The sequence below is a fragment of the Pleurodeles waltl genome, chromosome 3_1, assembly GCF_031143425.1.
Source record: "Pleurodeles waltl isolate 20211129_DDA chromosome 3_1, aPleWal1.hap1.20221129, whole genome shotgun sequence".
Taxonomy (NCBI): Eukaryota; Metazoa; Chordata; class Amphibia; order Caudata; family Salamandridae; genus Pleurodeles; species Pleurodeles waltl.
The window spans coordinates 1,525,031,573-1,525,175,751 of record NC_090440.1 but is presented as its reverse complement, the minus strand read 5'-3'; positions in this window follow the sequence as shown (position 1 = coordinate 1,525,175,751).

Sequence of the window (144,179 nt, the reverse complement as noted above, 5' to 3'; positions counted from 1 at the left end):
TCCCTCCCTCGCCTTCCTTTTAACCAATGAGGCCTCCTGCCTCCCCCCTAGACCCTCCCTTCCCCTTTTAAAACCCCCCCCCACCCTTATCCCCTCCTGTTCTTTTGTCTAGCCCACGCTAGACGGTTTTCTTTCCCTTTCTTACCTGCACGGCGGGGCCTGGAGGTCGTCGATGGAGGCACTCCTCGGGACGCGGTGCTCCGCGAGGAGTGCTACGGCTGGGTCACGTCTTGAGCGAACGGCATGGCTGCTCGAGAGGCGTGTACTGGGGGCCGGCTGACGGGGTCAGCCGGCCCTCTGTGGCTGGGGCGTTAGTTTCCGGGTTTCCGCGCCGCGGAGCTGCGAGGACCGAGGAACTTCAATTTTTGGATGCTGGTCAGGTAGGACGGGCGTTCTGCCCGTGGTTTTTTGGATTTTTACAAGGATTGTGACCTTTTTAGGGTTTGGTGGAGCCCTGTTAGGGAGGACCAGGGTCCTATATGTAGGGTAGTGTTTTGGAATGAAAGGCAGTGTTATTTTGGTTACCATGCCTAAAGCTCCAGCAAAGGGACGTGGTTGTCTCTTCTTCCTCCTCGGAGGTGGGAGGGGAGGGTAGCATTGCTCTTCCTGAGAACCCACAGGTACCTGGCAGGGGTACTCCCCTCATGTCTAGTGAGGAAGTGCAGGATATGGGTGAAATGGCTGTCACCAGGGCACTGCAAGCTGGCGTGGCCAGGACTGATCAGTCTAAGCGTGCGCACTCATCGGTAGCGGCAAGGAAATCCTCATCGGAGAGTGAGGATGAGGCCCCATCAACGTCATCTGGGGGGAAATAGGTTTCCAGAAGAGGTAATGTGGGAAGTGATGACACATGTTCGGGACAGTTTAGGTTTCCCTGTGTTTCAACCTACAAACTCAGAGTCTCATTTATTTCCTCAAATATCAGACGCCTTTTATGTTTGCCATGCCTTTCCAGGGACCTGTGAAGGATATGGTGTTTCGTGAGTGGAAGGATGTGGAGAAGGCTCAGGTTCCACGATTCCTTCAGTAACTTTACTTACTTGAGGGTGAGGGGGTTTTTCCTCCTTCAATACGCCTGGACTCTATTCTGGCTACTCTAATTGGCAAAACGGCAGTCAATCCGGAGGATTGTGTGCCTACGTATGCCACAGACCGTAAAGTGGATTCAGGTCTTAAGAGGGCTTTTGCGGCGGAGAATCTGGCGCTGAGGCAGGGATTTATTCTGCTTATGCGTCACAATCATTGGTTCAAGGCTTTGATAAACTGGCGGTGGCTGTACAGGAAGGGGCGGAGTGTTCGGAGCTCCTGGCTGGTATGGAACAGCTGGCCAGATTATTGGCGGATGTGTCTTCAGATATAGTCCGTACTTCGGCTCTGGCATCTGGGTCTTTGATTGGGGCTCGTAGGTCCCTCTGGTTGCGTTCATGGAAGGCTGATCCAGGGGAAACGGCGGCCTTGTTGAGACTGCCGTTTGAGGGTTGTAACTTGTTTGGAGAACTATTACCATCCATACTTTCCAAGGCGTTTAAGGAGCGGAAGCATGCCTTACCTTATAAAGGGGTTTCTTCTTCGGGTAAAGGGTGGAAGAAGCATTCCAGATCTTCTCCTACTAGGGTTGCTAAATCCTTTTCGTTTAGGAGACGGCGTTTTCATCCGCGTCATCACCTAAGAAGTCTACTCCTGAGACCCGGGGTGGTTTCAAGAAGGGGTCCTGGCATTCGCTGTGGGCCTGGCAGAGGGCCGGTTGGGGGATGACTGTGTACCTTTCTTTCAGCTTGGGAGGACAGTGTAACCGATCATTGGGTACTAGACATGATGACCAATGGTTATGTCATAGATTTTGTGGCGGTTCCTCCAGATTCCGGGGTGCATTCCACACCTCTGCCTTCAGAGGGGTCTTGGAGTGGAGCATTATTGGACGGAGTGCGGGACTTACTGGTCATGGGGGCCATTTCCCATGTTCCGCTAGACGACCGAGGTCAGGGCACTTATGCGGTCTTGTTTCTTGTGCGGAAAGTTTCAGGGGGATTTTCAACCGGTGCTCAATCTGAAGGAGGTGAATACCTGGATCAGGACAGGGCATTTCCGCATGCTGTCCATTCGGACTATTTTTCCATTGGTCAGGCAAGGGGATTTTCTGGTGTCACTGGATCTGCCGGATGCTTACCCACACGTACCGGGGGCATGGTCCTCTCAAAAGTTCCTGAGGTTTGCTGTGGGGCAGGATCGTTTCCAGTTTTGCGTTCTGCCTTTCGGTCTGAAATCTTCTCCCCGAATTTTCACGAATATGCTGGCTCCTCTAGTGGCTTTGCTTCATTCAGAAGGGGTGTTTCTGCACCCTTTTCTAGTCGACATTTTGATTCATGCCCATTCACGAGACCTTTTGCAGAGGCAGGTGGCCCAAGTTCTGGGGGTCCTGCAATAACACGGGTTTTTGATCAATTGGGTGTAATCGGACTTTGTGCCGTCCCAGGATCTGGTTTTTCTAGGGGCTCGGTTTCAGCCTATTCTAGGGTTGGTGACTGTGTCTGAAAAAAGGTTGGATGCTCTCCAGGCTTTGGTAAAGAAGGTATGGTTACTGTCTGCTCCCCGAGCTCTTCTATGGTTGCGACTGCACATTTGGCGTCAGTGATATTTTGGGTTCTTGGGCACGTTTCCATCCCCTGTGCTTGATGACGTGGTTCTTGAGTAGGTGGGATCCAGGGTCCGGTTCTCTGAAGGACGGGGTTCCAGGGTCCGGATTGATTCACAGAGAGTTGCAATGGTGGTTGGATGCAGACCACCTGAGGGTAGGGGTGTCTTTGTCACCTCTGAGACCCGTGGTGGTGACGACGGATGCCAGCCTCTCCGGTTGGGGGGCATGGATGGGGTCAGCTCAGATTCGGGGGTTTTGGTCCCCTCGGGAGGCGAGTCGGTCATCTAATTGGCGAGAATTGCGGGCTATATTCCTGGCTCTGGTCCATTTCCAGGATTCCCTGAGGGGGTTGGCGGTTCTGGTTCGCACAGACGACTTAGTGGCCGAGGCTTATGTCATTCGGCGAGAGTGGTAAATGTTCGGGCGGATCTACTGAGCAGCGTGATTCCTTCCTCTCAACTTTTCTCTCTCCGGAGGTCTCTGTTTCGGCATCTGGTTCGGCTTTGGGGTCTTCCAGTGCTGGATGTGTTTGCGTCAGTAGAGAATGCGATAGTGGAGTGCTTCTGCTCCCGGTTTCGGTGTCCCCAAGCATGGGAGGTGGACGGGATGTCATGTCCTTGGCCGCAGGGCCTTTTATATGCATTCCCTCCGTTTCAACTATTCAGGGCGTTTCTGTTAGGTGCCAGTGGCTTTGAGTTCTACCTTGCTGGCTTCATGGAGACGTTCAACTTTGCTTTCTTATGGTAGACAGTGGAAGGTGTTTTCGTCTTGGTGCTTAAGTCGTGAGTTGGATCCTTCCTGCGCTTCTCTCTTTGAGGTGATGCAGTTCCTGCAGGACGGTGCTCGTTTAGGGTTGTCAGTGGCTTCTCTTCGGGTACAGTGGGCGGCTATTCAGGCATTTAGGGACCATGGCGTAATCTTCAAGTTGAAGGGCGATTGATGCCTGGATTTTTTCAGGGGCTTATTAATTTATTTCCTCGCCCGGTACGTTCTTTTCCCTCATGGGATCTGTCCTTGGTTTTGGATGTGTTGACGGGGGCCCCTTTTGACCCATTGGGGGACTGTGATTTGCGACGTCTATCTTTGAAGACGTTCTTTTTGGTCGCCATTACTTCGGCTCGTCGGTTGGGGGAATTGGGGGCATTGGCATGTTCCTTTCCTTTTTTGTAAGATTTTTCCCGATAGGGTGGTTCTGGTTCCGGTGCCTTCCTTTATTCCAAAAGTCAATTCTTCGTTCCATTCCAGGCAGGCGGTCATCCTTCCTTCAATTTGTCCGGATCCCTCATCAGGGGAGGAGGTCCGTTTGCATTCGTTGGATGTACGTAGGGTTTTGTTGGAGTATCTGCGGGCGGTGGCTCCTTTTCGTACAGGGGATTCACTGTTTGTTACTTTTGGTCCGGCGCGCTAAGGTGAGAAACCTTCCACGGCTTCCTTGAGTCGGTGGGTTCGATCTTTGATTCTGTTGGCCTATTCCTTGAAAGAGGTGGTTCCTCCTCTAGGGATTCAGGGGAGGTCTTCCAGAGGCATGGCGGCGACGGTGGCAGAGCTTCAGGGGAATTCAGTGGTGGAGATTTGCAGGGCCGCCGCTTGGGCTTCTCCTTCGGCGTTTGTGCGTCATTATAGGCTGTCGGACTTGGATGGTTTGGAGTCGGTGTTTGGTCACCGGGTCTTATCCTCTATGAGATAATGTTTGGGATGTTCTTGGTGCAGGATATTAACTAAGGGTCTTGCAACTCGATGTCCGTCTCCTGTGTGTTTTTCTTGCTATGTCTCATTGGTTAAAAGGAAGGCGAGGGAGGGACGGGAGGTAATGCTTCCATTTTCTTACGATAATGGCATTACTCCTAGTCCTACTCCCTCGCCTTCCTTTTCCGTTCCCTCCCACCCTCCCGGTACGGACTGTCCGAGTTGCGGCTTGGGCTTGGTTTTTGTACAGGAGGGGATAAGGGTGGGGGGGGTTTTTGAAAGGGGAAGGGAGGGTCTAGGGGGGAGGCAGGAGGCCTCATTGGTTAAAAGGAAGGCGAGGGAGTAGGACTAGGAGTAATGCCATTATCGTAAGAAAATGGAAGCATGACCCATTGGGCTTCTGTTATAGAAAGTGCAGAGGTAGTGCCAAATAATGCCACTAGTGTGGTTGTGTACGGTGAGTTGTGTATGTTTATATATTTGTTAAGGTAAGTAACGGGGCTGATAGAGGCCAGGCTGCAGTGGATAATTATGAAATCAAGTACCATGCTGAGAAATCGGAAAGTGGTGATGGAGCTGAAGGGTCAAAGGTCCTGCCGGTGATATACATACTTATGGGCTGTGGGAGCCTAGAAATATGTAAGGTATTGGCATTTTAGTATCCATCCCTATGATTACACATTAACAATGCATATCAGTGAAACTACAGATCTGATTATTTCATTTTTTTGTAATAGATATAAAAGTTAGCTGAAACAAACATATTCATAATTCATCATCTGCATGATTATTAGTTGCCATTTCGTATTGACTTTCAATTTTCTTCATTAGAATCATTCCAAGTTGGCCACTGGTGTGGTGAAGTAATGTGACCTGAAGCATACAGGGAAGTATATCCATGCTGTCAGCAGATGTCGGAGTTCAAAGAGCAACATAGATAATAAGAATGTGTAATCCCCTCCCCTGTCTTTCATTGCACTTCCCAGGCAAGCAACCCAGGGACAGTGAGGCTCTTGTAGTGACTCGCTGCGGAGGAGCTGGCCTAGAACGGTATTTTTACTGACGTTAATAGACAATTGTCTTCTTTGCATCCTAAGAGACTTTCCTCCATGGTCCAACGATTAAATAGGTGTTAAATTAACAGAGTGTGAATAATGCATAATATGCCAGGAAAGCTCAACAGGAACACTTTGTTGTAAACACATTGAATAAAGACCATACCTTTGGGCTCACTAGATTACTTTCGAAATCTTATTGACATGACAATTTGTGGGATAAAAAAAATAAAACCATGTAAATGTGAAGTATATTGATAAATAAACAAAATACAACTTTTTTTTAGTTTTTTTGGTTGCACAAACCACAATTACAATTTTGGAATATAAAATGAGGGAACAGGATTCAGGGCATGCACTCAATTCACTAAACAATTAGACTTAAGTGATGCTGTGTGAGTATTGCCTTTAGAGAGCCTTGATAAAGGGCATGGTTGAAGTCTATCCTCTGTGGTTCTTTCTGTTTTTCAAATACATAAGCAATGCACAACAACTAATGCAGGTAAGTGCACGAGGTAAAAGGCATAGCTGTAAACCCTGCTCAATGGGAATGGTTGGCACGTCTAAGGAGCACATGGTATATCTGAAGGGACTTCAGGTCAGCCAAGGTGACGAGGCGGCAGTCCCTGGCTCGTCACAGCGGGGATGGGGTCAGTGAGACTTCCTGATACCACCCCACTCTGTGACGAAGTATCAGTGACAGGCACTTAGCCTAGGGCACTTCAAGGCCTAAAGTTAAAGAGCACAGGTCTGAGGCTATCAGTGACGCTCACCCGCATGATGAGGGAGAGCAACACCAATCGCTTTGTCGGGCTGAAGAGCTCATGCCCCCAGGACTCTGACATCTTAAACCTGGCAAAGTTCAGGTCAAGCAGCAAGGCGCCTGCACGTTTAGCGCTTGTACAGCACCTGGGTGCCTGACCCAAACAAGAAGAGTGTCAGGGCTGACCTCTGCTCAGCCTGAAGGACACTCTTCACACTGGGAAAATGGTAGGGGGTAGGGACCCTCTGCCTTTAGCACAGGTCGCCATTGACTTGCATGTTACTGCTCAATGAGTACTGTTGTCTTGGGCACTGAGCACACCATTGGCCTGGAGATATTACATGAATTGACACTGGACACAGGGTGTGTTTTAAGGTCATGCCTTATACCAGGTACCTCTATAGCACTACATGTCGGCATAAATGGTGAGTACTGTGCAGTATGGTACTGTCCAAAGGGCATGGCCATATGCTGTGCACTCCACCCGTTCTTAATATGTACATAGCATGATATTCATCCAAGCCTAGTGGGTGATGAGCAAAGAGCACAGCCCTTATCCATTCATTGCATCCAGTTCCTCTTCCAGCAGTACCCATGGTCAGGTTTAATAGACAATATGTTCAGGCTATGGCCTAGAGCCATACTTTGTGTACATTTTCACTCTTACAGTACAATGTAGTAGTCACAGCTAAGCACTGAACATAGGCAGATAATATTTTGTGCTTAAAGGATATTGCCATAGGCTTTGCATTTTGGATATTAGGAGGACATATAAAAGGGAGAGGACATTTATCTCCTATTTTTAAACCAATTAGGTGCTAATTGAAAACATAATTTTTAAAAGCATTTCAAAGAAAATTCAGACCTTTTTAGGGTCGAGCCTGCGTTGCATGCTCTCGCGCATGCGTATGCAGCGAGACTCTTTTTAATTTAGAAAAGGGCTCGAAGCCCTGTCAACTTCACGTCAGTGTTTTTTATTGGTTCGTGGGCTTCCCTAATAAAATCTGCTTGCTTTCATTAGTTGAAGGCACGCATATGTCATGCCTTTTCCAGTGGCTAGCCCTCCTCGAGCGCAGCGACCAAGTACAGAAAACATGCGAGGCCCGCTGTTTTCCATTGGGCTCGTGGACTTTTTTTTCTCTAATTTACGAGCACGATCTAGCTTGGCAGAAGTCGAGCGCTTTACATACTTGATTTCACTTTTTCGGGTTATGTACATAAATGCACTTTTGCCCGATAGGTGAAAAGTCAGGTTAAGAGTTTACAACGCGATCAGCTCTAACATGAGCAAACGCGAGACCCGTTGCATTGTAAATGCTTGTTATATTATAGTAACTGATAAAAAGGGAAAAAGCAATACATTTTCTGTATGGTGATTAATTGAACTTGAGGAAAAAAAGACAGAAAAGCTGAGCAAATTATATTCAAGTGCCCTCTCCTGGTCGTTTTTCTATTGCAAACATCACCACAATAAAGACAGAAGAAATCAACTTTTCACCATCGCTTGGTACGTGAAGCATCCACATTTTGTTGTTTGGTGATGGCAATCTAGTTAAGGAGGTGCCATCTGGGTTTCTTCAGAAATACACAAAAAGTGATGGATGGAAGGAATTAATATCGGCCAAATGTAAATTACTAGAGGTCCTATCCCAGTCTATGTTTATTTTGCACACCATGCCACGTCAGTTTGGACCCAGCTATATGCAAATCGTTTTTTATTTCCTTATGCCATTCACTATGGTGCCCATTTTGGAAGGAACAAGAGAGGCTATTTTGAAATTGTCACTTATGATCAATAATGCTATGCAACCACAGACATCCATAGATGCACCAAGTTTCCAAACTGCTCAACTTTATACTTGTACTACCCCATATCCTCTAAATGTCACCATGGGTCACCCTGCACGACAACACAAAATAATTAAGATTAGTTAAACAATACATTTTAAATGTGATTATTATAGTTATTCTTCATCAAGCTTCTACAACAATCCTAAATTCAGCCTAATTTAACTTCAAGGTCGTCTTAAAAATTTGCCACCTCTTATCTTCGATTTGCTTCACAATGTCCAGCAATACTGGTGGGCATCTTTTGCTCCTTGCCTTGCAGCCTCTTTCCCTCAACACCACCACAGGCCAAAAATTGTCACTACATCAGCCTCTGTTCCACCAGTGTGTAGACTCATCATGATTTGCTGAATGACTACTTGCACCTTGCTTAACTAGCTCTGTGATAAACACTGCTTAACAAATTCTATAGGGCATATTTACAAGAAAGTGGTGCATCGGTTCCGATGCACCACTTTTCTTGCATGTCGCTACCACCACCAAACGACACCAAGGTTGCACCATATATACAATACGGCACACCATGGTGGTCATTAGGCCAATAACGTCAACATTTTTGATGCTATTGTGGCACTTTGCTCCACTAGCGTAAAACGTTTTGACACTAGTGCAGCAAAGCACAAGGAGGCCCATTGATTTCAATGAGTCTGTCATTTTAATGCCTACCCTGAGCAGGCTTTAAAAATGACAGAAAAATGGTGCAGTGAAATCTTGGTAATATCACGTGCAATTTTTTTAGACCTCCTAATGGGGGAACGCCCTCTTGCATACATTATGTCTGACGCAGGCATAATGTGGCGCAATGGGTTACATAGTGGCGCAATGCATGCCTGTATTGTTAGCTCCCCTCTTACAGACCCTTCCAACATCCATCACTCCGCATTGTTTCAAGGATGTCTGATTTAAAATACAGCTTTCACAGTATAAACAATCCAGAAACGGATAATGCGAGACAAGTCCCGAAAACCCCTACTTTGCATTGTACTAATCGACACGCACCCACCTTTCTTTGTTGGATACTGCCTGTTCTGTCAGATAGGTTTAGGTTTGGCTGCAAGTACCCACTTCTACCAATTTCCTGACCCTTATCTTCTACTGCATTTCTTCCTGCTTGTCCACCATCCCAGTTGCTCTGCCACCTCGTGTAACATTTCTCTTAGTTTCAGGACTGGTTCAGATGAATGGGCCAAATGTACCAATATTAGGAATAGCGAATCGCAATCTGATGTTTGTACATCTTTTGTACATTTCTGCAATCGCAAACATCCTGCATGACATGCCTAAAATTCCGCATAATTCAACTCATTACATTTTCTCCAGCCTTCCTACTCTGTTCATGACTTGTTCAGCCTTAATGTATGCAGTGTCCGATCTATTTATTCCCATCACCGGCCTTCACAATTTGATCACAAATTCTCCTATATGTAGCATGCCATCAGCAGTAAATGTGCACTCTACACTCACTACTGCACTCAGTCACCTAGCTTCGTCTTAACTTGTGTGCTCCTAAAAGTCAAACGCCACCAATTTTCAATCCACCACATTCTTGATTTTATGTACCTCGCTGAATCTAGGCTCCATCTCCAAATCGATTCTTCACATAAGTGTACAGAAATCAGAAAATGACTGGCATGCACCAATTTTTTGTTAGTCTGTTCGGTGCTGAAAAAAGCAAAATGAGGGATACAAACACATCAGGGATATAGACACACCATCTTATATGCAAAGGCTAGTTTCAGCCAAGAACAAATCAGTTCAAATTAGCAAATGACATACAATCGCCCTTCCCAACTGAATTTGAGGAATTCGTTCATTATTTCACTGATAAGATCTGTTTCATCAGAAAAATATAAATATGTTCTTGGCACAGAGTGACTCCTTCCCACCAAATACAAAAAAAGATCTGCAACTCTTTCCTTCACAATAGCATGGACACACTCTTATCATCAAAAATAAAACCAGGTGCTCAACACATCTTGGAGAAAGGAGATAACTGCTTCCTATTTCATCTAGATCATTAGTGTTTAATGCCGGTCCAGAGCAGGGATACCTGATTGATGTCTGATTTTCAGTATATTGATTCAAGGTACATTTGCTTATATCTAACCAAAATTGAACTCATTCAGATATTCAGTGCTTATCCTGGAGATATTGAACATATCCAGCTCTCCTGAACCTACATTGGGCACACCTAGTCTAGATTAATCTTCAACACTGAATAGAGTAGAACATGGCAAGTTAATTCAAAATGTTGAAACATTGCATAGGATGTTATGTTTAGGTCCTTTTTTTTTTTTTTTTTACTTCCCTCCTCTTAAACAGAAACCAGTCCCCGAGGAGTGGGAACCATGCCTGTGGTAAGCCCTTAAATCCACATGAAGTCACACAAGCTTTGATTGTGGCACTTTTTGGTTGGGAATGTCTCCTGCATGTACCCATGCTCTGAGTGCTTGACTTCATGAAAAGCTGACATTCTGACCTATGTATGGCTCTGGCATCGTGCTAATCTAGCATGTGTGCATCTGTCTAGGCCTTTCCTGGTAATGTGATGTCTGGAACCTCATAGTGGGCATAGACGAAGTAACCTTTCCGCCAAGATCTAAATCAGGCCCTCTGTGTATGGTGAGAGCCTGAGTATTAGGACTAGTGGGATCCATTTTGGATTGCTCCTGTGTACAAAGTGGAGGGTGGACCGAGCTTTCCCATAGAGTGGAAGTCTATTTACTGCATTCCTATGGCTAGATGGTGCAGGCCCGACAATGAAGTGAGGGAGAATGGAGACAGGACTCCACTTAGAATTCAATGAGGTGTGGTTAGAAGAGGGATGCTGATTAATTCATCCTGAGCACCTCCATTTGGTGGAATTGTAGTGGTGGAAATACAATTTCTGATATTCAAGTTGAGGAGGTTACTAGGCAGTGCCAGCCCTTTGTTCTGTCCTTGATTACTACTCCAAGAAAGCTGATGACAACCAGCTGCAAAGATGTTGCACTTCTTTGTGACCTTTTTTGGATAATCCTGCTTGGAACCAGCATCATTACTACCTCTGCGGAGAGGCATCACATTGCAGGAAGGCTATGCCTGAAGAGCATAGAAACAAAGGAGGAGGGAGATATATGTATATATATATATATTTTCACTGAAAAAAAAAGGTTACAAGGACGTTATAGTTAGGAAATAGAATTACAAAACCATAGAAATTAACTTAAAAAAAACCCAAAGATTACAGGGACGTTATAGTTAGGTTATGAATTTACTCACACAAAACCATGGAAATTCAGCAGTTATAATTGTGGTTATCTCAAGTAACTATAACTTGTGCCCTAAGGTAACTATAACTTGTTCTGTGAATGTCTTTGTTTTTTTTAACATAAAGTAATTTTAATTACTTTACAGAAATCTAACTACCGCTGCAGGCAGGCCTTCTGGCCAACCAAGTATAACCATCCAACCCTGCGCCACACACGGTCTTTGGCTGTGTGCAGCGGGTTTGTCCGCAGGGCCTGGGCACTCAAAGTGTTTCGTTATTTAGTGGAGAAGTGATCATATTCCTTTGCATCAAGAACACATCTTCAAATTTGGCAGGAAACGTACCCACTTGCAGACCCACTGAGACACTCATGCATCCACTCACAGACCCACTCAGACCCTCCCAAACCCACTCACAGACCCATTCAGATGTCACACATCCACTTACACAACCACCTAGACCATCATGCACCCACTCTCACACTCAGACACTCTCACACCCAGAGACACCCTCTCACACCTGTTCTCACACCCAAAGAGACAGACCCTTTGGCCGTGCATGGCTTTGTGTGGCCTCATAGATATGGGTCTGTACTCTGTACTAATGAAGCGTCAAAAATAATTATGCACTGGCGGCGCGAGGGGCTTGCCAATATGCTCCTAGGTTTATGTCACAATAACAAAGCTTAAGTCTGAAAGAAATTAATTAATGAGTTTATACCATTATAATATTACTTATTCCAGGATAAAAACTGTATATAAGTATAAAAAACTAAGGGCCATACTTATGAGAGGCTTGCACCACCACCGGGTCACTTTTAATGACGCCACAGTCGTGCAAACCTTTCAACCATATCTATAAGGCCACGCAAAGTCACTTTGCATGACTTTGAATGGCCTCATAGATATGGAGTAAGGCAAGGCAGCGCATATTGCAGCGTTGCCTTACTCTGCATTAGGGAGGCATTCCATGGGTATTGCATTGGGTGTTCCCACGCAACACTCATGGAGTTTGACAATTCCTCAGCTGTACAAGAGCGTGTAAACTCAAGAATGTGCCATATTATTACACCTCCCCAAAGGAGGTGCAACAAGGAGAAGTATCTTTATTTCTTGTTGTTTCCTCTATGTGTACTGCATTTTGCATTTGCGCTGTGTTGCCAGGATAAAAATGATTAAACATGTTTTTCCATAGCAAAGCAGCTTGTATTAGTACACAACAATGCAAAATAAGATGGCCACAGCTTTTAAACCACAATAAAATGCTTATTGCTGGATAAGAAAAACAAATGCATGAGGTTAAAAATGGTGTTTATTCCAGGATGAAACAATACCAGGATTACAATATAACAACATAACAGCATTATGTATTTCAGGATTAAAAAAGTAGGATACCGATTAGTTCATACAGGGTGTATATGTACCACAGTAAAAAAGATTATACTAAAATAAGAAAGTGATGAATAAGCAGGGCCACTGGAGTTATGGAATTGTTTGAGCACATTGTTGTTCGTTTATTTATAGATTTGCCACATTTGCTGTATAATAAACCACCTGCTGCATAATCTGCAGACTTTTACAAAAAAAATGTTTCTAACTCAAATGGTTCAAAAGGTTACTAAATATGCAGCAATACTGTTGCTGTGCAGTGGAAGGCCCTTTGGAGGGGTTGACTGATCACCTTTTTGTTGCTTACTTGCTATATTTGGGGGTTAAACTGGCAACCACTGCCCAGACAATGTAAACAAGTGTAAACGTGACAAAACAATGAAGTAACACTGTTACAAAATGTGCCACATTACACCACATAATTTGCCTTTTCTTGCCTTATAATTTACTTAAACCTGCCACATAATTTGATCCTCCCATGCAGCATAATTCCAGTGGCCCTGTGCATAAGAATTACAAAATATGCCAGAAGTCTAAAGCATTTATTCCAGTATAAAAACATACTGGAGCACATTACCAACATTATTTGCACCAGGATATGTTATTTACCAAGTTGGAAAAGGTATTTATGCTCAGATTAAAATATAAGAGGCACTTGTACTAGAATACAAGAGAAAACTAAAAGCATTTATAGATGGGTAAAATGCATAGCATGATGATAGACATTTATGGAAGGACAACAATTTTTAAACCTGAATCATACAGACTTTTACACAGAGTAAAATCAAGACGTTTTATGAGGCTAAACAAAATGTATATCAAGATAACAAAGGAACTTTTTCCCGGACAAAAGTATTGATCTAAAAAGTTTATATCAAGATAAAGTTACATGTGCTAGTATGAAACACTATATTCTAGGATACCAAACTAATTTATTCCAGAATACAAAAACATATACATTGCTTACAAAGTGACTTTTTTAGCGGAATAAAATTGTTTATACCAGGTTAACAAAGATATTTTACCAGATAAGAAAGCTTTTCATACTAGTATTTAAACATTTTAAAGAGGATAACAAAGGTGGTTGTAATGAGTTACATGTGTTTATGGGCTAAAGTACCCCCTTCCATACATTATAAACATAATGCAAGTCTCCATGATCTTACAGAGGAACAAGCTGAAGGCTGAGTTCCTATATACCGTTAGGAAACCCTGAGGTGACTTGCATATCCTTATAATGTACAGCAAAGGATACTTTATTACTTATAATACATGGTCACACCATTATCTTTCCCATAAACCACTTAAATCCTTGACGTGTAGCCCTTTCATGTGAAAGCGAGAGCATGCTGCATGAATAAAAACAAAATCCCTAGTGCGAAATTAAACACATGAAAAAAGCTGTTAGATATTTGTTGCAAAATTTATTAGAATAAGTTTAACATGTCACTTTTGGTTTAAAAACAGTACAGTAGTTCAGAATGTGTGAAAACATGCAAAAAGATTCAAACTTTTCTATAATTATCGAGGAAGAGCAAAAAATAAACATGATGCCATAAATATCTCCGTATTGCTTATCACATTACAGCTAAAAAGATACAGAGCAGAAGTAAGAAAAGCCATTATTTTTTTGTTCTTTAAATAGCTGCTTTAGTTATGCTCCCTGACTTGATCCACCTTTCCCTTCAGCTGCCTCCTTTGGTAGCAGGCATTTTGATGTCAGAACTCAACTGTAATAAATTATTATGATTGAATTCTGACATAATTTCTTTATAATAGGTGACTGACTGTGTCACAAGTCACCTATTATTAAAAAAAAAAAAAGAAAAAAAAAAAAAAATAGAGACAGGTTTTCATACAGTGATTGCAATATTCCATGTATTATACAATTACAAAAAGGCATTTATACCAAAAAAGAAGAGGAGTTACCAGGATAACAAAGTAATATGTCTATTAAAATGTCTATTCTAGGATTACAAGTACATCATATCCTAATGCACTTGTAATAGGGTGGAGTGGATATCCCTTACAGTTGTGACAGAGTACACCTCTGCCAAACGTTAAATTGTGGTAAAAATGGTATTGATCACTTCATATACCATGTCTCGTTCACCAGTTCTTAGGGCCTGATTTAGAACTCAGTGGACATATTACTCCACCACAACGGTGATGAATATCCCATCCACCGAAATCTAAATCCCACAGGATAGAATGGGATTTCGATTTTTTCGGGCAGGATATTCATCACCATTGTGACGGAGCAACCCATCCGCAGAGTTCTAAATCAGGCCCTCAGTCCACCACTTTCCACCTCATCTACAGCCCCACTATATAGAATAAAGTCTTCCTAGATATATTCTCTGGCTTACTCCCAACCTCCTCCATCTGGCACACCTACACAACTTTCCCCAGTGACTTTAACCTTCTAGGCAACTCAATCATTAAAAGATCAAGAGGCATCTTCTACAACCTCATCAACACACTCAGGGCCTCATTATGACCCAGGTGGCCACCAAAGCGGTGGTCCGACCGCGACATTATGACCATGGCAAAAGCACCAAGGTTAGACCACCAGCGCTGCCACATTTCAGCCTCCAGATGGCCTGGTGGTGCTGATAGTTCTTATCCACTAGGGCAGCGGTGCAGGCGGCGCTGCCCTGGGTATTACAACCCCTCTCTCCACCGGTGTAAACATGGCGGTTTCACCGCCAGATAAATGCTGGCGGGGAAGAGGGGGTCCCTGCACTGCCCATGCACTTGGCACAAGCAGTGCGGGGGGCCCCTTGGCCAGCCCCGTCACGCAAATCCCTAGTGCACCCGACGCACTACAGCATTGCCACCGGCTCTATTATGAGCTGATGTCAATGTTGCTGTGCATTTTCTGAAGGGCCGCCCGCTGACCCAGCAGAAACACATAATAGGTCCAGCGGGAAGGCGACAGCACTGGCAGTCTCCTGTCCTGCAGGAGTTTGACGGGCAGCCTTTTCCACCCACCAAACTCCTAATGAGGGCCTCAGTATGGTACAACATGTCACCCAAACAACATACTGCAAATGCTAAATCCCCAACTTTGTCTTCTTGACATCACCATTCACCCCATTCAAGCCACCTATACCCCCGAACTTGAACAACGACCACACCATCCCAATAATTCTGATCAATGTCCAACAAATAGACCAATGCCACCCAAAACAGAACAACAAACCAAAAGATTCTTCAAAAGCCTCCTCAATCGACAAACCAAAGCTCTAATTCATCATATACCCTAACAACTCACATGGGCCTGTTTCCAGATATTCTTGTGAACAACCACAATCCAATTAAACCTGTGCCTGCTTAACTCTTCAGCACCCAAGTAGGCAAAAGCTCTTACTGACTACAAACACTCTATCTGCAGATTGGAAAGAAAATGGAAAAAGAAGAAGCCCTCAAAGTCCTCACGCTCCAGAGGTCCCTCTCACAGCATGCAGGTAACTCATCATTTTACCAAAACAAAGGATGATGCAAACACCATCAATGAAGCTGCCAATACTAGCTAAAAATTCTCAAGACAATCAAGCACTGCATGAATCCCCTGCCCCACCCTCCAGTCTTACAATCCACAGACAAGTGCAGTGCCCTTAATCTCACCCTTAGTGAAAAAATACAGAAGATCTAGCAGCACACCAACAGCCTGCTTCTACTCTGACACCCACTTTTCCACCTTCCATCCCACAATGGTCATCCTTAAATCCCTTGTCTCTTGCAGACCTCTCTGTCACCCACAACTCTCTCAAGACCACTCCCTATAACATTTATGTTGCTATTACTTTGTTACTATCATTTATATTGCACGTGACTCACCCCAAGAGGGCACAGGGGCCTACAAACAATTAGGCAGCAGTCACAAATAATCCACTAAAACAATTCTGTTTTAAGTAGCTTCTTGAATTTAAAATGATCAGGGCACTGGCATACATGAACAGGAAGGGCATTTCAATAAGTGGGCACAAGGTAGTAGAAAGATCTACCCCCAGACCAAGGCTTGATCCAAAGAACTCTCAGCAACATTTTATCATGCAATCTTAATGCTTTTCCTGGACAATAGAGGGTGAGCTTTGAGGATAGATAATTAGGCCCCTTTCCCAAGAGTGCTGTGTAAGTGATACAACAGATTTTGAAAATGATCCTTTTATGAACAAGTAACCAATGTAGAGAACGTAAAGGGGGAGGTTGATGATGACCTCACAGGGACATTACAAATGAGGTGGGCTGCCGTATTTTGCTACACCTGTAATTTAGTTAGCAAGAACTCACTGAATGAGGTGAGTAAAGCATTGCAGTAGTCCAGGCGACTCACAACTAGGGCTTGGAAAAAGGTTTTCCTTGTTTAAAGTGGAAGAACAGGGAAAACTTGCCTCAGCAAGTGTAACAATCAAAGCACAACCCGTGGTGTGACGCACCTGTTCTTTCATAGTGAGGGATTGGTCCAAATACATCCCTAAGTTTTTGACAATCATTTTTGGGTGGGGAGATTGACCAAGTTCAGATGGCCACCAACCGGAAACCAAGACCAGCTTCAGATCATACTGCAACACGGAAACAGATACATTAACAATCACAGATGATGCCCTTCTGACCACCAGTAAAGGTGACTGCTCTCTCCTCATACTGCTGGATCTCGCAGCCACCATTTGCACTGTTGATCATTCCACTCTCCTTCACACTGACGTCTTCAGTGGGATTTATTGGCAACTCTAGCAACTCCACTCTATGCTGCTCCACTGTACAACATTCTACTCCACTCTACACCCCTCCATTCTAATCCATTCCACATTACTCCACTATACCCCCTCCATGTCACTCTATGCGACTCCATGCCACTCTACTAGATCTGACGCCACTCCCCTCTACTTCATGCCAGTGAATGCCACTCCACTCTACTCTATGACATTATACTCTATGTCACTCTCCACCATTGCACAACACCCTATGCCACTCCATGACGCTCTACTCTATTTCGTGACACTCCACGCCACTCTCCTCTATGCCACTATATCTTTCCATGCTACACAGCAGCCATGCTGGCGTACAATATGGCAACAACACATTGGGAAAGCTCTTGCATAGGAGAGACTTGGCTTTGCCAATGCTTGTTTAAGTCTGGCTTGACAGGGCACCGGTCTCTTTCGGTATTGTATTTGTAACCAATTATTCAGATATACATTCAGCGAGTTTTTTCTCCACCCATTGGCTATTGAGTGTTTGTGAATCATTCCATTTTTGCATTCACCATACATTAATAGCATTTGCGAGTGTTTGTGCTTTCATGCCTTGTCATATTAAAGCCAGAGCTATTAGCATTGACAATGATTGTGTTCATTATACGCACGAGTTCTCAAGTCCCAGAATTGGAATGCTCAGTGCTCAAAAGCAAAGACTGCCTAAATGCAATGCTTCTGGCCATTTTGCAGCTACACGTTTTGAAGGACACGTGTTTCCAGTGCCTGTTTACAAGGTTTAAGAATAGAAAATTCTCGGCTGCATAGCAATGAAAAGTTTCTCCCAAGGCGTGTCGGCTGACAAATTAACTTAAATAGAACTTGAAGTGTGAATCAGCAGCAGTGACCGAAGCCTGCGCGCTGTGAGCATATGCAGGCATCTGCCAGTGATTTCCAAGGGAGATTGGTATGCCTGGAATGCTCGCTGATATCTTTTGACTTGAGCCTTACAGTTTGTTTTGCACAAGCTAAGCTTCTATTGTCCTGTTCTAACCTCCCTTAAGGGCATGGTATTGTCTTGCATTTGCATCACGAGCCCCATTGTGCTCTTTGATCAACACAAGCTGATCTCGCGCCACAAAGTCAATCTGAAGGGGTCTATATAGCGAAGCGCTGACGTCCTGTGTGACCAGTCTCTGCTTTTTGTTATGGATGAGCAGGCAACCATGGTCTGTGAACGGGCAATCCAGTGCGGTACAGCAGGATGCAGTTCAAAAGTGCTTTACCAGCACGCTGAAATATGCGAGTTGTCATGTACAGCCCTTACAGCGCAGCAAGGCTTTGGGATCTAGGCATTGTCTAAGGAACTCCCTGTTTTATGCTGCCACAAACTTCGAAGTGTTCTGCAGCTTTTCCTTCTTATTTTTATTTGGAGGCAGTTGGTCAGTTTTTCCCTGAAGACCATAGGGAAGAAACAGAATTGTGGGTATTGGATGGTGCACATTTAGAAAATTATGTGTCTACTGAGAGTCTCAAGTTGTCTTGCGCTAACAGGCCGCACAGCACCAGGCACATAGCACACGTGTGATGGGCTGGGTCCATGCTTGCACCATCACACTTCCACAGTTTTATGTTGTTTTGGATTGGATTGCAATTGCATTTTTAGGTCGCAGCCTACCAGAGAGGCAGCTGACATTCAGAAAGTTGACTGAGGAATACATTCTGCCCCTTGCTTGCCATTGGCTTGTGGTTTGTAACTCAGATTTTCTTGCTTTCCATTTGCTGGATTTATTTGTTTTAGGCTGTGCAGCTTGAGATTGTACCTTCCCTTGCCCAAACCTTATTTACAGTATCCTTCAAAGTGCTCCTTTTCTGTAAATAGGCCTGTAAATCTTGTTCTTATCTCGTCACCTTTTCTTTCCATTTAAAGACCGAGGTCAAATGTTAGGCTCTGTCTTCTGAGGGCGCTTGTTTACTATCCTTCCTTTGGCTTCAAAGTGAAAGGATTTATGTGACAATCTTGCTGGATACTGGTAGTAGGAAAGAGTTATTTCTAGCACACAACAACATTTCAATGAACTATGTAAGTATTTCAGAATATATCAGAGGGCCTGATCCAGAGTTTGGCAGATGGGGTTACTCTGACACAAACATAACGGATATCCCATTCGCCGTATTAAGATCCCATTATATCCTACAGGAATCGTAATATGGCGGACGGGATATCCATCACCTTTGTGGTGGAGTAATCCATCTGCCAAACTCTAAATCAGGCCCAGAATTAGGAAATGATCGTTACGGTGTAGCTTATGACATTACAGGTAACACTGATGATGCACCCCATGGCAGTTGTAGTTCAGCAGCCTTCTGCTACCTATTCAATAAAATTCTTACTTTACTTAAGGATTACACGGATTCTGATGCCAAAATAAAAGCAACAAATATTTGTTTTGTGGGTCCTGCAGTCCTCCAGTGAGACCCAAAGAAGACTCCCCATTAGGTCCTGCGGGACTCCTGGTATATCCACCACAGCTCTACTGTGTGGTCCTGTGGAAGTACTGCAGGGTACTGCAGGACTGTGGAAGCATCAAAAAGAAAAGCATGAACTGTTCTGCAGTAACCTTGAGCACCACTTGTGTAACAGTACCAAAGGAGTACCACATTACAGTGAAAAAAAAGGAAAAATGTGAGGTGGGTGCCTATGGGGTTCTGTCAGTGGAGAGGGGTAGCCCGCTTCCTAGGCCATGCGCCCAACCCTCCATGTACGGTTGTTTGTAAACCACCCACAGGGGTTGGTCCTGTGAGCTGGTAGCCCTGTGTCCAAGCCCCTACTGTATAAAGAATGCTCAGTGAGATATTTGGGTAAATATGATCAAAAACCCCAGAAATTCACAGAAAAAAACAAAGGTTATAGTGACATTATAATTAAACATGGTTTTAAGATCTTACTTTACTTTAAAATATCATACTTGACATAAAAATAAAACAGAAATTCAAAGAAAAAAACTAGGGTTACAATGATGTTATAGTTAGGTAATGTACTAATATTTTAGCTTACATTTAAAAACGCATAACTTGTGCCCCAGCCATGCACTGCTTATGACCTCACATATTACATCACTCATGATTTGTTAAATGACATAATTGATGACATAACTAATGATATCTCAAATGACATCCAGACAGCCTCTGGCTAGGCCTATACCCAAACCACCTTGTGAATTCATTCCCCAGTGAAGGACTGGCTGCCTATTCCCCCCACGGGAAGTAAACTTCCTGCTGCACATAATGTTTAACAGTGCATAGCTGTGCATTGGCCTTATGCCCAACAACACTGCAATAGGTCAACCCCCACTGCAATGTCAGCTTCCTGCCCCTTCTGCCTGCCCTGTATGGTCCATGTGCTGCCCAAGCCCTCCCTCATATCCTGGGCGGTCAGCTTACTGTCCCTGCCCATGCCAGCCTGCTCCTAGTGGTCTGCCTTCTGCCCCCTCCATGGTCAACTTGGTGCCCGTGCACACGCCTACCTGCCTCCGTGGTCATCTTCCAGCCCCTGCCCTTGCGTCACTTCCGCCTGCCATCCATAATCAATATGCGTGCCCCGGACCACTCCTGCCTGCTCTCCATAGTCTGCTTGCTGCCACAGCCCATGATGGCCTACCCACTCCCCAATTGATCAACTTGCTTTCTCTCCCCCCTCCCACCTGCCATCAATCTGCGTGCCCCTGTGCCGTCTGTCATTCCCGTGCTGCCCCTGCCAGCCTGTCCACGTAGTTAGTTTGTTGTCCCTGACTCTCTCCCACCTCCCTTTGTTCTTCATGTGCATGCCCCTACCCCCTCCTGCCTGCCCTTTGTGATCACTTTGCTGTCATTGTCCATGCTGGCTTACTCCCTGTTGTCAGCTTGCTGCCCCTGCCCTCTCCCGGGTGTTCGCCATTCTCCATCTCCATGCCTCTGTCCTACCGGGTTCCAGTCGTTGGTCAGCTTGCTGCCCCAGCCTCCTCCCACATGCTCTCTATGATCAATTTGCTGCCCCAAATGATGCCGGCCTGACCCTGTGTTCAGCTTGCTGCCACTGCCCCTCTTTGACCAGTCCTCTGTTCTGTCTGCCTGTCCCTGCCTCCTCCCACCTACCCTCTGTGGTCAGCTTGCTGCTCCTGCCCCCTTCTCATCTGTCCTCTGTTGTCCTTCTAGGTGCCTCTACTCCCTCCTGCCTGGCCTCCCTGGTCAGCTTTCTGCATTTGCCACTGCCTCTGCCACCCTCCCGTCTAACCCTTATTCACCATCTGCATGACCCTCCCACTGGGTCAAGCCCAATGGAGGAAAAAGATCCATGCACCAATCACATTTTTTTTAAATGATGGACCCGCAGGACTCCCGCTGGACCAATCGTCTCAGTGTACCTAACTTTTATACCGTCCATGACCACCTTCAGCATCGCTTTCAATGCAAAGTTCTCAAAAACTCAGCTGAACGGATTTACACCAAATCACAAAAGCATGCGTACTGAGTAAAGTTCAAAATTCTGCTCAATTTAGTGAAATTATGTTCAACTGTCTTTTCGGCATCGGTGAGCAGTTTCCTATGGGAATTAACATGGGACAGCAATGTTTTGGTACCTCCCTTTTTTTTAATCCCAGTTAGATCGGTGCAAAACTTTCCAGAAAGGATGACCTTTTTAAATCGAGCCTGCAACTGCACGTGTGTCACATGCACTCACTTGTAAGACACTATTGTTTACACTAAAAGGCTTGAGACCCGCTCATTGCTTACCATTTATTGGCTTCTGTGTCGCCTTTTAGCAGCCTCCTTAGAGGCCAGTGCAGGCTGATGTTCCTTTCTGTGGAGCAGAGACCAAGCTGAGATTGATTCACATTAATTTGTGTCCGTCCGCTGCTCAACATGATTGAGGTATTGCTTCTCCCCCCCTCGCTCCTCCTTCCCCTGTCTGGTACCCCCCTTTTTAACTTGTTGCACATCATTGTGGGCTGCTGTACAACATCGCTTAAAAAAATGCTTTGACGCAGGTCAATGCTTGTGGCATCATAGCAATTTTTTCCTTGAATTTAAACAATGTGGCATAGAAGCTTGTCCAGCTGTACAAGATAGCTTAACAATTGACAAAGCCAATAGACCTCACTTAGGCGAGACCTATTGGCTTTGCCTATGCCGTTTTTTTGTTTTGGAAAGTTTAGTTTAGTGAAGGCAACAGCACCAAAGGTGTTAGCAATAAATGCTCTTCCTATGGAAACTGACATAACTATATATATATATGTATATATATATATGTGTCTATTAGTTATCCTTTTCTCCAATGAGGGTGTGACATGCATTATCTCCTTAAAGCTGAGTACATCTAATCAGATGTGACCCCTCCCACACACACAGGGAGGTTTATAACAGAACTACGTTCTTGAGTCCACAGGTGACATTTAATCTTCCATGTCAGAGGGTTTTCAACCTTTTGACTTATGTGGACCCCCACTTTATTAGTACTGGAACCCGGGGACCCCCACTGAATCATTACTGGAAGCCAGGGACCCTGGCCTAAACAAATGTGATGATTTGAACCGAAAAACAATACCCAAAAAATACAGAAATAAGCATTAATCAAACAAATGCCCAAATTATAACACCTTTTATTTAATTTGCAAACAAATATAAATAAAACATAACATTTGTAATTTTAATAGGAAGGTTGAAGCTTTTCTAAATTCAAAGGAGCCACACATTATCCATACTATATTCTGTTTGATGCGCCTGCACTGCTCCCGCAAATCAATTGCTATTGGCACTTTCGTGCCACACAAACTGAAAATAAAAAGTAAAACATTTGACATAAGCGGCTGGTTCAAAGCACCGCCATGAGCTCACAGAGACAGACAAACGGACCAAGCATTTACAATGCAAGAACAGAAAATGCAAGAGGGAGAGTAAGGAATGGAATGGAATGGAATAAACAAAGTCACACATGACTGCAAATGAAAATAAGTAATATACTAGAGCCCCGTTAACAGAAACAAACTGATCCACTGAAACATCCAGCTCTCTGGTCAAATGCTATTAGCCGAAGAAAAAAGTAATCCCTAAGCACATACTACATAGGCATAAGGGGAAGGGTACAAGTACTAGGGCCATGCTCCAGGGGAGTGTACAACTGTGGAAAAGGTGGGACAAAGAGCAAGGACTGACCACTAGCAGTCAAGGAGTTTTTAAGGACAGAGAAAAAGCAGAGACCCCACAAAGAAGTATAGAAGTATATACTAAAGTATATAGAAAAGGTCTCAAATGCTCGACCTAAAAATGACGGTGCAAAAGGGGGAATTTAGTAACATTGTGTCTGTCTTTTTGTGGATAGGTAAGTGGGAGACTGTAAAAATGAGACAGTGGTGAATGTTTGGATATATGATTGCAAGAATGAGTGACAGAGTGCATGTCTGATGACTATTTGCCTAAATTCATCAGTGATGGAAAATTAACTTCATTATGTCAGATCTATTTGCATTACCAATGCTTGGTTGTGTTTCAGTAACAAAGTCCAGCTTTGGGAGCTTGTTCTTAGGAAAATAAAAAGTGCTGAGCAGCAGTGGTCAAAGTGAGCGTGACCAGAGGGGAACTACATGCCTATTATTTTATGATTTATGAAACACCATTCTGTTACTTTTTGTAAAAAAAAAAAAAAGACAACTCTCCTGGGACTGTTACTTCAAATGAGGCATTTAAACTGTCTGAACTGTCATGCAGTGCGTCTCCTGTGATGTGAAACTGGAGCTGGGCAGATAGCGAAACACGCATTCCTGCCAAGGTGACTACTTGAAAGAAATGCAAATGTGCACAAGCACAAGCAGTTAATCTGCAAGTGTATATGACGCTTTGGAGCTGGAACTGGCTTTTATTGACCTAATCTCTCAAAGATTTGTGATCACAAACGTACAATATTTTGGGAGCCAGTGTCATTTTATCCACTGCCATCCTGCACCAGGCCCAAAAGTTGTCAGAACTCCTCTAAACACCAAATATTGCTATAGTTTACTACTAATCAGGCAGCCAGAAGTGCAGTTTTCTTGCAGGCATTAGGGTCATATTTTTCATGGTGCAGCAGGTGCAGTGGCACAAAGCCCAAAAGTCAGAACTCCTCTAAACAACGAGGGGCAGATTTAAGAGCCCCTAGCGCTTCTCCTTGCACCACATTAGCGTCATCTAAGAGATTTCTTTGCAAAGTTTTTTCAGCATTTCTAACGCCTGCTCAGAGCAGGCATTAAGAGGCACACCATTGTTTATAATGAGCGTCAATGGGCTTTGCAGTAATAGCATCAACATTTCTGAAGCGATTCCTGCAAAGCTCTGAACTAGCGTAAAAGATTCTGACACTGGTTCCCTAACTACCGCCAAGGTGTGCCGTATCTTAGATATGGCGCACACATGGGGGCATTAGGGCGAGCGCTAGGGGGCGCAAGAAAAGTGGCGCTGCACTGGATGCAGCACCACTTTTCTTTAATCTGGCCCCAAAGGTTGCTATATTTTACTACTACGGTCATGATTTTAGTGGTGAGAAGGAGGGGGGAGGAGGTAGGGGGCGAGGCAGGAGGGGCCGCAGGGGACGCAGCGGCGGGGAAAAAAAACGAGCAAAGGAAACAATGAGAAGGGGGGGAGGCGGGAGGGGCCGCAGGGGACGCAGCGGCGGGGAAAAACGAGCAAAGGAAACGGTGAGAAGGAGGGGGGAGGTGGGAGGGGCCGCAGGGGATGCAGCTGCGCGGAAAAAAACAAGCAAAGGAAGCGGGGAAAAACAAGGAGGAAAACAAAAATGCGGATTGGAGGTGGCGCGGATAGCGGAGCAGGGAGCGACCTGCCTGCAGAAGCAGGGTTAAATGTTGCTCCCTGCTACCGTGCCGCCGCTGCCGTAAGAGGCTAAGATTTTAGTGGTGGAACAGGTGCAGTGACACTGTGGCCCTAAGCTCTAGGAACCCTTTTAGACACCAAATATTGCTATATTTTACTACTAAACAGGCCGATACAAGTGCAGTCACTTTGCAGGCAATAGGGTCATGATTTGAATGGTGCAGCGGTTGCAGTGGCACCAGAGCCAAAAGCCACTAGACACAAATTATTACTACATTTTACTTCTAAACAGGCAGTCACAAGTGCAGTTATCTTGCAGGCATCAAGGTCATGATTGAATGGTGCAGCAGGTTCACTGGCTCCAGGGCCAAAAGTTGTCATAGCTCCTCTAAACATTAAATAGTTCTATGTTTTACCACTAACCAGGCAATCACAATTGTGGTTACATTGCAGTTAAAATGGGCATGATTTGAATGGTGCAGCAGGCACAGTGGCACTAACTGCACATTACTATACTCTGATAAAATGCCCTACTAAATAAGGTACAAATTACGAGTTTCTAACCATGGGATATTAATTAAACATACATCACAACATAAATAACTATTAATGGTTTAGCTAATTGAAAACAAACATTCGTTTTCTAATATTTATAATCCAGTTAGTAATATAGAATGCAAAAGAAAAAACAAAGGTGAAACCTATTGGCTTTGCCAATTCTTGTTTAGTAGACATGTGCTATCGTCTGTTGATGGGGTTACTTGTTCTAGGACCCTCATAACGTCTTCAGCCAATTTGAGGTCTCCTTCTAGAGTCTTCCTGAGCCATATGTATTGCTAATGCATACACCACATAAAACTACTATGATTTCTTCCCATTCATCAATTGTTATTAGTGCTGTATCCTCGTTATCTTTAAAATACCTGTCTTTTTCTGTGCTAATCACAGCCTTAAATCTAGGATCTTCCAATGCAGTTGGTTGGAATCACCAGTCTGCTCTAAAACAGCTTCATGTAATATTTAAGAGAAGTGGGTTATCGTCTGGGAATGTTCCGTTTAAGTGTTCAGCGTTTGAAAGACAATCTAGCATGTCCATGCTACAGTAAATCTTGCCAAGTCGGACTCGTAGGGCATGCATATGGGGATTAGTATGTGTTCAGCGCTTCTGGGATGAATGTTGCAGACAGAATGTATGTGTCATAGCTTATTGAGTGCATAAACCCATCAAAGCATTTTCATTCATAAGTCAGACCTATTGGCTTTGCATTGCCAATGCTTGTTCTAAGCTTTTCTTGCAGACAGAACCGTCTCAGACCCCTTGCAGGAAGTGTGACTAACTGATTTACCTTTCTCGCTTAGAGCAATTTTCGAGTAGATAAATATGCCTAATATCTTTCATAGATTGCCAGCTGACACTGCATACTCTCATTGGTGGTAGGCACGTGTGAAAGTAGGAGTGTAATATATGGAGGAACTCAAAACATTTGGCTTCTCAGATGATGAATTTACCAACCTTATAGGTCATACATCTAATATAGAGAAGAGAGCAGTAGTAACTTATGTTGACACCAGTGAGTAGATTAAATTGGTCAATTTAAAGGAAAAAGCTGAAAGAACGGAATCACATGCGCAATTCACACTGGAGTATCTTAGAGCTGGAGTGATTCTCTCAGGCCTGAGAGTAAAGAATTTTCCCGCAGTGTTTGTAGAGATATGCACATTTCTAGAAAAGTGGTCTCAGATGGCAAATAGATGTGCAAGAGACTGGATGATCCTCAAAGGGGAAACAGCCAGAGAAATGGTGGTCGTTCTCAACCAGGAGATCTTGGAGCTAGAAGAGAAATTACATAACCAGACCACGCTGGAAGAGGTAAATATGAAATTGGAAGAGATTAAATGGAGAGCTACAAGACTTTGAGGAATACATGATAAAAAAAGAAGACTCACAAACTCAAAAATGACATAAAATGGTGCACCCAAGAGAAAGTTTATCTTTACTTTAGACCTTATTATTACCAAGAGTGGAATCGAGATTGCGCGCAGCAGGAATTACCCAGAAAGAAGAGGAGGATGATAGTTACCTTCTCAGTCACATATTCAACTGACTCGGAAGGAGACAGGGATATCTAATACACTGGCATCCAATCAATCACCAACGAGGGGCATGCATACAGAACATTTTCATCAGTCTTCTTTCGATCGTTTTTCAGCTTGGTCGGGGGAGAGGACGCAATCGATTCCAGAAGCAGGACAGAGAGAGGTTTTGTCATCAAGACCCTCAACGTCAGTAAGTGAAGACGAGAAATCAACAATACATGAATGTGCACTATTGTCTAGAGGACTTTCATTTGTTCCGAGTACCAAAAGTAACACGTTCAGACTGCATCAAGATGTCTTTTCTTTCTTCAGAAAAGTAAAAACAATAAAAGTCTATATGTATAACTCAATAGTGAATGAAGAGACTAACTGTTCGGGATGTAAACCAAAGTCTAGATTTACCCGCACTTTAGAGGTGCTAGGCCCAGAAGTTGCAATATTTGAAAAGCGGTACTGAGAGACCTGAACAACATCACAAAGTTTATTCCCCATGTGCCGCCCAATTTAAGTAAAGAAGAAATTAATGCTCTAAAAAACTACAAGAAAATCACAAGATCACTATAAAGCCAAGTGACAAGGGAAGGGGAATATTTGTCATGTATACTAGAAAATATGTTGACAAAGTGCAGAAAATGCTGAAGGTTTCAGAGCTTTATAAGCACACAACTTCAGAGGTATTCAACACCTTAAAAAATCATATTTTGCAAACAAATGCAATTGCTTTATTGAATTTGAATTCCTTAATAAGGACAATCCTGTTACTCCAGCACTATATGGGGTCCCCAAGACTTACAAAAACATAGAGGACCCTTCTATGAGACCAATAAGTTCCTCCATCAATTCCATCACTGAACCGTTGTCAAAAAATGTAGACACGTGCTGTTTAACAATTTGAGTTCAACAGGGGCCCCTATCAACAAATTAAGGGGACCAGTAAGGGGACATCTTGTGCCCCCAGTATAGCAAACATCTACATGGGTAAATATGAAAGGAAACATATATACAGTGAAGCACCACCGTTCTTCGAAAATGTGAAATATTGGTCTCGCTTCATAGACATATTTTTTGAATGGTCAGGTGAAAAACAGGATCTCCAAGAACTTATTTTATGGCTCAGTTCTAGCAAAAATAATCTAAAATTCACGGTCAGTATAGCAGAGACAAAGTTGAGTTCTTGGACATCTGAATTCTGGGAGCAAGTAGTTGTCTGCAGGTTAACCTTTACAGAAAACCCACACCGAGAATAACCATACTCCAACATGCAAGTTTTCATCCTAATAGTCAAAAGGATTCATTCCCTTTTGGAGAATTGTTAAGGATCACGGAGAATTGTTCCACCATGAATTAATTTAAAAGATATGCGGAAGAACTAAAACAGAGATTACTCTGTAGGGGGTACCCTAGACATCTCATTAAGCATGCATTTAGAACAGCTAAGTATTTAAATTGAGATGCTTTTTTTAATTAGAAGACTAAAATTAATGACAATAGGCTAGTATGTCTCACCAGTCAGTCCAATATAAACTATAAAGTGAAATGGATCTTCAACCGAAATTGGAGGATGCTTAATATTAAGTAGGAAGATACCAAAATAGAAAAACCTAGCTTTGCATCTCTGCTGCTGATTTCCCTCACCTGGGGGGACAGGGAGGAGCTGCACCTTGGGCAGGAGCCCTTTAACAGCGCTCCCGATCGCGGGACGCGCCTCTCTGCTGCTGATTTCCCTCACCTGGGGGGACAGGGAGGAGCTGCACCTTGGGCAGGAGCCCTTTAAAAACTTCACAGCGCTCCCGCTCGCGGGATCGCGTGACGCGCCTCTCTGCTGCTGATTTCCCTCACCTGGGGGGGCAGGGAGGAGCTGCACCTTGGGCAGGAGCCCTTTAAAAACTTCACAGCGCTCCCGCTCGCGGGACGCGCCCGGGCCAAGGGCGGGCCCGTCCTGTGCCCGTCTGAGACAGGATGAGGCTGGGCTGGGCCACACCTCTTAATTTTTGTTTTTTGTGCTGCCAGTGATTTTGAGTGAGCCTTTTCTTTTTTCCTTATCATGGGAAAGCGCAAGGTACGCTCCAGCCCCGATCCTGCCTCATTTAAGTCTAAATCTTCCAAATCCAATAGAGAAACGCAAATTCACTCCAATTGTGTCTCTAGAGAAATCGATAACTTAATTGAGGAAGTGGAATCTATTCTTAAGGAAAAAGAGAGCAACGCCGGAAAGAGATTGAAATCTGGATCTTTGCTCCCATTTTTGACATCAGCTCCAAACAAACCCTCCGATGTTCAGTCTTTGACAACCTTGGCTTCCGGCCCGCTTCCTCCTCCCGCCTTGTTTGGTCAGATCCCCTCACCATCCCCGATCCCGTTTAAACTAGAAGGCTGCTCCATCCGACTCCTCCCCCAATGGGATTTCTTGTGCAAATCGATTTTCTGTTCTGGCTTCCCCAGAATTGGAGGATGCCAACCAGCCCTTGCCTTCTTTAGTCTCTAACTCCAACCGTGTTCCTCCTAGTGATGATGTTCTAACTTTGTTGTCTAGTCTGCAACGTGAAGTTCGGGAACTTAAGAGCTTACTGTTTGAAGTTTTAAAACTTCTTAAAAAACCAGATCCAACTCCCCAGTGCACTTCGCCTCCTGTTTCAGCACAAGCTGTCCACTCTTCGGCTCCTGCTCCTCTGCCAGTAGTTTTGCCAGTGCTACGTGAAGTCGATAAGGGTCTTAGTTGCAGACCTTATCACAGAAACCATTCGATTTTAGCTCCAGACCTCTTTAGCTCTGATTATCCTAGGGCCCGCTCTATATTTGCGTCTGACCAAAATTGTATTGACATGTGTAAAGTACCCCAACCTACACCCCACAAGAGGGAAGACACTTCCTCTCTTATCAACAAAGTGTCGTATTGGATTCGCCACAACAGGGGCTGCGGCTCTATCATTCATGCCGACATCGTCTCTGCTTTACGCGTTCGAGGGTGCCCTGGGGGGCGGGATACCATTAAAATCAATCTCGCCAATCCCGCTTTAGTTAAGGGGCTTTTGGAGATGGTAGCTCGTAATCCTCTAAGAACGGATTTAGATTTTTTTTTTAGAGAAGGCTCGTCCGTTATGGATGACAATACCTTGTTCACTTGCCCTTCAAGGGCTACGACCATTCCTCGTAATGTTCCTGCTTCTGCTGCCCCTCCTGGTTTGTTGCCTTTTTTTTGTGATGGGGCTGCTATGGTTCGCAACACCAAAGCTCTTAATGTCCGAGATCCTATTCGTCCAGGTGACATATCTGATGTGGACTGACTATGCCATTATTCCTCCGGCAAACTCTGTGCTCCACATTATCAAGAAGTGCCTCCCCCAGGATCTCCACTGGACACGGGGGTTAATATTTTAGGGGCCCCACTTTGTACTTTTAATGCAATTCCTAATTCATCCTTTAATGTTGATTCATGTAAGCTGGGTTGCAGTACCGCACCTGGGAAACTACTGTCTTGGAACGTAGCGGGTATTAAGAGCAAATTACCCGTCCCAGAGTGGGGGTCCTATGTTGATTCTTTTTCCATATGCATGTTTCAGGAAACCTGGTCCAAGGACTGTGTGTAGAGGCAAGGTTATTGTTGTTTTACTAAAAAGGCAACCCAATCTACTAGGGGAAGGGCGATCGGGGGTCTTTGTACCTGGGTCAAGTTGACTGAGGTGGGCAGGGTTAAGGAAATTGCTGTTGATTCTAGTGATATTCTAGCAACAGTAATATGGCCAATTTCAGGTGTTCCCGTAATATGTATCAACATTTATAACAGACCAGGTCCTTCTAATCTTCAGTCTGATACTATCCACCTTCTGCACAACCTTCTATCTGAATCTCATTCGAGATATCATGTCATCATTGCAGGTGATTTTAACGCTCAAATTGAATTCGACTCAGTTTTTTCTGAGTCTATCCAGGCTGAAGATGAAGTGTGGAACATCCCCCCACCTTCATTCCATTCAGTATCTTGTATCCCCCCCCAGGGTGATGCAGATTATGGACCTTGTAGTCACATATGGCCTCGGTTTTGGTAATGGTCACTTCCCAAATGATAATCCTGCCAAACCTACCTTCTTCAGAGGCTCTTATACTAGCACTCTGGATTATGTCATTCTTGATTTATGAGTCTGGCATTCCATAATCGACGTGGAGGTTGGTTCGAGGTGCACCAGTGATCACGCTCCCTTACAAATTGTATACAATGCAACGCTTTTCAAAGGGCTCGCTCCCTTTCTTGCTTTGGACACTTCCAAAGTTCCACTGGAATTATCTGGCAACAGGCGTGCGGTGAGATGGTCTTCGTTTTTGAAATCCAATCAGCTTAGTGACAAGCTTCGCACCCTTGTCTCTTGCCACCAGCTTTTCGATGATTTTACTGTATTCTCGCCCTCAGAAGTCATGTCTTCCCACGAGGCTCTTTTTGCGGACATTAAGGTGCTTTTTACCAAAACTCCACTAATACATAAGAAACCCTTTGTACCAAACTGCAAATGGTTTGATAAGGAGTGTCGGGAGGCCAAGTGTCTTCTGTCTAAAGCTTTAAAGTCCAAGATTAGGGATACCATTGTACATGCGAGACAAAACTATTTTTCTACGTGTAAGTTATCCAAACTTAAATATGAGGAAAACCTATGGAAATGCTTGGCGGAGGCGGCCAGTGTTCGTAATATCAAACTTTTTTGGTCTCTGGTTTCTCGCAGAGATCCTGCCCTTTTACCCACTCCTGAGTGTCACATTGATGCAGAAACCTGGCTCTCTTATTTTGGGGACCTGTACGGGTCCTGCCCGGATCCGGACAACACTCCTCTTAATCCTTTATTGTCTCTTTCCGCTGTTCCACCTTGTACATTAAAAGAAACTGAACTGGCTATTTGTGCCCAAAAAACAGGGAAGGCTCCTGGTCTAGACGGCATCCCTTCGGATTTGTATAAATCAGACTTATCGGTATGGACCCGGTACATCAACAGGGTTTCGAATAGCGTCCTGACAACTCGTTCTTATCCGCACTCGTGGAAGGTGGCAATTATTGTTCCCATCCACAAAAATGGAGATAAGAGCTCCCCAGGGAATTACAGACCTATTAGTCTACTAGATAACCTGCAAAAAAAAATTATTTCCAGCTCCTAACCAGACTAAAGTACTGGATAACGAAAAAACAGGTTTTAAGCCATTTACAGGCTGGATTTAGGGACAAGGTCAGTACTATCAACCAGGTCTTCCGATTTACTACCATCAAGTGGAAGACCGTAGACGCAGACCGAGGCCACTTATTTGTGGCCTTTGTTGATCTGAGATCTGCGTTCGGCCTTGTCCCTCGTGCTAAGCTCTGGGAGGTCTTGAGCTCTACTGGAATCCCGGGCTCTATGATTAACATTATTAGAGATCTTTATTCTGATAACCATGCCAGAGTTCGTTGGGGTCCGGCTGGTGATTTGTCTTCATCTTTTCCTACAACCCGCGGTGTGAGGCAGGGGTGCGTTTTGGCGCCTACCTTATTCTTATTGTTCATCAATGCATGTATTCCATATCTTTTAGATCCTTATGGTGACGTTCCAAGTCTGGGTGGGCAAACGTTCCCTTGCCTTTTGTTTGCGGACGACACCCTGTTACTTTCACGAACTGCAACGGGCCTCTCAAGATTGCTTTCCCGTTTTATGGACTTCTGCAAGGACCACGGGTTGGAAATTAATTCAGCAAAAACCAAATATATGGTCTTTGGGGACAGTAGGTGCAGAATGAAGAGGCTGGTGTACTTAGAAGGTGTTCCCCTAGATAGAGTGGGCACCTTCGATTACTTGGGCATCAAATTGGAAGACTCACATCACTGGCATGCTCAGCGCCAGAAATCCTTAGTGTGCTTGAAGCAAAGGGCGGGCGGCATTGTTAGATTTGCTTCTAGATCTCCCAAATTTGCAATGTCTCCTGCCCTTGAAATATATAAATCCCAAGCCAGGGGGGGGGGGGCCTTTATGGTGCTGAACTCTGGGGCCACTGCAGTTTGGTGAACTTGGCAAGGGCAGAAAACCAATTTTTGAAAATGTTGCTTAAAGTTCCCTCCAGTACTCCATCTCTGCCCATTCGAATGGACCTAAATCTTTTTTCTATTTTGCAGATTGCTGCTTTAAGGCCCTTGTTATTTTGAATTCGGCTTTGGTCAACAGATGCCCTATCTCCTTTTCGCTGCAGGCTTCTATGCTTGGTGGGTCACAACACCATCATTAAAATCAAATGGTGTGCTTATGTCAAACAGTCTTTAACTCTCCTAGGTCTTGAGTCCTACTGGATGGACCCACTCTCCATTCCCAAAAATGCTGCACAGGTACTGAAGGATGTTTTTTGGCACAATGCTCAGACTATGCAATTTGCTAAGACTGTCCCGCTCTCTCTGTCGGACAAGTTCATTCAAATGCCATTATGAACTTGAACCTTTCATGGACATTGCACTATCTCCATTCGCACAAGCTCTTTTTGTTAGATTTAGAGTAGGGCCTCTCCCTTTATGTTTTTTGACGCACAATTGGCCTAGTTCCACTAATAGATCCAAGCTTTGCCCAATGGGTTGCAAAAGTGAAGAGTCTGTTTCACATGTTTTTTTCTTTTGTCATGCATACCTCAAACAAAGAGCCCTTTGGATTATCCCGCTTTGTATATCCATTGGTGTCAGGTCTCATCTTCATGCTGAGAGAATTCTAAAATCTGATCCGTCTGTCCAAGTAGTTTTTCCAGTGGCAAAATTTCTCAAAGCAATCTGGCGCTTTAGACTAGTTATTTTAAAGAAAAATACAGGGTAGTTAATTTTTATATTTATTTATGCATATTTATTTATTTGTGATGACCGATTTTACATTTTCACTTTTAGCATAAAGTTATTTTCTTACTATATTATTGAGCATTTATGGATCCTGGGAAGTGGCCCCTTGCTGAGGGGTCCCCCTTATTGTTAAGAGACTAATTTTTGATACTTTGGTTAGTTTCTAACCCTCTTGTATTTTTTTTAATTCTTTACTGTGCATGTATTTTAGTGTCTTTTACTATTCAACTGTTATTGTCTGCACTGTACTTTTATGGTATGTTTTTTTACTTACCAAAATAAATTTAAATGAATTGAATTGACGTCAGCATATGGGGGCTGCATGTAGCAAACCACGCCAGTAAATTGGGACATCACTATTCCCTTAGTTTTAGGAGGTTCTGTTTGTGCTAGATATTAGTCCCATCTTTAGCCACTAGCTAGCGGGAAGTTCGACTTAGTTTTCCCACTGCGGTGTATCCATGTTATCATTCTGGACAGTTTGATAAATGTATGTTGTTTTTATGACAGTTGGGTTTAGTCTGAAATTCAAAACTAGCGAACCATGCCAATGATTTAGCACTCCGGACCATATATTAATTTTGCACCCTGGGGCATCCCCCAAATGATCCACCAGGCTGGGGATGCACTCTAAAATTTGTAGATATCTTTCCCAAGATGGTGCCCATTATTTTGGGAATGTTACAGGATATTGATATGTAGCGTTCCCCTCAGTGTTGATTCTATACTATCTTTGCAGATTAGGGTTAGTCCTTGGACATTTCCTGTATGATCTTGCTGGTGTTGAATGCCCCTGCAATTAGTAGTTACTTTCTCCAATAAGGCGCCCCTGAATTTAGAATTGCTACAGGGCATTGTCATAGAGAGCTCCCCACAGTGTTGACCTAGTCTACATTACCATGTATGGATGGGATATAGTGCTGGCCTCCTATATATTGATTGTAATGATTTACATAGCCTAGGATATATATCAAGTTTGTATGGTGCCCATGAATGGGCCTGTGATGTGACTATTTGTATCTCCATCAGGTGTGCTCCGGATATTTACCTGACACCTCAAGATGGGGGATGCGTTAGCTCCACTGCCACGTGGACGGAACTTTAGGGCACGGGCCGCGGCTAGATCAAAGGAAAAACATCTAAGGTCAGGATGCATGGGTGGGATGCGCGCACACTAGTTTGAGAGCGAATAGCCGTTATGAAGCACATTAGCTTGTGTGAGATAAGAGTATGCCGGCCCTGCTGGTGTCGGTCCAGTGTTATATAGCAAACATGGTGTCTATGTGTGTCAACCGCAGAGCTTTCTGCACCGACACAGAGGGTGGTATAACAGCATAAGCATTCTACTGTTGGAGAATATTGGAGACATGGGATGCCGTGTTTTGAAGTAATGAAAAGTTAGAGGCCCAAGAACAAACGTATAATGGTACAGCGGGGCGCAAAGATGAAGCCGGTAAACTAAGTGGTACAAAAACGGGCTCTTGTAGGCTAATTGGAGTGTGAGAACTGTTTTGAAATTCGGTACAGGTACCCAGTTTTAGGAGATACTGATAATGGATTCATTGCAAACCAGAATTTGAGAATGCTTTCTTTGCTCCATTTTAAAATATCTATGTTTGATGTACCTATAAACACTTGAGGGAATTTCCCCTTCAAAGATGGTGTCAAAAGTGGTGAGACTAATTCCAAAGTTTAAAAAGTTTGTGAGGCCTGAGAGATAAAAGCTCAACAGTTTGTTGAATGGTGTAGGCCAACCTCTTGATCAATACATTCTCCCATCTGTTAGGAACCCGTTGTAGGTCGAGGATTAGATTAGCTTATCCTGCTGGCACCTTTCACTATCAGGATTGTGAAGAAAGAGATGACGACAATGTGTCACCATTTGTACATATAATCCATTGGTCTTGAGAGAGTGATAAGAATAGATGTTGTCATATGGTGATGGGCAGGAGTGCATGTATACACGCAGTGTAGCCAGTGAATGCATGCATACAAAATATAGCAGACTCCCTGGGTGAAATCATGAGTGATAAGAATAGATGTGATCACATGGCAAAGGGCTGCATTGCATGTATACACATACACACAGTGTAGCTAACGAATGCACGCATATTATTACAGCAGACTCCACGGGTGAAAGCATGAATCAGTTTAAGCTTCACTCCTTTGATGTGACCTATGTGAAACTTTGGTCCAACATGGTTGCATGCCTCACCATGGCATGATGGGTAAGCCCTGTAGGTGATCTTTGGGCATGAGGGCACATCCCATTGAGCCTGCAGGTGTACCTGTACACTCAGAAATGTCTAAATTCAGTTTAAATCTTGACTAACGTCCCGTACACAATGGGGCCGTGGGGGGTATGATTTATGGAATTGAAATAATACTAAATAGCTTGTGGTATTGATCCAAGATCATCTCTATATTATTTGCAGAGTACTCTCCCATTGGTCATCCAGTTAAACACCATCAATTACTAGTGGGTCCTGAAGAAGGTGGATATAAAATTATCGTGATATCCACCGAAACATGCACTGAGTGTTATAGGAGTGATCCTAGTCTGCAACACAACAGCGGTCAAAATTGAAGACCTCTGCCCGTTGTGCTCTGCAGTGTATGTGAGATGTGACTAGGAATGGTACAAATGTGGAAAAAGAGCAGATGTGTTGTGTAAGGTAATGAGTGGATTGATGGGATGTGAGTGAATTAAGGTATATACATATAGGTTGTTATGTCATTCAGACGTTTTTACTGTAAATATATTTACGTAAAAAATGGATGTAATTGATGTACAAAATTAGGGATAAAAGAATAAGTATTGATTTGTTGTTTTATGAGTTAATGAATGAGAACGTTTTGTATATCGCACAGCTACTCACATAGTATCCCACCACTTTTGCATCAAATGGTTTGCATAGGCAAGAACCTTAACCGATACCACCCCAAACTAACTGCTAAAGAGGTACCTTTTTAATAATTTCTTGAAGCGACTGTCTTCAGCTGTTGCTCTCAGCTGTTTGGGCAGCATGTTCCACAGGTTTGCGGTCAATACCCTAAGAGAAGAGGCCCCTCAAACACTGTTTATTGTAGCAAGGGATTGCAGAAGCCCCGCCTGGCTCGATCGCAATGGCCTTCCTGATCTTGGTACTTTCAGTCAAATAGGGCGGTCTCCTATTATAAAATACTTGGTGGGTCAGATACAAGACCTTGACTATTATGCGCTACCGCTCTGGTAACCAGTGCAGCTTCTCGCGGGTGATAGAAACTGATGAACGGTTAGGTAGTTTAAAAAGTAGGCACACCGCCATGTTTTGCACTACCTGTAGACGCTAAATTAGAAACTCTGGAATATCTAAAAAAAAAAAAAAAAAGGACGTTGGCATAGTCTAGCCTAGATAAGATTAATGCTCTGACCACAGTCACCTGTGCTTCCCATGGGATTAGATGCAAGAACTTCTGAAGAATGTGCAGAACTCACATATAAGATTTCACAACTAAGGACATTTGGGACTTAAAAGATAGCTTGGTGTCAAACAAAACAACCAGGTTCCTGGCCACTTCTGTGAGAGGACATGGAGGCGAGACATTGTTAGGCCAGGCCTCCATCCAAGTAGGAGAAGGATTTGGCCCAAACAACAAGACCTCGGTCTTATCTGGATTACATTGAGGTCTAGTTTTTCTGAGACAATTAAAAAGAGCATTTAAACAGTAAGCAAAAATGTCTTTGGCTGTTTATAGGTTAACAGTAATTGTGTATCATCTGCATAAAATACAATTTTAATCCCGAACTATTCCATCAGATACGGCAGGGTGCAAGATAAATGTTAAAAAGGTGTGGCTCAGGGACCCCCCCCCCATCTTAGCTGGTAGCCCTTTCAAGAAAATGATCTCATCCAGACAGCCTGTTCTCTGTCCTCCAAAAATGAACCCAGCCATCTAAAGGCTATATCTGTCAGACCCAGATGGTCCAGCCTATTTAACAAGATACAGTGGTCTACAGTATAGATCTAGCAGCACGAGACCCACATTAAGGCCGGCATCCAGACTTAGCCTACTAGTTTCCGAGATTTCTAATATCGCTGTCTCTGTGCTATGACGGAAGCAAAATCCCGACTGGGAAGGTTGCAGTAGATTATTACCTTTAAGGAAGGTGTTACGTTGGCTGTTAACACACTTCTCCAAGATATTTGCTGCTGCAGGCAAGAGTGAAACGGGGCAAAAATTAGTCAAAACCTTTGGGTCAGCTTTGGATTTTTTCAGGATTGGGACAACCTTAGCTCTATTCCACGACTTAGGGACAGTCCCCAAGTGGAGAGAGACTAAAAACAACTCCTGTTATAAAGATACAATATTGTTGGCTACTGCTGCCAAAATGTTTGGGGGGAATGGATCCTTAGGTGATCCCTATTTGCACCTTGAGAACTGCAGCTTCAGTTCCTCGATAGAAGGAGGTGTAAAACTTAACAGCTTAATGTCTGCTGACGGCCCTTCAACATCATCATGCTCTGTGGCACCGGAGAGGGGGTCAGAACACCCCAGGTAGGTCTGGATTTTGAGAATTTTCTTCTCGAAAAAGTCACAAAGTCTTGTACGCATGTTTTGATCTGCCACTATAAGGGGGGGCCTTTGCTTTAAGATCGATAAAGTAAGAAACAATCTTTAAAATGTCTTAACTGTCATTATCAGCTTCTGCGATTCACAGAGTGTAGAAAGAGCAGCGTGCTAAATTGATGTTTTTGTGGTAAAGGGCCTTTTTATAGAAGATTTTATTCTCCTCTGTATAGTGACGGTGCCACCTTCTCTCTAGCTTCATACAAGCTCTCTCTCCAGAACTAAGTCCTGAGTAAACCACTCAACAGAGTGAGTTTTGCACCCATTCCTAATAGATCTCATTGGAACAGTAGAATTTGGAGCCACTCAGAAATTGCTCAGTCACAGTCATTTGCATTACTCGACAGTGCTGGTCTAGAAGAGACTTTACTCTGGGATTGTATTGTGTCCCCTGGTCCCTCAGAGTTGCACTTCTCCCCACTGTCTCTGCATATGTCGAAGAGAAGGGGAGTAAGAAGTGGTCCGACCAGCCCACTAGTAATGCATTTTCCCTACACATCTCTAGAGGAAATGCCATCTATTGCATGGGCCCATATCCACATATCTTAGATTAAAAGAGGCTAAGGCTTCCAAAAAACGTGTGGACCCCGGGTCACTGCCTTTCTCCAGGTGAATATTAAAATCCTCTAGTAATCGTAAAATTTGCACATTCTATGAACATTGTAGCCAAGGCTTGGTCCAGGGAAGCCCAAAAATTCACCAGTGTAACCCTGGTGCGATAAACTAAAACCCCAGAGAACCAGTTGGCGTTGGGAGAGATGATGAAACCAAAGGCTTAAGTGCCCTTGAGTTCATCCATCCTGAACGTTTTACAATTAATTGACCTCTTAAAGATAACAGCGACCCCCCCTCTCCTCTTTCCTACTCTGTCCACATGCACACAGACACAGCTATCTATTATAGCAAACTGTAAGTCCGGACAGGACTCCTCACTCATACATATAGTGTGGGCATTGGGAAGAAGCCTGGGAAAGGTTGTGAGTATGTGGAGTCCAAAGCCCATGCCAATGCTTCTTCTAAAATCCTCTCGCCAGACCCGTGTCAAACACGTGAAGTAAGTGCGACTAGCTTAGTTAGCTTTCTCGCTTGGAGACATTTTAGGGTAGATATTTATGCCCAATATCTTTCAAAGATTGGCAGCTGACACTGTATACTCTCATGCCCTGCCAGGTATCCCTCACATTTTCTCTCTGTGGCTATTGCATCCTGTCACATACTACCAGGTATCCTGCAAGGTATTCAGAAGCATTGACCCTGTGCTTTTAGGTCATGTGTACTGTCACATGCTGTTAATTGTTCTGCAGCCTGTCTGTCTGTTTTTTTAGGTGTATTACACTGAGAGACTGACAAGTAATCAACAGAATTTTTCTGTGCTTTTGTATGCCACTTGGAGGCCCTCACTGCCTCGTATTCTGAAGATTTGTCTGCTTGTCTTTGGGTATCTTATACATGTGTCTGTCCTGATGAATCTGCAAAAGCAGTAAAACATGTTAAAATTATTAGAGGTACGCCAATTAGTTTTTAAGTTTTCTGTTAAGTGCGGGCACACTTCAAATAAAGTATTTTTAGTCATTTTCAGACCTGTTTCGATAAAAAAAACACACCTGGAGTAGTGTAGTAGGAGCCATAGCTGCACCTCACATTTTAATAGGTCGAATGCAGAAAGGGGAAACAAAATAAGGCGGCAACACTGCTGGTCACTGCTGAGGCACGAGCTAGGAGACACCTTGAGGGCAGATGCTAAGGAAACTATTAGGTTCCTCGGGGTTGTATGTTGGGTTTCCCTTGAGCTACACCAATTATGAGTCCAGTAGGCTGTTAATGAGCCACAGTTTTCCCTGTGGTGCCTCTGTACAGCGTTCTCACACACTTCTTAGGCGTGTACACCCCGAGACACAGGCAGTGTGGTTGCAATGCACCACAATAAATGATTATACAGTATATCGTGTGTCAAGTGTCCAAGATATAGATAGTGATTCTAGGGACAGACAATCATTTAAAATTGTGTTGCCATCTACAGAGGCTTTTCTTGATTTATAATCGATTTAATGAGGGTAAGCAGTGCAACCTTTCCATCTTACTCTATAGTGTGTGAGTTTATCACTTACTCAGACTGGGCTTGGGTATACTAACTGCACCATCTCTGGAAAGTGTCTGCAGATGCACTGCAATCCACTGCAAACATGCAGACTATGGACCTGATGTGTTAAGATCAGTTTAGAAATAAGGACGTACATTTTGCACACCAACTAGTTTGTGAATGGGTATGGGGTTCGCAGGGAGTTGCAAAATGCTCTGCCTCATCCATATTATTTAGGCAGACAGCAACTTGCAAGCCCTTATTCATGACTGTGAAAGCAGGGCTGGTGACCAGCAAGGGTCAGAAGACCTAAATCTTTGTATTTGCTTTCCCAAAGGGAAACACTTTTTTAAAATAAGCTGTCTGTGTCCATTAAATAGACAGGTGATGCTCTTAAAAAATTATATTTGGAAAGACATGCAAGGAAACACACATGCTTCTTTCAGAGACCACTCCTCCTTTGCAAATCAGTTAAACCCCACCTCCCCCTTTGGGCTGTCAGTGACTTTTCAATGTTTTGCAACCACAATAGCAGTTCATTGCAAATCGCAATTACGAGTGGCTCTCCCTTTCCTGCCCCTTCCTAATAACGTTCATAATGATACAGAAACCCACTTTTACAAGTTCGTCTCACAAAATAAGTTTAGCACGCCCAACAACACGGATACTGTGTTCCTCTCCAGACCCTGGGGTTCCTGGAAGTAGACAAAAGAAGACAGGGTTGGATGTGAAAGGACCAGGAAGACAGACAAGATAGAAGAGGCACAGAAGACAAGCAGAGTAGAAAAAAAGTCTTGGGATATATAAAAACAGAGAAAGGACTAACTCATTGTCAGCAACATTGAAAAGAAGATGTGGAGGAGAAGGGCAGACCGGAGATTTTGGCCTACATGAACCGTGACCTCGAGTAACCAACTAGCCATCTGAGGATCCCAGGGGAAGAGAGTGGGAGTTACTGACACTAGGAGGGTCAAGGTGAGAAAGCTGAGAGCAGAGGATGGAGCAGATAAAGAATGGACAGCGGATTGGTGGATGCCCCGTGCCATTGGTAAGACGTGACTGCCCTTGCCATAATCCAGAAGGACTGAGGCCATGAAAAGAAAACTAAAGGGGAGAGGGAGCACCAAACTAAAATGGGCTGTAGAAGATCACCTAAAGCAGATCAAGGGTCACAAGTTACACAAAGGAAGCATACATCGAGGCACCAAAGCTCCCCTAAATTATACAAGTAAACCCCAGTTTTTTTTTTAGACAGTATAGTACTGTAGAAATAGGGAAAAATCTTAGAGGCACGGTGAAATGAGATAGAGAGAATAACAAGAGATACACCATAAAAGCTGCTAGATCTGTGATTGAGAGAGGGAGATTAAAGAAACAATGGAAGTGAGAGGAGAAAAGAAATAGACCTTATAGCTCAAATCTCTTTAATGCATTTTCATAAATAAAGAAATGGATGCAATACACATAGGCATCATAGCACTCTCATAGACACCATATGTATACAAAAGAACCTGAAGAACACCCCTTAATGTCCCCCCACCTGCTCCATCCCCCCCAGTACTCAGAGCTAACGGTTACTAGTTAAGATGGCACAAAATAATACAGATGTTGTCATCCTAATCAGCGTTATCAGGTTGTGCAGAGTTGGTAAAGTCGGTCAGGCATACTAGGCAAAGATATTTGGGAGGACTTAATTCCCTAAATTCAGCGGAAAGTAAAGCAATGTATGGGCACCAGAGCTCCTCGTAAAAGTCACTCTGCACGCTGAATAAGAGTGAGCTTCTCCATCCCCAAGACGTACCAAATGCGATAGAGCCATCCCTGATGTGTTGGGACCTGTCCCGTGCCGCCCCAGTGTATCAAAATGTTTTGGAAGGCTGCACCTAAGGCCAGACATATCTGTTGTCTCCTGCTTGATTTTAGCTGAAAAGTGAGTGAATGTGGAAGCCCTAGGAAGGCACGGAAGTGGGGTATTCAGGTGCGTATAAATATCATCGAGGATCATTTCCCAATGTTTTGTAAATATGGGGCAATCTCATAATAAGTGTAGCAAGGTCCCAGAGACCCGAATCCTCTCCATCAATCGGCACTCCGCGCAGGGTTGCCTTTATGCAGGTGCACCGGTGTGAAGATGGCGATCTTTGTGGCAGTTTCAGTGCCAACTGTGTTGCAGGCTTTGTGTTGTGCTCTACGATACACCTCCTCCTACTCCCTCTGTGTCAACTATCATCCTAATTCCAGCTCCCACCTCCTCTGTTCCGCTGTCTTTGTCTGTGGAGTGGTCTGGTGTAGAATGCTGTACAGCTCCGTAACTAAATGTTATCTGACATTTTCATGACCAACCATTTCTCAAACAATGTAAGAGGTTGCTGGGTTCATGGGGCATAAGTTAACGCCTTACCTGGATTTAGTGCATCCTCTCCATTTCTGGCAGTGGATAGTCAGTGCGGAGATGTTCAAAGTAGAATGGGCCAACTTCATCAAATACGTGACCTATTGATCAGCATCCTGCTCGTTACCACAGCTGAAATGCCACCTGGTCTAAGCCCAGAGTGAAGATGTTGTTGCCTATAATCGGCGTCAATGGTGAGGGGAACAAGGGCAAGCTCTTGTGTACCACCACCCAGTCCCACACTGCCAGTGTAGCCTTTGTAGCAGGGGAGCAGGAGAACCTCCTTGGCCGTTGGGGTATCTTCAAGAAGAGAACTTTCCACAAGTGCTACCCAGTGACCTCCCTGTCCATAAACAGCCAGTGCTTCTTAGATTCCTCCCTACCATATATCGGAGCTGTGCCACCTGGTAGTAATGCAGGAGGTTTGGGATACCCAATCCTCCTCCTTTCGGGCCGTAGCTCTGTTCTCACTGCATTCGGTGTTGCTGTTCGGCCCTGATGAAGCAGTTCATTTCCCGCTGTAGGGACTGTATCAAGCCTATGGAAGGTTGTAGCGGGAGGGCCTGGAAAAGGACCAGTATCTCTGGGAGAGCAGTCATCTTTAGGGTGGCCACCCAGCCAAGCCAGGATAGACTATAGGGCCTCCATCTGGTTAGGTCACTCTTAGGGGCATAGTTATACTTTTTGATGCAAAACTGCACTAGCGCAGTTTTACATCAAAAAGTTTAGCACCGGCTTGCACCATTCCTGAGCACCGGTCAGGCACCATATTTATGGAATGGTGCAATCCTGTGCAAAGGCTGGGCTAGCGTAAAAAAAATATGACATTAGCCAGGTGGGGGTGGTGGTATGGGAGAAGGAGGTTTTGCACCAAAAAATGACGTTGGGCTGGTTAGGGGCACAAAAAAATGCCTCTAACCAGCCTAGCATCATTTTCTGACACAATACATCTATACCACATGACTCCTGTCTTAGAAAAGATAGGATTTATGCTCACCAACCCAATGGGCAGCACAGGTGACCAGTTTCCCTGGGCATAGACATTGCACCCTGTGCCATGCAGGGGCCCCCAAGTTGGGTCCCCGAAGGCACTTTAATTTACAAAACAAAATACTTACCAGTACGTACCCTTCTTATCTGGGATGGGGTCCCCCATCCTCCAGTGTCCCTCTGGTGTGGGTGGGTGTGTTCCTGAGACTTGAGGAGGGCACCTGTGGACCCATTCCATGGTGTGTAACCATGGAAATGGGTCCACAGGTCCCTTAACGCCTGGTCTGTCTCAGGCATTAAATAATGCAAGCTTTGCACCATTATTTAGCCCCTCCTCTCACCCGTGTGTCATTTTAGCACGGGGATAAATATAGGGCTATGGAGTTAGCACCATTTTTTAAAGGCGGGAACGCCTACCTTGCATCTCATTGACGCAAGGTAGGTTCATGCATCTAAAAAATGGTGCAAACTCCAATATTTTTATGTTAGACATGTCGAACGTCAAAATATAAATATGGAGTTAATTTTGCGCCGAATTTGCGTAGAAAAGAAATGACGCAAATTCAGCGCAAATGGAGTATATATATATGTCCCTTAATCTGTCAAAGCAGGGCCTGGTAATTGAGGGATGCAGTTTCTTTCGTTGAAGAGGCCAATTGGACCCCTAAATAGGGAATAAAGGTAGCCATCAATTGGGTGGGAAATTGGTGCGCAATCTGCACCTCTATCTCAGGGGAGACAGAGAGGTTGAGAGGTTGAGGGCCTGAGATCTGTGTACATTAATACGGAAACCAGCTACCTGACCTAAAACCTACAGTTCAGCCAGGAATGCGGGGAGGGCCGATGGTGGATTGTCTAATGCCACAAGCACATCGTCTGCGTAGAGACTCATAGTGTGCTCCTGCTTTCCAAATTTGACCCCTGTGATAGTAGGGTTGCCTCAAATGCGTTGCGCTAGAGGCTCCATATAGAGTGCAAACCACAGGGGCGAGACAGGGCATTCCTGCCTCATACCCCTGCTTATTCGTAAAGGGGGCTGATGTGTGGCCGTTCACCCAGATTGTTACTCTTGGCCAGCCATAGTTGCTGAGGATCCACGCACTGAAGTGTTAACCAAAGCCAGTGGGTTAGCTTAGCCTCCAAATAGGGTCAATGCACCCGGTCGAAAGCTTCCTCAGAGAGCATTATCTCCCAGCCACAGCGCTTGGATTTATGTATCATATGTAGAATGCATTTAGTGTTGTTGCTACAATGTCTGTTTGGAACAAAGCCAGCTTGGTCCGGAGCGATCAGACCCGGCATGAGAGAACCCAGTTGGTGGATAAAATAATGGTGAACAAGTTGCTATCCACGTTGAGAAGGGATATCGGTCTGTATGAGCAGCATTGTGTTTTGTCCTTGCAGGCTTGGGAATAACCACAATAGGGGACCTCTAGCATTGAGGGTGGAATCGTAGCAGGTCCCTCTACTGAGTTGAAAAGCCGGGCCAGTATTGAAGCAATTGTAGGGTATAAGGTCTTGTAGATTAGAGCCAAAAAGTCATCCAGCCCAGGGGATTTCAGTAGGTGCTGTCAGGTAATGGCAGATATTACCTCCTCTATTCAGATTGGGTGATCTGGATCCTCCATCTGTTCTGTTGACAGCTGCGATGTGTGTGCCTCCCTAAGGTATATGGCTGGTCCCTCGGGTACTTACGTTTGCCGTGTATATAGCTCCTTATAGAAGTCCCGTAAGGCAGAGGTTATGGACTAATCACCCACCATCTCACATCCATCCTTAGCCGGCAGGGAGTTTACTCCTGTAACTGGTCGCTGTGCCCTCAGTCTATTGGCTAAGTCACCTACACCTGTCACCCCCTCATAGAATGAATGTCGAAGCGCTGCGTATCCAGCCTTATCTAAGTTGAGCCCCACCAGTTGTGCTTGTGATGGTCCCAGCTGTCGTCAGACCCTCAGGGCGCCTGTGCATTTGTGTGCAAGTGGGAGTTCCTGTACTTGTCGCTGCAAACTCTCTCTTTTGTCAATGTGGAGTTTGTTGTCCACCACCGAGACAGCAATCAGTTCCCCCCATATAGTGGCCTTTAGGGTCTCCCATAAGGTGGCAATGGGAGTGTCAACAGTGTTGTTTATGTCCAGGACGTCCACTGTCACTTCGTTAACCCTCTTCACTACTTCAGTTATATGTAGTAGGGCTTGCCACAACCTCCATGTCCGAGAAGGGTGCCTAATGGGGGGAAGAGCCAAGGTAAGTGAGACCACAGTAAGATCTGGTAAGGAACGTGGCTTGATTTCTGAAGCCGTAACCAAGGCCTGAAGCTCCCTTGACCCTAGGAAGTGGTCTAAGGGTGCATATGCTTTATGGGCGTTTGGATAGAATGTGTAACACTGAGGCTGAAGGTGTTGTGCATGTCACAGTCCTCAATCCCATCACCTGTAGCCATTGTGGGCCCTCCCGGGACAGTGCCCCAGTGTGACCGTATCGTTGAGCCGACCAATCAAAGTCGTTGTTGAATACAAGGTCGAGATCTCTTCCCAAACGCACCATCATGTCCTGGGTGGCCATAACAGCAGCAACTGTCCTGTGTATAAACTGTTCTTGACCATCATTAGGGGCATATAGTGACCCCAGTGTAAATGTTTAGTCCCCAATACTCACAGTTTAGAACCCATCCAGCCCTGGAAAGAGTTGGAAATCAGGATGGCCACAGATGCAGTTTTCAAAGGGATGGAGGAAAAAATACTGCTGGGGAAAGGCGCAGAAGTGCAGCCTGAGCCAATCACCGGAGACCAAGTGGGTCTCCTTCAGGCCACAGATATGTGCCCCAGCTTGCCCTATGTAAGAGAGGAAGGGATGGCATGGCACTTGATAGCGTTGTTGAGCCCCTTGACAACAAGGGTGATTATCATTAACCTAGTAAGTGTATATGGGGTGAGGAGTGCTCCTTTATGCCCACTTTGGGTAAAGTCCTGTCTCAGTCTCCTCGAACCCCGCCCTGAGTCTGGCCATGTATGTATGTAGATAAGTCTGTGATGTTGTGCTTCTGTGTGTGTTCCAAATATATGCCCCACAAAACCATAAGAAAAAAAACTGTAAGAAAAATCTCATTACTCACAAGCCAAAGGCTAGGACTGATAAGAAAATGACCCACTAGGAGTTAATGGTCCATTGAGTGGGTCAATCTGTCCCCAGCCCCCGTGCCGCCGCCTCTACTGTTAAGGATATCTCTGGAGCATCAACAGTGTCCATGGCGTGCCTCCTTTATCTGATTCACTGGACAACATCTCCAGGACTGCTCGTCTCTCCAGCGCCAAAGTCTCTGGGCGTAGTCCCTTGGTTGTAGCCCCCTGCCAGCACAAGTGTTTATGGGCTTTCTGTTCAGGGGGCTAGACTGTTGTGTGCTTGTAGGGGAGTTGTCAATGCTGAGTACTTTGCAGGCCTCTTTTAGTGAATGTAGGTGTTGCAGGTTGCCCTCCAGGTGAAAGATTATCTGGAACGGATCGCCCCAGGTGTAGGGTATGCCTTTATTCTGCAGGTGAGTAGTTAATGGACAGAGAATGCGCTCCTTGAGCTGGAAGTCGTGAACGTACACTAGTATGTGTATGTCTGTTGGAGGGGCATTCTCAGGTTTCAGTGGTGCCAGTCTGTGCAACCTGTCCAGATATATCGCCATGTCCAAGGGGGATTCGAGGATTTGAAGAAAAAGATCCATGATGAAGACTCCCATGTCTGTACCCTGTGCGTTTGCCGGCACTCCCCAAGGGCGTATGTTATTTCTTCTAGACCGGTTTTCCAAATATTCAGCATGAGCCTATAAGTCAATCTGCTGATCTTGGAGCCATAGGACCTATTGTCATAGTTGTCCGATTTCCTTGTCTTCGCTAGCTTCAAGATCTTCCAGGGTGGAGACCCTGTCACCCATTTCTGCCAGGTCTCTACAGACCTCCTTAAGGTCAGATCATTGGTCCTTCTTAATGGTTTGGAAGTCTTCTCGGAGGGATGTAAACAGGGCCTCTAGGAAGGATTGGGCTTCTGGTTCCTCTGCATAGTCACTTTCAAGAAGCTTTTCTGGTCCTGCAAGCAACAGTGTATATCTAGGTTGACTACTGACTGGTTTGGTCAATATTTCTGAGAAAGCAATCCTTTTCGTTTATGCCACAGCCTTAATTGTTTGGGGCCCAGGGCCTCACCACAAGGGAAATGCATTGCCAGAGGTCGATGGGGAGGGCACCCAAAAGTGAAGTGGGCACCAGAGCACTTCCCAGAGGGAGTCTCAGCAAGCTCTGAAGGGCTCAATGTCACTGTGGAATAGGTTTTGATATTTGGGTCCCTTTGGGGCTTGACCTGTCTTGTTGCTCCCCTCCGCTCCTCTGTGGCCCTGCTGTATAGTCTCTGTCAGGGATCCCGTCTGAGGTCTGACCAGATCTCGGTGTGCTGCCAGTGCTCCCACTGGGCGAGCACGTGCACCTGATGTGTTCCTCTGGTGGTCCACATGCTGCTCAGGTAATACTCAAGCTGCGGGCCAGTCTTCAGGGGGGCCTTCTGGGGCCCTGGAGGCCATCAACCAGACCCACCAAGCTCAACAGGACCCGGCTCACAGCATGCTCAACGGGGTATCAGCTTGATAAGACTTGGAGGGCTCCAGACCTGTAATTGTAACGCCTATCAGTGTGGGCTTAGCTTGCGAGGTCACCTGTAGCGATGTCAGCCACAGTACCTCTCTACAGAGGATGGAGTGTGCAAGAGCATATTTCACCCTGAAATCTCCTGCAGTGGAGAGGAGGAGCTGTGTCTAGGGCTCCAGGGCTCTGTTGTGTAATGTCCACAGCCTACCAGTGTTAGGCTCATACAGGGGTGTTGCTGGGGAACGAGAACACAGAGGTCACTCTCTGCTATATATGCAGGCTGCTGCCAAATTCTTATGACTTTTGTGCAGCGAGCGTTTCCCCCGGGCCGTCGGTGTCAACCCTCTGTTTTGTGCGTTTATGACATCTGGTGTCCTCAGTTGTTATCGCTCAATTTAACCCCCAGGCTTGCATGGTGCTGCTCTATGGTGGGGGCAGTCCTCCAGCCACTGGTGGGAGCCAGGACTCACCCCAAGTCTTCAGGGCTAGGAGTTTCGGTGTGCAGCCTTACCACTTCAGGCTGTTTCTGGATGTGGCCCCCTGGAACAATTCGGGACCAGCCTTTTCCTCTGCAGGGCAGCTATACTCCACTGGGGCACTGTTGCCGATCCAGATCCGACAGTCTCTCCACTACCTCCCGCCTGGGCCGCGGTATGGTGTAGCCGATTTGCTGCATCAGCTGGCTTATTAGATCAGGCCAGACTGGGTGAGGCCTACTAACTCCAGGCACGGCTTTCGGTGTTGCTGTGTTCATCCGCTCGGCTCACCCATCCAGCGCCATTCAGCTTGCCCCACTCACAAAGGTCTCCAATGTCTTCATGGGCCATCTCTGTTAACATTGCAGCGTGGCCACTGCCATCTTGGCACTCACCCGTTTACCAGATTACTGCCCGCGGGGCCACGATGCGGAGCACAGAGGTGTCTTGGGGCGTTTTCTGGCATCTAACAGACTCCAGAGTCAATACAGGCTTTGTGGGCTCTCAGCAACCATGGGGATTGGGCAGTCGGGAAGGCCTAGTCAGCAGCGAGGACAGGCAGATAAGCAAACATGTCCTATACATCTGCCATCTTGGCCACACCCCAAGAAATAGGTCTTAGAGTGAAAACTGGAGTGACAGTGAGGAAAAACAAGGGAACAAAAGATAACGTTTTTTTTTTAATTATGAGGTTTCTTTTCTGGTTCCTAACTACTTAGCTGGTTGCTCTTGAGTTTCAGCCAGAACTGGAAGCCTTATATCCATTTGAAGAAAAGAAGCGGAACAATTCACTAACCAACAATAGAGTTGTTTTGAATACTAGTACTGGACTACTTTCCCTGTTATAAGAACTGAAAATAAATAAAATATTTCAAAACTTCGTTTAACCCAATGGACTACTGTAATGATTTACTCTCATACCTCACAATTCAACTGTATTTTTTTCCAGCAAACTCGGATTTTGTACCTGGAAGTGTTGGCGACCACAAAATGGTTTAGTACCTATGGCCCTACATCTCCATGCACACTCCATACATGATTTCTTGTACTATATGGAAGAGATTATATTTCTTTGGGGAGCTTTGTTGTGAAGTTGGTGCTTTTGTGTTTTAAGGCCCTAGAAGCTTTGTGTTATGTTTTCGTTCACACTGGTACGTGACAACATATGTCTGACAGGCATACACTCCAACCCCGCAGCCGGACTTGGCAGTGCAGGAAGAATAAAATGGACTTTGTTGCGTTGAAGCATCTGTCCACAGCATTTGGTTATTTGGAAGGCACTAGCGACTCAGTGGGAATCCGGCACACAACATAATACAGAGGTTACCCAGCCTCTGAATAGAACACTGTAAAACATAGCCAGGATCTCCAAATCCCAGTGCTCTGACACCAACGATTCAGGCACAGATGGATGAGCAAGTCTCCACAGGCAGCACCACCTCAACAATACCTGCAACCAAAATGGTGAGCTGCACACTTCCCTTATTCAGATAGTTTGGGCACCGAAAACAGAAGTACCTCAGCCGAAAAGATAGGTTGAAGGACTAAATAATTTCTTCAAGATCTCCTGTGAGGCAACTAGTACCGTAATTAGGTCAATGACTCCATTATTGTGGGAGAAGAAATTCAGGAGCTGTCTCAGAATCTATGGGACATCAGCAACAAAGATTATGTCAGTCCATAGCAGGGGCTGAAGCACACTTGACATCCACAAATCGACCTAGGCTATGAGTGGTTCATATTAAGACAAGTGCAAAAGAAAAAGGTGAGACATTATTAAATTTCCACACACCACTGAAAGAGCTGGCCATTTGGTACTAGTGTACATATGATGACCTAAACAAAGACGTTCAGCCGCAAATAATACAATTTGATGGTTTTGGGGCTAGATGGCATTTTTTGTGTGAATTGTGTCAAAGCCTAAAAGGTGGCCTTTAATGATAGGCCAGTCACATAAATGCTCCCATACCAGAGGATCCAAGATGGCTCCCACTCTTGGATATAGAATCATAAAAAAACAGTTGAACTACAGTATTAATCTATAGAAAGAATTGGCAGAAGAGTGCAGTGTCCCCCACAAATGCTCCACCCAGAACATAAGGTTCAGGTAGACTTTGCAGAGAACTGTGTGGAAACTGTGTGCAAACCTTACACCTCATGGGTACATATTCTCCATCTAGAAAAGTGTGCTTAACCTTCTGACATGTTGGATATTTTGCCTGCAGCTGCCTCATTACATGGTGAATACAGTGCTCGCAAAGGTTCACACTCATCCAGGAAAGTCAGTGGTAACAGAAGACAGTGAGGGCTGGGCCCTCACTTAACAGGCACCGATTGTAGAGGAAAAGAAGATCTTTGTGATTTCATTTGTAGACGACCACATGGGGAGACCATCCCGATCATAACTAAAATGCGGAATATCAGTAAATGGCCTAGGATTAAATGCCCTTTTGCACCAAAAATTGTGTCAATGTAATGTATTAAACACAATTAAAGCTCTGAATATCACTCTCAGAAACTAAGTCAAGACTCTGCGTTTATTGAGGCCTTTAACAACTTGCTAGGACGTTTGAGACAAAAGAAAAATATGGAGATGAGTGTGTGATGATGAAATTCTTTGTCAGGCAAGATAGCACTAGCACCCTCATCAGCTGCCACACTGCTCTGTTGAGTCACTTTACAATGCATAGAAGGGTCTTTAAGGTAGAAGTCATGCTAATGAGCTATGAACACTTCATCTCAGGGGTGGGAAAGCTGCTTACAAAAACCAGACAACCTGTTTGTTGATCAAACTGTCAAACGGGTAGCACTAAGCTGTAGAATAATTCCAACTAACATACACCTTCAGAATAGAGGAGAATCTTGGAAACTAAAACAAGATATATTCTTCGAAAGAGTTTAAAACCCTACACCGTAGGTGTCACCGATGGTGGTAACAACAAAAATTAAACAGTTATGGGCATGTGCATCAATATTAGTCTGCCATAAAAGGCTATCCCACAAGAAAAACACCCGGCACCTACCATTGGTTATATAACTTGCATATGAAGATTAAGGTGTTCACAAACCCTGCCTTTTCCAATGTCTTTGCAGCAGCAAATCCTCTGCTTTCCGGAGATGTGTCTCTTGTAAAAGCACTGTCCCCACCCCTTCCTTTGATGTGTACTTGCACATTACATATCTTCAATATTAAGTTAAGCCCTCTCGCATTCCAGGTTAGGGGTCTTGCCTTGCTACGTTTGAGTCCCGGGTCACTCACGGTTTAGCCACAAATGATTTGCCCTGTAGCTCCATCTTCTCCAGGCACCACTCCTGCCAGCCTAATTCCACTCTTTGTGATCACACTAGCAACATCACTTTCAACCAGAAAATATTACCCCAACTTCCCCCTTCCTTGACTGGGCTACAAAAAACAAACAAAAACAATGTCATGCAGTACGCCTATCACTGATGTCCGTCTCCAGACTCCAATAGGCGGTAAAGTAGGCAGAGTGTCTTCCAGCCAAACATGACCTTGCCCTGGCCACCATTGCAGCTTTCATGTTACAGTTATGAATCTTGCCCCAGCTTGTGATGCACGGGACCACACTGCTCCATTTTCAGCATCCCTTTCTGCTCTGTTTCTTTCAGGGTAGGCTCAATGTCACAGGAGAAAACCCGCAGCTCTTGGGGTTATCTATCTTGGATGGTTTCAGGCTCCCATTGGTGCCAGTAGACTCCTCTGAGTCCAGGCCACCTTTCTCTCAGATAGCTCCCTATTGGTAACTGAGCAAGAGTCTTCCTTAAGAGTTGCCGCTGAAGCCGCAGCTTTGTCTCGCTCCACCCTTGTCTGCTGATGGGTGGGGGTTGTCTAGACCTTGATCTCCTTTCTCTATGTCCTTTTCATCCCCATGGTCTGAGTGTGCACTTATTGGGGTTACTGCTCTCCATGGGGATCTGTTAAAATGTGAGCCTCTTCATTGGCCATAGTTTTGAGCTTAGCCCGGAACAGCAATGCTTACTTGATTCCCATCTATCTCAATTTTGGTTTTGCCACTATGAAGTATACTCTTTGTTGCTGAACCACTGCTGTAAATGCCCGCAATATCATGACTTTATTGTTATCCACAGTGAAATGCCTTATCACTCTTGCTTGTTGCAAAATGTGATCACGGTCAGCTGAGTCATTATTGGTCTTAGGGAAGCCCCATGTGGTGGGTGCTGTGCTAATACCATGCAAAAAGAACAGGTGATGGACGGAATGCAGAACAAATCAAACATTCACCTCCAGTCACAGATCTGGGTTTAACCCATCAGTTTTTTTGCTGACCATGCCATTCCAGCTTGGAACCAGCCATATGCAAATCAGTCTTGACCCTGTTCCCCATGGGAACAGTCCAGCCCGAACTGCCAGACCAGGTCCTCCCTGGACCAGAAACAAGCATCCTGGAACTGGTTACAGGGTATCACCCCTCTTTAGCCAGGCTAGCTTGACTCTGGTGGCATAGTGAGCACAGGACCTACGTCTGGGCATACCCTTCCCACTTGGGGCGACAAATGCAAAAAGTACACTTGATGGATGGAATGCAGAACAAATCAAACATACACCCCCAGTCACAGATCTGGGTTTAATCCATCAGTTTTTTTGCTCACCATGCCATTCCAGTTTGAACCCAGCCATATGCAAATCAGTCTTGACCCTGTTCCCCATGGGAAAATTCCAGCCCGAACTGCCAGACCAGGTCCTCCCTGGACCAGAAACAAGCATCCTGGGACCGGTTTCAGGGTATCACCCCTCTTCAGCCAGGCTAGCTTGAATGCCATGTGCGCCCTCTCAAGGGCAATATTCTGCATTAGTCTCTCAGGTGATACTGTGTCCATCAACTGAGTCTCCAGGTAGGTTATCAAGCAGCTTTCCTCAGTCTTTTTTCAGCTATGCCAATGTGAGAAAGTAGCCTCTTTCCAGTATGGTTACCCCCATTTTTGGCCTGTTCGTCAGTGTGTTTTTAGTATCTCACTGGGATCCTGCTAGCCAGGACCCCAGTGCTCATAGTTTGTGGCCTATGTGGGTTGTCTGCTAAACAGACCTCCAGTGCTTATGCTCGCTCTGTGTACCAAAATTGTTACTATAGTTTGGTGACTCCATATTCCAATTCTTATTGGCACACAGGACCTCCCCTTATAAGTCCCTAGTATATTGTACCTAGGTACCCAGGGCATTGGGGTTCCAGGAGATCCTTATAGGCTGCGGCATTTCGTTTGCCACTCATAAGGAGCTCATACAAACCTTTTGTCAGGACTGCCACTGCAGCCTGGGTGAAATAGTGCACACATCCATTTTTCCATTGCACCAGGTAACTTATAAGTCACCTATATGTCTAACCTTCATTTACCGAAGTCTAGGTGCAAAGTTACTGGGTGTGAGGGCACCCTTGCATTAGCAAAAGTCCCCCCACATTGTCCAGGGCCAACCCCTGGACTTTGTGAGTGTGGGGACACAATTATAAGCGTGCACTACATATATTTCAACACATATATGTAGCTTCACAATGGTAACTACGAATATTGCCATGTGAGGTGTCTAAGATTCTGGAATTGAAACACCAATACAAATCTGTTATTTGGGGGCCATTTTCATGTACCCTGGGGGCTCCACCATGGATTCCCAGTACCCATCTGTCTGAGGTTTCCACTGCAGCCCCAGCTGCTGCCACCTCACAGACAGGTTTCTGCCCTCCTGGGGATCGAACAGCTCAATCCCAGGAAGGCAGAACAATGCATTTCCTTTAGGAGAGTGGTGTTACACCCTCTCCCATTGGAAATAGGTGTTACAGGCATGAGAGGGGTATCCTACCAGAGTCACTGGTAATGCTTTGAAGGGCACATATGGTGCCCTCCTTGCATAATCCAGACTACACCAGTTCAGGGACCCCCCCAGTCCCTGCTCTGGCGCCAAAACTGTACAAAGGAAGGGGGAGTGACCACTCCCCTGTCCACCACCAACCCAGGGGTGGTGCCCAGAGCTCCTCCATAGTGTTCCTGGCGTTAGCCTTCTTGGATTCCAAGGTGTGGGGACCCTCTGGGAGCATCTGAGTGGCTAGTGCCAATAGGTGACGACAGAGACCCCTCCTGATAGGTCATACCTGGGTAGAGGTAGCCAATCCCCCTCTCAGGGCTATTTAGGATCTCCCCTCTGGGTGTTTCCTCAGATTTGGTTTGCAAGATTCCTCCAGGACTCCTCTGCATCCTCTGCTTCAGCTGCTTCGGCTTCTGACCGTCGGACCAACCGCAGACTGCTCCAGGAGCTGCTGTAACTGCAACAAAGTATCAAGGAAGACTCCTGTGACCTGCAACTTCAGCTCCAGCCAGCAATTGCAACAGTTTCCAATGTGTGCATGCTCTGAGGACCGCCTGTCTTCACCCTGCACGAGAAGAACCGAAGTCACTTCCCTGCTTCAGCAGGCACCTCTCTGCAATGGCAACCGGTACACTGGAACTCCTCTCCTGTAGACGAGCGTGATCCCTGGAACACGGGTGGTGGACCGAAGTGACCCAGACTGTCCAAAGGTCCAGTTGCCCAAATTTGGTGGAGGTAAGAGCTTGCCTCCCCATGCAGCGACAGTACCCCTATGCACCGCGTCTTCTAGAGCTCCTTGGGCTTCTGTGCACTTCTTCCAAAAGGTCTTCTTGCACAGCATAGCCCAGGTCCCCAGTACTCCATCCTGCAACGCACGACTGAGTTGTTCTCCGGTGGCGTAGGATCCTCTAATGTAGTGCTGCGACGACCGCACTTTGCAACTCCTTTGTCCCTGTGTCCTGGGACTCCGTGGGCGCTGCCTGGCCTTCTCAGGGCTCTTTGAAAGTGCTGCGAGCCCCCTCTGTCTCCTCAGTCCGAGTTGAGACCCCTCAAGGTCCCTCCTGGGTCCGAGGAGCTCATCTTTGTCGCAAACCGCGTACTTGCGTGAACCAAGGCTTGTTGGCGTAATCCAGTGACGCAAACAGCCTGCATCCAACAACTCGATGTGGGACATCTCTTGCACCAAGCAGGAACACACAGCTATCTTCTTTGGTGCATTTCTGTACTTTTCTTCCAACTGGAGAATCCACTTTTGCACCTTCTTCCAGGTGGGCAGGGGCCCCTGTTCTTCCTGGACTCTTCTTCGACTTCTGGACTTGGTCTCCTCTCTCCACAGGTCTTCAGGTCCAGGATTCCATCATTGGTTGCTTGCAGTCTTGCTTGGTTCTTGCATAATTCTTCATCACGACTTGCAGTATATTCTGAGGAAACTTGCTGTACTTTACTCCTGCTTTCCTGGGCTCTGGAGTGGGGTACTTTACTTACCTTTGGTGTTTTCCTACACTCCCAGCACCCCTCTACACACTACACTTGTCTAGGGGGGAATTCGACATTTGCATTCCACTATTTTAGTGTACGGTTTGTGTTGCCCCTAGGCCTATTGCAATCTATTTTATTTTCTACTGTTTTCACTATTCTATGACTGTTTACTTACCTGACTTTGGTTACTAGTGTATATATTGTGTATAATACTTACCTCCAGAAGGAGTATTGCTTTTAAGATATTTTTGGCCTTGTGTCACTAAAATAAAGTACCTTTATTTTTGGTAATACTGAGTATTGTCTTTTATTGTGTATAAGTACTGTGTGACTATAGTTGTATTGCAAGAGCTTTGCATGTGTCCTAGTTCCGCCTTGGCTGCTCTGCTACAGCCACTACTAGACAACCTAAGCTGCTAGACACTGCCTACATTTCACTAATAAGCGATAACTGGACCTGGTATAAGGTGTACATACCTTGGGTACCCACTACAGACCAGCCCAGCCTCCTGCAGGCAACCATTCTCATGTAGTTTCTCCTGGCCCTGCCTTTGACATTTTCTGCCTGGCACTACTCCAGAAGCCTAACATGTTCAGTTAAGTCCAGTGGTGGCTAGTGACAATTGAAAGTGGTAGGGTGTAAAAGTTCAGGATGGGTAGGGTGCCCTGTAGCGAGCCCAACTGTCATAAGCAGGGTTCCCCCTGGGGAAATGTTGAAAAAAAGAGTGCGCAAATGGTGCAATTTCAAGCAAATTTGCAAAAGCAAGGTTAATAAAGCAATTATGAAATTGTAGTTATGACACAAATAAAGAGATTTTATACTATAATGATGTAGGTAGCTGCTTAATCATTATATCCAGAGAACTGAATGCCACACGGCAGACACGCTGCATTAAACCCCTGTACTGAAGCATTGATGTTTTTGGCAAAGAAAGCCATACTGGCAATCAACTTCCATTCTTAAAATGATCCTTACCATTAACTTGCATGTTTGCAATATCACTTGTACTTAGTCCATTCTTCTTCCTGAGCCCTTTTTTGTTTAAAAAAAAGCCATTATTGGACTCCAGCCCTTAATGTTCTTACAGAAACATATATATCACCTCACCCATAGGTCTGCCCCTCACTACCTTTAATTTATTGTCTATGTTTGGAAACAAATTATCTATCAACAAAAAGGGAGAGGCCAGAAGGTCAAGGCAGAGTGTCGCCCATAATTATAGATTTTTGGCATTTTAGCTCTCATGCTAAACATTCCATCAGAAAATAAATGTATATATTACACGCTTTCAGATAATTGCCGCATTGAGCAGCCACAGACACAAAGAAATAAAATTATCCATTGATCCGTTACCAAAGAGCATGCATTTGACCATAGCAGTCGGAACTAAATATCCACTTCTCTTTCAAAATGAAGCCTGCAATATCACAAGTTTACTCAGCTTGCACGGTAAATTGGTTCTGCATGACCACCTTCAAAATTGTGTAGGCAAAAGGGAGACTCGTCAGTGTTTGTTTATCTTAATTATCCATAGCAAGGCTGTTGTACTGACTTTTTTAACTGACTCCCATTTTCTTTGAACGTATGTCACAGTGAAGGAACAGGAAGGGAACCATGTAAAATCTATCCCCAAGAATGGCCCCATAAACATGTGCACACATAAATAATCACACCAGATCACTTAAAAGAGCCAGATTACATAGCCCTGTGGACAAGCATGCACAGCAGGGGCGTACCTACCACTGGTGCAACAGGTACAGTGGCACCAGAGCTCTGAGGTGCCCAATGAACCATGATGACTGCTGCATTTTACTACCCCAACAGCAGTCAAATGGGTTATTTTTAGGTTGAGCATAGCAGCGCACAAATGCTGCTTTTCGACCTGTTGTAATCTATTCTGTGGGCTTTAACAACGCCCATCTCACACCCATCATGTTCATATGTTCCTGGACCTGCCTTTCAAAAATCCCTTGATGCTGTCAGTAAATGCTTCACGTGTGTCCCGCCTTGAGACTGATTTGTTACCGTCGTGGAGACCGACCCTGCTGCATGGATTATTGCACGATTAGCCATATAGTTTTATATTGGTGCACTATTTTTTATTTTGCCTCACTGCTTTGCTCATGGCGGTATGTTGCTTCTTTGTCTTCCTTGGGTTCTGGCATCTTGCTGTTTCATTGCAATGTCTGTGGGGTCTTTTTTTTTTGCAGTTTTATGTTACGCAAATACAACACAAAGGTATTGGAGCGTTTTATTGCACATTTATATAGAGCAAACTTGATGAAGAGGTGAAAAAGCTATGTCAGGATTGTAATCTGTGACATTTTCGTTCTGTCAAGACCTCTGCAGTGGGTGCATTAACCAACTGACTTGAGTTGAACTTAACACTAGATGATAGCACGTGCTCTTGATAAACTCTGGAGGGTCACCAACCAAGCACATAGGTTAGTTCTAGGCAAGAAGATGGCGAAAGGTGTTGTCTCCAAAATGGTGGAAAAGGAGTCATGACTCCAGACCCAAGCTTGATAGCAAAAACATCTAGCCTTTAGATGTAAATTGGGCCTCTTCAAATAGACTTCTGTTAGCGCAAAACTCAAAACAAAGGTATTTCAGTACTTTACATGAGCACTGGTTACATTAAACAAGAACATATTATTTTTTTGTAGCAAGGGGAGATTAAATGATTTGCCCAGAATCACAGGATGTTGAGCCAGCGATAAGACTCTAACCGTGTTCCCCAGATCCAAGGACGGTAGCCCTAGCCCTTGCACCACACATCCTCGCTGGCAGTCTGGGAATAGCATGTTTTTTTTATATATCGCTTGATAATACAGATTCTGCCATTTCATAGCACTGTAAAGCAGGTGCCATGCTTAATAAATTTGATATAATTCATTTGTAGTTAAGCTGCCTCTACTGTTATTCTCTTTGTATACAGTCAATGTTTTTAAAAGTTAGGCTGGTATTGCCAATGTAGAGGAATAATTTATTTAAAAGTTTAACACACAGAAATATATGGCTGCCTCCTTTCTTTACTCCTAACTTTTTCAACCCCCTCATTCTCTGGGTTAAGTACCATGAAGGTGCCCATTTGTGGCTTGTTTGGTGCAATACAAGTTGAGGTAAACTCACTAGAAAGGGTTGTATCTCTAGGGTATCACAGCCAGTCAGTCTGTAAGAATGAGGCAAAAACACTCCCAAGATAGTAGCCTTGTTGTGTCCTCTCTCCTGCAGCGACAGGTCTGGGAGGGTTGCTGTGGTACCTGGCATACATCCACAACACTCCAAACCAAAACACATAGGCAAAAGACATTGTCATTTACAACGCCAATAGCTCTAACTCTCACAAATGCAAGACCTATTGCATTGCAAATGCTTGTTCTTGTTTGCATCAGGGCAGCCCCTATGATATATATCCTTGCTATGCGACTGATGCAAACCACATGCACGTGCACGCGCACGCGCACTTTAAAGAGTCAATTTTAAGTAGCCTTGTTCTCTCTAATACCCACATTAGTAAGTTCCACGATAAACTGCGACAGAGGTATTAAAATTAAAGGTTGTTTTGGCTGTCTTGGAGCCTTCTCTGTTAAAAGCTGTCTGTGGAACGGTTGCATTCACTTCAGGCATATAAAACATTACACCTTGCTTTACCACGTAGACTGTAACACCCGCACTGGAGAAATGCACTAATGGCAAATACAGGATTTTCTGCAAATCCTGCGAATTGAGAGAAACTGAACATCATAAATGGATTAAATTAGCAAGGAATGTGATAACTGCACCCTCATGGGTGGCCCTCCATGATGCACAGTGCCAAGCTGTACTGATAACTAGAGTAACTAGAGGTAGGGAAAATGACTGCAGTCAATCAAACCTCCAATTCGATACAAGTAAGAGCTCACGGGCAACTGATACTATACTGAGAACGCCTCTCGTCTGATGTCTCAGCTTCCTGAAGCTCTTGTTGTATCTAGACACAATTGTTTCACCGCAACGTGAAAGACATCTGGCCAGCCAGCTGCAGAGTATATTTCCTATTTTTTCAACATCATATTTTTTAAGGAATATAAACAAAATCACACTATTTTAAACAATAGAATGATATGTTTGTTATACAAATTACAAACAGTGCAATACAATAGGCTGGACATATATCTATAAAAGTTCTAATTCTAAGCAAACCGTTTAAAATTAGAAATATGATCATAAAATGTATTCAATATGAAAACTAAATAAACCATGACTCGCTTACTTCTAAGTCATCCTGCAGTCTGCACCCAACTACAAGCAGTTTTCTCGAGATACACTGGAGACATGTTTATTCAATAAAGGCATTAATGTGAGTTTCATGTTTCTAAGACCACTGCAGGGAAGAAAACAAATTTGATTATTTGTTTAGGAGAGTCTGTGGAACGCTGTAGCACACTCCTCGTTGGACGAGAAGCACTGGCAAAACACTGGTTTTCATTACTGAAATAAATCGTCTCAAACCGAAATATGGCTAAAAGTAGATTGTAATTGAGCAATGCAGCAGGGTATCTCCACAGCAATTCACCCCTCATATTGTGAGCAGTACATCCTCATAGCAGCAGGTATGGGGGAGCATCTTCAGGCAGGCTCTGCTTCCCCTGGTGCCACCCATCTCAATCATGAAATTAATATGCTTAGCACAGTGCGTCCATTTTCACTGTCCCCATGCCTCAGCCCATTTGGGTGGGGGCCCCATTTCAGTCCCCGTATCAGGCCACTACCAGTCCCTGTGAATGGGGCATCTTCCACAGATTTCAGCTCCATCAAAGCAGGCAGCACATGTCTGTTCCAGTTTACAAGGAGACCCTGCAATCTTGCAGGGCCCACCTGCTCACAGCTCGCACCTCTTCTGCTCCAGGCCAGTCTCCACCAGCTCCGTACCCTTAATTCAGCGGACGGTGGGTCCCCATTCAGTGTCTTCTGACTGGACCGACAATGCATCCAGGCTTTCTTTGCAAACCACCAGCAGGCCTGTCAACAGCTGCACGCGCCAACTGCCATCTTGTGTAGGGAGCATCACGCCATTTGTCCTCAAAATCTTCCGCAGTGGTGGTGCCTCGGTCCCAGCTGGAGCTTCTGTGCTCTCAGTGCCCTGCAGCCATCACTGCAGCGTCACCCCAGCCCTTGGATCACTTGCTGGGACTCAGGATTTCATTCACTAGTAGAAGGCGGCTGGGAGCTCAGGCTTTTTGCTCCTCATGCCATGCCATCCAAGCAATGCCTTTCTGTCCTACCTGTTAGTGTGAGGTTAGCAATCGGTCCGGAGAAGTGTGGGAGATCTCATTGTTTCCGTTGGATCTGGATTGCAAGGTTAGTGCATTCTGACAACTCATTATCTGTAGTCTCAAGTACACAAAACATTTACCACCTCTGATGTAATTCTGTTGACTACCTACCAAATAAACTAAATTCAAGACCCTATGTCCTGTCAATTTGGACCTCCATGACTGAGTGTCATCTTACTTTTTGAAGAATACATTCTGACCACACATACTGTCGGCCTCCCAAATCAGACCTTCTGCTCACATGGCATTATCTGAATGTTTCAGAGGTGGAATGTGCTACATACATGCTTCACCCTAAAGAGCTAACTCACAGATTGAATCTGAGGTCTTGAAATTCAGAAAAGCCATGAAACCATAAATATTCCATTAGGTCATGAGACCACGTCAGAGTTAATTATCCCGCTGGCCTCAATCAACCTGTTAATGTGTGATCTGTAAGATGTGATCCCTGATTCCTTTAACTCTAGGAGAGGCTGCCCCCAAAGGGGACCTCGAGGGCTGGCACATTTATAGCCGCCGGAGACCTGCAAAGACCGGTTTAACCTGTTTCTGGGCCACCCTGGCAGCTTCATTAAAGAAGGGACAACTCCCCCCTCATATCCCCATCTGGAGCTGCAAAAGCGCCAATGTGGGTGCAAAACGGAAGGCCAATGCAGGCCCAGGTATTCGTTTGAAATCCCCAATGGGGGAGGCAGGCTATGTAACCTGCTTGGGTAGTAGGGGGCTAATAAGGGTGCCTCCCCACCCCCATGACCAGGCATCGTATACACAGAAGCGGGGGACAACAAGGCGATCATTGTGGGAATTTCTCTGGGACAACTCACCAGTCTCTCCTTCATCCTGATGCTTGCTTGGCCTAACACCATCTTAATAAGGCACTGCGGCAGCAAGCACCAGGGTATTGTGAGGTGGTTGACCGATGCTCAATCGTGGTGATGCGACTCTGCCTCCACAATCAGCGTGCTTGCCGCCTTCTCCTGAATACACTACTGCAGCTGGAGGCAATGTGACTCTGTCCCCTAGAACGGAAGCAGCGCGCTCAACGTTCCTATTGCAGCGGCAGGAGGTGTGGGGGCAGAGGACCACCCCTGATCGCGGCGACGTGACACTGCCCTTGCAGGGACTAAATTACCTCTCCCTTGAAATCAATGCCACAGCCAAGGGACCCGATAACCGGGGTCGGCTACCGTGTAGGAATGCCACCATGCCCCTGCCACCACGCAGCAACGTGATCCTGTCCTAGGGGCTCAGAAAGTCGATGTGATAGCCCCACCCTCCAGGATCAGCAAGTTTTTCCCTTAGAGGGGAATTCTTTCTTTCCCCATTCGGGGCAGCGCCATAGCCAAAGGTCCGGCAAAAGAGGGCTGCAAGATCAATTGGCCATACCCACTGAACACGAAGCACCCGTTTTTTGAAGGGGACGCGCACCCAAGCCGATCGGCCGGGATCCATCTAATTAATAAGTGCTACTTCAGTGGGTAACAGCCTGCAACACCACGAAGTAAAGGGGCACAAGTTAAAGGTTCCCAGTGATTTTGGCATGTGGTGAACTTTAGGGCTCAGAGTATGGCTGTTTTTTGGCGAGATCTACAGTTGGGGGAATCTGTTTAGAGAGGCAGTTACTGTACCAAATTACTCTCCAGAGACATTTGAAAAGTTTAAAAACAATACAAGCTGCTCATACAAGCCACAGGATAACTGTGCTCAGTAGGTGATGTGACCCGGCTCACAACAGGGGGAAGTCTGGGAACAGCCCACACCGATGCAACTCAGACCCCCTCACACCAAGCACCCCCACACCAAGTTGTGACATGGACGAACAAGGTCAGAAAGAACAACCAGACGATATGTAGGAAATGCTACGCAGGTTGCGGATGGCAGCAGAGAAGCATGGAAAGACAAGAATTGGTTGAGCTGTAAGCTGGATGAGGGGCCACAGGGGATTCTGACAAACAACAAGAAGGCGGGTCTGCAAATACCATGGGGAACACAGAGGGGACCAACCCCGACCCAGAGACACTGCCAAGGCCAAAGAAACGCCAGAGGAAGGAGAGGAAGGAGTGAGGAAGGGGGGCCAGGAAAATGCAGGAGGTGAGGCAGACCCACCGCCTGTAGCCATCCCGGCGACTGCGGGTTCCATAGGCGATGCCAGTCGAAAGACAACAGATGGTGATTATATAAGTAAGATTGTTTTCACCCCTATTGCTTCGCAGCAAGGGCACAGCTCAGGGACAGGCTCGGACGGTAGGGGGGACACAAATGCATAGTGTACCCACGGAAAGAGGCAGAGAGCCACTTGCAGGGCAGTTTGTCATTACCGGCAGTGGCCAGGGGTTGCCTGGGGGTCAGCACTACGCAAGCTACAAGAAACCTGGGGGTAGTAGGGCAGGCACCAGAGTCAAGTAGAAGGACATCATTAGGGCAACCATCAAAGGTAACTAAGGCAACAGGGCTGGCAAACCTCATCCCCCTGTCAGTCAAAGAGAGAATATGGAGGAGGGAACTTATCAACATTTTTACATTGTGAGAAATACAAACAGCGACCTTGGACATGACTCTGTGCAATACAAAAGAAAAGTACAGGCGAGAGAGGAAGAAAGTCAGGAAAGAAGAATTTTGACCAACTGATCAAATGCATTCAGGGTAATGGCATGCATCATCGTTGAGAAGTTTTCCGACTGCACCGCAGACTTATGGCTGTATGAATCAAAAACACATGAGGCTCACAGGCAATTTCCTGGCGATGCTTGGTTGGAGTATGACAAAGGTTTCAGACTTAAGATGCAAACACACTCCGAAATGGTGTGGAATTAGGAGGATGTGTCAGAGTAAATCCACAAAATGGTGATAGCCAAAGAGGTCAAAGCTTGGGTGGGGAAGGGAGAGCAGCCCATTCAATCCTCCCATTTCAAGAGTAAGCACAACAAGCATAGGACAATACACAAACATAAACCATTTCATGGCCGGAGGCACCAGCAATTTGCTGGAAATATGACAACGTGGGGGGCAGCCTGCAAATTTCGTCATGCCTGGTCGGCCTGTGGGGGGAGATCACCCAGCCTCTGGGTGTAGATGCAACAAGCACAGCATGGAAAAGAGAGAAAAGAAAGACAGGAGCTCGGGGGGACCACAAAGGTCAGGGAAATTTCCAGCTAGCCAGGTCCCCCATTAACACACATGTAAAAGGTTGACAAATGTGTACACGAACAAAGAGGTGCTGCATTGTTAGTGAAGGGCTTTGAGGAAGGATTTAGAATCCCAGTTGGGGACACCATTTTGGGTGGCGGTGGTGGAACCTAAAATCTGCCCTAGAACACCCAGTTGAGGTCCAAACAAAAATCAAAAAAGGAGAAAGATTTGGGGTGCATAGAGTGCTCCTTATCCACCCGCCCTTTTCACAAGGACCTGGTAATTTTCCCCTTAGGGTTAGTACCCACGAAGAAGGCGGGCCAGTTTAGGCTTATCCATCACTTTTCTTCCCCGAGGCATGCTCAGTATGGTACTCTACAGTTGAAGCTGCTTTAGACATGGTGAAGACAAAAGGGAGAGGGTCCCTCATCACAAAGGCAGATATTGAGTCTGCTTTCAGGCTCATCCCCCTGCACCCTGACAGTTTACACTAGATGGGTTTCCAACACAATGGTGAGACATATGTTGACATGAAAATGCCAATGGGCTTTTCCATATCCTGTGCAAACTTTGAACGGATTAGCACATTCCCGGAATGGGCTTTGCACCGGTGGCACCCACATGGTGGCAAACTTCACTACCTCGATGTTCGAGGGACGGGCAGGAACAGGAGAGTGCAAGAACATATGAAAAGCTTTCCAGGGCCTGGCCAGGGAGTTTGGGGGTCCCCCTAGTGGCAGACAAGACAGTGGGTCCGGCTACAAAGCTGGTGTTCCTTGGAATTGAGCTGGACTCAGTGGCTGATACATCTAGGCTACCTGAAGCCGACGTCCTAGAGATAAGGGAGGAAATTGGTTTAATGTGCAACAAAGAAAAGGTGACCCTGGGAGAACTGCATAGGCTAATAGGCAAGCTCAACTTAACAGCTATGGCCATTCCGGCTGGACGAGTGTTTGCAAGATTTTTAACCAGACTGACGGTGGGCCTGCAGGAGAAACACCACCACATCAGGCTGGGAGCAGGCGGAAAAAGAGACCTGGCCATGCAGGAGCCTTTTTGGCCTGTTTCAATGGACTCCTTATATGGAGAGAGGGCTGGGTGACAGCCAAACAGTTAGCCCTCTTCACTGACGCAGCAGACAGCCATGGTTTCGGGGCAATACTGGGAAGTGAGTGGTGTGCAGGGCAGAGGCTCAGGGGATGGCACGAACTGGGCATCACAAAGAACAGAAACTTTCCTCAAGCTATTCCCCATAGTGGTTGCCCGTCCTGACAGTCTGGAGTAGCAGGTTGAAGAACAAGAAAATTACACTGTGGTCTGACAACCAGGGGGTGGTGCAGGCAGTTAATAATGGATCAACTGCCCAGACATACTGAGATTAATGAGGCATACGATTAGTTTCCGGTTAAGAGGGAACCTTGACATCAAGGCAAGAAATGTCCAGGGGGAGAGGAACTCACTGGCAGATGCACTCTCTCATTCTCAGATGAACAGGTTCAGAAGGCTAGCACCACATGCACAGCATGGGCTGATTCCTTTTCCAGTGGGTTTGAGAGAGCTGGCGGAGCAGACCTGTCCATTCCGATTGAGCGAGCCCTTACACTAGGCAAAGCAAGGTGATACAACAAATATGTAAACACCGTAATGCGGGTGGGGAATTGCTGAGCATATTCCAGTTCACAGCAATTATGTGCAAGGCTTTGGGTCAGACGGGCCTCCCACCATCCACATTTGGGTCCCACCCATTTAGGATAGAGGCAGCCACAACAGCAGCACAGCATGGGATGCCCAAGGCCAAAATAAAGAAAATGGGCAGGTGGTGCTCCAACATTTACATTCCTTATGTGAGACCTCAGCTACTGTAATATATCAGGGGCTCTCCACGAAGGAAACTAGTGGATTGCGTGTTATTTTAACAGGGACCTGGGCTAAGACAGTATGGGTAGTCAGGCCATTATTCATTAGCAAGATGCAGTCATCGTGGACTTGGGGTGGCAACGGACAAGCTGGTGGGATGGTAGCCATGAGCATCAAGTGGTGGGGTTACCAGGGGAAGAGATGGAACCAACTGCTGTCAACACTGGTTGGGGAGAAAAGACCTCCTCCATGGCATACAGCTGGGGTTGACCGAGGCAGCAAGAACATTCGGCAGTACCATTATAATCTGGCCTGAGATAATCTCCAGGCTCACATGGCAGAATGTTGTATCTAATGGAGCAATCAACAATTCCGAGCAGAAGCTGAATATAGCCATTGCCAAATATTGCAAAGTAAATGGACTGGAGAGCACGAGGCATGGTTTTATACACCAATGATGCCTGTAATTGTACGCTCCTGATGGGGTACACCTGTTAGAAGAAGGGATGGGTGCATTTGGGCAGCCATGACAATGATGGGCTGCATATACAAAAAAAACAAAAAAACAAAAAAAAAGAAGAGGTGGACAACCCCTGAAGGAATTAAGTGGGGAGCCGCTTGGAGACGTAAGCCTCTCAGGCTGCGTGGTGGTAAAAGGGGGACATTGGTTGGTTAAGGAGGGTCACCAGTAAGGCTGTGTGACAAAGGAAGGCCACTCACCTGGGAATGCCCAGGGAGTAAGTGGAGCACGGGACTCACAGCCCAGACCCGTTGGATGGGCAGATGCAAAACAGAGACAAGGTAGCGAGCTAAGCGTAAACACCATTAAGAAGCTACCCCTCTCACAAGCAGAAACAGACCAACAAAGAATTTTTGACCGCCAAATAGCCACATGTATGATTGCACAAAGAACAAACAGGTTTCATAAAGGATGACAAGCAGAGAGCAGGACAGGATGGACAACATTGATTTATGACCTATCTGACTTATATGTTTAATGGCCTGTCAATTAAAGTTGATTTATAGGCCTGTCACAATGAGTTGATCATGTCACAGTGATTTATGACACTGTCTCTTTTTGATTTATGACCTGTCATGATGATTTATGGCTGAGGATTTGTGATTGTCCATGCAAGAACAAAATGCGGCCATGTTTTTCCACAAAACAACATGTCTCAAGTGAATAATTTCTATGGTTTGAGGTGAGGTGAGGTGATGTGAGCTCCATATAAGGTCTGGAGTAGTCCAACTGCGGGGGTTAATCTTCCCATCCTCACAAAGGTGTTTGAAGCAGCCCCGGCTTAGCTCAAATATTTGTATATATGTAACCTTAAACATTCAAAAAATGGTACATTGTATTAAGAGTTACAAAAGGTCATGGCCGGTTTTAGAGGAGACGGTCCTGTGTACACGATGCGTGGGGAAATAGAAAAGGATGAAACAACAGGTATATAAGCATAATTACAGAATTGGAACTTATACAAAATGCTGCCAGTGGTTGTCTATACAATGGTTTAGGGTGGTGGGTTTGGAGTGACGATGCATCTGGAATTGTGGTACTCTGAGTGGAGGCTGTGGGACTAGAGGGCACTCTTGATAAGTGGGGAGGCCAAGGTTACTTGGGCACCAATTCTAGTCGTTGAAACCTAGAAGACACATGGGGGGTCATTGGGACCCTGGCGGTCACTAGACCGCCAGGGGGTCACGGTCAGACTGACGCCAAAGCGTCAGTCTGACTGCAGCATTATGACCGTGGCATAGCCACCACGGTCCAACCACTGACACCGCCAGGCTGCCACCAGCCTGCAGCCTGGAGGTCCCGGTGGTTGTAATCCACCAGGGCAGTGCTGCCCTGGGTATTACGAGTCCCCATCACCCAGCATGTCCATGGCAGTAAACACCGCCATAGAAAGGCTGGCGGAGACAGGCTGGCGGAATGGGGGACTCGGGCCCCCATGCACAGCCCCATCGCGCATTTCACTGCCAGAATTACGGGCAGTGGAATGCGCGACAGGTGCTGCTGCACCTCCACATTGCAACGTTAAGGCCCTGTTCCCCTCTGGGCTGGCGGGGAAGCCATAATAGGGCCGGCGAGGTTGCGGCCTGATGGCGGTACGGCACCAATGTCATAATGAGGGCCATGATGTGGAACCGCACTGTAGTGCAGGTTAGGTGATGAGAGTAAGATGCGGTTAGTGGGGCACAAGTTACATGCAGTGGGTCAGTGCTTCAGTGAGGCAGCAAGACACATTATCTGAAAAAACCTTGCAGACCATGATCTACCCTACATATTGGTGCCTGCACCTACATAAGCTATGGTAGTTAGTTGGTAGTGGTGTGGCATCATCTAGCCACTCAGAACAAATCTGCATTGTTGTAATGATTTGCTTTGCAATCTGATTTGTTCTTTTGGAAACTTCTTTGTTCTTAGCTATCACTTTATAGCACACTGAAGTTGTTACTTTTTATAGTGGCACTGCATTCACTAGCCTTGCAAGAATGTAAAGATAAATTGACATTGGGATTCAGACTGCTTTTCTGAGGATTACTACAGATGTCAGATGTGAGGGATTAATGTACTCACTAATTTTTACAGCTAACACCGATTAGTTTAGGGTATTGGGTGGGTAGTGCAACAGCTGTATCTTTTGACAAGCTGTAAGCAATTGTGGAATAATACTTAGTTGTGGAAATGTGTTTTGGTGAAACATTGTGCACTAAATTGTTTCCAAATGAATGGCCTTTCCAGGAATTCACCTTTAGAATTTAGGAGAAACATTTCGTAGTTTGTAATTAAGTGTGTGTTCTTTGATGCATTTACTTGAAAGACACGATAACTTTTTAATTGCGGGTTTATGATGTGTTTTTTTTGGTTTAAGAAGTCCCTCCTGTCAGTCTTGACCAAGTGTATTCACACATCAGTTTTTCACATTGCTTTGTTTTACTTTGCTGTCACGATGACGTTTCTGGATTAAATTTTTTTTGTTCACAAAATAAAGACGTGTACACACATACCCTTCCAACGGTTGCACAGGAAACACAGGCCCATTGCTTGAAAGTATCCACTGTTCAACATTTTGCTGTTAATATCTTTTACTTACAATGCAAACCTCATCTCCCAATTATTTTTATATAACACTCTTCCTGGAGGTACAGCTTAACTCTACTTGGGCACTCTTTTCATTGCCCAGCTTTAATAGTTTTGTAGCCCATGAGTGTTGTTTCATTATGATATTTTCTTTCTGGTATAGTTGGGAGCAAAACATCGAGCTGACTATTACTAAACTCCCCCCTATCAAAAAAAAGTGGGACCCATTGGTTTTGCCAATGTTTATTTTATTTGCAAGAAATGATAAGCCTCGGATAAGTCTAACTTGTTATATACTTTGCATCTCTTGTTGACTCTAGAATGTTTCTGATGGAAGGCCACGTGGAACGCTCCCTTGTAGTAACTCCATTTAACTCTACATATAGTCACTATATGGGTGTAGAGCGAAGTTCCTTGTGGGGTAAACAGCAATGGTGCACTTTTGGGGTATTGGCCATAAATGATCACCTTTTTATTTAGATTGTATCTGAATATGAGAGACTACAGATACAGCACTATTGCCCCACTGTTCAAACCAATTGTGCAGTCATACTCTTTGAGTCATATTAACTTTTTTTTTTTTTTTGTAGACTATATTTGAGCTTTATCAGGTGTTTTTCATTCTCCTATGTAACTCTAAGATCCAATTTTTATCTAATTGATTCTTTGTAATTTTCCAATGATAAGTTCTTTAGTAGTAGTATTCTAGGCTATGGTGTTGTCTTACTTCGTCTGTGGGCTATGACCTCATCTTAACTACGGAGTCTTTTTCTTAACTTAAAGAAGCTCAGTGATCATTTGTCACTCTGCTTCACTCTTTCTTTGGAACTGGAGCTATTTAGATTAGCCTTGAGTCCCCCTGTCAAGCTTCTCTTTTCCTTCGCTATTGCAGCAGAGTCGAGTCTGGGAAGGCTCTCAAGGTTAATTAGCAGACAGGTCTTTGTACTAAGACTGCGACTGGTTGTACTAGGATTATATGTGTCACTTCCTATATCATGTGGCTAGGGGATATTCCCTTAATCGGTTTACCTTTGGGCTGAGGAAATAGGCAAAAGACAGATGCCTTAAGGTTGACCTCCTGTACTGAGACATCAGCCTATTTGAGTGTCTGTTTGAATGTGGTTATGGTGGCCACGTTGGGATAACGCATTGGGCCTCTAGGCTTTGGATCAAGGAGCGTGGGGGTGGTGGACAAACTATAATGGATCAACTGGATGGAGGCTGGAGCTGCTCTGTGAGAGTGACAAAGGTTGGACCTGAGGAGCACTCGCAGCTGGGAAGCAAGCACTGGATCTCTGATCCAAAGATAAGCAACAGGACTGTCTGCATCTACTCATTGTTAGACTAGCTTTGAGGCCACATCTGAGGAAGAGGGTGGAAGAGCGTATAACGCCGTGCCTCGATGTAGCGTCTCTTTTTACATCTGCGGTCGGAAACCGCTGCAGATTCTCGGAGTGCCGTTCCCCGCATTTTCTTGTCAATTTGGCAACGCGTCCTGGGAAGCGTGTTTTGCGCTCCCGGTCACGTTGCCCTTACCAGCTGTAGGGCATTGTTGTCTCCCATATCGGTGGTGGTCTTCTTCTGGTCTTTCTTTTTCTTTCTGTTTTTCTTTTTCTTGCCTCTGTATTCTGCCTTCTTCATGTTCATGTTGGTGTCCATATTATCTTCTTCCTGTTTGCATATCCCAGCATGCTCTTTTTCTTATATACTGCCTCTTTTTTCCTATTCTTTTCTCTGGGCTCTTTCCCAATTCAAAATGGTCAAAGCCAAGTAAACACACAGCGAAAAGGGTAGTAGCGGTCAGAGTGCCGCACCTCCGTATCGTTACAGTTTGTATTAGGCAACAAAGTCAAAGAAGCGAGAAACTGGTGCCAAGTTGGTCGAGTGCCCCACTACCCGATGAGCACTGAAAGTTGTGTATACAGATACACAATAAAAATTAGTCCAGAATGACCAGGCACTCAGAGAAATATAGTCCGGTTATATCAATGGGAAAAAGTTTCCCTAGGTAATGTGGATCCAGAAGCGGAGAAAAAAACACTGATTCCAAGTTGATGTTGGTCAAAGTCTTTAATCCTTTAGACCGTGTTAGTCATAGATGAGTTTTTCATTTGTGCAGAGAAACAGCCAACACGTGTTTCGTCACACAAGTGACTTTTTCAAGGCTGTAAAACAATAATAAATGCTAAGTGTCGTATATTATTCAGTGTATATACAAGTCAGAAAAATAAATAAATAAATAAATTGGACTCGTGCTCCGCTAGTGTTAAAAAGTGTGAGCATGCACACACTAGTGAGAAGAAGGTGATTGGCATGGCAAACTGTGTACTCAAAGTGTGTCTTTTAACAATATCGAGGTGAGAGATAACAATAGGGATATCCTAGCCGCTGAATTATTTTCCAAAAAACCCCTGACTGCACACACCCTGAACTCCATATCACCCAAGGAGGGGCTTAAGCATAAATTTATTAAACTAGAACGACTAAAAAAACAGGAGCTAGCTCGCTGGTGGGACATCACGACTCTCAAAAGGTATCTCGAACTCAAACAGATCCCTAGGGGGCTACGGGTCATTATTTTTCCCTCATTTGAAGACCTTGACCCGGACCTACTTGGGGAGTGGGAACACCTTATCTCCTCCACGTCATTCGGCATGATTAACATTCTCATCAAACATGCCGATAGGAAACGTAACAAATTACTTTTGGACATAGCTTCTCTAGAAGAAGAAATCAAGAATCTAAACCTTACCGAAGCTACTGACAAAAACTACACCATAATGAGGGACATACTTAATAGATACCAACTATATGTAAAAGACAAAAAGATGAGAAAGCTCATCAGGGACGAAAATGACTACAGTAGCGGCAGAATTTACACCTTTGCACGCAAATTCGATCAGATAAATAGAGACACCAACAAACCCAACTCTAATGCTACTCCGACAAGTGCCATTTCAGACAGCCTATCTGACATTTCCAATCTTTCCAGTGACGGTACTGACACTTCTGTGAATAGAGCCATTGAGAACGTAGCCCCCACTAATGCTTCTCTCCAAACAAATTCTTTTTTAGAGGAATTGGGACGATACAGAAGAGGTATACGGCAGGTTCACAACAAACCAAGCTCAAACCGAAACCCACCCGGAGGGGAGGGCTCAAACATAACAAACCACACAAGGGGGGGCGTTTCAACACGATCCACCACGAGGAATCAGAAGTCCTAACCAGCAAAACAGACCGTGCCACTTCAAAAGCAATAGATGACTCAGTGCAAGTCATTAACCTGTCAAGTTCCTGTTTGTCCAATAATGAAATAAAGGTCCTACAAAAAGGTCTGGGCTTCTGTCCTACTTCAATACCTAATTACACCAATATTCACATTGACCTATTCAAATTTGTACGTAACCTTAAACTGAAAAAATTCTTTCACAATAAAATTGGCACCACCATAGAATCACCCGCACATACCCCTATCAGCAATAAATCCATTAAGGATCTGCAAGACATACAGACCATACTCTCACTGGACGACCCCTCTCTCTCACCCGTGCGTCTCGAGGAACTTCTAGTTCATCTTGACATCCCTTCTAACTTAGATCAGGACAGTGGTCTCAAACCAAAATCTTCCTTCGTCCCAATCTTATCTCCAGATAACTGCATTGATGTTTTCTACAAAGCAGTGAGCTCGGAACTTTTCCAAATTGAGGACAGACTTGGGACACGTCCACACAGACACAAGAATAATCTGACAAACAGTGAATGTATGGCTTTGCAGCAACTGTCCAGACGCACAGATCTAGTCATCAAAGAAGCAGACAAAGGGGGCAATGTAGTAGTCATGGATAGATCAGACTACATCTTAGAAATCGACAGACAACTGAGTGACACACAGGCTTACATTGCTGTCCTGTCTAACCCTCTCCCTAACATCTTAGACTTAATAGAAAACAGACTTACCCATTGGAAGAATCTGTGTCTCTTATCTGACCTCGAATATAGGTACTTGCGAGTCACAGCACCTAGAGCACCCTGTATTTACATCCTACCCAAGGTACACAAAACTGATGGATTTCCACCTGGTAGGCCCATTATCTCAGGTATTGGGTCTCCCACTGAACACATCTCTGAATACATTGATTCATTTCTCCAACCCTTGGTGCGTAACCTTCCATCCTACATCCAGGACACTAGGGATCTGCTTTGCAAACTTGAGGACATAGAATGGACAGAGGAGTGTACTTTTATCTGCCTAGATGTCAGCTCGCTATACACAACCATTCCACTGGAAAAGGGGCTTGAGATGCTTTCTAAGACTCTCAGCTTACGGGATGCCACCCTATTGGAACATACCTGTATGCTTCTTGACCTCACACGCTTGGTACTTGAAAACAACGTCTTTTTACACAATGGTAACTGGTATCGCCAGTGCCAGGGTGTAGCTATGGGTGCAAAATTTTCTCCATCATATGCTAATCTGTATATGGGACAGTTTGAATCAACACATCTGTGGTCCAAATGCCCAAAACACATCACCCAGCACATTCTCTACTAGGGCAGATACATTGACGATATTTTGGCTATCTGGACGGGCAACGCCTCTGACCTCGACACACTCATTCAACATCTTAACACCAATGATTTCAACTTAAAATTCACACACAAGGTGGACCGCACTCAAATCGAATTCTTAGACCTTCTCCTTTATATCACCAACCATAGGATCACCTCTAGACTATACAGGAAACCAACTGCGTGTAACTCTATCCTACATGCACAGAGCGCCCACCCACTGACACAAATCAGAGCCATTCCCTATGGGGAAATGATCAGAGTTCGACGCAACTGCACTGACCCTGACATCTTCAAACAAGAACTCAACATACTGACACATCGCTTCCAAGCCCGTGGATACACTAAGGAACTAATTTCCACAGGGATTAAACGCATTTCTTCCAAAGACCAACATTCGCTTCTTATCAGGGGCTCCAAGAGACCACCCAGAACACCCAACTTACGTCCTATCTCCTTCATCATTCAATACAGCCCCGCCAGTAAAACCATACTCCGTGTCCTTAGGAAACATTGGCATGTACTACTACTGGATTCTTGTCTCAAGAGCTATATCAACAACTCTCCAACCATGACTCACAGCAGGGGACGCACACTCAGAAACATACTGTGCCCTAGCTTTCTTATGCCCCTCACACAGACACACTCCTCCACCTGGATTCCTAGTAAACCAAGGGGCTTCTTTAAATGTGGAAACTGCATTTCGTGCCAACTGGCTCTCAACAAGACCTCTTTGTTCACATACAATACGAGCGTTACTCACAGAATTACGAGCTTTATCAACTGCAATACGCGTTTTTCTGTCTACTGTTTGATTTGTGTGTGCGGACTGATTTACGTTGGCAGCACGATACGCCCTTTGAAGGAACAGATACAAGAACACGTGAGAGCTATCAGGAACTTCAATAGCACGTACCCGATGGCCGTCCATTTTAACACTATGCATGACGAGAGGGATTTGATCAATATTAGGTTTCACGGTATCGCTCAGGTCACGGGTTCACCCAGACTAGGGGATAGAACCAGGGACCTACGGAGATGTGAGGCAGGTTGGATTCTTAAACTCCGTGCAGTAGAGCATGGACTAAACACTGACCATGAACTACATTTCTTCCTCACCTAGCTTTGTGATACATGCCCTTTTAATTCCATGTTTATACGTCGTATTTGAACATGTAACTCAGCTCATAAGGAACATGCACATTAATGCGCACCAAACTACTGTTGTATGTATTTTGCACTTGTAACCCCATTTCCACACTTACCTATTATCCTCACTGGATTATGTTGTGTCCAAGGAGGTTTCCTATTATGCCTACATTGTACTATGCAAAATGTCACTACTTATGCTCTGTTTACTTTCCTAATTATAGCTGTCAACCCTCACCCCGTTGGCACTTTTGTCACACTCTCAAGCAGGACATTTGAAGATAACTTCAACTGGTGTCTCACAACTCACTTTTAATCAGAGAAGTCAGCCGCTTTTTCACCGTCTGGGTTTCTTTTCTCTGCTTACATAGGTATTTCAGGGTTTTCAAACCCCTTTAATTCTGGAGTACTCCTGTAACACGGCCAAACTTACTGCACTCCTACGATTGCTTTCGACCCCACCATTACAAAATGGCTGCCTCTATTTTCCATACACCCGACACGTATTTGGGACCTGATGAACGTTTAGTTCTCCCTTTATTTTACTCTACTGACACGCTCTTCACATTCACCAGAGACCACGGACATGCTATTATCGAATAGTTTATGAACTTAGCACTCCATTCATTATTCCGCTTTTTTACTAGCGTTACATACTTTTTCCCCAGTCTACTCCTACCACTAAAAGATGGCCGTCTCTTTTTCTCACAACATCGGCTTGCACATGGGACATCTACTTAGCACAGTCCTCCTTTTATGTCGATAAAACGCTCGCACATTAATACGTGCGGGCGTTCAACACGTCGGACGTTTCACTTCACACAACAGACGAACCGAGCTTCATCTAACAAGGTATTTCCGCCTTTTATCAGCTTCCCAGACGCTAAGACTTTCTACCTGCCCCCCTTGATACGTGGTCACCACCTCTATGAGGTCATCAACTTGGCCGCACAATATTTACTTGCCATTTGTATTTCTGTGAATCTCCTATCCGAACCTCAGACCCGTACATCCAAACGACTTCTCTCTCCATTTACCACCCGGCACCACACACCATAGTGTGTATAGCTTATTACAGTTACTTGTCAAACTATGGTGTGTTCGTGCCCTCGTAATCTCCTAACTGACCACGGGTCCCATGGTGGTTAACTTTACTGGCGGAGCTCATTTTAATTTGCACGTTTGGTTTTTCCGATACTCTCTTTATCTTATTTTGTCTCCGGACATCCTGGTGTGTAACCAACACATGCTACAGCTCCTCGCCCGTCATGTTTGTTTTTTACACTTGTTCCTTACCGCTTAGGGACTTACTCCCTTTTGGAATTTTTTTATATATGCCGTTCTGCTTTTTCCTCATTAAACTTACGTTACTTCTGACCCATGGATAAGTCTTTTATTACTTCCAACACCCCTTTACCAGGCCCCTTCTCCCTTCTCTCCCCCCCCCAGGTGTTTTTAGTTTTACTTACTTGAAGGTTTCTGCATGAAAGTTATACTTTATACCTTCTGCATCTACTCCACCTCAGACTGCTTAATTTTCTAGGGAATCTTTGGAGGCTTATCAGGGCTTCCCCGCCTTCCTTCTTCGACAACTGGAGAAACCACACTCGACTTAGCTGATCCAGCTCTTTCTCCCAAACCTACCGACACACCAACCACGTTCGTACTCTCCCTGGCCGGACAGGCCCAGGTATGTTACGGAGTACAGGGACTTTTAGTGGGTTTCACCCACCGCCTGACACGACCTCTTTCCTTTCTACCAGTTTTAGTCACTTAGTTGTCACGTCTCTTTCTGTCCCAACACTCGCGTTATTTTTACTACACATCGCCTGGGTTATTTTTGCATTATAACCTAATACGTAACTTTTCTGTACCTCCTGTTTTCTATTTTCCACTGGATCATTTGGGTGTCACATTCACGTCTTCCCTTTTTTTTCCCCTCTCACCTCGATATTGTTAAAGGACACACTTTGAGTACACAGTTTGCCATGCCAATCACCTTCTTCTCACTAGTGTGTGCATGCTCACACTTTTTAACACTAGCGGAGCACGAGTCCAATTTATTTATTTTTCTGACTTGTATATACACTGAATAATATACAACACTTAGCATTTATTATTGTTTTACAGCCTTGAAAAAGTCACTTGTGTGACGAAACACGTGTTGGCTGTTTCTCTGCACAAATGAAAAACTCATCTATGACCAACACGGTCTAAAGGATTAAAGACTTTGACCAACATCAACTTGGAATCAGTGTTTTTTTCTCCGCTTCTGGATCCACATTACCTAGGGAAACTTTTTCCCATTGATATAACCGGACTATATTTCTCTGAGTGCCTGGTCATTCTGGACCAATTCAAAATGGTGTTCTTTTCATTTCCTGTGGTGCCACTTCCCCCTTTTCAGTATATAAGCCACTCAGGGCCTCATTACAACCCTGGCGGTCCAAGACCGCCAGGGCTGTTTTGACGGAAGCACCGCCAACAGGCTGGCGGTGCTTCCTGGTGTATTACGACCGCGGCGGTAGCGCCGCGGTCGCACCGCCGGGGCCGGCAGGTTTTCCGCCACAATGGCCCCGGCGGTTGTAATCCACCTGGGCAGCGCTGCTTGCAGCGCTGCCCAGGGGATTACGAGTCCCCGACCGCCAGCCTTTTTCTGGCGGTCTCAACCGCCAGGAAAAGGCTGGCGGTACGGGGAGTTGTGGGGCCCCTGGGGGCCCCTGCACTGCCCATGCCACTGGCAGGGCCCCATGTGGCTTTTCACTGTCTGCTGTGCAGACAGTGAAAAGCGCGAGAGGTGCAACTGCACCTGTCGCACGGCCGCAACACCCGGCTCCCATGTTGCGGCCCAGCGCGGATGTCCAAATGGGCACTGCGGGAGTGTGGCTGCACTGGCGGCCGCCCGGCGGTTACAGCTTGGCGGGCGGCGGCAGCCGCCCACCAATGTTGTAATGAGGGCCTCAGTCTTGCTCTACCTTGCGTTGCAAACACTTCCCTTTGGTAGTGCTCTAAGCTCCTGTTCGTCATTCCTGGTTTTGCCTTGGAGTATTTTTGCCTTGTTTTTTTCCTGTTTTCAAGTCCTGTTTTTAATTCTTCTTTTCAGGAGTTCCTGTTTGAGGTTTTCCCCCAGTTCTTGGTTTTTTTTCCACTGGGACTCCTTCTGGAGGGTACGTCTACCTTGGCGTTCCCTGTCAAGCAGCACCGTGGCTACTAGAAAGGGTCGCCCCTATCTGGGATTATTCAGAATCTGCAGAAGACCGGGTTTGTGTTCCAATCCTGCATCCAGAGGTGAGAAGTTGAGTGCAGTTTGTGACAGAACGAGACGAGGTGTCACAAAAGAGGATTTAATGAATAGATGCCATAAGTTGTGAATTCTGGGAGTGAGAGAGGTTTCCAATCCAGAGGATGTTACAATGGCAGAAGAACAAAACAAATCAGTTTTTATCTCAGTGGAGCTGGGAATCATTTGGTTTGCAGGGCTTGGCAGCGGTGTTTGTGGGATGGGGCCAATGGTTGCTGGTGTGGACAATGGGTCCATGTTTGAGCCAGAAAACAGTAAGTGCATGGTGTGTACTAAAGGACCAAGCAATAGGGTCAGAGCTAAGTGTGCCTGCCATTTTGTGGTCTGTAGGGCAATGTGACTGTGCTAGAATGGCTCGTCTGACAGGTCAGTGTGTTGGTTGTTTTTTCGCTATTTGTGGGCCTGTTGGGATGGATTTTACTGTTGATTTCCCTAATATTACCACAAACATTGCCTGTGGTGAGGACAATTGGATTCAATCTCCCATGTTTTGCTAAACACCTATACAGAGTGACTGTACAAGTTTAGAAGTACCATGGGTTGCAAATATGGGCTACATTTTTAGCTAACTGATTCGCTAATGGAAGTGCTTTTATTTTGGTGCCTGGGTTGATTTTCTGCCCTAGTGAGACCTTGTCTGCTGGTAGTCAGTTCTGCCATTACACAGTGCTTGCTGTTGTAACTGTTGAAGAGTATAAATACAGGCACTGGTGCACATGGTCAATCGTTGCAGTCCTGGGTCACAATGTGGAGGTGAGTGTTTTCTTGCAGTCTGTGCGATGTGAATGGATGGCTCCATCTTATGGAATAACACATTATAGTGATGTCCTTTGACAAGAGCTCTTGTGGGAGCATCAGGGAATCACCCGTCTTCTAGCAACCTTCCTATCATAGTTTCAGTGCCCCAGTCACAACTGAACCCCAGACAGCAGTCTGATGTGTGCACAGCATCTCAACTTAAAAAAGACACTCAGGGAAGCATTGTGCTGCACTACCTAGGCCGGACAGCCAGTACCGGGCATCGAGCATTCCGCCAGGAAGCTGGAAGGGTAGGGGGCCACTTTTTCCACTGGGGGCCAGTTTTGTAACAATGCAGCAGTTTTAAAAGCACTTCAGAGTTCCTTGTATATCCAACAGTTTTCAGGCAACAATAAAAGTGCCAAAATAACTATGGTGAATGATGTGCCTGCTGGAGAGTGGGAGGTTTGTCTGTTGGCAGTTTTGACGCATCTAGGGTAGCGCAGAGGGTTATTATGCCTGCTGCAATGAGTGCGTACTAAGCAGAGCACAAAATAGTATTTTATGTGCATAGCTCAATGGGATACTGTTTTTGTCACAGAGCTCCTTTTGTTGCTGTGCAGTTCATGTTACAATCATAATTTAGCACGATGAGCTATGAACTGCCACAAAAGAGATGCATGCTAACTGCATGGTACTTGTAAGAAAGTTATGTTTTTTTCCTAATCTTTGATTATACGAATTTTGCAAACAATTGGTTTGTTTGCATAGAAATAAATTATTAGTAAAGTCATTCCTAACCACTATGTTACTTTCTGAATCAAAGCTTACTCAGACCAAGCACTCTTAAAAAAGGCCTACCAGTAGGGATGACATGTGAATCCTATAACTTGTAGTCCATTTTGTCATATATAATATTTTCTATTCACTGATTTACACATTTATGATTCATTGTCTTTGTATGTATGTATGATGTAAAGTGCTCCAATACCCTACACCGGAAAGAGGGGCACTAAAAACATATAAAATACATATAAGAGAGGGGCTATGGAGAGTCACTTTTGAAGGGTGATGGTGAGGGAATCAATGAAGAACCCCAATAAAGAATGGCATATCCTGGTGCACTGTAAGGCCATCATTTACTATGCTTTAAATACTAATACAATTGAAAATAGAATGCACTGTTGCCATTTTTTCTGATATTTTCTTAGGGCGTGGGGGTGTTGGAGAACATCCAAAGCCCCATTATTGTTGTCAGGCTCGCTCACTATGCACTTTATACAGACCCCCCAGGATACTGTGATTTGCAAAAAAAATGGCAAAATCTGCACTTTTGTAAAAATCCCGCACAAAAGTGCAGGCAAAATATGTTTTAAAAAAAGCCAGTAAATGGAGGGTGAGCAGCAGGCTAGCAGGCAGCACAGGTGTTAACTTCTTCTGCGGCCTGCCTGTGAAATGCACAGAGTCCCCTCCTGTGTGATTGGCCTGCAACCTGCTCTCACTCCTTGCAGTGTGCGCCCTGCGAACTCCACAGGCCCTTGGAAGGCACTGTTACCCACCATCCTCCACTGCACTCCTCTACCTTTCGGGGGGGGGGGGGGGGGGGGGGGGCGCCTGTTGACCCCCCAGGCTCCCTCACATTTCGCCCCTCCTTTTTTCTGGCATTTTTCATATGCCACCTCCGCTGTCGCCCCCCACAGCCCCTAGTGCCCTGTACAGACAAGGTGTCTGATGCCAGAAAGAGCAGGTTTCGAACTGAAATCTGCTCTCTTTGGCATCAGACACCCTCCAGTTCGAGGCGATGTGCTACTCTGCAAGGGTAACCATCGTGGCATAGTGACATAACACAATCTACACCAGTTTCTGTATACAGGTCTTGCAGTATATTTGTGGCAGACACATGTTTTGCCCACTGCAAAAATAGCGCAAATTTTAAGGTTTTGGGCCGCAAATTCGGATTTTTTGGCCGCAAAGGTTGCCACCCAAAGCCGCAAAATCCTGGTGGGTCTGTCTATGGGGGCTGGCCTGACGAAATTTGCAAGGGCTGCTTTGGGTTCCCATTCCAGCCCTGTGCACTACATCAATTATGCGTTAAACAGGCTTGAAAGATATCATCAGCTTTGGAGCTAAAAGCACCTTGCTCCAGTCCCCGTTTCTCATAAATAAACTGACCTGGGGCCAATATGATTTATTTTCTTTCGTCTTACCACTATGGCGCTGCAAACAGAAAAGAAACGGTTATTAACATGATGCCATTACGTGAAATGTTCAGGATGAGAATCGTCAATGCGTGCACCTTATTCTGTGGGTGTAAAACCTTCGGGGTCCTCCGCTTGCCCTTCTGTGCCCCTTCGCGCCCGTCGCCAACAAATCCTCCTCATTTCCTGTTTTTCCACAACGTTGACACTACACGCTTTGCGCGCCCTTGATGAAGTTTCCAGTATGGTTTTGAGGCTAACATTTCAACAGTTCGGAGGTGTTTCAGTTTACTTTTTCGGTGCACTATAAATAAATGTTCTGTAGTTGACAGAACACCTCCCCCCTCACCCCCGCCACAAGCTTCCTGCATGCCGTTTAAAGCTGGTTTCAACTCCTCATCATGTGCCAACAGTGTCAGGGATGGAGAAGGCTGCCGACAGGCTTTTCGCCCAAAACGATGTCTCACCTCACCCCTTGCAGGATAGGAAGAGAATCCCTTGAGTCTCACAGATACTTATGAAGTTGAGCTGAATGGGACCCCCTATTGTTGTTTCTTTTCTTTAATGCAGTAATATTAAGCCAGCTACGCAGTTTCAGTGCATCTCGCAGTTCTTCACACCAGTCCGTGTTCATTATTGGTATTCATGGAGGAAAATGGAGTGAAGGCTTGCCATCGCCAGAGAAGACTCTTTTTCCAAGTAGTATCTGCCCTTTTTATATGCCCACCAATCCCTAAATGACCAGGATCGGGTAGGCTCTGGTGCCACTGCACCTACTACACTGCCTCACAGTCGAAATCGGCCGAAGGACCTACATCTCTCTCCCACCAATCATTGAGCCATCAGGCCTATTATTTGCTAGTGTTTTATTAATGAAAGACATAGCTCCTAATGCTAATCATCTCATTAGGACCCTTCATTCTACAGGGGTTGCGGCCAGCATCTTTGCCCTATCAATACAGAACGTGCCAAGGTATAGTGGACAGGCACGGATCGAGTCCTGTGTTTGTAAAGGATAATATTCTTCCCAGTTGTTCAATAAATCCTTAAGTTTATCAATGACAATTAAGGCCTATTGTCAGAATGGGTTCAGTTTTCCTGTCTCTCTCAACAATGTCCCTTTCTGTGGTGGGGTTTCCTATGTTAATCTATTCTTCCACCCCAGTGCTCAACACCCCTGCGTTGCCTTTGACTGTGTAGCGGTTGACTGTGGTACTTCCACTTTACCTTCGTGTATTTCGTCTAATATGCCTCATTCAATGAATAGTTTGTTAATGGCAGGTCGACCAATCATTTATGTCTTGCAGTTGGGAAGCTCAGTAATGCTACAGCACATTTGGTAACCTTCCACTTCCACTGTATACCGTCTCTTTAGTCGAAACCAAGGCGATACAAGGTATTCCTCTATCTCACAGTAAGCACCTCAATTATTGTCCAGTCTTTTAATAAAGTTATCATGGTGGTATTTAGTAGGACATATTTAAACTTGTGTAGGGAGATCATTTTAAAAATGGCTGCCCTTTCAATTAGGGAGAATGTGAGGATGGTTTGTGTAGAAAGTGTTGTGTTAAGGTGAACATCATGTGCGTATAACTCTACCACACCTTCTATTTCAAAACTCCACACATCTATAACTCTCCGGAGCGAGCACGACAGCAGTGGGACTGCTAAATTGAACAGGAGGCGGGACATCCCTATCTTGTACTCCTTTACAGTGTGGATGAACACCATTGACCCTCAACTCCAGCTGAGGCTGTGTGTAAAGTAGTTCCACCTAAGTGCATTCAAAATTCAGAACCAAACCCAAAACACTCCAGTGTTTAAAACAGAAGCTGTCAATCAAGCAAATCAAACTCTTTTTCGGTGTGTAATGAGTATAGCATTCCTTTGCTTTGGGTATTTAATTATGAAGTCTGCATATATTAAATTCCATGTATTGTTTAGGCATGACACAGGATTGATCCAGGTTTATTCAGGTTGTGACTACTGCAAGCAATCTACTAGTTTTGATTTTTGCTAGTATTAAGGTGAATGCTCCTTCAGGTCCTCTATGTTTCTTTCTTGCACAACACTTATACAATCCTGCCTTACATCTCCCTTAACCTATTTGGCTCTGAAATGAAGTATGATTTTCTGGCACGTATAACTGTGTTTGGCAAGTGTTAGAAATGGGGTCTTTGGTTGGCAGTCAAGTTACCCCCTGTCCAAGCAAAGACCCTCACTCTAGTCAGGGTAAAAGGGAATCACCCTCAGCTAACCCCTGCTTACCCTCTTGGAAGCTTGGCACGAGCAGGAAGGCTTAACTTCAGAGTGCTAGGTGTAAAGTATTTGTACCAACCCACACAGTAACTTAATGAAAACACTACAAAATGACAACACAGGTTTAGAAAAATAGAGAATATTTATCTAAACAAAACAAGACCAAAATGACAAAAATCCAGAAAGAGTCTTCATGTCATTTTAAACACACACTAACACTGTCAGCGTGAAAATGTACCTTGGGCGCGTCAAAATTAACCCTGCTCAGGCAATGCGTCAATTTCACGAGCGAGACCTTGTGTCGTTTCTCCTTTCGTCTGGTCGGCGTGCGTAGCTTCTTCTCTCTGCAGGAGAGTGATGCGTCAATCCGGTCAGCACTCTCGGGTCTGGGCAGGCCTTGCATCAATTTTACATGCCCAGCGGTGTTTGCATCGGAAATCCAGCCGCACGATGATCTGAAAACCATGCCGCATGGCTGCGATCTCACCAGCCTCGGTCCGCGATGCTGTGCGTTGCGCTCCAGCCCCAGGTGTCAATCTTCGGGTCGCTTTGCAGACGAGCGTCAATCTTTTCCCCACACAGCGGTCAGTGCGTGGATTTTTTCCGCTTAGGCTGCCAGCTTCTCCTTTCAGGGTCCCAGGAACTGGATGGGCACCACTTGGCAGAGTAGGAGTCTCTCAAGGGACTCCAGGTGCTGGCAGAGAGAGGTCTTTGCTGTCCCTGAGACTTCAAGCAACAGGAGGAAAGCTTTAAATAAAGCCCTTGGAGAGTTCTTCACAAGATGGAAGGCATACAAAGTCCAGTCCTCGCCCTCTTACTCTGGCAGGAGATAGCTCCACAAAGCACAGTCACGGGCAGGGCAGCTCTTCAGCTCTTCTCCAGGCATAGGTTCCTCTTGGTTTCCAGAAGTGTTCTAAAGTCTGTGGTTTTAAGTACCCTTCTTATACCCATTTTGCCCTTTGAAGTAGGCCTACTTCAAAGGAAAGTTTCTTTTGATTGTGAAATCCTGCCTTGCCCAGGCCAGGCCCCAGACACACACCCAGGGGTTGGAGACTGCATTGTGTAAGGGGAAGGCACAGACCTTTCAGGTGTAAGTGACCACTCCTCCCCTCTCTCCTAGCACAGATGGCTCATCAGGAAAGGCAGACTACGCCCCAGCTCCCTTTGTGTCACTGTCTAGTGAGAGGTGCCATCAGCGCAACTGTCAAACTGATCCAGACAGGGAATCCACAAACAGGCAGTCACAGAAATGGTTTAAGCAAGTAAATGCTAACTTTCTAAAAATGGCATTTTCAAACACACAATCTTAAAATCAACTTTACTGAAAGATGTATTTTAAAATTGTGAGCTCAGAGACCCCAAACTCCATGTCTATCCACTCCCAAAGGGAATCTACACTTTAATCATATTTAAAGGTAACCTCCATGTTCTCCTATGAAAGGGACAGGCCTTGCAACAGTGAAAAACAAATTTAGCAATGTTTCACTGTCAGGACATGTAAAACATTACTGTATGTCCTACCTTAACCATACACTGCACCCTGCCCTTGGGGCTATCTAGGGCCTACCTTAGGGGTGCCTTACATGTAAGAAAAGGGAAGGTTTATGCCTGGCAAGTGGGTACACATGCCAAGTCGAATTCACAGTTAAAACTGCACATCTGAGACACGATTACAGAGCTACTTGTGTGGTCGGCACAACCAGTGCTGCAGGCCCACTAGTAGCCTTTGGTTTACAGGCCATGGGCACCGCTAGTGCACTTCACCAGGGACTTACTAGTAAATCAAATATGCCAATCATGGATAAGCCAATTACATACACATTTTGTAAAGGAGCACTTGCACTTTAGCACTGGTTAGCAGTGGCAAAGTGCCCAGAGTAACAAAACAGCAAAAACAGAGTCCAGCACGCATCAACAACCTGGGAAACAGAGGCAAAAAGTTAAGGGAGACCACGCCAAGGATGAAAGTCTAATAGCAGGCTATTTCAAAATATACTTCAGGTTTATGGTAAACAGCTCAATGATTCAAAGTATTTCCTGAGTTTCTGTACGTTTTGCATATAGTCGGTGAAGATTCTTGTTGTTTGTCCCTCAAACTGTGATTCTGAAACTTTCTGTACATGTTGCAGTATTTTTTCCCTATTATTGTATTTAAACATCCTTGCTACAATTGTCCTCCCTCATTTGGTCCTGGGTGCGATGTTGAAAACTTTAGACAGTTCTTTTGGCCTGAGGATCTCTCGAATCCAGTTGTTCTGAAACATATCTGTCGATGGGCTCTCAGCATGTTCTGAAAATCCCCAAAATCAAGACTGTTCTCCTTTCTCTCCCCCCTCTATCCTCTGCTTTGTTTTCAAGTGCATTGTCAAGGTCAGACATGATCTTCATTTTTATTTGCAAATCTGAAACCTATGTTAAAATTGCCCCACTGTCTTCTCTGTTTCCCGTGCACTGCCTGCCATTTTATGCCAATCCACTCTAAACAAACAAACTGATCTTGAAAGAAATGCCATCACATTTATTTTCCAGCTTGAGCTGTTTATCGTCTGCAAAAGTTCTGCAGAGAAGGGATTGGATAGGATCGTCTGCAAGCACTGTCTCATTTGTGTGATTGGTTCCTTGAATGCCCCAACCACCGACATATTGGCAAATTTTATTATGCTGCATCAGTCTGGTATTTCTATCTTTTCCGATTTTGCTTGTCTCCCCACCCGAATTAGGAGACACTTCTTTCCTCCTGGGTGATCTCCAATGACAGCTTTTCAGCATTGTCCTTCAATATGCTGCTCCCTGGTGTATCTCCTCTACCATTGTCTCTTTTGACCAAATGCCTGTAACTTAGTTATTACTATAGGATCAGGTTCCACTCTCTAAGAAACAGTGTTACTTTTATGGTTTTATTAATGCAGGTACCTGAAAGCTCAACACAGTATTTCCAGTTTTACAACTTAGCCTATACTTTGTATTTTGTTGGGTTTCCCTGTTAACCTTATCCATGCGTCTGTCTTGATACCAGCGTGATACTGTTCTTTTCCTGGAGTGATTTCCCTAATACATATCTTGTTTGTTATTTGGCCTGACCCACTAAGATATAATAATGGTTCATTAAAGACTTGTTTGTACCAATCTTTAGCTATTTAGAAGGGAATAGAAGTTACCTAAATATCAATGCATGTAGGCACAACAAAACTCTTTGTATCATGTCATTGTATTAATTCATACCATTGCTAAATTACAGATTCCCTAGATGGTAATATGCATCCTTATAAATATATCAACAGATATGTAAATAGCGATCACACAATGAAACAATGAGAAGCAAAGAGAGGTAGTGCATAAATACAGCAACAACCAGAAAGCCATTGAACAAGTAGGAGTCAGAAAAATCTTGTTTTGCAGTACATAACACAGAAAATAAATAGTTGGGCTGGCGCTGGTCTGATCATTAGCCTGTTGATGGTGCTTTGGACTTGTCACATCAATTGCAAGCTCACCATTAGGACTAGCAACAGAGAGCACAACAATATCTATGAAGATAATAAAACCAAATTGAAAACCGAAAGGGCGGACTAATGGGATTTCTTTTTCTGAGCAAACACAATAAAAAAATCTTATTGCGGGTGTGAGGGTGTCAAATGATAACTATTAAGTAAGGTCCTTTTTGATTATTTTAAACCCCCTTGATGGCTTTTCCACTTTTTGCTGATTAACCTTTTGTCATTAAGCAACCTCTTAACTACAACTCTATGTGATTATAACTGTGTGCAGTCACGTGTGTCACTCTAATTAGTTTGCTGCTAGTGTACTCTTTATTGAATGTAATATTTTTGGGGCAATTTTAGTCATGGTGATTGCTTGACAGGCAATGCCCACTTTTCGTTGGTGATCATTTGACACTAGTAAGGTTATGAGAAGGTTATAATTTGCACATGGAATGCTCTAGGAAGGTGTTTGAGAAGCCTTGGAATGGTGTAGCGTTGTATGGACTCGGGTGGGGTGATACACTATGGAGTGGTCAGAAGTGGTGTGGTGTAGGTGGTAATAGAGAGCTAGTAGAGAAAAGTGGCGAGCAGTAGGTACCATCTGGGAAGAGGTGCTCAGAACTCTTAGCCTGATGATATTCAGCTACTCTATTGGCCTTTGCTTCTCTAATTTCATCTTCACTCACTTTTGTCCTGGTTGACATGCTCTTGGATTAGACAGAGGACTATAACTACTTGGGATAATGGACTGCTGGACAAGGGTTTTCATCCTGTTCACGATATTTCTAAAAGGTTACATGTTTTGGAAACGGGTCGTATTGGGAAGGCGGGCAGTCAGGCATTGACCGATGGGCCTACACTTAAGAGTCACCTGTGGGCTGGGTTTTTCTAAGTCCTCTATCACCCAGCCCACCGAGCCTTAATACCTTCACTAGTACCTCGCCAGGTGACTGTAAGGTGAGGCAGCCTGACCACCAGGGCAGACCCAGTGTTACTGACAGTGCCCTTTTGACAGGCAGACTTCAGACACTCTGAATGAGGGAGAATCTTTTGGAATGGGTGCCGACCTCTGTGCAGTTTTTTTTCTATACTCTTCGGTGACAGAATCCTCTGCAAATTACTTCTGATGCCAATTTTTAACAGTAAGGGAATTCCTAACCGATAACAGAACATATTTGTTAAGAAAGCCGGCGGTCGGCAAGCCACACTGAATCTTGAGCCGGGTGTACATTCGCTCCACCACTTTATTTCTAATAGTAACAAATGTTGTTCATTTGTAAAGTCACTGCTTATACTCTCATGGCTTTGCAAAATTATTTTTTAGCGAACAGTAAAAATACAATATTTGTTTTGAGATAGTGAATCTAGACATTTAGGGCCTTATTAAGAGTCTGCCGGTCAACAGACCGCCAGACTTGCATGGTTGTCGGACCACCTCGGCTGTGGCAGTGCGACCTCCACATTAGGAGCTTGGAGAGCGGACATGCCAACCTACTACAGTATCCACCAGGATCTCTGTTCCCGAAGGGATGACGGGAGGGCAGGTTGTAATTAGAAGGGTAGCGCTGACTTCAGCGCCGCCCTGCTGATTACCACCTTGTTCTCTGGCAGCCTTTTCATACAACACGTGTAGGGGGCCACAAAGTGGGTGGCACAAAGGGGTGGGGTCCCTGCACTGCCCATGCACTGACATGGAATGTGCAGTGTTGGGGCCCCCTGCCCACCACCCTCAAAATGAGCACTGTTTGCTGTGCAGACTGCGCATTTTGTGGGGTGTTGATGTGTTGCCTCCATGCTGCAGAATTGCCACTGACTATTATGAGGCGCAGACAGTGCTGATGCACCTTTCCCACTGGGCTGACGAGTGGGAACCTTGGTCAGCCCAGTGGGAAAGTGGTAATAGGGCCAGTGTGGTAATAGGGCCAGTGTGGCCACCTCGACAGCGGTCTCCTCACCATGGGTCTGCCGACCGTCAAATTCATATTCCAGGCCCTTAATTTTGGCAAATGGTATATATTAAACACTGAGGGAGTACATCAGTAGAAATAAAACACATCAGTGTAACATTGGTAATGCTAAATTTAGTTTAGCAGATATTTATAAACATTTACATTAATACGGATGAAAAAAACTATAAACCTTAACACAGGTTGGGATGGCACCTCCATCACACTTTTTAAGTTTAAGGTGCTGTGAATATGCAATGATTGTCTTAGAAAGCAGCTGTAGCTACTGACCTTCCATTTCAAGGATTTTGCATCAGTTCCAAGATCTTCTTTTAGAGCTTCTCATTGCTCAATAGGATGGATTTTCTGACATTAATGTCTTTCTGTGCACTAAACTGCTTGGTTTTACACATGCAAAAGTGTCACTCTGAGTGCCACACATTTGGCACTTGAATGTCACTTGGTAGACCGTAACCATGAAAATCTCACACATAAGCAATCTGAAAACTTGGCAGCTATGTAGTGCCCTTCCATTGCTGGTGCTTTCCTGCAGTTTTAAGATCTTCTTAGAGTTTGTTGTTGCTCAAATGAGTGTAATTTATGATAGTTATATATCTTTTCCTTGTCTCCATTGCTTGATTCTGTCATGAGAAAGTGTGACTCATAGTTTGTGACTGTTACTTATAATTACACTGAAATTATGAAGTCATGTATAAGCAATCTGAAACCTTGGCAGCTATGTAGGCCGTCCTTCACACACTTCAGCTGGACCTCTGTGGGGCTGCACTGACCACAAATAGCAGTGTTCCATCTCCCCTGAGGTGGGGATGGGAATATCAAAGCAGCCTCTGCCAGGTTTGGGGCAGTGTCTGGTGATGCAATGGTCATTGGGGCATCTTCACTCCAGCCCCCATTGCGCCCCTACCTCCTAGGCTGGTCCAGAAGCTTTGTTTTCATTCCTTCTCTTCCAGACCATAGCCCTAAGGCTATAACGGCCTGGGGCTGGTGAAGAGTGAGTGGGAAGCAGCCTCAATGGCTCCATAGCTGTGAGGCCACCTTAACCAGAGCTGCCAAACTTTGGAACTTGGGAACTACATTGGAATCCCGGCATTAGCTCAGCATTCTGTGATTCTGGGAAAATCACTTACTCTTCTGAGGCCTAAATCAAAGTCAAATTTGATCTCCTGTAATGCAACTGGTGCGCATGTAAATTTCTCCAATGCCCTCAGGATGAGTTCACACTATACAAAACTACAAAAGAATATTTAAAAAATAACTGGCCATTGTCCATGTTTTAAAATTCTGCAAGGGCCAGAGCATGATAATTAAAGAGGAATCGTTATATATAAAAACACTTAATACCCATCAGATCAGACCATTATATTTCACCTTGCTTCCCAGGGCCAAAATGCTGTGCTTCTAGTTTTTACAGACGATAGCTCTATAAGCTATAAAATGCTAAACTTAGCCAACATTTCTGTAAAAATGAGTCCAATGAGACTAATCTATTGATGCTTAATGAAAGGGCCTGATCTGGGAATATGGGTCACTTTTTTTAATTTTTTTAAAGAACGGCCAGGCTTAATTGTGATCCCAATCTGACCTCGTAAATACCTAGTTCACAGTCAGGGCAATCCTGAGTCAACTTGTTGGGCTGTTGTGTCATCAGACTGACGATGATCAGACAGTTCAGAGAGTGATCTCTTGTACTGAAGCTGTAAAGCTCCATGGAGGGTGGGATAGGATAGCAAAAGTGATCTTGCTTTGTCATTTGGATCCCTCAAAACGATAGTGTAAATGGCTTACTGTAAACACTACATTTGGATATCAAAACAAAAAGTATTCTAAGTAGTTATCATGAAGTCTCTATGAGTGTAAAATCATCAGAGTCAGACTGGGAACCCAAAGCAGTCTTGGCAATATTGCCAGACATGCCCCCGGGTTGGGGATGAAGGACTGCTGCTTTTGTTATTGGCGGGTGATATTGCAGCTCTGTTGCAAAACCAGGACCCCATTAAAGAAAACTGTCCCCCACTGCTGAAAAAACGCTCACCCTTCCATCCCACCTGGACAATGTCCGATGCCCAGGTCCAGCCCTGTAATTCACTCACTGTTTAACCATAGTTAAAATGTCTGATTTCATGATGCTTATTTTTTGACAGTTCTATGTTTGGTCATATATTTTGGTTTCTAAATCTGTTAATATCGATTCATATTATAGTTCTTGGTTGGTGAAGAAATGAAAATTCAGCTAGTATATGTCCATTTAACCAATACATGCATGCTCACATTCTGACGGCTGCAGGGTTTTAATAAGCTAAGCAGTTTTATACTTAAAGGATCTATGATGAAATATTGGAGACAAAAATATCCTAAAAAATATAAAGGACACAAATATTGACTTTCCATACTATTTATGCAAAGTAAAACATATTGGGCCAGATGTATCAAAGGTTTTTACCCATTCTGTGTCTAGGTGAAAAAGTGTTTGTACATATGGGACATTTACTACAGCACTATAGAAGATCACAATATTATCATAATATAAGAAATAAAGAATTTTAACTATCAGTCATCGTAATAGCTTTACAATAGATATAAACTTTAAAAAAAAAAAAAAAAAGATCTTTATTAATGTTCATAAAAATACATGTATAGGACGCTAAATTCAATACCCCCACTCCAACCTGACCAACAGTTGGGAAAGTGTTGACCTTTGGAGGGGTCAAATTTACTATTCCCCTGCAAAGCAAACAACAGTAGGGAAAGTGTTGGAATTTTGAGGAGTAAGATTTACTATTCTCACGCCAGCTTGAGCAAGAGTAGGGAAAGTGTTGGACTTTGGAGGACGAGATTTACTAAGCAACAATAGGGAAAGTTTTGAACTTCTGAAGGGGTCAGGTTGACAAATTCCTCTCCAACTTAAGAAACAGCTGGCAAAGTGTTACACTTTGAGGTGAGTGATTGCATACTATTTAACTGCCATCATAAGCAACAGTATGGAAAGTAATGAAAGTAATGAACTTTGGATGGACCATATTTACTATTCCTACTCAAACCTAAGAAACAGTATGTGTGCAACCTCACCTCAGAAACATTTTATTGCAGTGGAACACAGTCCATAACACCAAGGCGTTTTGGCTCCCAAGAGCCTCTCTCAAGGTGTGTGTGTATATATATATATATATTTTTTTTTTTCTCACGCTTTCTTCCTGTAATACGGAAGGACGACACTCCACGGACAAAGAAAGTTAAGCGATTTATTTACACACAGGAACGCGTTTCGGCGTTGCCGCCAATGTCAACCGGACAGTCGTCATCTTGGCTTTGCTTATATATTATGTGATCCCATTATACAATTATAAAGCACAAATATTTTGAACATAATTCCAAAACTTTATATCGGACAATCGCACAAAAGTTCGTAATAAATTATACGCTCTATAGTTCGTATTCCTCCACATAACAGGTTTTATGCACTTTTGGTTACGACTGTCCTGAAATCAACAAAACGATGGCTATAGACCTAGAATAAAATTCAATCTATTCCCTGAAAGGGATAATAAACATAATTCTTCGGTAATCCAGCCATAGACTCTCAACCCTGAAACTTATTTTGTCAATAATCTATGCTAGTTTAGATATATTATCATATCAAACATGTTGTTAGCAATCATATATATTCTTACACAGAAACATACAATATTATCATGAAATGCGCACTTGTAAATCCATATAATTCATTGTCCTGGTACCACAACATGAAACATATGCCAATGTTAGCGTATAAAATACACATTGCTGGATACAATAAAAATGTACCGGATAAAATGAAATATGTATTAATCATCGAATGAACCAAAGACAAAAGTATAAAACATGCTCAATTAATATGTTAGTGAAGGTGAATGTATAATTCTTCACTGCTGTTTAACCCATTCGGTTCCTTAGTATCCAAATCTAATATGTATTTTGACTCTACTTTACGTAAATTATTTTCCCCGTCACCACCTCTGATGTCTTTCACTATTCCATCTATTACACTGTAACTTAATTCATCCACTCTCTGTCAATGGAAATCATGCATATGACAGGCCACTGGATAAATATCATCTCTATTTAGAATAGCCCTCAAATGTTGAAGGATCCTTTTGTGGGCCTGAAGTTTGGTGCTACCCACATATAGTTTGGAACAGCTGCATTTGAAAATGTAAATTACATAATCACTCCTGCATGTATACCTTCCTTTAATGGTATGGACTATTCTGTCTCCAACTGATAAAACTTTAATATTTTCACCATTCCTGCACGCTTTGCACCTGGAGCATTTATAAAAGCCATCCTGAGTGTTGAGCCATGTTTTTTAGTGATTTGCTGTCTTACATTACTCTTAACCAATATATCTTTCATAGATTTGCCTATTCTGTAAGTTACCTACGGTTTACTTGCTAAATCTTCACCCATCACTGGATCACTACTCAACCTGTGTAGGAAAGTACCATCTTGCCTGGCATGTTAACCCCATATTTCACTGTATGTATGTTGTTTTAGTCCATGTGTCACTGGGACCCTGCCAGGCATGGCCCCAGTGTTCATAGTATGTGCCCTGTATGTGTTCCCTGTGTGATGCCTAACTGTCTCACTGAGGCTCTGCTAACTAGAACCTCAGTGGTTATGCTCTCTCTGCTTTCTAAATTTGTCACTTACAGGCTAGTGACTAAATTTACCAACTCACATTGGCATACTGGTACACCCATATAATTCCCTTGTATATGGTACTGAGGTACCCAGGGTATTGGGGTTCCAGGAGATCCCTATGGGCTGCAGCATTTCTTTTGCCACCCATAGGGAGCTCTGACAATTCTTACACAGGCCTGCCACTGCAGCCTGAGTGAAATAATGTCCACGTTATTTCACAGCCATTTACCACTGCACTTAAGTAACTTATAAGTCACCTATATGTCTAACCTTTACCTGGTAAAGGTTGGGTGCTAAGTTACTTAGTGTGTGGGCACCCTGGCACTAGCCCATGTGCCCCCACATAGTTCAGGGCAAATTCCCCGGACTTTGTGAGTGCGGGGACACCATTACACGCGTGCACTATACATAGGTCACTACCTATGTATAGCGACACAATGGTAACTCTGAACATGGCCATGTAACATGTCTAAGATCATGGAATTGTCACCCCAATACCATCTCTAGCCCAGAACCCGGGTACTACCAAACTGCCTTTCCGGGGTCTCCACTGCAGCTTCTGCTGCCAATGCCTCAGACAGGTTTCTGCCCTCCTGGGGTCCAGGCAGCCCTGGCCCAGGAAGGCAGAACTAAGGATTTCCTCTGAGAGAGGGTGTTACACCCTCTCCCTTTGGAAATAGGTGTGAAGGGTTGGGGAGGAGTAGCCTCCCCCAGCCTCTGGAAATGCTTTGATGGGCACAGATGGTGCCCATCTCTGCATAAGCCAGTCTACACCGGTTCAGGGATCCCCCCCCCACCCCTGCTCTGGTGCAAAACTGGACAAAGGAAAGGGGAGTGACTCCCCTGACCAGTACCTCCCAGGGGAGGTGCCCAGAGCTTCTCCAGTGTGTCCCAGACCACTGCCATCTTGGAAACAGAGGTGTTGGGGGCACACTGGACTGCTCTGAGTGGCCAGTGCCAGCAGGTGACGTCAGAGGCTCCTTCTGATAGGCTCTTACATCTCTTGGTAGCCAAACCTCCTTTTCTGGCTATTTAGGGTCTCTGCTTTGGGGAATACTTCAAATAACGAATGCAAGAGCTCACCAGAGTTCCTCTGCATCTCCCTCTTCACCGTCTACCAAGGATCGACCGTTGACTGCTCCAGGACACCTGCAAAACCACAACAAAGTAGCAAGACGACTACCAGCAACATTGTAGCGCCAAATCCTGCCGGCTTTCTCGACTGTTTCCAAGTGGTGCATGCTCTGGGGGTAGCCTGCCTTCACCCTGCACCAGAAGCTCAGAAGAAATCTCCCATGGGTCGACGTAATCTTCCCCCTGCTAACGCAGGCACCAAAAGACTGCATCACTGGTCCTCTGGGTCCCCTCTCATCCTAACGAGCGTGGTCCCTGGAACACAGCAACTCTGTCCAAGTGACTCCCACAGTCCAGTGACTCTTCAGTCCAAGTTTGGTGGAGGTAAGTCCTTGCCTCCCCACGCTAGACTGCAAAGCTGTGTACGGCATGATTTGCAGCTGCTCCGGCTCTTGTGCACTCTTCCAGGATTTCCTTCATGCACAGCCTAGCCTGGGTCCCCAGCACTCCGTCCTGCAGTACACAACCTTCTGAGTTGTCCTCCGATGTTGTGGGACCCCCTTTTGTGACTTTGCGTGGCCTCCGGTTCACTCTTCTTCTAAGTGCCTGTTGGGGTACTTCTGCGGGTGCTGCCTGCTTCTGTGAGGGCTCTCTGAGTTGCTGAGCGCCTCCCTCTGTCTCCTCCTCAAAAAGGCGACATCCTGGTCCTTCCTGGTCCTCAGCAGCACCCAAAAACCTGTACCATGACCCTTGTAGCTAACAAGGCTTGTTTGCGGTGTTTCTGCGTGGGAACACCTCTGCAAGATTTACCGCGATGTGGGACATCCGTCTTCCAAAGGAGAAGTTCCTAGTCCTCTTCTTTCTTGCAGAACTCCAAGCTTCTTCCAACTGGAGGCAGCTTCCTTGCACCTTCATCTGGGGTTTCCTGGGCTCCTGCCCCCCCTGGACACTGTCGCGACTATTGGACTTGGTCCCCTTGTCTTACAGGTACTCAGGTCCGGAAATCCGCACTGCTGGTGTTTTTTCTTCCTGCAGAATCCCCCTATCATGACTTCTGTGCTCGCTGGGGGTAGTAGGTGTACTTTACTCCTACTTTTCAGGGTCTTGGGGTGGGGTATTTTTCTAACCCTCACTGTTTTCTTACAGTCCCGGCGACCCTCTACAAGCTCACATAGGTCTGGGGTCCATTCGTGGTTCGCATTCCACTTTCGGAGTATATGGTTTGTGTTGCCCCTATACCTATGCTTGCCTATTGCAACCTATTGTAATTCTACACTGTTTGCATTACTTTTCTTGCTCTTACTTACCTAATTTTGGTTTGTGTACATAAAACTTGTGTATATATATATATATATATATATATATATATATCTTACCTTCTTACTGAGGGTACTCACTGAGATACTTTTGGCATATTGTCATAAAAATAAAGTACCTTTATTTTAGTAACTCTGTGTATTGTGTTTTCTTATGATATTGTGCATATGATATAGGTGATATAGTAGGAGCTTTACATGTCTCCTAGTTCAGCCTAAGCTGCTTTGCCATAGCTACCTTCTATCAGCCTAAGCTGCTAGAAACACCTCTTCTACACTAATAAGGGATAACTGGACCTGGCACAAGTTGTAAGTACCTCTGGTACCCACTATAAACCAGGCCAGCCTCCTACAACCTGAGCCAGTGTTTTTGCAATATATTTCACACTTGTATATGTGCGGTATAGTAAGTAGTAATAAATCTCACAATACTTGTTCCTTTCTCCCATCTGTCATTCTTATTATTATTTTTGTTTTTATTCTTATGTGTGGCAAAAAGGAGAAGTTATCCAAGAATCCTCAAATTGTAGTCAGAGGGTAATATTGTGATCTGGCCAATACAGGAGTATATGGAAGAAGCTTACAGACAGTTGAATGATACAGTTTGTTACACGAGAATAGATATGAAACATGTGGAAAGTATAAAGAGTACATTTGATATCGAACTTCAGCAATGGAAAGATAAAGGTCTCATCAGCGATGAAGAATATAGATTTTTAAAGGTTGACTATCCAAAATTGCCAGTGTTTTATTTGATACCCAAAATCCACAAAGATGCCACCAAACCACCTGTGAGAGCCATAGTTTCGATCAGAGGAAGCCTCTTTGAATTTGTGTCTCAATACATAGACACATTCTTATTTCCATTGGTTTGCAATTTGTCATCCTATTTGAAAGATAGTACAGACTTTTTAAAAAGGATTTTCGATGTATGCTGGGATGTAGATTTCACGTTGATGACGTTTGATGTGACAGCGCTATATACTAGTATACCGCATGATTTAGGTGTCAACACCATTGAGTATTTTTTGAGAGCAAGATCGATCAGTTTCTATCAACATAGTAAAATGTTAACAAATATGATCCATTGGTGCCTTCAACAAAATATGTTTTTCTTTAACAACGAAATCTTTGAACAAAAGTGCGGAACAGCGATGGGAACTTGTTTCACTCCAAGTTATGCTAATCTGTACATGGGGTGGTTGGAAGAACAGGTATTAAACAATCCCCCCTTAGACAAATGGAATGAACATATTATAATGTGGCTCAGGTATATAGATGACAGTTTTGTAATCTGGAAAGGCGACATCTCCACTGCTAAGAATTTCATTGATGAAATAAATGTTAATGATTGCAATTTGAAATTTACAGGGAAAATACATTCTCATGAAATTGAATTTTTGGATGTGAAAGTCAGGATAGAGAATAATAAAATTGAGACATCAGTATTTAGAAAACCTACTGCAGGGAATAGCATTTTCCATGCGACCAGTTTCCATCCCCAACCGTTGAAAGATAGTATCCCTTTTGGTGAACTATTAAGAGCCAAGAGAGTCTGTAGTACGGAAACTCATTCGAATGATGTTCAGGAAGAAATTATGATGAGATTGCAGAGTAGAGGATACTCAGATGCAATACTTGAAAGAGCTAATAGAAGAGTAAAATCTCGATCTAGAGACGCTCTCCTTTTTGCCACACATGAGAATAAAAACAAAAATGATATTAAGAATGACAGATGGGAGAAAGGAACCAGTATTGTGAGATTTATTACTACTTACAATACTGCACATATACAAGTGCGAAATATATAGCAAAAACACTGGCACATGTTGAGGAGTAATCCAGTGATAGGTGAAGATTTAGCAAGTGAACCTCAGGTAATTTACAGAAAAGGCAAATCTATGAAAGATATATTGGTGAAGAGTGATCTAAGACAGCAAATCACTAACAAAACATGGCTCAACACTTAGGATGGCTTTTATAAATGCTCCAGGTGCAAAGCGTGCAGGAATGGTGAAAATTTTAAAGTTTTATCAGTTGGAGACAGAATACCATTAAAGGAAGGTATACATGCAGGAGTGATTATGTAATTTATATTCTCAAATGCAGCTGTTCCAAACTATATGTGGGTAGCACCAAACTTCAGGTCCACAAAAGGATCCTTCAACATTTGAGGGCTATTCTAAATAGAGATGATCCTTATCCAGTGGCCCGCCATATGCATGATTTCCACGAAGGTAGAGTGGATGAATTAAGTTACAGTGCAATAGATGGAATAGTGAAAGATATCAGAGGTGGTGACAGGGAAAAGAATTTACGTAAGTTAGAGTCGAAATACATATTAGCTTTGGATACTAAGGAACCGAATGGGTTAAACAGCAGTGAAGAATTATACATTCACCTTCACTAACATATTAATTGAGCATGTTTTATACTTTTGTCTTTGGTTCATTCGATGATTAATACAGATATCATTTTATCCAGTACATTTTTATTAAATCCAGCAATGTGTATTTTATATGCTAACATTGGCATATGTTTCATATTGTAGTACCAGGGCAATGAATGATATGGATTTACAAGTGCGCATTTCATGATAATATTGTATGTTTCTGTGTAAGAATATATATGATTGCTAACAACATGTTTGATATGATAATATATCTAAGCTAGCATAGATTATTGACAAAATAAATTTCAGGGTTGAGAGTCTATGGCTGGATTACTGAAGAATTATGTTTATTTTCCCTTTCAGGGAATAGATTAAATGTTATTCTAGGTCTAAAGTCATCGTTTTGTTAATTTCAGGACAGTCGTAACCAAAAGTGCATAAAACCTGCTATGGGGAGGAATATGAACTATAGAGCGTATTATTTATTACAAAATTTTGTGCGAATGTCCGATATAAAGTTTTGGAATTATGTTCAAAATATTTGTGCTTTATAATTGTTTAATGGGATCACATGATATATAAGCAAAGCCAAGATGGCGACTGTCAGGTTGACAAAGGCGGCAACGCCGCAAAGCGCTCCCTTGTGTAAATAAATCACTTGACTTTCTTTGTCCGTGGAGTGCCGTCCTTCCGTATTACAGGAAGAAAGTGTGAAAATTTAGACGCGGTGGTGCGCGTCAGTTGACTGGCACCTTTGACGTTTAGGTGCAGGAAGGATACGCTGGTCCGGAGTGTGTGTGTGTGTATATATATATATATATATATATATATATATATATATATATACATATATATATATAATTTTTTTTCTCAGGAAATCTGCGACTAGTCTGCCTTCTCATGTACGTGATACTAAAGACGTTTTAGGGAAACTTGAAGGAATTAAATGGGGGGATGATTTACTACTTGTAACTCTAGATGTTAATTCCTTATACATGATCATTGATCATCAGAAGGCAATTGCTGCATGCAAACATTTTCTTAGAGCTGGGCCTATAAAGAGTTTGGGGCATACTGATATGATTGTGGAGATGATTAGATACTGCCTAAAGAACAACAATTTTCTATTTGAGTGGATATTGTACAATCAAATACTCGGGACAGCTGTGGGTACTAGCTTTGCCCCTGGTTTTGCCAATCTATTCTTGGGTTGGTGGGAGGAAGAGATATCAAAGGAAAATTAGATGTATCCTAAATTTGAGTAGGTTCCTTTATGGCTTTGTTTTATTGATGACTTATTTATTATTTGGGAGGGCACGGAAAGGGAAGCCATATGATTTGCTGAGAAACTCAACAGAAACAACCATAATATCATTTTGACTTATAATATGAGTAGGTCCACAGTGGAGTTCCTTGATGTAAAAATGTGGATACATAACAATAATATCAATATTGAACTTTTTTGTAAAGCTACTGCAGACAATCGTTTACTTCATGCACTCAGCAACCACCTGGAAAGTCTGAAATGGAGTATTCCTTATGGTGAGCTGCTGAGGGCAAAATGTAATTGCAGTACAGAGAAATCCTTTTATGTTGAACAAGAGACATTGATCACTAGATTTGGGGAAAGAAGCTATCCTGATTGGGTCATCAATAAAGCCATTGACAAGGTCATATGGGTGGAGAGAACACAGACTCTGTTTTACAATAAACAACACACCTGGAGGGTCGAAGACAATGAGACGAGGGTCATTCTGACATGCAATGAAGATGCAGGGGAAATTAAGAAGATGCCCGTAAACAAATTGGGACATTCTTACAAGTGATCCCGTAATTGGATAGTCAATGCAAAAGAGACCTAAAATCACACATTGAAGGGGACACAGTTTACGAGATACCGTAAAACACAATGAAATTATCACTATACTACAAATCAAAGATCAGAGTTTACAGGGATTTTTCCAATGTGGCCATTGTAAGGATTGTCGAAACAGCTTTTTTGAGAAAGGGATTGCCCACATGTAAACCGGGTGAAATGAGACAAATAAAACAATTTCTCACATGCAGTACCAACTACCATTTACCATCTATGTGTTGGAATGTCCCTGCCACCATTGGTATGTGGGAAGTACAAAACATATGGTCAAGAAAAGAGTCCTTGAACACATGCAAGCGATTACCTCTAACGTCTTCCACTATCCAGTTGCCAGGCATTTCCAGGAGAAACATAACTCTGATAGTTCTTCACTCTTGTATTTCTCCATAGAACATGTGCCATTGAACCATGGGGGGTGGGGGGGTGACAGAATATTACAGTTGAGGAATAAGGAATCCAAGTGTATATTGGATTAAGAGACCAAAATTCTGAAGGGATTGAATACCGATGAGGAGTTAAATATTTACCTCTATGATGGATAAGGATGTTTTTCCTTTTCTGAAACTAAATAGGAATTGATGCTTATCCCCACATAAAGTCAGACATTAATTTTGTAATTAATATTAGCTGGTTGTTTTTTAGATTTTAATACCCGAAGAGACAATGAAATTACCACTATTCCACAAATCAAAGATCAGAATTTTCAAGGATTTTTCCCATGTGGCCATTGTAAGGCTTGTCGAAACAGCTTTATGCAAAAGGAATTCCCCACATGTAAACCAGGTGAAATTATACAAATAAAACAATTTTTCACGTGTAGTACCATCTACCTTTTACCATTTATGTGTTGGAATGTGGGAAGTATGAAACATATGGCCAAGAAAAGAGTCTTTGAACACATGCAAGCGATTACCTCTAAAGACTTCCACTACCCAGTGGCCAGGCATTTCCAGGAGAAACATAACTCTGATAGTTCTTCACTCTTGTATTTCTCCATAGAACATGTGCCGTTGAACCATTGGGGGAGGAGGACAGAATATTACAGTTGAAGAAGAAGGAATCCAAGTATATATTGGATTAAGAGACCAACATTCTGAAGGGATTGAATACCGATGAGGAGTTAAACATTCACCTCTATGATGGATGAGGATTTTTTCCTTTTCTGAAACCAAATAGGAATTTACGCTTTTCTTAACAAAGTCAGAGGTTCATTTTGTAATTAATATTAGCTGGCTATTTTTGGATTTTAATTGAATTGATTAATAGTGTTATATGTATATTTATTTTTATAGGAAGAAGGGAAGGGGTCCTATTGGAAGTTAGGATGTGGATTCCCTATCTCACTTCTTTTTATCCTGCACTTTTGTGGTTTTTCAAGCACTGGCATGGTGATGCACAGATAGCTTATCTTTACGACTTATTTGCTTCAAATCCTAATTTTATTATTGCATGTTCTGGGACATCATCCATTGTGATTAAGGCCACTTGGGTGTTATGTTTAGTGTGACACAATCATTGGTAATTTTCTATCTGATGCTCACCCTTTGGGAATGTAGCCGTTTATATATTGTACATGCATGGTCAATTGCACGGTAGTAGAATTATCTTTTATTGTCTGAAAGCCAGCAAGCCATCAGTGTTTTGTCAACAGGGTGTAATTTTATAATACTAAAGGCAAAAGGCATACTTGGGAGCACCGGTAACATACAATTTTGTTTGTACATTTGAAGAAGTTAAGATTAGGATGTAGTGACAGTTTATATCACACTGGGAACATTTACCAGTTTGGATGCAAATCTATAATCGCAGTTGCAACTGATATTTTGAATGTTAAGATTGGAAATCCGTTTTTTTTATACAAAATCATTTTTGGAGTTTTCTAATAATACTATGTCAATAATACGTCCAATGGTAAAATGCTGAAATATGAAATTATTTATAAGGGGTTTGTGAACATCGATGCATTGATAAGGTATGTATAGAGTGATGCTTCAACCACAACAATGTTGTCTCATTTCTATGTGGATTGATGATTTTGTATATAAGTTATTTTGAATGAAAGATATATGTACATGATCAAGGCTGTGTGCTTCAGCCGAAACAAATGTAATTTTTTATGTGATTAAACTCTCCACATTTGTGCATATCCTGATGTCCTGAGTGTGCGTTATATATATTTTTATTATTATTGTGGATATATATTTCACAAACATTGTATATAAACAAGAAAAGACCAAAAACACCAAATTAACTAATAAAAGTATGTTGAAAAACAAACATTATCAATTAAAAAGTTAAAAATGATTTATAATACTACCTCCCAAATTACCCTAAAATTCCAACACTGACTAAAATGAATTCAAATAATAGCAGAAACAATTCAATACACACTATAATTAGAAATAATGCTATGCAACAGATTATATTAATAAACCTAAAAATAATATAAATAATGAAAATACAGATTACTTAAATAATCCACAAAACCACTTTTCTCACTCACCCATCAAATAACAAATATTCACACTTTTTGAATTATCTATCACATTATTTAAAACAAATCCATAAATAATAATACAATTTACAAATTGAATAGTAGAAACCCCCTTTTAAAGTTAAATAGAAATTACAAATTTAAAAAGCTTCCCATCCTATTTCCCAACAAATACAGCAAGCTGACAATAAAAAGGCAAATAGTTTAAAAAAAAAAAAGATCAGTATATTACCAAATAATAAAGACATACTTATATTAAAATATTAGCAACTTATAACATAAAAACTAATACAAGTCACCAAATAAATACAATATTGTGTACAACTATATTTAATAAAATATATAAAACACTTTAAAAAGATATTCTTACCTCCAGCATTCTGTCCGACAATATTCTTGACACTACAAAATATTTGACCCAATATGTGTGTTGATCAATATCTGTGAAGCAATATTTTGGTGGAACACCACACTTTAAACAATATACTTACCTGAAAACCTTTGTATATTAGTACCTGCGAGGTGCAGCTATATAAGCGTTTGTTTGACTTTTTGCCTTACGCAGGGTCACCCCCAGTCTTTTTGCCTCCTTCCTCCTGGTTTTTCTGACCTCTCGCTGTTGGCTCTAGGACTCTGAGCACTTTATCACTGCTGACCAGTGCTAAAGTGCAGGTGATCTCCCATCTAAAGTTGGTATGATTGGCTTATACCTAATTGGCATATTTAATTTACCTATAAGTCCCTTGTACAGTGGTATCTCTATACCCAGGGCCTGTAAATTAAATACTACTAGTGGGCCTGCAGCGCTGCTTGCGCCACCCACTGAAGTAGACTTTCAAAACCTGTCTCAGGCCTGCTAGTGCAGGGCCTGTGTGCGCTGTTTTCTGCCACAGGGACCTGGCATCTAAACTTACTTGCCAGGCCCAGAACTCCCCTTTTACTACATGTAAGTCACCCCTAAGGTACGCCCTAGCTAGCCCTATGGGCAGGGTGCCATGTATGTAGAAAGGCAGGACATGTGCCATATCGCATGGCCTGTCCTAGTAGTGACAAACAGCCTAACTTGGTGTCTCACCGCTGTGAGTGCTGCCTTCTCATTGGATTGCATTAGAAATGCCCTGCCTCATGTGCAAGGGGTATTGTCTGATTTATGAGGGGTAGCGTAGGCATGTTTGGTATGGTTGTGATGGTGATAATAAATGCTGCTTACTGGTGTGGGTGTATTTTTTATTACTATCACAGAAATGCCACTTCTAGAAAGTGTACATTTATCTGTGCTTATGACTCTGGCGTTTTGCAGCTTGACTCCAATCCACGTCTGGGCAGAGTGACAGTTGGGGCTTTGTGCATACTTTTCAGACAGCCTGTACACAGGGAGGGTGGAGGTGTCACTGAGGTGCATCTGCATACTGAATAGTCTTCCTGGGCTGAGAGAAGGGAGAGGCGGGGCACACCTACATTTGTAAAGGCTGTGCCCTGGCCTCACACAATAGGGTCGTTAACCCCCCACTGCTGTTTGGAGCCTGTGCTGAAAGGAGAGAGGGGGCACTCCCAGAACCAGTTGTAACTGGCTGGAACCTCCTCTCCCTACCATTGTGAAACACTGTAAGAACTGACTATAAGTACAGGGGAATTTTCCCCACAATTTGACCACTCTTGGAAATTGAACCTGGACACAAGATGATGCTGAATGGACTCACCAGGAAACCGACTTGGACCGCTGCTGCTGTGCTAACCTGTGACCTGCCTGGTCACTAGGAGGAACTGCCATCATCTGCACCCCTTGTGCTGGCCCGTAGCTGGACCCACCAGCCTTGTGCTCCTTCATGCTTCATTGTTCCCAGGGGCAGGGTGCCGTGGCCCCTGACCCCTGTAACTTTTCCCTGCATGAGGAGTGCTGCCTTGATATTCCCTTTGCGCTGAGAGAGCGCTCTTCTGTGCCCTTAGGCACTTCGAGGCACCTGTTTCATGCTGGAATCACCACCGCAACCCGGGCTATAAGTATGGCCTCAGCGCTTTGAAAAGCGCTTCCTTGATGGCCCCCAGTAATCACGGTCACCGGAGGGGCCCGTCAATGGTTTAGAGGAAGTGCGTGCCGCCCTCTTCTCCTCAAAAGAATGTCAGAGGCCCCCATTTTGCGCATAGGAGCGCCGGGGGCCCCATTGTTCATCTTCTAGGCACTGGAGGTGCCTTCATCAAGCCAGGTACTGTTAAAGGAACAATATATATAACATAAGTTATTACTAGAGACTTTGTCTGATTTATATGTTGCCTACCTGTTTTTGATGGTGTTTCATAGGCATATGCAAATGTTCCTTTTATGGGCATGACTTGCTAATATGTTTCCCTAACTTGCCATATTTTTTTCTAATGTTCCTACTATGGGCGTTTTATAATATTCTTATGACAAGTGTTCTAATGTGATAACGTGTTTCCTGACTAATGCTTATGTTGCAGAATACTGAGTAACCTGTGTGTTATGTGTAACTACTACTAATTTGAAGAGTAACTAATGTGTAACGTTCTGACAACTGCTAAGGTAGCAGGATAGTACTGATATGTGATGTTTGGTCTGATAACTGCGTTGTGTACAATACAGTATATTTTCATATAATCTGGTGTTGTATTTCCTTTGTGGTGGGGATATTGCGTCACATGTGTTCTGTGTGTTGTGCAAACGCTTTACACATTGCCTCCAGGTTAAGCCTGACTGCTCGTGCCAAGCTTCCAAGGGGGTGAGCAAGGGTTATCTTGGCCGTGTAACTCCCTTGCCCTGACTAGAGTGGGTAAGTTCTGCCTGGTTGAGGTGCATACCCTAGCCAACCAGAAACCCAATTTCTAACACTTGCACAATACCATTGTGACTCATTATTTCACTACAAGGATTGCGTTTAGACCATCACATGTTTGGCTTCTCTTAGCTTTCTCTCTTTGGTCATTTTTCATGTTTTCAGTTCTCATGCTTGGGTATTGTGGTTGTCACATTTGAGTTATTTGCACCTTTTCAAGATGGGGCTTACCTTTGATTTAGAGGACCTGCCGTTTTACACGCAGGAGGAATTAGAGGGGTTCTGTAGAGAGAGAGGGCTGCCTGTAGAAGGGGACCTCAGGAGATCTCAGAATTTCTTTGAAAGGTTTGTGACATATACCCAGGGAGGGAGTGTGCTTAGGGGGTACCCAGAGGATCCTGAGTGTAGCGAGGGTTCCCAATGGGAGGGCTCCCAGACCTCATCCCTAGAGAATGGTAGAGAGACTGATCAGGAGGGTGAGAATGACCGGTTGGGGACACCAGTTGACAGGGAAGGCCCCAGTGATAGGGAGTCCCTTGCTGGGTCCAGTGTAAGAAGCAGGACTACCTCTCATTCCTTGACGCCTGATGAGCTAAAAGATAGGCGGGAAGAGAGGGACCTGAAGTTACAGTGAGTACACCTGTCTGTTGAGGAGAGAAGGGCTGAGGTAGAGAAGGCCTTAGTACAGGAGAGGATGGCAGAGGCGGAGAGGGCCTTTGCCAGAGAAAGACTCGCTCTAGAGCGCAGTCTGAAGGTTCTGGACTCACCCACGCTGCAGGTGGAGTCCAGTGGTGGCAGCAATGTAGAGTGCTGTAGCAAAGATGTTCCTCACATACCCATAGATCTGGTACCTAGTTTCCAAGAGGGGGGTGACATACGTCAGTGGTTAAAGGAATACGAGAGGGCCCTGGTAGAGCACAGGATCCCTGAGAAGGATTGGGGAACTGGCCTAGGGCATTTTTTTTCCTGAGGAGGGGAGGGATGCCCTACTGACTCTAGAAGAGAGTGACAGGGAGGGGTGCTCCGCTGTAAAGAATGCACTGATTGTGAAGTATGGTTTTTCCCTTGAGGAATACAGAAAAAGGTTTAGGGGTGGTAAGAAACTGTCCCACCAGTCTTGGGAGGAGTTTGTGGAGGATTGCTGCATTGCACTAGATGGATGGGTGAAGGGTAGCACAGTAAACAATTTTGAAGGGCTGTTTAATCTGATTGTCAGAGAGCACCTGCTTCGTTGTTTTTCAGAGTTACGCTAACACTTGTCAGTGTGTGAGCTTTCTGACCCCAGGGAGCTTGCAAAGGAGGCAGACTTCTGATTGCGTACCAGAGGGTCTGGTGTGGCATTAGGGGGTGTTCCTAATGAGAGTAGTCTAGGGGTTTCCCAACCAGGTGTGGTGGGAAAGGCTTGTGTCCCAGGTAGGTCCCAGTGTATTAGGGTGGGTAAGGCACCCCATGTCCAGTCTCAGAGGAGAGGGAATGGGGTTGGGCTAAGGCCCAGGGTACCCGAGCTCCAGTCCCAGGTCCTGGAGGGTTCCATGAGTGAATGCCAGGAGGTGAGCCTAGCCTGTGCCGTAGGGCCAGCTGTTCAGAAGGATCCCATTTTGTCATTAGGACTTGGGCGGGTGGCTGGTGATAGCGTTCCGCCAGTCCTGGTGTCTGGTAGTCTCGCTCTACAGCGGAGGAGGCGGAAATCCAGGCATAGGGTTGAGAGGGGGCTGCGGGTCCCAGTGGAGAACCTGGAGGGTCAGCTCAGATCAGAGCCCCCCAGGAATGACCTTGGTGAGACCATTTCTGGGCTGGGGGGGATCCAGACTCTGTCCGATGGGCAGAGGTCAGGAGACCTGCGCCAGCCAGACTCTTGTGTGGCCCTTGGGGAAGGTGTTTCCCTGGTGGGGGGTAGGTGTGCCCCCCAGGAAGTCCTGGTGCGCCAGGCAACGATTCAACCGCAGGGTGGTGACTCTGGGTTGAATGATCAGGTTCAGGGGGTAAACTCTGACCTGATGGGGAGTAGGTGTGCTCCCAAGGAAGTCCTGGTGCGCCAGGCAGTGGTTCAACCGCAGGGTAGTGACTCTGGGTTGGATTGCCAGATTCAGGGAGTAAGCTCTGATCTGGTAGGGGGTAGGTGTGCTCCCAAGGAAGTCCTAGTTCGCTTGGCAATGGTCCAGTCTAAGGGTGTCGTCCCTGGACTAGATAGACAGGTTCAGGGGGTAAACTCTGACCTGGTTGGGGGGGCGGTTAGTATGCTCACCCCCCCTTGTGAAACTTCTGGTGTCTTCTCCCAAGGTGGGGAGACGCAGGACTCTGGAAGTGGGGTTCAGGGAGGGGGAAGCCCGCCCCGGACCCCGGTGCAACCCAAGGGTGTCGTCCCTAGGTTGGGTGGTCAGTCGCCAGGTAGTGATCCTGGGCTGGCGAGAGAGTTGTGCAGGGCTGCTGTACCCAGCACCCAGGCAAGTGTGGATTCTGGTGATACCCCTCCTAGGAGAGGAGGGCGGGATCGTAGACGGACGGGTAGAGGGAGGAGAGCCTCACCTCTAGCCCCTGTAGAACCTATCGGTGTGGACCCTAGGTTGGTGGATCAGTGGCAGGGTAGAGCCCCTGAACTGATTGGAAGTGGAGTGGAGACAGGTTGCTTAGCATCTGGGGCTACCGCCCCCCACTCATTATGGTTTCAGAGACCAGAGGCTCCTAGATGGCCTGGGGCCTGGTTCTGGTCATTGGCAGCTAGAGAACCCCCGTGGGTTGGTCTAGGCTGCCTGGGAAGCATTGACAGAGAGATCCAAATGGAGTCAGGAAGGTGTAGAACTGGAACATGCCCCTGCTGTTGTGGGCCTGGGTCCTTGTTCTATCGCCCCAATCAGGGAAGTACATCAAGGTATTGATTGTTCTCCCCTGGCTTTTGGCTGGTAGGGGGTTGTGATGGACTTTTTGCCTTACGCAGGGTCATCCCCAGTCTTTTTGCCTCCTTCCTCCTGGTTTTTCTGACCTCTCACTGTTGGCTCTAGGCCTCTGAGCACTTTATCACTGCTGACCAGTGCTAAAGTGCAGGTGGTCTCCCATCTAAAGTTGGTATGATTGGCTTATACCTAATTGGCATATTTAATTTACCTAGAAGTCCCTTGTACAGTGGTATCTCTAGACCCAGGGCCTGTAAATTAAATACTACTAGTGGGCCTGCAGCGCTGCTTGCGCCACCCACTGAAGTAGACTTTCAAAACTTGTCTCAGGCCTGCTAGCGCACGGCCTGTGTGCACAGTTTTCTGCCACAGGGACCTGGCATCTAAACTTACTTGCCAGGCCCAGAACTCCCCTTTTACTACATGTAAGTCACCCCTAAGGTACACCCTAGCTAGACCTATGGGCAGGGTGCCATGTATGTAGAAAGGCAGGACATGTGCCATATTGCATGGCCTTTCCTTGTAGTGACAAACAGCCTAACTTGGTGTCTCACCGCTGTGAGTGCTGCCTTCTCATAGGCTTGCATTAGAAATGCCCTGCCCTATGTGTAAGGGGTATTGTCTGATTTATGAGGGGTAGCGTAGGCATGTTTGGTATGGTTGTGATGGTGATAATAAATACTGCTTACTGGTGTGGGTGTATTTTTTATTACTATCACAGAAATGCCACTTCTAGAAAGTGCACATTTATCTGTGCTTATGACTCTGGTGTTTTGCAGCTTGACTCCAATCCACATCTGGGCAGAGTGACAGTTGGGGCTTTGTGCATACTTTTCAGACAGCATGTACACAGGGGGGGTGAAGGTGTCACAGAGGTGCATCTGCATACTGAATAGTCTTCCTGGGCTGAGAGAAGGGAAAGGCGGGGCACACCTACATTTGTAAAGGCTGTGCCCTGGCCTCACACAATAGGGTTGTTAACCCCCCCTGATGTTTGGAGCCTGTGCTGAAAGGAGAGAGGGGGCACTCCCAGAACCAGTTGTAACTGGCTGGAACCTCCTCTCCCTACCATTGTAAAACACTGTAAGAACTGACTATAAGTACAGGGCAATTTTCCCCACAATTTGAACACTCTTGGAAATTTAACCTGGACACAAGATGCTGCTGAATGGACTCACCAGGAAACCGCCTTGGACTGCTGCTGCTGTGCTAACCTGTGACCTGCCTGGTCACTAGGAGGAACTGCCATCATCTGCACTCCTTGTGCTGGCCTGTAGCTGGACCCACCAGCCTTGTGCTCCTTCCTGCTTCATTGTTCCCAGGGGCAGGGTGCCATGGCCCCTGACCCCTGTAACTTTTCCCTGCACAAGGAGTGCTGCCTTGATATCCCCTTTGCGCTGAGAGAGCGCTCTTCTGTGCCCTCAGGCACGTCGAGTACCTGTTTCATGCTGGAATCACTGCCACAACCCGGGCTATAAGTATGGCCTTAGTGCTTTGAAAAGCGCTTCCTGGATGGCCCCCAGTAATCATGGTCCCTGGAGGGGCCCGTCAATGGTCTAGAGGAGGTGCGTGCCACCCTCTTCTCCTAAAACGAATGTCAGAGGCCCCCATTTTGCGCATAGGAGTGCCTGGGGCCCCATTGTTCATCTTCTAGGCACTGGAGGTGCCTTCATCAAGCCAGGTACTGTTAAAGGAACAATATATAGAGCATAAGTTCTTACTAGAGACTTCATCTGATTTATATGTTGCCTACCTGTTTTTGATGGTGTTTCATAGGCATATGCAAATATTCCTTTTATGGGCATGACTTGCTAATATGTTTCCCTAACTTGCTTTTTTTTTTTCTAATGTTCCTACTATGGGCGTTTTATGATACTCCTATGACAAGTGTTCTAATGTGATAACGTGTTTCCTGACTAATGCTTATGTTGCAGAATACTGAGTAACCTGTGTGTTATATGTGACTACTGCTAATTTGCAGAGTAACTAATGTGTAACGTTCTGACAACTGCTAAGGTAGCAGGATAGTACTGATATGTGATGTTTGGTCTGATAATTGCGTTGTGTACAATACAGTATATTTTCATATAATCTGGTGGTGTGTTTCCTTTGTGGTGGGGATATTGCGTCACATGTGTTCTGTGTGTTGTGCAAATGCTTTACACATTGCCTCCAGGTTAAGCCTGACTGCTCGTGCCAAGCTACCAAGGGGGTGAGCAGGGGTTATCTTGGATGCATAACTCCCTTGCCCTGACTAGAGTGGGTAAGTTCTGCCTGGCTGAGGTGCATACCCTAGCGAACCAGAAACCCCATTTCTAACAGCGTTAGTAGGAAATCGTGATCCTTTTTGGAACTAAATAGTGCTGTCAATGGGCACAGCGGGTGACCTGTTATTGATGACTGACAGTGTGTAGAGAAACTCAAAAAGAAGATAACATTTCAATATTTCACTTAAATAAATACAGACAGGAAACAGATTGTTCCCGATTGTATTTATGTGTAAACAAAATCACTAAAAACTGAAACTGGGAGCTTTAATCATAATTAAATGTTACCAAAACCAAGCTTGAAATTGCTAGACGTTTTACTTGATTTGTCTTGTTGACTTACTGTTGTGCAAGCAGTGCGACATACTGTAGTGGGCACAGTCCCCTTATTTATTTCACATTAATCCACTCAAACACGTTTTCAAGTCTTTTGGTGGAATTTTTGTTGGGGCTACCCTAGCTTTTAATTCTGTGTGAAATATTAGTATGAGTGATGTATATAGGCCAGAACGCTTTACCTTAAATGGGTTCACTATTCCTATTAGCTGTTGAAGGGCCTTCCATCAGTACTGGTGTGTTGAGCTATGACTCTAACATTCCTGTACTTTTTTGTACTTTCTGCAGCAAACTCTTTTGTTTTCAGTCTATGGCCTGATCCTCTCTTCTGACAACAGTGGTGACGAGAATGGCAGTAGCAGGGTAAGGGAGTCACAGGCCCTAATGCAAAAGAGGGTAGAGTGGGGTCCTCACATCCTGCTCCTTCATGCCACTGAATGTGCATCACTAATGGTAGCCACTGTTTCCCAAACTGCTCATTGAACCTCATTCGCTCTCTCCTCCTTATATCTGTCCCTTTCTCATCTCTGTGCACCGTCCACCCCATCTCCTCCCTACGCCTTCCCGTCTCTTCGCCTTTTGCCCCTCTCCTTCCTTCCTTTCGCTCACTTCTTTCTCTTTGCTCTCCTTAAAAGTTACTCTCTGCTCCCCCTTCCCCTTTCCTCTCTCCCTCTTTTCTCCCACATCCTCTTATTTGTGCACTAATCCTCTTCTCCCAAACCCCTTTATCAAGATGTTTTTTCTACCTCCTTCCTTCCATTCTCTCACATCTATATCTTGACTTAATGTTTCTGTGTTCAATCTCCTTTCTTCTTTTTAGTGCCTAATTTGAAAATTAGTAAGTGCCAGTGGCAAAAGGTCAGCTCAGAATCCCACGGCTGGTGAAATGAAGTGTCAGCCTGCCGAATACCAAGACTGCAAAGTCCTAAATCTACATCCTGCCTCTTCAGTACACTCCCAGACACTGCCTGCCTCTTTATCTTACTCTTGTGGGTTCCTGCTTTCTCCCTTTGTGACGGTTGTTCCGTCTTTCTCTTCCTCTTTCTTATTTCTTTGTGTGTTTCTCTCTCCCCTGCTCTCTGTACATGCCAGACGAGGAAAGATAAGTGCTGGGGCCCAAAGATAAGTGCTGGGGCCCAAAGATGAGTGCTGGTGGCCCCAATGGCAACTAACGGCTCAAATTAAGCACCTCTCCTATTCTTTCCCTGACTTCCTTATTTCTGGTCTCTCTCTCTTCCTCTTCTGTATACCTTTTTGCTTGTGCACATCTTCTCCCTTTCGGTCAGTTTTTTCCTTGCTCTGTCTTCTCTAATTTTTTTGTATACCATCCTCTTTTCTCCATTTCTCTTTCCTTCTCCTCTCCAATCCCTGCAACCCTTCGTCCTCCCTGCTAGGCCCCAGCTCTCTGTTTAAATCATGGGATGGGTACGCGCAGAACATTTTCCTGGGGCCAAAGGTTTGGTCTTTGATGTGACCTAGGACTGCACTTTTGCCAATAGGATGGCAGTTGGGAATAGGGAAGTTCAGGGGGGTGTTGGAGGTAAAATGTTTTTTTAGGAAGCAAAGCATATGCATCTAGTGGCTGAATTGCACAATGTCATACCAGCAAACCTAGGATTAATCCCACCTTCCTCACTTTACCAAAGTGTGATCCTAGGCAATTGTTTTATTACACATTTCTTCATTATCACATGTAAGAGGACCTTGAAATACAGGATGTCACGATTTGCACTGCGCAAAACGTTCTGTGTTTGATTTAACAAACTGTAACGTTGTTCATGTATAATTGGAACCCTGCCCACCCAAAGGGTCACTTGACAACTGACTTGCCTCTTAGTGCACTATTGGCATTGTTTTCAGGGTAGGAGAAGAATGACTTATGTAAATTCATGTTAAAAAATTATCACTTAAAAAAAAACTCCTCACTGATATAAACAGATTTACTATGGTGAACCGGTACAGCATGTATCCACAGCACATCAGAAGGTTTAATAATTATAATCTAAAGTTATTATGTTGTAATAATAACTCTGGTCAGAGAGAAAAGGCAGAGACAAGCAAAAAGGGGTCAGCTTGGCTGCGCATGTCCTGGTGATGAAAAACTCTTACATTTGTTTTTCACTATGAGGTTTACCTCTCCCATAGGATCACATTGGATTGTCTTATTATATTTAGTAAATGCTAACTTTTGATTGGTAACAGATAAACATTCATGTTTGGTGTCTGAGAAATTGTAATTAAAAGTCCTCTTTAATGATAAAGATGGATTTTAAGTTACAATTTTCAGTCCTAGTGCCTTGGTTTTAGTGGTAAAGATGCCCAGATATTTAAAATCCAAAACTTGGGAATGTTTAGCTAAAAACTGCTCTGAGAGCCAAGAGAAGAGCGGGACCAACCTGCTTGTCTATCTGCCCCAGGTGCATAGCCTGTCAAGCTTGACTTCATGACAGCTCCCGCTACATTCATCTGCACAACAGAAAATCCTGTTTAGCGGCCCTTTGCTAAAGGGGTATACAACCTTGGGGAACTCTTGTTGGCTACAGCATCCTGCCTCGTCCTGCTGGAGATTTCCAACTTCCCAAATAGAGACTAAGGCGGTCATTCTGACCTCGGCGGTAAAAGGCGCTTACCGCCGGTCAGAAGACCGCATAACACCGCCGCGGCCGCGGTAAACTGCCACGGTCATTCTGACCCGCAACTGGCAAACCGCCAAAAACCCGACATCCACAAAAGTCCGCCACACCAAAGGTCAGCGAAAAAATGGCGATGAACAAACCTCCACCGTCACGCCAACAGAAATACGCCCATACCATTCCGACCCACAAATCCACGCGGCGGTCTTTCAAACGCGGTATTCCATTGGCAGTACACACCGCCGCGGTCAAAATACACACACACATAGAAAACTCAGCCACATTGGTCAGTTTGAAATACACACACCTGATACACATACTAACACCACTCCCACACACCCAACACAATATAAAACACCCACCCACATCACCCACATGCCCCTACGACCCGGAATCATTGACGAAGGCTAGAGAGAGAGCACAGAATAGACAATCCCACAACACAGAGGCACACAACACCATCACCCACACAGAATCCACGCACCAAACACCACACACCACCACACGCACCACACTCATCACCACAAACGCCACCCCACACCTCAACCACACCACCCCATGGCACCCCAAACACACCCCAGGTTCAGTGACGCAGAACTCAGGGTCATGGTGGAGGAAATAGTCCGTGTAGAGCCCCAGCTCTTCGGGGCACAGGTGCAGCACACCACAATTGCCAGGAAGATGGAGCTATGGCAAAGGATAGTGGACAGGGTCAACGTGGTGGGACAGCATCCACGCAATCGGGACGACATCAGGAAGAGATGGAACGACCTACGGGGGAAGGTGCGTTCCATGGTATCAAGGCACAACATTGCGGTACAGAAGACTGGCGGCGGACCCCCACCTACTCCCCCAGAATTTACCGCGTGGGAGGAGGAAGTCTTGCACATCCTGCATCCTGAGGGCCTCGCAGGAGTAGGCGGAGGAATGGACTCTGGTAAGGCAAATCTTCACTACTGCTTCCCACCCCCACCCTCCTGCATGCCAAATCATACCCCCAACCTCACCCCCTCCCCCATCACACCAACCCCTAGCAAAAGGCTCACCATCACAACCCACCCATCCCAACACCAAGCCCTGCATGCGACCACAAAGCATGGACACCCATCACCAAAGCATGCCCACTGCACACACACATCACCCCCACAAGCCACCCTCACAAAAGCCCCCACAAGGAAATGCCTGCACTTGGGTACACGGACACCCACCCATCACACGAAATGCCACACACAGAAGCAATAACCATACCTTTATACCCCTGCAGGACCCGAACGCCACCACACCGCCACGGAGGGTCCCGAGATGTCCATCCCACCCCCAGAAGAGGCCCCCAGCGATGACAGCAGCTCTGTCTCCCTGGAGCCAGATGACCAGCCCGGCCCATCGGGGACCTCTGGACAGTCGGTTCCCCACAGACAGCCACAGGCTAAACCAGACCCAACCCCCTCTGGGAACACCAGCACAGCTCCCACCCAGTGGGCCCATGCCTCTGTCTCCAGGACACGTCAATCAGCGGTGTGTCCACCACTACAGGTTACCCAGGTTGACCCACCACCCCAACAACAACAGGGACCTGGGGGCAGTGGTAGTGGGCACACCGTCCAGGGGAGAGAGGCCCAGGAACACAGGGGAACTGGGAGGGCTGCTGTGCGACAGGGGGGGGGGGGCAGGCCCGGGGAACCCACTCTCCAAGAGGCCCTCTCCTCCATCATGGGAGCATACCACCGCTCCCAGGAGACGATGGCGACGGTACTGGCCCGGTTCCAGGAGATCCAGGAACTGCAGGAGGAACGGTACATGGGGTTCAGGGAGGAACTGAGGAACATCGGCTCCGCAATGGGGACCATCGTCGTGGCCCTTACCCAGATCGTCACCACATTGCGGGACCATGTGGCACCCCCAAAGGGCCCCTGTCACTAGCCTAGGCCAGGAACAGCCTACCACCTCCGCCGGCGCTAGTGGACAGGAGGCACCCACACAACGACAGGCCACCAGAACCCCACCTCCTGCAGAAGAAGAACCACCCTGCAAGCGGAACCTGAGATCTCACAAGAAGACAGAGTAGGATTGCAAGACCCCCGCCAGCCTAAGATACCCCCTGATGTCATCCCACTGTCCCACATTGTCACCCTGTCCAACTTTGAACTGCCCCTGCTCCATCCTTCCCCAGGCATATGGACAATGCACCTGTGCGACTGAGAACTGGACTCTGCCATGGACATTACTCCAGCCCCACCCATCACCGTTTCCCAATCATGTACCTATATGTAGCACTTAAAATAAATCACTTATTGCACTTAAAAAAACAGGAGTCTGCTTGTATTTACAACAAATGTATTACACATAACGGTGCAATAATGTCCAGTTACTTTGTGATGACAACATACCAATCTCAATAAGCTTTAGTCCATGGGCAAACAAAGCTGATGTCAGGCAGTGGGTCATACAGCTCTGAAAAGGGAAGGGAAAGTCACAAATCAGTTAACAGGAACTGGGGGGAAACACAGACAGTGGAGACGCATGAGGCCTTCAGTAAATGTAAAATGGGGTGGCTGATTCTTACCTGGGTGCTACTGAAAGTATTGTTGTATGACTGTCTCCCTGTTGTCCGTGTCGTCCCCGTCGTCTTCCTCCTCTTCACTCTCCACAGCTGCTACAACACCACCATCTGGACCATCCTCCTGCAGAAAAGGCACCTGGCGTCGCAATGCAAGATTGTGAAGCATACAGCAGGCCACGATGATCTGGCACACCTTCTTTGGTGAGTACATGAGGGATCCCCCTGTCATATGCAGGCACCTAAACCTGGCCTTCAGGACCCCGAAGGTCCTTTCTATGATCCTCCTAGTTCGCCCATGGGCCTCATTGTACCGTTCCTCTGCCCTGGTCCGGGGATTCCTCACTGGGGTCAGTAGCCACGACAGGTTGGGGTAACCAGAGTCACCTATTAGCCACACACGGTGTCTCTGTAGCTGTTCCATCACATAAGGGATGCTGCTATTTCGCATGACATACGCGTCATGCACTGACCCAGGGAACTTGGCATTTACATGGGAGATGTACTGGTCAGCCAAACAGACCACCTGGACATTCATCGAATGATAACTTTTTCTGTTTCGGTACACCTGCTCACTCCCACTGGGGGGAACCAAAGCCACATGTGTCCCATCAATGGCACCAATGATGTTGGGGATATGTCCAAGGGCATAGAAATCACCCTTCACTGTAGCCAATTCGCCCACCTCAGGGAAAATAATGTAGCTCCGCATGTATTTCATCAGGGCAGACAACTCTCTGGACAAAACCTTAGAAAACATAGGCTGAGACATCCCAGATGATATGGCCACTGTTGTCTGAAAAGACCCACTTGCCAAAAAATGGAGTACTGACAGAACCTGCACCAGAGGGGGAATCCCTGTGGGTTGGCGGATGGGGGACATCAGGTCTGGCTCCAGCTAGGCACATAGTTCATGTATGGTTGCTCAGTCAAGCCGGTATGTAAGTATGATATGTCGTTCTTCCATTGTCGACAGGTCCACCAGCGGCCGGTACACGGGAGGATTCATCCTTCTCCTTGCAAGTCCCAGCGGACGGTGCCTAGGAAGGACAACATGGAGCACAGAGTCAAGCAACCCACAGGTTCGTTCACACAGCTTCACAGTACACGAATCGCTATGCATTGAATGGCTTGTATGAGTGGCAATGCAAGGCCTAGTCCTGTGTGACGCAGTAGAAATCATGCCATGTGGGCCCTTGAAATGGCGGCTGCCTGACCTGTGAAGTGTGACAGTGGGATGTGAGGTCACTGCGCTGGCGTGGCACACCGTGGCGGTAGGCGGTCGAAGACCGCGGCGCAAAGCAGCATTGGTTAACATTGAACCCTATGGCTCTCAGGAGCCAATGACGATGTGCGCCAGCGGTCGCGGTACGCACCGCCGCGGGCGTGACCGCCATTTTCTATCTGATTAATCACTCGAGACCTGATCATCCACAGGAGAGGACCTATACTGCAAGTGCTGCTGTGACCTCGGTCTGGGAGATACAATGGCTGCTGCGACTGGGGAAAGGGCCCCTGCCTTCACTTCCGAAGAATTGGAGAAACTTGTTGATGGGGTCCTCCCCCAGTATGCGCTACTCTACGGTCCTCCAGACCAACAGGTTAGTACACAGGGTGCACGTTGAATGGGCTATGCCTGTGTTGAGTGGGGTGTATGTAAGATGGTGGGGAGGGGAGCGAATGAGGAGTGCAATGCACAAAAGATGAGAGCATGTGCCACATGGCAAGGTTGGGTAGGGGGGGGCCCACTCACATTGACCAGGCAGAAAACTGATGCGATTTCCTTTACCACCCTGTACATGTCACATAGGTCAGCGCCCATCAGAAGATCGATATTTGGCGTGCCATCGCCAAGGACGTCCGGGCCCTGGGGGTCCACAACAGACGGGGCACCCACTGCCGAAAGAGGTGGGAGGACATCCGCCGCGGGACCAGAAAGACCGCCGAGTCTCTGCTGGGGATGGCCTCCCAACTGCCAATTGACCCCCCTGATGTCCCGGATCCTGGCGGTGGCCTACCCCGATTTGGATGGGCGCGTGAGGACATCACAGCAGACACAAGGGGGTGAGTATCAGCACATTCTGCTATCTTTGCGCGCAGTGAAGGTGTCTGGGTGGGGGAGGAGGGTTATGGATATTTCTCCAGGCCAGGGCGCATTCTGTAGGCTAGGCCCCTCCGTTAGACACGGCCCTGTGCCCCCACCCCCCACCTCTGTAGGGTGCAAAGTACAGCTATCCATGGTCCGGCCTCACCCATGTGTGCATTTGTCATCCATAGACCTGTAGGCCTAGTCACAATAACTGAGTAGTGTACCCCCATTGCGCGGCCTAGTTCGGGGGGCTTCTGTGTCTGTCCTCTCCGACAACGGTGTTGCCAATGCATGCACTCAACCTGTCTTCATTTCTCCCCCCCTTTTTTTCTGTCTTCCTGTTCATGTGTGCATTAGCATCATCAGGCGGAGGAGAAGTGGCATCGGCGCACGAGGGAGCTGCATCTCACATGGCCCCGGAGGGCCATACAACAGACTCCGAGTACACCAGTGAGACGGAGGGCGAGTGGAGCTCCACAACGGGGACCCGTGGAGATGTCAGCGACACAGACACGTCCTCGGAAGGGAGCTCCCTAGCGGTGGCGGCAACATCCGTGCCCACCGCCACAACAGGTACAGCCGCCACCCATCGCACCAGTCCCGCCCTCCCAGCAGCCCCTCAGCCTTTGCTCCGTGCCCGCTCGCCCAGGAAGGCGGGCATCTCCTTCGCCCCAGGCACCTCAGGCCCTGCCCCAGTTACCCCTGCTGCCCTCAGTGAGGAGGTCATTGACCTCCTCAGGACACTCATTGTTGGGCAGTCTACCCTCTTGAATGCCATCCAGGGTGTAGAAAGGGAGGTGCATCGGAGCAATGCATACCTGGAGGGCATTCATTCGGTCAGGCTGCCCATCAGCGATCGTTCAACGCTCTGGCCTCAGCACTGACGGCAGCCATTGTCCCTGTCTCCAGCCTCCCTCTTCTGACTCCCTCCACCCAGTCCCAGTCTCCTGTTCCTCTGCCTATCCCATCCACACCATCAGACCAGCCTGCACACACCTCTACACCCAAGGGCAGCTCATCCAGACATAAGCACCGCAGATCCCACAAGCATTCACCCAAGAAACATCCAGATGCAGACATGCCAACAGTCACTACCACCTCTGTGTCCCCCACCTCCTCATCTCCCCCCTCCCTCCCTGTGACGTCTCCACTCACACCTGCATGCACACCACCATCAGCCAGTACTTCCATCACCAGCACACCCTCCATTACAGTCCGCACACGTGCAGTCACCACCCCCACTGCCATTTACACGTCCCCTGTGTCCTCTCCCAGTGTGTCTGTCACCCCCTCTTCCAAAGCACACAAACGCAGGCAGCCACCTACCCAACAGCCATCCACTTCACGACAGCCTCCGTCACAAGCACCTGCACCCAAAGACAGCACACTTGACTCTCCTACAACCACATCCTCTTCCTCCACTCCCAAACCCACTACACCTACCCGTCCCTGTCCTCCCCAAGTCCTTTTCCTTTCCAACCTTGAACTCGTTCCAATCACTGACCCACCCCCTCCATCTGGTAAGAGCAAAAAAAGCACCTCAGCCACCACCAGCCCTTCATCTACTGTGACCATAGTGCAGGGCTATTGGAGTCCACCAGATCCTAGGGCAGGAACATCGGCCAGCAGCAAGGGGACAGCCAGCCCCCCCCCGGGACGAGGGCAAAGAAGAAAAAGGCCTGGCGCGACAAGCCTGAGACCGCTGCCACCAAGGACAGTAGCCTTGCCCCGTCACCTGCCACATCATCCAAGGGAGGCAAGGGCCACAGAGCTCCAGTGAAGGAGGGCAAGGGCAGCAGGGCGGAGAAGTCAGGCAGCAGGCGAGCTGCCCAGGAGGTCCCCACCAGCCCCATCCCGGGTGTGACGGACGACACCCACGGGCCCAGGACTCCATCACAGGAGGGCGCCGCGACCGCAAGTTCGGATGGGGAATGAGCGGGAAGTCTTGCCCAGGTCTGGCTCCCTAGACACACAGGACAAGCACCGCTGAACGGACCCCGCCGGGCCAAGAACCGCTGAACAGGGCCCCGCCGGGCCAAGAACCGCTGAACAGGGCCCCGCCGGGCCAAGAACCGCTGAACAGGGCCCCGCCGGGCCAAGAACCGCTGAACAGGGCCCCGCCGGGCCAAGAACCGCTGAACAGGGCCCCGCCGGGCCAAGAACCGCTGAACAGGGCCCCGCCGGGAGGAGCACCGCTGAACAGGGCCCCGCCGGGAGGAGCACCGCTGAACAGGGCCCCGCCGGGCCAAGAACCGCTGAACAGGGCCCCGCCGGGCCAAGAACCGCTGAACAGGGCCCCGCCGGGCCAAGAACCGCTGAACAGGGCCCCGCCGGGCCAAGAACCGCTGAACAGGGCCCCGCCGGGCCAAGAACCGCTGAACGGGCCCCGCCGGGCCAAGAACCGCTGAACGGGCCCCACCGGGAGGAGCACCGCTGAACAGGGCCCCGCCGGGCCAAGAACCGCTGAACGGGCCCCGCCAGGCCAAGCACCGCTGAACGGGCCCCGCCAGGCCAAGCACCGCTGAACGGGCCCCGCCAGGCCAAGCACCGCTGAACGGGCCCCGCCAGGCCAAGCACCGCTGAACAGGGCCCCGCTGGGGCAAGAACCGCTGAACAGGCCCCGCCGGGAGGAGCACCGCTGAACAGGGCCCCGCTGGGGCAAGAACCGCTGAACGGGCCCCGCCGGGAGGAGCACCGCTGAACGGGCCCCGCCGGGAGGAGCACCGCTGAACGGGCCCCGCCGGGCCAAGAACCGCTGAACGGGCCCCGCCGGGCCAAGAACCGCTGAACGGGCCCCGCCGGGAGGAGCACCGCTGAACAGGGCCCCGCTGGGGCAAGAACCGCTGAACGGGCCCCACCGGGAGGAGCACCGCTGAACAGGGCCCCGCAGGGCAAAGAACCGCTGAACAGGGCCCCGCCGGGGCAAGAACCGATGAACGGGCCCCGCCGGGAGGAGCACCGCTGAACAGGGCCCCGCTGGGGCAAGAACCGCTGAACGGGCCCTGCCGGGCCAAGAACCGCTGAACGGGCCCCGCCGGGAGGAGCACCGCTGAACAGGGCCCCGCCGGGAGGAGCACCGCTGAACAGGGCCCCGCCGGGAGGAGCACCGCTGAACAGGGCCCCGCCGGGAGGAGCACCGCTGAACAGGGCCCCGCCGGGAGGAGCACCGCTGAACAGGGCCCCGCCGGGAGGAGCACCGCTGAACGGGCCCCGCCGGGCCAAGCACCGCTGAACGGGCCCCGCCGGGCCAAGCACCGCTGAACGGGCCCCGCCGGGCCAAGCACCGCTGAACAGGGCCCCGCCGGGCCAAGCACCGCTGAACAGGGCCCCGCCGGGCCAAGCACCGCTGGACAGGGCCCCGCCGGGCCAAGACCCGCTGAACAGGGCCCCGCCATCTCAAGCACCGCTCCGCTGGGCCCTTCATCTCAACCATCGCTCCACTGGGCCCATCATCTCAAGCACCGCTCCGCTGGGCCCTTCATCCCAAGCACCGCTCCGCTGGGCCCTTCATCCCAAGCACCGCTCCGCTGGGCCCTTCATCCCAAGCACCGCTCCGCTGGGCCCTTCACCCCAAGCACCGCTCCGCTGGGCCCTTCACCCCAAGCACCGCTCCGCTGGGCCCTTCACCCCAAGCACCGCTCCGCTGGGCCCTTCACCCCAAGCACCGCTCCGCTGGGCCCCGCCGTCTCAAGCACCGCTCCGCTGGGCCCTTCATCCCAAGCACCGCTCCGCTGGGCCCTTCATCCCAAGCACCGCTCCGCTGGGCCCTTCATCCCAAGCACCGCTCCGCTGGGCCCTTCATCTCAAGCACCGCTCCGCTGGGCCCTTCATCTCAAGCACCGCCCCGCTCCGCTGGGCCCCGCCGTCTCAAGCACCGCTCCGCTGGGCCCTTCCTGTCAAGCACCGCTCCGCTGGGCTCCGCCGTCTCAAGCACCGCTCCACTGGGCCCCGCCGTCTCATGCACCGCTCCGCTGGGCCCCGCCGTCTCAAGCACCGCTCCGCTGGGCCCCGCCGTCTCAAGCACCGCTCCGCTGGGCCCCGCCGTCTCAAGCACCGCTCCGCTGGGCCCCGCCGTCTCAAGCACCGCTCCGCTGGGCCCCGCCGTCTCAAGCACCGCTCCGCTGGGCCCTTCATCCCAAGCACCGCTCCGCTGGGCCCTTCATCCCAAGCACCGCTCCGCTGGGCCCTTCCTGTCAAGCACCGCTCCGCTGGGCCCTTCCTGTCAAGCACCGCTCCGCTGGGGCCTTCCTGTCAAGCACCGCTCCGCTGGGGTCTTCCTGTCAAGCACCGCTCCGCTGGGCCCTTCCTGTCAAGCACCGCTCCGCTGGGCCCCGCCGTCTCAAGCACCGCTCCGCTGGGCCCTTCCTGTCAAGCACCGCTCCGCTGGGCCCTTCCTGTCAAGTACCGCGCCGCTGGGCCCCGCCGTCTCAAGCACCGCGCCGCTGGGCCCCACCGTCTCAAGCACCGCGCCGCTGGGCCCCACCGTCTCAAGCACCGCTCCGCTGGGCCCTTCATCTCAAGCACCGCTCCGCTGGGCCCTTCATCCCAAGCACCGCTCCGCTGGGCCCTTCATCCCAAGCACCGCTCCGCTGGGCCCTTCATCCCAAGCACCGCTCCGCTGGGCCCTTCATCCCAAGCACCGCTCCGCTGGGCCCTTCATCTCAAGCACCGCTCCGCTGGGCCCCGCCGTCTCAAGCACCGCTCCGCTGGGCCCTTCCTGTCAAGCACCGCTCCGCTGGGCCCTTCCTGTCAAGTACCGCTCCGCTGGGCCCCGCCGTCTCAAGCACCGCGCCGCTGGGCCCCACCGTCTCAAGCACCGCGCCGCTGGGCCCCACCGTCTCAAGCACCGCGCCGCTGGGCCCCACCGTCTCAAGCACCGCTCCGCTGGGCCCTTCATCCCAAGCACCGCTCCGCTGGGCCCTTCATCCCAAGCACCGCTCCGCTGGGCCCTTCATCCCAAGCACCGCTCCGCTGGGCCCTTCATCCCAAGCACCGCTCCGCTGGGCCCTTCATCTCAAGCACCGCTCCGCTGGGCCCCGCCGTCTCAAGCACCGCTCCGCTGGGCCCCGCCGTCTCAAGCACCGCTCCGCTGGGCCCCGCCGTCTCAAGCACCGCTCCGCTGGGGCCTTCCTGTCAAGCACCGCTCCGCTGGGGCCTTCCTGTCAAGCACCGCTCCGCTGGGCCCTTCCTGTCAAGCACCGCTCCGCTGGGCCCTTCCTGTCAAGCACCGCTCCGCTGGGCCCTTCCTGTCAAGCACCGCTCCGCTGGGGCCTTCCTGTCAAGCACCGCTCCGCTGGGCCCTTCCTGTCAAGCACCGCTCCGCTGGGCCCCGCCGTCTCAAGCACCGCTCCGCTGGGCCCTTCCTCTCAAGCACCGCTCCGCTGGGCCCTTCCTGTCAAGCACCGCTCCGCTGGGCCCTTCCTGTCAAGCACCGCTCCGCTGGGCCCCGCCGTCTCAAGCACCGCTCCGCTGGGCCCCACCGTCTCAAGCACCGCTCCGCTGGGCCCCACCGTCTCAAGCACCGCTCCGCTGGGCCCTTCCTGTCAAGCACCGCTCCGCTGGGCCCCGCCGTGTCAAGCACCGCTCCGCTGGGCCCCGCCGTCTCAAGCACCGCTCCGCTGGGCCCTTCATCTCAAGCACCGCTCCGCTGGGCCCTTCATCTCAAGCAGCGCTGGCCCATTGACAGTGCCGGTTCAGTGTCGAGCAGGGCATCAGGGAGCACTCGGGGCACCATGCCTCCTCCAATCACAGTGGAGTCGGTAATCCATCTGATGGACTGTGGCTTTGCACCCCCCAGGATGGGACAGTGGGCATGGAGGCCCCTCGTGGATCTGGCGTCGTGGACTCATGTGGCTGAGGTGCCCCCCCTTCCCTTCCCCCTGAGGTGCCTGTACTTTTATCATCTGATGCCCCTGCAGTGTTCTCTCCAATGGTATCTGGTCTCCTGTGTGGGCTTTGCCCATGTGTTTGTGCACATTGGCCCACGGACTATGGAACTTTGACGGAATGTGCAGGACTTTTTGCCTATGGATATCTTGTTGACTATGTTCATTCCTTATTTTTGTATCTTTTATATGGCATATTTGCCATTCCTTCTATGGAGCTATTTATACATATGTTTTTTCGAACATTTAAATTGTGTCTTTGCATTATTCCGGGGGGTTTTTGTGGTGTCACTCTGACTTGTTGCTCGGCAATGGGGTGTAGGTATTTGTGGTGGGGGGGTGGGTGTATGGCGCATGTGTGCCCCCGTAAGCTTTTCTCCTCCCCCCTCCCCTTTGTCGTAGGTGCAGTACTCACCGTTGTCGTCTGCGCCGGCGTTCGTACTCCTGGTAGATGAGCAGGTAGACAATAGCTGGTAGGATGTGTAATTCGGGCTCCATGCTGTCCTCCTTCCTCGAGGAGTGTGTATAGGTGAGCGTTTTCCCGTTCGTTGTCTGTTTCCGCCGTGTTTTTATCGGCGGGGCTCCCGCCCCGGAAAAGGTGGCGGATTGGTGAGTTGTGATAGGGTGGGTGGTACATTGTCTGCCGCCTGCCTGTTGGCGGTGACCGCCGCGCTGTTTGTCGGTCCCGCCGTGGCGGTCGGAGTGTTAATGTGGCGGCCTGTGTTGGCGGTTCCCGCCAGAGTTAGAATACCATTTTTTTGACCGCCGGCCTGTTTGCGGGTTGGCCGCCGCTTTATCACCGACCGCCAGGGTCAGAATTACCCCCTAAGTCTGAACGTAGAAATCTTCACTGTGACCTTATCCAGCAGCTCCCTCACAACGACACCCCCACTTTGGACACCACCTGCAGCCTTGCCCCACTAAACTTTAAATTCTCAGAACGTTTTCTCAGAATTTCTTCTGAGTCTGAAGGTAAGTGCCAATCAAGCCCAATTCAGTTCTTGTATCTGACTTGTGATCTATCGCAGTTGGCTAGATTTCTTGACCTTGAGCCAATCTTGCAGGACTAGATGTTTGCGGTTGGCACAGTTTTAGGCACTAGTTACTACCTTAAACTTTAAAAATTCATAACTTTGGTTCTACTGATTGGATTTTTGTCATTTTGGTGTCAATCTTTTTTTTTTTATATACTCTATTTTTCGAAATTGGTGTGGTATTATTCTTGGGTTGTGTTTTCACTTTATTATTGATTGTGTGCTGCATAAATACTTTACACATTGCCTCCAAGTTAAACTTGACTGCTTTTGTGGCAAGCTACCAAATAGTTAAGCACAGGTTAATGTAATAACGTTTGTAGTTGTCATTGGCAAGAATTGTGGTTGAATCTTGATCAGGATTCCCCTCTTCAACCAACAACCTAATTTGTCACCGGAATGGAAAGGTGTGGTGTGGACAAATCTTTGATACTATGATTTCTCAATAAATGTAGAGATACCTTTTGAGAGATACTTTTCTCAATGGCTTCCTCCTCTTCTTTGGCTATTGGGGATGCCACCCTGTCAGATGTGGTGGAGATGAAAGTTGATGGATGTCTCCAAAGAGTCTACAGCACATCTATTTTTTTCGTAAGAGCAAACACTTATGCATCATACACAACTCAGGCCCTCTTAAAGTATGGGGAATGATGTGTGCAAACACTATTTACTCATGTTGTGCACTCATTACTACTGGTAGCTCAGTGGATTGCATGGACACACATCAATCTGTAGAGGATCGCAAATACATGAGTGTGTGTGATTTGTATTCCTGTCCTAAAAGGAGCTAGTGTAATACTACTGTCAATACCATTTACACTTAACACCAGTCTCTGTGCGTAAGTGTCCCCATTAAATCGCTTTATAAGAGAACCAGGTTATGTAACATTATTTTAACAACCCTATTTATTTACACATGGGGAGATTACGTGGTTAGCCCTGAAACCCAGGGAGTTTATCTGGGATTTGAACCTGGTCCAACATCAGGGATTGGCAGCTTTAGCTGCTACACCACATTGTCTCCCTTCCTCTCATTGGTGCACCAGGTTCAGTAGCAAAGGGCCCAGGCGTATGAGGGGCATTGTTAGATAGCAAAAGCTGGTGTTTACTATTTAACAGTGAAGTACCTGAGGACCCAAAGTTCTTGCTTGCATTAGGACCCATGGCACCTTTGCTACGCCACTGTATGTGGAAGAGGAAATTAATTATTGCAGTGTTCAGTTGTTTGTTTCTTGTTATAAACAGTACGCATAAAGACTGCATATCCCATCACTAAACTTTGTAGCAAAAGCCTGAATGATTTACTACTGTGGCTGGTGTACGTGGGCAAACGCACTTTGTTGTATTACTTCATCTAACCACGTTCAAAAACAACAACTAAAAATGAATCAAGACTCATAATGAAACTCTTGAGCACTCTGAACTGAAGACTGAGGCTAAACATCAGAAAATAAACTGACATTATAACACCGGAGGATTGCTAGCTGGTGCGTGGAGGCATTTCTGTACAAGTGCCTTAGTTCCTGGAGACATTAAGCTCTGGGTGATGATTGTGTATTGCCTTACTTGTAACTGCTTGCATATTTGCCTCTGTTAGTATTACTATCCCGACTATGGCACCGGTTTTGAACTTAGTAAAAGTCCATCAGAACATAAAAACATGTCCCACCCCAGAAAACAAATATTTTCTCTCTTGAATTCCACATTTTCCATAAATTACCCTGAATCTGTATCGCCCAAGTGAGGACAGACTCAGGTTGGGGGAGCACACACTATTGTTGCCAGGACACCGAAATCATCCGGACCGGATTGGCCATTCGTGAACTAGGCGAACCCCGGGAGGCTTGAGCCATATAGAAGGTTTCTCGTGTACTTCTGGAATCAAGGTTGTATCTTTCGCAATAGAATTTGGCTACTAAGAATGTGAGAACGATCAAAGGGATTAGGGGGAGAGAAGGAGTAGCAGCCCAAAGCACCTTGCCCAGGTCAAACAGGATTGCTTTAGAAGCCATCCTAGAGTCATTTGATGATCATCCAACCACATTAGAAGTCATTTTCACATCATCAGACATCATCAAGCTCTTGAAGTCATCAGGAAAGCTTAAAACCTCAGCCTGATGATTTGAGGATGACTTGAAAATGAGTACCTGATGACTTCAGAAGGTGTCATTATTCCTGATGATTTAAGGATGACTAGAAAATGAGTATTCGATGACTTCAGTAGGTGTCATTATTTCTGATGATTTGAGGATGACTCGAAAATGAGTATCCAATGACCTCAGGTGGTGTCATTATTCCTGATGATTTAAAGATGACTTGAAAATGAGTATCTGATGACTTCAGAAGGTGCCATTATTCCTGATGATTTAAGAACGACTTGAAAATGAGTATCCAATTACTTTATAAGATGAGACTGTTCCTGATGACTTTTGGATGATTTGAAAATGAGTATCTGATTACTTCAAAAGTACGATTTTGTTTTCAATAAAATGTTTTTTTTCTGGTGATTTTAACATGAATTGCTGGTTACTTCAAGAGCATGCTCACCGCTCTAGCTTCACGTTCGCTAGAAAAACTTCAAACCGTTGGATGATTGCATATTTAATTGCAGATAAACACAAAATGACATTAATTTTTTTTTATTATTCACAATGAGCAGAGAACTATGTATAAGTCACAGGTTATTTTTCAACACATTTTTTTATTTTTGCCACTTTTTCTTTTTTTCCAAAATGGATAAAACAAGCATCCATTGTTAAAATGAGCAATGCTTAACATTAATAAAGATGAACATTGACCATTATATCCATGATCACTAAAATTAAGTGACAATGGAGTTTGAAATTATGTGAGAGGATTGACTAAATAACGTAACAAAAAAGGGATGCTGCATATGATGCAATAACTAGAGGCACATTATGCAGCACATTCTTTATCTAGCCATTGTGATATTGGATGATTTGAACCTCAAACAAATACATAAAATTATGCAAACATGCATTCATCAAACAAATACACAAATGGTGGAATATTTCATTTAATTCACATTTAAATGTAAATAAAGAGATCAACATTTTACTTTTAATGAAAGGTTGAAGCTTGTCTAAATTCAATTGGGGACACTCATTAGCCATACTGTACTCTATCTGATGCACTTGCACTGTTCCCCCAAATCAATCCAGGATACCAAATTAAAGCCTCCAATTTCATAATGCTGCATATTTACAGACCATTTTTGAATGTTCAACTGTACATTTTGCTTCTATAATGATATTCACGGTGGGGCTGATTACGAACTTGGCAGTAGGGTGGTGAGACCGCCAAGATGATGGTTGGGAGGATGAAGCCAAGTCGGCGGCCTCCTGACCACCATATTATGATGTTTCCACAGGGCCGATGGCTGAGACAGTGGGACGGCTTTAACTTCAAAGAGAGAGCCGAGGCCAATGCCACCGCACTCTCTGCGCCAACAGTACAGTCGGAATGCCCACTGTTGCCATTGCATATAGTGCTCATTCTGGCTGTGCTGATGTGGGGCCTCTGCACTGTCCATGACATTGACATGGGCGGTGCTGGGGCCCCTCTGTGGCCCTGTCTCTGCCTTTCCGCCAGCCATTTGATGGCAGCGTCCCCGCCTTGAAAAGGCCAGTGGGAGGGCAAGTCGTGACCAGCACGTGGGGCCGACATCGCCACTCCTGTGCTTGACCATGGCTTTCAATGCCGCCAAAGCATCAGGATCCACAATCCAGGCGGGGGCAGTGGTCTTGTGATGTCTGACCACCAGCATCCTAATCTGGCAGTGGGACTTGCATGGATGTGGCAGTCAGACCTTCACCACTGGTACGGTGGTCTTAGGACCGCCGTACTGTTAATCAGGCCCTTTATTATTGTGTCAAAATTATTATGTTTTATAAGCAGTCGTGGACCCCTGAATAAGGCAAACACTCCTGGTTCTGATTCATATTTTATTACACTTTGGTCTCTCCTCTGAATACGAGTGTAATTTGAGCTGTAAACAAGAACATTGCTTTGTTCTAAAAATATTTTGTTATAGACTACTACATCAGAGCCTAAAATATGAGTGACCTGAGTTACTGCTATATATTCATTCTCTGTTAAGCTGTAGGGGTATGTAGATCCAACACAGTACATGAAATTTTCTATTTTTAAGTATTGTTTTCTGTTATATGAACACATCATGCTCTGGTAAAATTCTGCCTCATCACTATTGGGAGACAAATGATTCTCCATCAACACAGGTATTACTTGTATCGTGTTTACTGTATCTAGAATCTGTGTTTCTATTCCAACTGCACCATGCACATGTTGTAAAAGGAAACCATTAAGATCTTCAAAAACAAAACAATTAGCAGTAAACAGAGGCTCTGCTGCTCTTACACTGTCTACTAAATGAACCAGTTGATGAACATTCATTGTCAAAAATCTTTTTTCATATAAATCATTAAATAGTTGCACAAATAGAAGTAAACACTGTTCTGCTATTTTTAAATCTTCCTGGGTAATGTTGTCACTTAATAGCTTATGAATTGCTTTTACAAGTACACAAAAGTGTAAATAGCGTGAATCATCTAAAACATGTTTTAACACAGGTATTCCATAAAATAAAATAAAGTTTTGAAACTCTGAGGCCTTCCAGTATGGTAGTTCATCAAGAGACCCTGGAACTCGACTTACATCCAGTGTGGGTTTTATCTGTTTCAAATAGACATTAACTGCTTTGACTTTTTCATAACAAGAATATGAATGATGCTTATATTCTTTAGTGAACCAAACTGTCAGCAACAATTTCATAATGCCACTACAGACACCATGCATGTAATCAATTACAAATCCTTTGGTTGCTCAAAAATGTTTCAAAAACATGAACCACATGGGACCTTTGATACCCCTTACACTGTAATCAGAAAGTCCATTCTCGATGTTAATTATGGCACTGTTTACGTCAGATTTAATAGTATCAAGTGTCCTTGGTGGGCCTTTTGGGTTTTCAACTTTATAAGGAAATACTCTACAGAGCCCTTTTCCTGAAACAGTGACTTCTCCCTCTTGTAGACAATGCCAGCACCCAAACTTTCCATTAAACTGGGTGCTGTTTGAAACAAGAAGTGTAGCGTGGCAAGTAAAACGGCAATTGTTGTGATCTTCAAATGACACTCCATTTTCCAGTTGTGCAAGTTCGTTATATAATGGTTTTAAAAAAGACCACATTATTGGCTTTTTTGAGGAAACCCAAATACCATATAGTAATATATTTTCACGCAGCTTTCTTTGGGATACAGGCAGCTCATTTACCAACAAGTACACTGGCCACATAGATATTTTTGAACTTTTAAATACAGGAACACCATCTGTGTTCATTGCAAATGAAAGACTGTTGGGGTTTTTCAGGAATCCACTCTTGTATAAATCCAAATAAATTTTCCCATCATATACATCTTTCATTGTTTGTTTCTCGTTCTCCATATAGTGATCAAATCGATGTTTCCTCACCTTTTCTGTAAACTGTTTTCGCCTAAACATAGTCTGTAACTGCGTAATTAGGCTATGCTGAATGAAATAAGACACAGAGGGGGTTATTACAACTTTGGAGGAGGTGTTAATCCGTCCCAAAAGTGACGGTAAAGTGACGGATATACCACCAGCCGTATTACGAGTCCATTATATCCTATGGAATTCGTAATACGGCTGGTGGTATATCCGTCACATTACCGTCACTTTTGGGACGGATTAACACCTCCTCCAAAGTTGTAATAACCCCCAGAGTCACTTTGACTCAAATCTTTCACACAATGTTGGTTAGGACAAGTCTGAGTGTTTTTAGCAACATGTGTATAGCAAGTGGCACAGTAGTAAGTAATAGTAGGGGCCTTAACACTTTTTTTAAATATATCTGTGAAAGTGATACATAGTTCTGACCATTCTGTTATCAGTTGGTAAGAGCAAATATATGAGTTTCAGCATATAACCAGCTGCCTCATCGCTCAAGCGAAAACGAATAGTGAAGCAACAAAGCAATAGTATGACCACTCCTAAGCATTTGTTGGAGCCTTCAAAAATAGGTGATGATTCTCCGGTGGTATTAGTTTGATCAGAAAAAAAATGAATTTCTTCATACTCATTTTGAATGGTATATCCAACTTGATCCATAAGTTGCTCAAAAGCAGAATCCGAGTCATTACTTACATCATCTTTGTGTTGAGCATCATACATTTCATCTTCTAAGCTAGTGCAAAGCTTATCCCAAACCGTGTCAAGTGGATCTTCATCTATGTTTTCTAATGGTGGAGTATAATTTGGTACTGCTGTACTGTGCTCTGAAGAAGGTGATGTATGAAGAACTATAATAAAAGAAAATGACATTTTTGGTGACAAAAACTGCATGCGGGTTGATGAGGACCTTCATTTTCATGGGTGGCAAGCTTTCAAACCATATACATTCATGCATCAAATTCTGAATGTAAGCAATATCATAAGGAGTTTATAGTTTTTCACTGTACCTTGTGGGATAACGCAATCTTCTCCGCTTGAAGTCCTCAAGGGTTCTCCTTTTACTTTCTTCAGTGCTGTATACTGTATAATGTCATCTCTTTTTTCAATTAAATGTTCTTTCTGGAATCATGCAAATAAGTGGCCAATTAATGCAGTTCTGCACTAGTAACATGCAGCACAGGACTGTTTATGACTTTTTAAAGCTCCACTTATAGAGCAATTCTTGTATCCTAGCATGAATTATATAGGGGGTTATTTCAACTTTGGAGGAGGTGTTAATCCGTCCCAAAAGTGACGGTAAAGTGACGGATATACCACCAGCCGTATTACGAGTTCCATAGGATATAATGGATTCGTAATACGGCTGGTGGTATATCCGTCACTTTACCGTCACTTTTGGGATGGATTAACACCTCCTCCAAAGTTGTAATAACCCCCATAGTGTCTCTTGTGTGCATGCATCACATTTGCAGAGCTATTTGCATGGGATATGAGGATGAACAAATAGTGTCTCTGTGAGTTTGAGTGCGGTGGTATTGATTTGGCTTCATGCAAATGTAGGGAACCCAAGGCAAATGTTCATCAGAAAGTGGTCTTCAGTGTAAAACTGTCATAGCTGAGAGTGTCTTCTAGGGTTACTGGCCTTTGTGAGTAGATCAGTTTTGTAGATTGAAGTGTGCTCGGAACAGAGTTGGTGTGATCTTTCATAATGTGCGCTTACCTCATATAACCATTTTTTGTATGGCCCCCATTTCTTTCCTTTTCCAAGTTCTCCTCCTTTATTCACTGGCATAATTTTGGCTTCTTCTAATGGTCTTGAAAAAATATTATTATGTTTAACATATGTACATAATGTAAAGTACAGGTTTAAATACACTTTAAATATTGAAGATGAGCTGCGGCAGGGTGCCTAGTCCTAGCAGCACCCCTCCTACTTTGTAGAGGCCGCCGCAGTATCACCCAGGTGGGGTGTGCTGCGACTCCTGTCTGGCTACAGACATTGCTTCCCAGAGCACATTACCAAGAGATAGGAAGCTTTAGGCCAGCATCCTGAAAGCAGCCCCAAAGGTTGGTTGGTCACATTTCTGTAGCTTATTGCTATATTGAGGTTTTAACCTCTTCGGTGCGCATGGCGGAATGGTTCCGTCACGCGCACAGGCGTTTGTGCATGGAGGACAGAACCATTCTGTCCTCATCACACAAGCGCTAAATCCCTCTGCTGTTTACAACAGAAGGATTTGTTTTTTGTAAAAAGAGTCTCAGAGCTGGGAAAGAGCTTTCCCAGCTCTTGAGGCTGTTTTTGGTTTTCAGTGAAATGACGAGCAGCGCGCAAAGCATGCTGACAGCATTTCACCAAAAAGTAAAGTGAAATGAGTTGATCGGCTCATTTCACTTTCACTGCCTAGGTGTTCGTGGGGCTATTTCAGCCTTCAAGCACACAGGAAGACAGGAGAGGTATCATTGGAAAAGGAAGAATTTTCAAAGGTACTCTTCCCTAATGGATCCCTGCTTGGGGATCGCTGTAGGAGTGCAGCCCCTAAAAACCTACCAGACCCACACAATTCTGAAAACTAGACATCTGGGGGAGTCCATGGTGGTGTGCTTTGCATCTATTCCATACCATTTTCTTAACCACAATGCCCTGTAATCCTCACAATGTGACTAAAATCACACATTTCCCCTGAATTTCTGTGCCATATTCTTTCCGAAATACACCACACATTTCTTATCACCAATCGTTCCCATCAGTCTCCCGATAAAATGATACCTCACTTGTGTGGGTGCCCAAAGCAGAGCCAGCCTAAAACATATTTTAAAAAAACTGCCTTTTTGGACACTCTTTTGGGTTCCCACTCAAAGTATACATATTTTGGCCCTTCCCTGTCGCAGGAGCTTCGATCAACCGCACAAGTAAGGTATCATTTTTATCGGGAGACCAAGGGGAACGCTGAGTGCTACGAAATTTATGGTTCCCCTCAGATTACAGAACTTTCCATCACAGAAATTTAAGGGAAATGTGTTTTGAGTTTGAGGTTCACAAGGGATTCTTGGTAAAACAACCTGGTGAGCGCCACACACGTCTCCACATCATAGAGTCTCCTGGGTGTCTAGTTTAAAAAAATGTATAGGTTTGCTAGGTTTCGCTAGAAGCAAGCCTAGGTTAGGCCAAAAAACCACAGCTACCCACTTTGAAAAAAACAGGTCAGTTTTGCGTGGAAACATTTTTCATGTTGCATTACAGCCCATTTCCTGTCATGGGCACCAGGCCTACCCACACAAGTGAGGTACCATTTGTATTGGGAGATTTAAGGGAAATACAGAATAGTACAACAAGTCCATAATGGTAATAATAGTACATTACCCACCTAAAATTAGATTAAAGGAAAACTGTATTTAAAACAAGCCCTTTAAGACTTATGCAAGTTCAGCAGGGGTCCCCTTGAAAGGCTGGGACCCCGGGTCAGAGCCCACTTTGCCCAAGTCTTAAACGTCAATGAAAAACAGGCAAGACTGGTACGGGTCAGCTACAGGAGCAGCAAACATGACAAATTAGCTTGTGTGCGTTAAAGAGGAGAGAAACACATTTAAAAAAAAGCATTACTGCATATGTTTGGAGCTTAACAAGCACACACACAAATAAGAGGTGTTACGGATATTGCAACAGCCTGAGTGACACAAGCAAATTTATGATTTGAATGTGTGCCATTGCTTGATTCAAAATATCCAGTGCACAGTGGGTGTTTTGGTTCTTTTTTTGGGGGGGGGGGGGGGGGGGAGGGGGGATGGAATTGTGTTAGCCAGCCAGCAACTTTGATGGTGGGGTGGTGAAAGTGGTATTCTATTGAAATTAGCATGGCAGATTTAAATTAGGATGCAAAATGGCAACATTTTCATTTTTCGCTGAAGATAGAGGAAGAAGGCATATTGAAGTACTTTAGATATATTCAGGGCCACTGGAATTATGTGGCAGGAAAAGGACAAATTATGAGGCAGGGTTGACTAATGTATGTGGCAAGAAATGTCCAGTTATTAATTTACAACGCCAATAGCTCTAACTCAAGCAGATGCGAGACCAATTGCATTGCAAATGCTTGTTACCTTTTTATTCCTGGAGATTCCTAGACACCAGGAACCATGAGGAGGAAATCCCAAGTAGGGTTACTGAAGCAGCTTGAGGGTACCAGTGTGGTTGTAGGTGGCCCTAGAATCAGAACCACTGTGGTGCTACTTCTTGCAATTTACCACTGTTTGTAGAGGTGTGTGCACTTTGAGACCCCCCAAGCCTGGTCTGCTTGGACTCAAAAGGAGGGAAGTCCAAGTACAGGAGAACAAAATGTCCACCTTGTCCTCTGCTCCTGGCTAAGCTGGGACACAGCAGCGTGGGCAGGGAGATAGATCTGGCGTCCCTTCCCAAAAGAGCGCTCCTGTTTTAATTGTATCCATTCACCCTTTCCTCCTTCCATTCGCCTGCTGATAACCACCATTTCATTCTGTCATTCATTCATTATTTCATCCATCATTCAGTCTTTCACCATTCTGTCCGTCCACCCATACATTTCCAGTCTATCCATTCATCTCAATACGTAGCCATCAAACCTATCCATCCACGCACCTATCATTCATCCATCCTTTCACACCTCCATCTTTTCAGTCACTCTCATTCATCCATCCACCCTTTCATCAATCCATCAACCCTACCTTTCACTCATCCATCCATTATTTCCCTCATCCATCTATCCACCCTTTAATCCATTTATCAATCCACCTTTCATTTCACTCTCCATCCATACTTTCACTCAGCCATCCTTTCACTCATCCATCCATCATTTTATCTCTCATAATCATTTCCATCCATCCATCCCTCTTCCACCTATCCTAAGCAGGCACAAGTTGCATTTTACAGAAGAACTCTGAGACACAAACACATCATCTTTTTTGCTGGTTCCCAACGAGAGCCACAGTTAGAGGAAAAAACAGAACTCTTCTGCCTTCTTCCCTCGTGACCCATAAAACACTATGAAAGCCCAGCGTGCTTACTTTCTAAGAAAGCAAAAAAGAACTGCACAGCCGTACGTTACTTTTATATCCCCAGGGGTCATTAAGTCTCTTTTTAAACAGCTTTTCCTTTGAATCAGTAAGTCGGAATGCAAGGATTTGACGCTTGCTGCAGAAGTACATAAAGCGGCAAAGGTAATTATTCGGAGTTTACACATCGGATTTTTGTCACTCTTGTGGTTTTAAGGAAATATATTGCACCCCTCACATACACATTTAAAAACAGCTTTTTATTTTTTCTATTCCCAGTCCAACTGCTTCCAGTCCCCTCACCTCCAATGTTCCCTCTAATTTTTTTCCACTGTGTGCGGCAGTGTGTGGTCTCTGTGCGCTGCAGCCAAGGATACGTGCGCCAAGAAATCGACCATTCACGCGCGCGCAGGGCATAACTAGCCAAGATCTTTGGCATTAGCCTCTCCATACCACTAAAGCAAAAAAGGGATATCATTGCTCCATGCAATAGGGCATCAAGGCAGTTTTGTGACCTGGTTGCACACCCCAAGGACATGACCTGTTAGGGGAGCACGTATATTGCTCTAAAAGGCTTATTTAGGCTTAGAAAGTGATAACGCGTATAAACTACCACAAAGTATAGGAATGGTGGAACATTTGATAACAGTACATTTTCTACTGTTCTGAAGCATTTCCTAGCTCATTAACCATTAATTTCCAAGACAAATATCACTTGCTCGCTTGTATGCTAAAGTACGCCAAATGATGTTTAAAACACTCCCCGCGGCATTTAAACGCTGTTTTCATTGACTTCAATCCAGATTCAAATATGAGCATTATCTGCCTTAGGGGAGCACGTATATCGCTCTAAAAGGCTTATTTAAACTCAGAAAGTGATAAAGCATATAAACTACCACAAAGTATAGGAATGGTGGAACATTCGATAACAGCACATTTTCTACTGTTCTGAAGCATTTCCTAGCTCATTAACCATTAATTTCCAAGACAAATATCACTTGCTCACTTGTATGCTAAAGTACGCCAAATGATGTTTAAAACACTCCCGTGACATTTAAACGCTGTTTTCATTGACTTCAATCCAGATTCAAATATGAGCATTATCTGCCTTAGGGGAGGACGTATATCGCTCTGACAGTGCTAAATACAGGGGATGTCAAAGCTTGAGAGCGTAGTGTTTGAAATTGTTAAATTGAGCAGATGAATTGACACTCTGGGAGAGCGCAGAGAATGTCAAAGTGTTAGCGTGTCTGACCTTAAAAAATAAACTTACAAGGGGACGCGAATGAACCTTTTGATTTGCAACTAAGATATTGTTACCGTAGCTCCAGTATATAATCTATACAATATCAATAATCAAGGTTCCGGGACTGGTGGGAGAAACGGCAAATCTTGTGGTACGCACTACCTTTTGGTGTATATGTGCTTATGTTGTGGATGCGGGGTGAAACAGCGTCCTTTTTTCCCCGCTGCCTCATAAGTTAAAACACACTGGATTAGCGCATGTTGCGATAGACTTTTTTTTTATAAACAGAAACGTTCGGGCTACTTTTCCAGTGCTTCGTAGTTCCATATATTCTCATAACAGAGGGAAACATAATAAACAGATAAATAAATCCCATCTCCAAACGATGCCTTACTATGGTTGGGTGTGCAATACATGGGATAGAAAGCTTTTTACTAGATTGACGACGGGTCCCATAAGATCACATTGATGTTTTCCTCTGGATCAATACGACCCCAGTTCCATCCTTGTTTGCCCCTGCGATGAGGCGTCCTCACAGAGTCTGCTTTGCTTTATGATTCTTTAAATTTTACTCTCAATTTACTAATTAAATTACAGTGCTTAGGCGGAAGTAAATGACGACCTGATTTAGATTTTTTAATTTTACGTAATTCCCCAGAGGTCTATATCAGCGTTACCTCCTTTTTCCAACCTGAGGTAGGCTGTAGGAAATCGGTGCTCTTTAGAATCTGAGGGAAAAGTCCGTGTCAATCACCACAAGCTCCTTTTAAAGTGTTATGTGACTTCTATATGAGAGTACTGGTATCCATTGATTGTTATCCTGTTTTAGCAGTTTGTCACACGCAGGATGAATTGGTTTATATGTTTATTGTTATTAGGTTTTTATCAATGTGTACTTGTAGGAAGTTGGCTCTGTATGTGCTATTTCAAAGTAAGGAATAGCATGCACAGAGTCCAAGGGTTCCCCTTAGAGGTAAGATAGTGGCAAAAAGAGATAATACTAATGCTCTATTTTGTGGTAGTGTGGTCGAGCAGTAGGCTTATCCAAGGAGTAGTGTTAAGCATTTGTTGTACATACACATAGACAATAAATGAGGTGCACACACTCAGAGACAAATCCAGCCAATAGGTTTTTGTATAGAAAAATATATTTTCTTAGTTTATTTTAAGAACCACAGGTTCAAATTCTACATGTAATATCTCATTCGAAAGGTATTGCAGGTAAGTACTTTAGGAACTTCAAATCATCAAAATTGCATGTATACTTTTCAAGTTATTCACAAATAGCTGTTTTAAAAGTGGACACAGTGCAATTTTCACAGTTCCTAGGGGAGGTAAGTATTTGTTAGGTTAACCAGGTAAGTAAGACACTTACAGGGCTTAGTTCTTGGTCCAAGGTAGCCCACCGTTGGGGGTTCAGAGCAACCCCAAAGTCACCACACCAGCAGCTCAGGGCCGGTCAGGTGCAGAGTTCAAAGTGGTGCCCAAAACACATAGGCTAGAATGGAGAGAAGGGGGTGCCCCGGTTCCGGTCTGCTTGCAGGTAAGTACCCGCGTCTTCGGAGGGCAGACCAGAGGGGTTTTGTAGGGCACCGGGGGGGGACACAAGCCCACACAGAAATTTCACCCTCAGCAGCGCGGGGCGGCCGGGTGCAGTGTAGAAACAAGCGTCTGGTTTGTAATGGAAGTCAATGGGAGATCTAGGGATCTCTTCAGCGCTGCAGGCAGGCAAGGGGGGGGTTCCTCGGGGAAACCTCCACTTGATCAAGGGAGAGGGGCTCCTGGGGGTCACTCCTCCAGTGAAAGTCCGGTCCTTCAGGTCCTGGGGGCTGCGGGTGCAGGGTCTCTCCCAGGTGTCGGGACTTAGGATTCAAAGAGTCGCGGTCAGGGGAAGCCTCGGGATTCCCTCTGCAGGCGGCGCTGTGGGGGCTCAGGGGGGACAGGTTTTGGTACTCACAGTCTTAGAGTAGTCCTGGGGTCCCTCCTGAGGTGTTGGATCGCCACCAGCCGAGTCGGGGTCGCCGGGTGCAGTGTTGCAAGTCTCACGCTTCTTGCGGGGAGCTTGCAGGGTTCTTTAAAGCTGCTGGAAACAAAGTTGCAGCTTTTCTTGGAGCAGGTCCGCTGTCCTCGGGAGTTTCTTGTCTTTTCGAAGCAGGGGCAGTCCTCAGAGGATGTCGAGGTCGCTGGTCCCTTTGGAAGGCGTCGCTGGAGCAGGATCTTTGGAAGGCAGGAGACAGGCCGGTGAGTTTCTGGAGCCAAGGCAGTTGTCGTCTTCTGGTCTTCCTCTGCAGGGGTTTTCAGCTAGGCAGTCCTTCTTGTAGTTGCAGGAATCTAATTTTCTAGGGTTCAGGGTAGCCCTTAAATACTAAATTTAAGGGCGTGTTTAGGTCTGGGGGGTTAGTAGCCAATGGCTACTAGCCCTGAGGGTGGGTACACCCTCTTTGTGCCTCCTCCCAAGGGGAGGGGGGGTCACAATCCTAACCCTATTGGTGGAATCCTCCATCTGCAAGATGGAGGATTTCTAAAAGTCAGAGTCACCTCAGCTCAGGACACCTTAGGGGCTGTCCTGACTGGCCAGTGACTCCTCCTTGTTGCTTTCTTTGTTCCCTCCAGCCTTGCCGCCAAAAGTGGGGGCCGTGGCCGGAGGGGGCGGGCAACTCCACTAAGCTGGAGTGCCCTGCTGGGCTGTGACAAAGGGGTGAGCCTTTGAGGCTCACCGCCAGGTGTCACAGCTCCTGCCTGGGGGAGGTGTTAGCATCTCCACCCAGTGCAGGCTTTGTTACTGGCCTCAGAGTGACAAAGGCACTCTCCCCATGGGGCCAGCAACATGTCTCTGGTGTGGCAGGCTGCTGGAACTAGTCAGCCTACACAGACAGTCGGTTAAGTTTCAGGGGGCACCTCTAAGGTGCCCTCTGTGGTGTATTTTACAATAAAATGTACACTGGCATCAGTGTGCATTTATTGTGCTGAGAAGTTTGATACCAAACTTCCCAGTTTTCAGTGTAGCCATTATGGTGCTGTGGAGTTCGTGTTTGACAGACTCCCAGACCATATACTCTTATGGCTACCCTGCACTTACAATGTCTAAGGTTTTGTTTAGACACTGTAGGGGTACCATGCTCATGCACTGGTACCCTCACCTATGGTATAGTGCACCCTGCCTTAGGGCTGTAAGGCCTGCTAGAGGGGTGTCTTACCTATACTGCATAGGCAGTGAGAGGCTGGCATGGCACCCTGAGGGGAGTGCCATGTCGACTTACTCGTTTTGTCCTCACTAGCACACACAAGCTGGCAAGCAGTGTGTCTGTGCTGAGTGAGAGGTCTCAGGGTGGCATAAGACATGCTGCAGCCCTTAGAGACCTTCCTTGGCATCAGGGCCCTTGGTACTAGAAGTACCAGTTACAAGGGACTTATCTGGATGCCAGGGTCTGCCAATTGTGGATACAAAAGTACAGGTTAGGGAAAGAACACTGGTGCTGGGGCCTGGTCAGCAGGCCTCAGCACACTTTCAATTGTAAACATAGCATCAGCAAAGGCAAAAAGTCAGGGGGCAACCATGCCAAGGAGGCATTTCCTTACACAACCCCCCCCCAAACGAAAGAGGATGAGACTAACCTTTCCCAAGAGAGTCTTCATTTTCTAAGTGGAAGAACCTGGAAAGGCCATCTGCATTGGCATGGGCAGTCCCAGGTCTGTGTTCCACTATAAAGTCCATTCCCTGTAGGGAGATGGACCACCTCAACAGTTTAGGATTTTCACCTTTCATTTGCATCAGCCATTTGAGAGGTCTGTGGTCAGTTTGAACTAGGAAGTGAGTCCCAAAGAGGTATGGTCTCAGCTTCTTCAGGGACCAAACCACAGCAAAGGCCTCCCTCTCAATGGCACTCCAACGCTGCTCCCTGGGGAGTAACCTCCTGCTAATGAAAGCAACAGGCTGGTCAAGGCCATCATCATTTGTTTGGGACAAAACTGCCCCTATCCCATGTTCAGAGGCATCAGTCTGCACAATGAACTGCTTAGAATAATCTGGAGCTTTTAGAACTGGTGCTGAGCACATTGCTTGTTTCAGGGTGTCAAAGGCCTGTTGGCATTCCACAGTCCAGTTCACTTTCTTGGGCATTTTCTTGGAGGTGAGTTCAGTGAGGGCTGTCACAATGGATCCATATCCCTTCACAAACCTCCTGTAATACCCAGTCAAGCCAAGGAATGCCCTGACTTGAGTCTGGGTTTTTGGAGCTACCCAGTCCAGAATAGTCTGGATCTTGGGTTGGAGTGGCTGAACTTGGCCTCCACCTACAAGGTGGCCCAAGTAAACCACAGTTCCCTGCCCTATCTGGCATTTGGATGCCTTGATAGAGAGGCCTGCAGATTGCAGAGCCTTCAAAACCTTCTTCAGGTGGACCAGGTGATCCTGCCAGGTGGAGCTAAAGACAGCAATATCATCAAGATAAGCTGTGCTAAAGGACTCCAAGCCAGCAAGGACTTGATTCACCAACCTTTGGAAGGTGGCAGGGGCATTCTTTAAACCAAAGGGCATAACAGTAAACTGATAATGCCCATCAGGTGTGGAGAATGCTGTCTTTTCTTTTGCTCCAGGTGCCATTTTTATTTGCCAGTACCCTGCTGTCAAGTCAAAGGTACTTAGAAATTTGGCAGCACCTAATTTATCAATGAGCTCATCAGCTCTTGGAATTGGATGGGCATCTGTCTTGGTGACAGAATTGAGCCCTCTGTAGTCCACACAAAACCTCATCTCTTTCTTTCCATCTTTGGTGTGAGGTTTGGGGACTAAGACCACTGGGCTAGCCCAGGGGCTGTCAGAGCGCTCAATTACTCCCAATTCCAGCATCTTGTGGACTTCCACCTTGATGCTTTCCTTAACATGGTCAGACTGTCTAAAGATTTTGTTCTTGACAGGCATGCTGTCTCCTGTGTCCACATCATGGGTACACAGGTGTGTCTGACCAGGGGTTAAGGAGAAGAGTTCAGGAAACTGTTGTAGGACTCTCCTACAATCAGCTTGCTGTTGGCCAGAGAGGGTGTCTGAGTAGATCACTCCATCTACTGTGCCATCTTTTGGGTCTGATGACAGAAGATCAGGGAGAGGTTCACTCTCTGCCTCCTGATCCTCATCTGTTACCATCAACAGATTGACATCAGCCCTGTCATGGAAGAGCTTAAGGCGGTTCACATGGATCACCCTCTTGGGGCTCCTGCTTGTGCCCAGGTCCACCAGGTAGGTGACCTGACTCTTCCTTTCTAGTACTGGGTAAGGGCCACTCCATTTGTCCTGGAGTGCCCTGGGAGCCACAGGCTCCAGAACCCAGACTTTCTGCCCTGGTTGGAACTCAACCAGTGCAGCCTTTTGGTCATACCAAAACTTCTGGAGCTGTTGGCTGGCCTCAAGGTTTTTGGTTGCCTTTTCCATGTACTCTGCCATTCTAGAGCGAAGGCCAAGTACATAGTCCACTATGTCCTGTTTAGGCTCATGGAGAGGTCTCTCCCAGCCTTCTTTAACAAGGGCAAGTGGTCCCCTTACAGGATGACCAAACAGAAGTTCAAAGGGTGAGAATCCTACTCCCTTCTGTGGCACCTCTCTGTAAGCGAAAAGCAGGCATGGCAAGAGGACATCCCATCTCCTTTTGAGTTTTTCTGGGAGCCCCATGATCATGCCCTTTAATGTCTTGTTGAATCTCTCAACTAAGCCATTAGTTTGTGGATGGTATGGTGTAGTGAATTTATAAGTCACCACACACTCATTCCACATGTGCTTTAGGTATGCTGACATGAAGTTGGTACCTCTGTCAGACACCACCTCCTTAGGGAAACCCACTCTGGTAAAGATACCAATGAGGGCCTTGGCTACTGCAGGGGCAGTAGTCGACCTAAGGGGAATAGCTTCAGGATACCTGGTAGCATGATCCACTACTACCAGGATATACATATTTCCTGAGGCTGTGGGAGGTTCTAGTGGACCAACTATGTCCACACCCACTCTTTCAAAGGGAACCCCCACCACTGGAAGTGGAATGAGGGGGGCCTTTGGATGTCCACCTGTCTTACCACTGGCTTGACAGGTGGGGCAGGAGAGGCAAAACTCCTTAACCATGTTGGACATATTGGGCCAGTAGAAGTGGTTGACTAACCTCTCCCACGTCTTGGTTTGTCCCAAATGTCCAGCAAGGGGAATGTCATGGGCCAATGTTAGGATGAACTTCCTGAACAGCTGAGGCACTACCACTCTCCTAGTGGCACCAGGTTTGGGGTCTCTGGCCTCAGTGTACAGGAGTCCATCTTCCCAATAGACCCTATGCGTTCCATTTTTCTTGCCTTTGGACTCTTCAGCAGCTTGCTGCCTAAGGCCTTCAAGAGAGGGACAGGTTTCTTGTCCCTTACACAGCTCCTCCCTTGAGGGTCCCCCTGGGCCTAAGAGCTCAACCTGATAAGGTTCAAGCTCC